General features: G+C 39.5%; 2 protein-coding genes across 2 annotated transcripts; one reads left to right on the top strand and one right to left on the bottom strand.

The window, feature by feature from the left end:
* Nucleotides 1–46800: 46800 nt before the first annotated feature.
* Nucleotides 46801–49467, bottom strand: LOC127154372 (uncharacterized). Its single transcript, XM_051095849.1, has 5 exons — nt 49216–49467; nt 48861–48986; nt 48557–48658; nt 48016–48132; nt 46801–47592 (listed from the first exon to the last, which is right to left on the bottom strand). Exons 1-5 carry the CDS (start codon nt 49369–49371, stop codon nt 46801–46803), a joined length of 1293 nt encoding a protein of 430 aa, XP_050951806.1. The 5' UTR covers nt 49372–49467.
* Nucleotides 49468–79344: 29877 nt separating this feature from the next.
* On the top strand, nt 79345–141330 carry opn7b (opsin 7, group member b). Its single transcript, XM_051095730.1, has 6 exons — nt 79345–79562; nt 111496–111583; nt 113852–114014; nt 126319–126446; nt 137184–137518; nt 139395–141330. The coding sequence occupies exons 2-6, from the start codon at nt 111496–111498 to the stop codon at nt 139884–139886; spliced, it is 1206 nt and encodes a 401-aa protein (XP_050951687.1). The 5' UTR covers nt 79345–79562; the 3' UTR covers nt 139887–141330.
* The last annotated feature ends 2849 nt before the right edge of the window (nt 141331–144179 follow it).

Here is a 144179-nt window from a genome sequence, read left to right as displayed (position 1 = left end):
CATGTCATTCCAGACAGACTGGATGATGATGAGATCAGATCTCTGTGCAGAGCACTCGCTGTTGTCAGACTCCTTGTGCAAACAAAAATCTCACTGGATTATTACGATTAATGGCAAAATGAATGTTTGGAAATTTAATCTGATATTTCCTATTGACACACTACAGCAAAAGATCGACTTTAACTGACTTTAAACCATTTTTTAGCTGATGAAAATACTAGTGGCCTAACACTTGTGCACAGTACTGCATATATATATATTTTTTCCCTATTTGTCTTGTACTGTTTGATTAAAGGGTTAGTTCACCCAAAAATAAAACTTCTGTCATTAATTACCCTCATGTTGTTCCAAACCAGTAAGACCTGGTGTAAAAGGCCACTTCACATATAGCTCACAAAACCAGGCTTGTGCTGTGAGTGAGCTACTGTGCAACAATTGCACCAATGTCAACAAAAATACACTGCATGACCAAACATTTAGGTGAGATAAATAAATTTTTGAAAAATGTCTAAAAAACAATGCCCCCTCCACCGCTCAAATAAAAAAAAAAAAAAAATCCCCTCTCACAAGAATCACCTAAGAGGGGAATTAATTTAAAAAAATAAAATTTAGGCCAAAAATGTCTAAAAAAATCTTGATTGGATTGTCACTGTAAATAATTCTACATGATAAAAAGAAGGCTTTAATAAGATTGGTCAGCAATCGGTGTTCGGCCTCAAAAATCCTGAACGAAGCACCCCTAATTTAAAGTGGGTTTTAAGCAAATAGTGTAGCTTGATGCAAATTGTACCTCTAATTATATTTTAGGATGTCTTCTTGTAAGCATTATAGATAGTTTGTGCTTCTGGTGTAACACCAAACTTTATTTATCTTAATTTAATGCTGTGTACTGAGCAGCAGATGTTAAATTCATGTACGAGATACATATCTGAGGAAAAAGGCATTGTTGGTTGGCGCAAGTTAGTGTGTAGGCATGAATTAGGAGAAGACAGACGTCTCACGCTCTGTGTGAAAGCACATTCGTCAGTGGTTCACGCCGCTTTTTCACATCGTGCCCAGTGTGAAATGGCCATAAAACTATAGATATATTTTAGTCGTGTGCATATCTTGCTCAAGCTTGTAATGTTAGCGAGACATAAAGCATCAGTTTGTTAATATTTGGCTTGTTTTTCTCTTTTGTACAGTAGTAAATATTAACAAATATGGGTAACTGTCAGGATTGTGTTCTGTTTTGTCTTGGTTTTCCTAGTGTCTTTCCCTTGTGTTTCTGTGTTTTTGGTTTAGTCCAGGTTTTCCCCCCTTAGGTTTGTTCTTTTGGTTCAGTCTTGCCCTTATTTGTACTTCCCCTCGTTTCCTCGTTTGTGACCACTCCCCTGTTTCTGTGTATTTAAGTTTGGTTGTGCCCCTGGTCTTGGTCGGTGATTGTATTGTTTCACTGTGTGTTTCGTTGTGGTTGCTGGTCTCTGCTGTTCTCCCTTGGTTTCTGTGCTTTTTGGATTGTTTAATAAACCTGCAAATATTGGATCTCCGCTCTCCTCCTGTTCATTCCCGCACACGACGACATACCCGTGACAGAATCACCGACCTAAAGACAACAACATGGATGCCGAGAGGAGGATCATGGGCATTCGTCGGGGGATGAGGCCGGTGGAACGATATGTGGAGGAATTCTTGGAGGTTTGTCATCTGGTGAGTTGGAGCGATGCAATGATTAATACGTGTTTTCTAATGGGGCTAAATAATTCCCAGTTGCTCAGTTCCATACCCTATGAGGATCGCTATAAACCGGTTGCTGAATTTATCAACCAGGTCCTCACCCTCAGTCATTCCGATTTTTACGTTGATGTGAAAGATTCCGATCTTTCCCCCATTAGAGAACACGTTGCCGCTCCAGCCCACCATCAGCCAGCTTCCTCCACATGCCGTCCCGACCGGCCCGCTCCCTCTGGTCTTCCTGCGCTTCCTCCTGTTCGTTATTCCTCCTCTCGCATCGTCAGTCCGGAGATCGCGGCCAGCCCTCCGAGGTCATGGCCAACCTTGATGGCCAGTGTGCTGGACCCACCACTAATGTCTGTACGCAAGATGGCCGCCACGCCTGAGTCTGTTCGCAAGATGGCCGCCACGCCAGAGTCTGCTCGTAAGAGGGCCGCCACGCCAGAGTCTGTTCGCAAGATGGCCGCCACGCCAGAGTCTGTTCGCAAGATCGCCGCCACGCCAGAGTCTGCATGCAAGACGGCCGCCACGCCAGAGTCTGCATGCAAGACGGCCGCCACGCCAGAGTCTGCATGCAAGACGGCCGCCACGCCAGAGTCTGCATGCAAGACGGCCGCCACGCCAGAGTCTGCATGCAAGACGGCCGCCACGCCAGAGTCTGCATGCAAGACGGCCGCCACGCCAGAGTCTGTTCGCAAGCTGGCCTCCGTTCCTGAGCCCCCGGCCAAGCTGGCCTCCGTTCCTGAGCCCCCGGCCAAGATGGCCTCCGTTCCTGAGCCCCCGGCAGAGATGGCCTCCGTTCCTGAGCCCCCGGCCAAGATGGCCTCCGTTCCTGAGCCCCCGGCCAAGATGGCCTCCGTTCCTGAGCCCCCGGCCAAGATGGCCTCCAAGCCTGAATCCCCGGCCAAGATGGCGTTCTTGCCAGAGCGCCCTCAAGTGACCGCGCCGTCAGAGGCAGAGCCCACGTCTCCTTTGTCACTTCCTGAGCTTAGTCAAGACACAGCTCCATTTCCTGAGCCAAGGCAGGACACAGCTTCGCTTCCAGAGTCAAGTCAAGTTGCAGCTATAGTCCCAGTGTCAAGTCAAGCTGCTGCTGTTGTTCCAGTGTCAAATGAAGTGACCGCTGTTGTTCCAGAAGTCAAGTCAAATTCCTGGTATGTCTTCTGAGTCAAGTCCAAACAAAGCTGTCGTTTCTGAATCTAGCAAAGTCACAGCAGTTTCCCAGGAGTCAAGCCAAGTTATAATGGAGGTTCTTGAGTTCAATCACATTACTGCTGTGTTTCCTGAGTCAAGTCATATTGCAGCTGCACTTCCTGAGTTGAGTCAAGTTGCAGCTGCATCTCCTGAATCAAGCCCAATGACAGCTGCGTTCCCAGTATCAAGTCAAGTCACCCTTAATCCTCATAAGCCAAGTCAAGTCTCATCTGACAGCCCTGAGGCCCACCATGTCTCGTCTCCCACGATCATGATGACCTGCAGAGAGACCCTGCCACCCGCTACTGCAATTCCTTTAACGGCGGTTGCCATTTGGTGTGTGTGGGCTGCACACTGTGGTCCTGAGGTCAATTCTGTTCACAAGTCAGATCCTGAGGTCACGTCTAATCACAAGCCCACGCCAAAGATCCGGTCTGGTCTCAAGTCCACCCCTGAGGCCTTATCTGTCAGAGAAGCCGCGCCCAGGCCCCCAGAGGTGTCAGCTCCGGCTGTAGAGCCTCCTATGGGGGCGGCGTTCACCCATAAACTCTATGCTTCTCCCTCTCTTCTGTCCGCCTCCTCTGTCCCTGCTCTCCCCAGGTCCCAGGCCGTGACGCAGCTGTCCTGGAAGGGTCCAGCGCGCCCTCCAGAGTCTGCGCGCCCTCCAGAGTCTGCGCGCCCTCCAGAGTCTGCGCGCCCTCCAGAGTCTGCGCGCCCTCCAGAGTCTGCGCGCCCTCCAGAGTCTGCGCACGGTCCTCCTCCATCGCGCCCCCCTCCTCCAGCGCGCCCTCCAGAGTCTGCGCACGGTCCTCCTCCATCGCGCCCCCCTCCTCCAGCGCGCCCTCCAGAGTCTGCGCGCGCTCCTCCTCCAGCGCGCCCTCCAGAGTCTGCGCGCGCTCCTCCTCCAGCGCGCCCTCCAGAGTCTGCGCGCGCTCCTCCTCCAGCGCGCCCTCCAGAGTCTGCGCGCGCTCCTCCTCCAGCGCGCCCTCCAGCGCTCCCTAGGGCTATCAGTACCATAAATCCCCCCAAGAAAATTTTGGGGGGGGGCTACTTCCCTGATCAGCCATGGCCTCCTGAACTGCTTACCCGGCCATGGCTTCCTGAACCCCTGGACCCGCCATGGCCACAAGAACTGTGTGCTTGGCCATGGCCCCCTGAGTCCTCAAACCCGCCATGGGCCCCTGAGCTCCCTGGTCCGCCCTGGAGGCCGTCCCCATATCCGGTGTCTCCTGTGTCCCTGCCTACCGACCTCCAGAGCACCCACCCTCCCACCCTAGTGTGTGTTACGGCGCGAGTCGCGCCTTGTAAGAGGGGGGGGTAATGTCAGGATTGTGTTCTGTTTTGTCTTGGTTTTCCTAGTGTCTTTCCCTTGTGTTTCTGTGTTTTTGGTTTAGTCCAGGTTTTCCCCCCTTAGGTTTGTTCTTTTGGTTCAGTCTTGCCCTTATTTGTACTTCCCAGGTAACACTCTATTTTACAATGTTCATGTTACATTTTACACATACTTATAGAAATACATTAGTTGCATAAATTAATGCACAATTTAAACCAGTCTCTATTCCAGACCCTAAAGGTATAGTTCACCTCATGAAAATGGTCATTATATACTTAGCCTCATGTCAGTGCAAACCCATTCCCAGTGGAGGGACATAAATCTCTCAGATTTCATTAAAAATATCTTCCACTGTGTTTAGAAGACGAACAAGTTTTATGGGTTTGGAACATCATGAGGTGAGAGTTCTCATTTTGAGGTGAACTAACCTTTTAACCCTATAGTAAGTAAATGTTGTTAAATAATATTACTGAGTACATAAATGTGTCCATGGACACTATAAAATAAATTGTAACTGAAGTATGTGGCTGGACATTTCAGATGATTATATGTTTAAACCTTAAACGTTTTTATAGGTGGACTGAAGAAGAATGCAGCGACCAAGACCGTGAACCAGAAAGACATCAAAATGGTTCACGGGAGCTAGAGACGGGGCAGAAGAGAGCAATCAGGTCACAGCAGTCTTCAGGACTGTGATCAGCTTTGTGTGTGTCCATCAGTACAAATTGTGTTGAGAAGAATTTTATTACTGTATTGTAAGTTAAACAGAGTTTTTGTGTTTTATGTTGTCACTGAGGTTTTAAAAACGATAGTTCACCCAAAAAAAAAAATAAATAAATAAATAAATATATATATATATATATATATATACATATACATATACATATATATATTCTATCTGTTGAACTGATTTAAGCCAAGGGTGTCAAACTCTGATCCTGGACGGCCACAGCCCTGCAGGATTTAGCTCCAACCCTAATTAAAAGTACCTCATCCAGCTAATCAAGTCATTCAGGCTTATTTGAAAACTAGGTGGTATGTGTGTTGGAACTGGGTTGGAACTAAAATCTGCAGGGCTGTAGCCCTCCCAACTGGATAGGCTAAAAAAGTATTAAACTGCAATGACACTTACCTACATCATCATCACATCTCGTGCGCCACTGATAGGGCTGCCCCAGCCAACACTGATATGTGGGCCCCATATGGGTTATACCTGGGCAGCATGAGTTCCATGTGGGCATGGGCTGCAAATGGGCAATTTATGTGGGTCCCATGTGTGTTTGACAATGTGGGACCCACATAAACCTATATGTGGGACCCCACATATAGGTTTAAATATATGGGACCTTCATGGGATCTATGTGGGCAAAATTCTTTCACACTTAAAATACATCATTATTGCTTTTTTGGTTAATAGTCACTTTTTAACAAAGAATATAGATTTTATTGATCTGATCAATATAACTGCCTTTTAAATTAAAAATGCATTATTTTCTATTGTGATGTTTCATTTTTTTTTTTTTTTTTTTCAATATTACAGTGTTAGCCTGCTTATACATTTATCGAAATGTATTTGTTTTCTTTTATAATAATAATAATAATAATAATAATAATAATAATAATAGACTAATTTAAAATTCTTACATTAATAAAAAGAAGTGAACAGTAAGTAATAAAATATGGACAGCAGAAATAAATACAATAGCACAAAGATACAAGTGAAGTAAAAAGTTAATTCAGGTTGGTATAACAGCAATATTGGAGTAGTTGTCAAATGTAAATGAACTCTGTACAGTCTTCACTCTATAATATAAATATCTATTAATGCTTATTACAACTACAGAAGTTATTCAGGCAAAACCAGTGAGTGATATATATATATATATATATATATTCCCTCTTTGTCTTGTACTGTTTGATTAAAGGGTTAGTTCACCCAAAAATAAAACTTCTGTCATTAATTACCCTAATGTTGCTCCAAACCAGTAAGACCTGGCGTAAAAGGCCACTTCACATATAGCTCACAAAACGTCTCGGTTACATCTGTAACCCTCGTTCCCTGAAGGAGGGAACGGAGACGTTACATCATAACTGACGTATTTGGGGTCTCCCTTGGGAGGCCAATCACCTCTGAATTCAACTGGAAAAAGCCAATGAAAATTGGCGAGTGGATTTTGCATGCCAAGCCACTCCCCCCGTACATACGGGTATATAAGATGGCGGTGTGCAACCACTCACTCAGATTTAAGCTGAGGAGCTGAGCCGAAACCGAGCCCCCCAGCGCAGTCCCGAATTGTGGCAAGAGGACGTAACGTCTCTGTTCCCTCCTTCAGGGAACGAGGGTTACAGATGTAACCGAGACGTTCCCCTTCAGTCGTTCTCTACGACGTTACGTCATAACTGACGTATTTGGGGTCTCCTCTGGAAAACGCCACAATTCTGAACTGTGCTACGTGATTTGAGACGCAAATGTTGACAGGCAAGCGTGTCAGGACAGGCGAGTCTCAACACGTAACCTTCCCAACGCCCTGAAGGCCAGAAAACCGGGCCTTCCAGGGGTGCCAGGTGACTGAAGCAAGCATTGGGGGGGGGCGGAGACACTTGAGAAGTCAAGTGGAAGAAAAGAAGATAAAATGGGGAACTTATAGAAAAACTCCCAGGGGGCACGGCTCACCCTGGCACTGGTAAGCCAGGGTGATGGCATCAACCACCCAATGGGCCAACCTCTGCTTGGAGACAGCCTTCCCTATCTGCTGTCCTCCAAGGCAAACAAAGAGCTGCTCGGAGTGTCTGAAGCTCCGGGTGCGGTCCACGTAAGTGCGCAGGGCACGAACGGGACATAGCAACGACAAGGCCGGGTCTGCCTCCTCCAAGGGCAGAGCTTGCAGGTTCACCACCTGATCCCTGAAGGGAGTGGTGGGAACCTTGGGCACATAACCAGGCCGGGGTCTCAAGGTCACGTGAGAATCAGCCGGACCGAACTCGAGGCACGACTCGCTGACAGAGAAGGCGTGCAGGTCCCCCACCCTCTTGATGGATGTGAGCGCGATCAGGAGCGATGTCTTTAAAGACAGGTATTTCAGCTCGACTGATGCAAGCGGCTCGAAGGGGGCCCTCCGAAGGCCTAACAGCACAACGGAGAGGTCCCAAGAGGGGATGAGGTGCGAGCGAGGGGGATTTAGCCTCCTGGCACCTCTCAGGAACCTGACGATCAGATGATGCTTCCCGAGGGACAGGCCATCGACCGCATCATGGTATGCAGCGATGGCCGCCACATATACTTTTAAAGTGGAGGGGGACAGCCTCCGCTCCAACTTATCTTGAAGGAAGGAAAGCACCACACCGACCGAACATCTCTGTGGATCCTCCCGACGGGAGGAACACCAATCAGCGAACAGACCCCACTTCAGGACATAGGCCTGCCTGGTAGAGGGGGCTCTAGCCTGAATGATGGTATCAATCATGGCCTGGGGAAGGCCAGTGAGGTCTGCCGAGTCCCGTCCAGAAGCCACACATGGAGGTTCCAGAGATCGGGACGCGGGTGCCAAATTGTGCCCATCCCCTGAGAAAGAAGGTCCTTCCTCAGGGGAATCTTCCAGGGAGGGGCTGTCGCGAGGAGCATGAGGTCGGCAAACCAGGTCCGGGTGGGCCAATAAGGCGCAACCAGCAAGACCTGCTCCTCGTCCTCCCTGATCTTGCACAGAGTCTGTGCAAGGAGGCTCACTGGGGGAAAGGCGTACTTGATGAGACCCCGGGGCCAGCTGTGTGCCAGCGCGTCCCTGCCGAGGGGAGCCTCGGACAGGGCATAGAAAAGCCGGCAGTGGGAGGATTCCGGGGAGGCGAACAGGTCCACCTGAGCCTCTCCGAATCGACTCCAAATCAGCTGGACCACCTGGGCGTGGAGTCACCATTCTCCGGGACGAGTGAGCTGTCGTGAAAGCGCATCAGCTGCACGATTCAGCTCTCCCGGAATATGAACAGCTCGCAGCGATCTGAGCCGCGTCTGACTCCACAGGAGGAGATGGCGGGCGAGTTGTGACATGCGACGGGAGCGTAAACCACCCTGCCGGTTGATATACGCTACCGTCGGAACATTGTCTGTTCGAATCAGCACATGCTTGTCGCGCAGCACCGGAAGAAACCGGCGCAGCGCTAGAAGCACTGCGAACAACTCGAGGCAATTGATGTGCCACTGCAGTCGAGGTCCTGACCAGGAGCCCGAGGCTGTCTGCCCGTTGCAAACGGCACCCCAGCCCGTCTTGGAGGCATCTGTGTTCACGACCATGTGCCTCGACACCTGACACAGGGGCACACCGGCCCGTAGGAAAGCAGGGTCCGACCAAGGACTGAAGAGACGGCGACATTCCGGGGTAACGCCGACCCGGAACGTGCCGTGGTGCCATGCCCATCTCGGGATTCGGCCATAGAGCCAGTGCTGAAGCGGTCTCATATGGAGCAGCCCGAGCGGCGTAACTGCGGCTGTGGCTGTCATATGCCCCAGGAGCCTCTGAAATAGTTTGAGAGGGACCGCTGACCTGTGTCTGAAGAGTTTCAGACAACTCAGCACTGACTGAGCGTGCTCGTTCGTGAGGTGTGCCGACATATTGACCGAATCCAACTCCATGCCAAGAAAAGAGATACTCTGTACAGGGGAGAGTCTGCTCTTCTCCTGGTTGACCTGAAACCCCAGATAGCTGAGGTGCTGTAGCACCAAATCCCTGTGATCGCACAACAGATCTCGTGAATGAGCTATTATTAGCCAGTCATCGAGATAGTTGAGGATTCGGATGCCCATCTCCCACAGAGGGGAGAGGGCACCCTCCACGACCTTGGTAAAGACGCGGGGAGACAGGGCTAGCCCGAAGGGGAGGACTCTGTACTGATATGCCCGACCCTCGAAGGCAAACCGGAGAAACGGTCTGTGTCGAGGAAGAATCGAGACATGAAAGTAAGCGTCCTTCAGGTCAATGGCTGCAAACCAATCCTGGTGGCGAATGCATGACAGAATGTGCTTCGTTGTCAACATCCTGAACGGTAGCCTGTGGAGGGACCGGTTCAGAACCCGAAGATCCAGGATAGGCCCTAACCCGCCGGACTTCTTGTGTACGATGAAATAGGGGCTGTAAAACCCCGAATTCATCTCGGCTGGAGGGACCAGCTCGATTGTGTTCTTCGCCAGAAGAACCGCAATCTCTGCATGCAGCACAGAGGCATCCGTGTCCGAACGGACAGAGGTGAAAAGGATGCCCCTGAATCTGGGCGGGCGCTGTTTGAATTGGATCGCATAGCCGAGCCGGACTGTCCGGATCAACCAACGAGACGGGCTGGGGAGTGATAACCACGCTGCCAGACTCCGAACAAGTGGGATCAACGGAACAATCCCCGGCGTACCCTGGGCGGGGCAGCCTGGGGGGGGAAGGTGACCCAACCCAGAAGACAAAGCGTTCTGAAGAAGAGTGACGCTGTGGTGAACAGCTCCTACCTTCGCCCCTGGTTCCCGCGAAGACAGGCTCCAAGTCTGCATCTGAGGAGGCAAAACGTCGCTCAAAGTTACAGCTCGGGGCCAGAGGCCCAGAGACTGAGAAAATTGCTCTTTTTGTGAGTGGTTGGGTACCCGGGGGGACTGATGTAAATGTCCCCCGACGAGCAATCTCCTCCATCTCCAGGCCGTCCGAGTCAGGACCGCTTCGCGGGCTTGCGGGTGTTCTTAGCAGTGCCCTGACCGGACGGCGCTGCCCCCTTGCGGCCGGCTCGATGCCTAGGCAGAGGGGTTTCCTCTGTGGATGTTGTCGCAGAAGGCGGAGCAGGTGTTTTTGCGGCCGCAGGGGGAAGCCCTCGACGACGAGCAGACGGGGGACGAGCAGACGGGGGACGAGCACCCGACGGTTTGGTGGACTCACACCGGGGCAGGATGTGTTTAATCGCCTCCGTCTGCTTTTGGACCGCCGAGAACTGCTGGGCAAAGTCCTCGACGGTGTCGCCGAAAAGGCCGGCCTGGGAGATTGGTGCGTCGAGAAAGCGAACTTTGTCGGCGTCACTCATCTGCGCCAGGTTCAGCCAGAGATGGTGCTCCTGGACCACCATAGTGGACATCACCTGCCCAAGGGACTGCGCTGTGACCTTCATCGTTCGGAGAGCGAAGTCAGTTGCAGTGCGCAGTTCCTGCATCAACCTTGGGTCAGAACCACTCTGGTGCAGTTGTTTTAATGCCTTGGCCTGATGGACTTGCAGGATGGCCATGGCATGCAAAGCGGACGCGGCCTGGCCCGCAGCACTGTAAGCTTTGGCAGCGAGTGCTGACGACAGCTTACAAGCTTTGGATGGGAGACGAGAACGATTCCTCCAGGTGGCGGCGTTTTGTGCACCGCAACCGCACGCTCCACCTGGGGAACATCGACGTACCCCCTGGCCGCACTGTCATCCAGGGTGGTGAGGAGGGAGGAGCTCAGACGAGAACGAGCCGTGTAAGGAGCCCGCCACGTCTTAGTAAGCTCCTCATGCACCTCCGGGAAGAAAGGCACCGGGGTCGGGCGAGGTGGAACGTCACTACGAGACCCCAGAAACCAATCATCAAGCCTTGAGCGCTCGGGTGAAGGTGCTTTAGGCACCTCCAGGTCGATGCTCTTAGCCGCCCGGAGAAGCATGGCCGCCAGTTCGGCTTCAGACTTCAGACAAAGCATCCGCCGCAGAGGGGGGCTTCTCAGCGGACTCGTCAGCCTCATCTGGCGTAAGCCCCTCTTCTGATGCAATGATAGACATCTTATCCTCCTCGGAAGCGCCAAAGGAGACGCTGGGTTCATCTGTGCGAGACGAACCAGCGCCCTCGTTCGGCAGCTCAACGGGACCACGAGTGGAGGGTTCAGACTTCCGTGGGGGCTGGCCCGACGGAGCGTTCCGAACCGTGATCCGAAGGTCACCCTTATTTTTAACCAGCGCAGCCGAGGAGCTCTTAGAGCCCGCCGAACTAGGCTGGGTAGCCGACAAGGGCAGCCTCTTCACAAAGGAGAGGCGGGACCTAAGTGTGGTCATCGGCATACGTTCGCAATGAACGCACGACCCATCCACGAACGCCGCCTCAGCGTGTTTACGACCCAGGCAAGTGAGACAGCGATCGTGTCTGTCAGAGGAGGTAAGAAAACTACCGCATCCAGAAGCGCATGGTCGGAAAGACATCCCGAAAGACACTTTCAACAACCGTGCTTTGTTGGAAATTTGCTCTTTTAGCTGGTTTGCCCAGGGAAGGACCGCGGCACAAACGTGCACTCAAGGGGGTTCCTCGCTGAATGCAAAGTGACCGAAGATCGGCTACGCAGCAACAGCAATCCAACGTTGTGATTTTCCGTCTTCTTCCAGCAACGAGGTGAAGCTCCGAAGCAGAAATCTGAGTGAGTGGTTGCACGCCGCCATCTTAGATACCCGTATGTACGGGGGGAGTGGCTTGGCATGCAAAATCCACTCGCCAATTTTCATTGGCTTTTTCCAGTTGAATTCAGAGGTGATTGGCCTCCCAAGGGAGACCCCAAATACGTCAGTTATGATGTAACGTCGTAGAGAACGACTGAAGGGGAACCAAGCTTGTGCTGTGAGTGAGCTACCGTGCAACAATTGCACCAATGTCACCAAAAATACACTGCATGACCAAATATGTAGGTGAGATAAATATATTTTTGAAAAATGTCTAAAAAACAATGCCCCCTCCACCCCTCAAATTAAAAAAAAAAAAATCCCCTGGTGACAAGAGTCACCTAAGAGGGGAATTCATTTTCAAAAATAAAATTTATTCCAAAAATGTCTAAAAAAATCTTGATTGGACTGTCACTGTAAATAATTCTACATGATAAAAAGAAGGCTTTAATAAGATTAATCAGCAATCGGCGTTCGGCCTCAAAAAACCTGAACGAAGCACCCCTAATTTAAAATGGGTTTTAAGCAAATACATGAATAAATGTTCAAGTGTAGCTTGATGCAAATTGTACCTCTAATTATATTTTAGGATGTATTCTTGTAAGCATTATAAATAGTTTGTGCTTCTGGTGTAACACCAAACTTTTTTATCTTAATTCAATGCTGTGTATTGAGCAGCAGATGTTAAATTCATGTATGAGATACAAATCTGAGGAAAAATGCATTGTTGGTCGGCGCAAGTTAGCGTGTAGGCGTGAATTAGCAGAAGACAGTGGTTTCACGCTCTGTGTGAAAGCACATTCGTCAGCGGTTCACGCCGATTTTCGCATCGTGCCCAGTGTGAAATGGCCATAAAACCTTAGATATACTGTAGTCGTGTTCATATCTTGCTCAAGCTTGTAATGTTAGCGAGACATAAAGCATCAGTTTGTTAATATTTGGCTTGTTATTCTCTTTTGTACAGTAGTAAATATTAACAAATATGGGTAACACTCTATTTTCCAGTGTTCATGTTACATTTTTACACATACTTATAGAAATACATTAGTTGCATAAATTAATGCACAATCTAAACCAGTCTCTAATCCAGACCCTAAAGGTATAGTTCACCCCATGAAAACGGTCATTATATACTTAGCACCAACCCATAAGAAATTCATTCGAGTGGAGGGACATAAATCTCTCACATTTCATTAGAAATATCTTCCATTGTGTCTAGAAGACGAACAAGTTTTATGGGTTTGGAACATCATGAGGTGAGAGTTCTCATTTTGAGGTGAACTAGCCTTTTAACCCTATAGTAAGTAAATGTTGTTTAATAATATTACTGAGTACATAAATGTACCTACACTGTGTCATGGACACTATAAAATAAATTGTAACTGAAGTATGTGTCAGGACATTTCAGATGATTATATGTATAAACTTTTGTTTTTATAGGTGGACTGAAGAAGAATGCAGTGACCAAGACCGTGAACCAGAAAGACATCAAAATGGTTCACGGGAGCTACGGACGGTTTCAATAAAAATGTCTTTGTGTTCTGAAAATAAATTACTTTCTTATGGGTTTGGAGTAACATGGTGTGTAATGTTAATGTTTTCATTTCTTGACTGTTGATTTTTTTTTTTTTAAATGTTAAAAACCAGCTGTTGTGATGGTATCATCCTGTTTTAAATTAATCTGGCAACGTTGGTGTTTAACACAGTTTTATTGAAAATGTCTGAATTATAATAAAGTATTTGATGTACTGAACATTTACATTTACATTTTAATTTCTGATTTATTTATTTTTTAATGACAACTGTCATGTTATGTAAATTTTGTAGATAAATGAATTGAACAGTTTGAATTGCTTCAAACTGGGACCAATATGGGTCTGAGGTATGTTGCCCAGTTGGGGCCCATTCAGGTTCTATATGAGATTTATATGGGCTAATTCATAGGGCCCAAATAGAACCCGCGGACAAACCCATGTAGGGGCCCATATGTACAGCCCATATGGGGCCCATATGGAACCCATGGACAAACCCATGTAGGGCCCATATGTACATGGGCCCCATGATAGAATGTTGGCTGTGAACCAGCGCATTTAGAGCTGGTGGGCATTCATCCAGGATTTGAAGGAAAAAGATTACTTCACAGGTGGTTTCCTGGACAAGCAGCTAATATTGTTCATCTGTCTGAATATCATTGAGGTAAGTTCATATATTAGGTCTAGCCTAAAATTAGGCCCAAACGTTTACATCCAACCGAGGCCCAAACCGGCAGAAATGTATACAGATGTAATGTAGAAATTAATAAATGAAGGAAAGAATGCAAAATAAATTCAGGATTAAGTGTAGCCTAATTAAATTGAATTACATAATTAATTGTAATTGGATTTAATCCTGAAATAATATTACTTCTTCCCTATTTATTATTTCCTGTATTTTAAAATGAGTTTATTATTCTTTTTTAACTTTATATTTATGTATTCAGATGTGTTAATTTCCATATTTATTTATCCATTTATTCATTTGTCTTTTCCGGTCTTTAATACATTATTGGTTGAGCTCATTGTATAGTTTGCGGCTCTGCAGCGGAGATGCGTTTGTTCACTGGCTAACATAATTCATTGTTAATTTTGTAATTTTGTCTTTTTTTTTTCCTTGTTTTTTTTTTCGTATCTTGTTTTTTTTTTTTTTTTCTTTTTTTATTCCATAAGTTAACATTGCAAGTTATTTGGCTTTGGACTATTTGTTCCCTTTCAAGGAACTCGAACTGCGTCCTCTAGGGGTCGCTATGGGGAACGCCATCTCCGTGACCCGTGTCTGAAGCCTACATACAAAAACATCAACAGAGTTGGCCGGCGACAGCTTATGACGTCGCTTCCGGCGCGACTCGTCGCTGCCGGTGCGTCACTACCGGTGCGACTACAGTATAAAAGGATGCCGGTAGAACATAACATTCTCTTCTTCGTCTTCACTGACCTTTTGTCTATAACCAAAAAGCTCGAATTGAGTGCATGTTTTCTCACCAAATGTTTTAAGGATGGCTCGCGTGTGACGACGTGTGGTAAGGAGCAAGCGCTCTTTGCTCCCGTGGGAGTTTATTGCGCTCATTTTATTCTTTGCTTGTCTCTTGCTTGTACCTTTCATACGGCTTTTGGGCTGCGCATGTATGGTGAGGATTAAGAGAAAAATCGGCTCTCAAGGGAGTTGGATGAGATTGTCGCATTTATTGCTTGTTGCGTGATGCAGACACGTTCTCATACCCACTTCACGGGGCTCACGGGCTGTGTGTGCGGTAGCGAGCTGCGCATCCAGCTCTCGAGGGAGTTGAATGCGATCGTCAGATTCAGTGCTTATTTCTTGCAAGGGACTGGCGTGCTCTCGTAGCTTGCACAAAGCTCGCGAGCTGTGTCCTTTATGGTAAGGATTCACGCACCATTGCCTGTACCCTTTCTCGAGTTGGTTAGAACCCCGGCCACCTTGGGTCCCACTCCTTGAGCATCTGCCAGGCTAAAGGAACGGTATTACACACGCTAGTTCCAGCGCGCTCTTTGAGATATTCACGCTCAACCTCATGCCCATTTTTTTAGTTGGTTGTCCCCGGTCACCTTGGGCCCCACTCTATTTGGGCATCATTGAGCAGGGAGTTACCACTTGCGTTCTGTAGTACGGCTCCTGAGGGAACCTTGTAGAGCTGCTGTAGCTCCTGGGTGACAGGCCAATCTAGGTAACCCTAGGCACTTGGCCGTATCCCCTTAAAGGAATACCCTCTGTTTCCAAGCTTCAGGCTCTACCCCGGGTCCAGTGTTCTGACCCCTTGCAGGTAAGTTTGGGGTATGCAGCCCAGGCTCTGGCCGTAGGGGATATGTCACTGACAGCCGTCACTATGTCTCAGGGGCAACTCCCTTAAAGCTTAGGGAGTAGTTACTTAGTGCTCACCTAGAGGACACAGTTTGGGTTCCTCGAAAGGGAACGTCTCAGGTTACGTATGTAACCTTGGTTCCCTGAGAAGAGAATGAGACACTGCGTCCTCTAGTCTCATCGCCATGCTTCGGATGTGAGCTTCAGACGAAGAAACGAATGTTATGTTACCGGCATCCTTTTATACTGTAGTCGCACCGGTAGTGACACACCGACAGTGACGAGTCGCGCCGGAAGTGACGTCATAAGCTGTCGCCGGCCAACTCTGTTGATGTTTTTGTATGTAGGCTTCAGACACGGGTCACAGAGATAGCGTTCCCCATAGTGACCCCTAGAGGACACAATGTCTCGTTCCCTTTCCAGGGAACCAAGGTTACATACGTAACCTGAGACGTTTTTGTGGGGTCGAATTAAAAAAGTCAGTGAAATCTCTCATTTTAAAGATATTATCAAAAATTATTTTTTATAGTCTAATAAAAGTTGAGAAAAAATAGAATTAGCACAGACCTATCTATAGAATATAGACCAATTTTATTTTTTTCTTAACATTTAACTTCATCTTAAAATTTGCCTTTTTAAATCAACTTCATTACGAATATTCTTCATAACGGATTTTATTTCATAACAAATATAGGAAGGTAACGATGAACTATTCTTCAAAACAAACAATTCTCTGCAGCTCTTCTGTCAGCTGCTGGAATGTGTTGACAGTGCCATTAAACAGCATTTGGAGCATGAACGTTCTGTAGACCACTAAAATGAAAACTGAAATGTACAAATAGTATTTTAAATGTTTCGGGGAAGTAGGATAATGTTTTATTTTGTTCTAATAGGTAACTCAGGAACTGTAACGAAAAAAAAAAAAAAAAATAGCTTATACCCTTTTTTACTCAGGACCAACTCGTTTTCAATCAGTGATTTAGGGATTCATGACATAAGGACTATTTCATTGCTTGACTGAAAGTTTAAAAACAGTGTTGAGCAATAATTCCAAAAAGAAATAAAAACATCGGACTTCAAAGAATAATCAAGCTAGCTAATCAAGCTCTTTCTAGGCATACAAGAAACCCCCTGGTAGGTGTGTTGAGGCAAGTTGGAGCTAAAGGACCAGGACCAAGTTTGGGCACCCCTGTTTTTAAATTTTATTGAAAAGCAAAAAGCAAAGTAAAGCAAACCTCTAGTGGATCTTGCCATTTTGATTTTTGATTTCACAACATCTCATAATTACTGTCCAAGCTCTGCTTAGCAAACTTGTCATGTAACAGAAGTTATGGCTGACTTAACGTCTTGTGACATATTTCAGAGTGAAACAGAATGTGATAAATTATAGGGCGGTACTTGACTATTCATTGATATAGTAAATGTATAAATTCAAGGGTGGGGGTAAAGGAGTAGGTATCTTGGTGAATGGGACCTTAAGAGCAGAAAATGCACCTCTTTTATTTCTGATTGTGGCTGTGTGTGTTTTGGGTTTTATATGACTTTTTTTTTCTTGGATGAAAATGAGGCTGTGAGGGATAAACCTAGTTTTTACAATGGCACACACTGTGTATAAAGCCCTACATATACTTTCCATAAGTCACAGCAAACTCACACCTGTTTTATTTTTGAATGCATTTATAGTTACATTAATTACAATAAATTACTTTACATAAAGAAAATGTGATGATGTGCCATTGATTTATTAGAAAATCATGTACACCCAAGGTGGTTTTTGGACCCATTAAAACTATTGCTGCAAAGATGTTAGAAAAATTATTTTTCTTTGAAGCTAGAAACTGCCACCATGTTTAAAATATAATAATAATTTCAATACAGAAAAAAAACTAATCAACTAATAAATAAAACATTCTCAAGCTTACTGAAGGCAAGTAAACACTCCAAGTAGGCCTACTTACAAACAAAAGGATAAATAAATATATGAATCAAAAATACAAATGAAATAATAATATATATATATATATATATATATATATATATATTTTAATGAATCTTTGTTAAAATATATATTTACTTTATTTTATTTTATTTTATTTTATTTTATTTTATTTTTTTTTTTTTTTAGGTAGGTCTATCTAAAGGCTAAATGTTAAAATAAAACACTGCAAAATCTTCACTGTATACATTAAAGACGATTCTTATTAAAGTTAATAAGTGATTCAGTCAAGAAAAGTGAGTGATTTTCTCTTTTTATTTCGTTGTTTGATTGATATTTATGACGCGGTCGGAGGCTGCAGATTTACGCTGCTGTCGCTTTAAGATCTGACGCACATATCAAATATTTTGGCGCATTAGTGTTTCTCCCAACTGTTCAGGTTTACTTAAGACTAAACCGAATTCATTTCCATGAAAAGTCTCTAAGACGAGCATATGTGTAGCAATAACAGATCCTATTAAAAGCGGAAGAGAACTCGGCATTCGCACACTGACTGAGAGGGGCGTTCTTTGAGCGCGCTTTGAGTGTGTGCGCACCAGAGTATGTGAGCGGAGTGGAGCGACAACGATTTCCCCTCCGCACTCCGTGCATTTTATAACCGCTCCGCTCCAGCTCCGCTCCGGGTTCACCATTTCCCGCTCCCGTTCCACTCCGCGCTCACTGATCAGAAACACCGCTCCGCCTTCGCTTTGGGTCTAAACTATATCAGTATGTTTAAAATACCACAGTTCTGTTCATAACGTATATTAAAAGAAGACAATAAAATAAATAAAACGAAAGTATAGTTTTAAAGAGGCTTATTGGAACACTAGTGCGCAAACTTTTTTCCTCATGCCAAGCTAACATTGTTGTCAGTCAGCATTAAAAGGTATAACTGCTGCTTTTTGCAATGCAAATGTTTGTGATAAAAAAAAAAAAAATAAAAAAAATAAATAATAATAATAATAATAACACGTTTCGTCAGTTATTTTACGTACAGATCGCTGCGTTTCTTATAGATTTCTTCTCATTCGAAATCGGATATACAGATGAAGTAGCACAGTAAGTTTACATTTGTTTGAATTATTAAGAGAGCAATTGCGTGTGAATAAGTGTTGTACTTGTTTAAATCACGCTTTCACTTGAAAATATTAAGTATACTGAAAGAACAAACTGTTACGATTAAAGTTACTTTGTCCTTATTTTGTGTTTGTATACGTTTTCTTTGTATTAATTTGGTTATCTCCTGTCTTCTCGAGGTTGAGCTCCGCCCCGTTACACCTGTGGCCTGTTTAGTGAGCGCTGAATTGGATATGAGGGGGAATCAAGATTGTGTTCTCTCGCTCTGTTTCCAGCATGTGTCCAGAACAGTGACTTCCTGGCTCGGTTGAGAGCATGACTCGCACTCGTTCTGAAGCTCTGTTCAGCTACCTTTTACGAAGCACTGTATCCCGCGAGCTTCGTGCGCGTCTTGATGCAAGTCAGCCTCTGATAAACGGTCTATTTGTTTGTTGTTTTGTTTTCTGGTTGATCTGTTAATTTGTTTGTTTTTGCTATGTTTATTCCTTCGTGTTGTGTTTTTTTTTTAAACTAACGATTAAATGTGCACGTTGCCTGTTGCCGAAAGTGGCACGTGGGCCGACTAGATCTGTTAATAAAAAGCTGAATTGATATCTGTGGTCTCACGTGTCCTTGTTATGTTGCTCAACCCCTTCCCTAGGAGCACTTTAAAACGGGGTTCGTAACATAAATGGGGGCTCGTCCGGGATCACAATAACTTTATTTTAATGTTTAGTTATTGTTGTTTCCCGATAATTCGTTGTAATTAATTTATATGTCCAAATGGCCAACCCATTCTCCGGTTAGTTAGAGTAAGCTGGCAGGGCTGTGCTTAGCGCCAGCTCTGACTACGGTTTGCTGTTTATTGTTTTTGTTTATTATTTTAGTTTGTTGTGTTTGGAGGTATTCCGGGGGAGAGAGCAATCTCTCAGTCGGTACCCTCTGAAGACTAGCTAGATGTAGTTAGTTTTCTGGGTAGGTAGGACTGGAGTGTGTGTGGATTTTTACTGATTGTTTTGTTTTATTATGGCAACATTTGATTTAAATCAGTTTATAGATCAACCTAGTGTTGAGGGGTTAGAGGTAGAATGATTTAGTTCTGATTGCCCAACACTATTAAATTTCGATTTCTAAAACACAACGTAAAGCTGAGATAAAAGCTTGTTTAATGTCTGCTTTGATTGATAAAGGAGTATTTTCTGCTATGGATGCTGTTTCTACGCCGGCAGCTGAACTAGCTGTTGACTTTGCGGGAAGTTCACCTTCACGAGGGCCTGTCGGTGATCAAGTTACTCCAGTTACTGTCCCTGGTGGGGAGGTAGGTCCACCTTTTTCCATGCCTAAATTTGAGCCTGTTTCACTTTCTTCAGAGGCATCGCCTGAGTTCCGTACTGATTGGCGTTTAAAGCTCCGGTTAGCTCGTTTACAATTGGAGACTCAAGACCGTGCTCAAGCAAGACAAGACGATTTAAAACATCAGATCGAAATGTACCGAATTGATGCTGATACAAAAGTGCGATTGAGGCAGTTGGAGTTACAAGCTGCTCGTGATCCACCTAAACAATCGATTTTTAAAACCTCTGCTAATTTGAATGGTGGCTCTGAGATCGCTGCTGGACCGTCAAATTCGGGTATTGCTTCTAGTAATTCTGTGCTGGCTGGTAATGAGTCCGAGTCTGTAACTGTTCCGTTAACTCATTTTGATGTGGCCAAAAATATTGCTCTTGTTCCGGTTTTCCGTGAAAAAGAAACTGGAGCGTATTTTCAAGCTTTTGAATGTATTGCGAGCGCTTTGAAGTGGCCAAATGAAGTTTGGGCTTTAATGTTACAATGTAAACTGACAGGTAAGGCACAAGAAGTATGTGCGTCTCTTTCGCTGGAAGAGAGCGTTCAATATGAGGCGGTGAAAATTGCCATTTTACGGGCGTATGAGTTAGTTCCTGAGCATTACAGGCAACGTTTTCGTAACACAAAGAAGTTAGCGTCTCAAACTTAGGTCGAGTTTGCTCCTGAAAAGGGCATATTGTTTGATCGCTGGATAAAAGCGTGTAAGGTTACGGACTTTAATTCATTGAGGGAGCTTATGTTGATTGAGGAATTTAAAAACTGTGTCACTGAACGTACTGCGTTGTATCTAAACGAACAAAAAGTCAATACTGTGCAACAAGCTGCTGTGTTAGCAGATGAGTATACGTTGTTGCACAAGACTGTGTTTAAGCGTGTGAGTGACAATGATGTACCGTTAGACAATGAGTTTCTCCGATCATAAAACCAAATGGGTTCCTTCCACTCTAAAATCGCGTAAGGAGTGTTCCTATTGTCATAAAATCGGGCATGTGAAGGCAGAATGTCGTTGTCTGAAACGAAAACAAGAGCGACAAGAATCATTGTCTGTTCAGGCTCGAGGTTCCGTTTTAGTACAAACATTACCTTCACCTTTTACTATCCCTGCACCTGATTTGTGTTTTCAGCCTTTTGTGTTCAATGGATGTGTTTCATTGACTAATGGAAATAATGGTAGAAAACCTGTTCGAATTTTACGTGACACTGGAGGATCGCAGTCTTTTATTTTAGCGAGCACTTTGGATTTTTGTAAGGACTCTGCGTGCGAAACCAGCACTATTGTACAGGGTATTGAAATGGGGTACGTAACCGTTCCTCTTCATCGAGTATGGGTAACTTCTGAATTGGCATCTGGGTGTTTTGAGGTTGCAGTTCGTCCCTCTTTACCTGTGAAGGGAGTAGATTTCATCATGGGGAATGATATTGCTGGCGGTAAAGTCTTGCCCGCTGTACAAGTGACGAACCTTCCTGTGGCTGAAATGCAGCCTGATGCATTTGTTGAAACTTTGCCAGATGTGTTTTCAAGTAGCGCCGTGACAACTCGAGCCCAAGCAAAATGTGATTCCCAAGAACATTGTCTTAATGATTCAATCTTTTCAGATATTCTAGGGAATGAATCTTCTCCAGAATCGGTGGATGCGGCTACATCGAATCCTCATCCTTCTGTTAGTTTTAATCTTGTCACTGATATGTCAATTTCACGCAAAGCCTTGATTGATGCGCAGAAAAGTGACCCAACTTTGGAGAAATGTCGTGTGAGTGCTGAAAAAAGTTCACTGACGCCGTGTAATCACAATTTTTATTGGAAAGACTCCGTGTTAATGCGCAAATGGGGTAGAACATTGAGCACCGAGCAGGCAGATGAGTGGGATGTGGTACATCAAATTGTGGTTCCTTCAAAATTCCGACAGTCTGTATTAAACTTGGCTCATGATCATCCTTGGTCTGGACACCTGGGGATTAATAAAACCTATAATCGGGTGCTCCAGTATTTCTTTTGGCCAGGGTTAAGAACCGATGTTGCCAAGTATTGTAAAACCTGTCACGTCTGTCAGATGGGAGGAAAGCCAAATCAGGTGGTGCCACCTGCCCCTCTCTGTCCGATACCTGCTGTGGGAGAACCCTTTGAACGCGTTTTGGTGGATTGCGTGGGACCACTCCCTCGTGCTAAGTCTGGGTGTCAATATTTGTTGACGATTATGTGCGTGTCCACTCGTTTTCCAGAAGCAATTCCTTTAAGGAATATAACTGCTAAGTCTGTCACGAAAGCTCTCACGAAATTCTTCACAACCTTTGGGTTACCAAGAACTGTTCAAACAGATCAAGGTTCAAATTTCATGTCTCGAGTATTCCGCAGTTCGTTAAAAGCGCTAGGAGTTTCTCACGTTGTGTCCAGTGCACATCATCCAGAATCCCAAGGGGCTCTGGAACGCTGGCATCAAACTTTGAAATCTGTACTCCGTAAATACTGCATTGAGACCGGGAACGAATGGGACGATGGAGTTCCCTTTGTGTTATTTGCTGTGCGTGAAGCGCGACAGGACTCGCTGGGGTTTAGCCCTTCAGAATTGGTCTTTGGCCATAATGTTCGCGGTCCTTTGAAAATGTTAAAAGAGGAACTCCTCTGTACAAGCCCTCCCGAGAAGACTAATGTAATTGATCTAGTCTCTCGTATTCGCGAACGGGCGCGTAAAGCTTGCACTTTTGCTAAAGAAGCTCTTTCTCTCTCTCAAACGAAAATGAAACGTTGTTATGATCAAAAAGCAGTTGTGCGTAACTTTCTGCCAGGAGAGAAAGTTCTGGTATTAATTCCTGCTCCTGGGTCTGCATTCACGGCGCGATTTTCCGGTCCCTACGTGATTCAAAGTAAAGTAGGTGAGACTGGTTATATAATCCATACTCCAGAACGGCGAAGAAAAACTCGCTTATGTCACGTAAACATGCTAAAGCGGTATGTATCTCATGATGTTATGGATGAGGGGGAGACCACTAATGTTTCCGTATGTGATTTAGCGACTGAAGCAAGAGAGCGCGTTTCATTGCTTACTCATATTTTGCCTACGCAGGACATCGATGATGGATTAAATGTGTCGATGGAAGTCTTAAGTGGCGGTTGTCTGAAAAACTCTGAGGCTTTATTAACACTCCCCTCTCAACTTTCTTATTTGTCCACTGAACAGCAGCAGGACATACAGAAATTGTTGAAGAGTTTTCCTAACCTGTTCAACGACGTTCCTCCCGGTACTTCTGTTATCACGCATGACATTAATGTCGGTAGCACATTGCCTATTAAACAACATGCCTACCGTTGTCCAGTAAGTAAAAGAGAAGCAATGAAGCATGAAGTGACGTATCTTCTGGAAAATGGCTTTGCGGTTCCTAGCAGTAGTCCTTGGAGTTCCCCCTGCGTTTTAGTGCCAAAGGCCGATGGGTCTTTTCGTTTCTGCACTGATTTTAGAAAGGTTAATTCCGTCACCGTACCAGATGCTTTCCCTCTGCCGCGTATCGACGATTGTATTGATAGTCTTGGTACCGCAAAGTATATTACGAAATTGGATCTTTTAAAAGGTTATTGGCAAGTGCCATTAACAGAGCGTGCGTCTGAGATATCCGCGTTTGTTACACCAGATTCATTTTTTCAATATACACGTATGACATTCGGTTTACGGAACACGCCCGCGACATTTCAGCACTTGATGTCTTTAGTTTTAAGTGATGTTCCAAATTGTAATATTTATTTAGATGATGTAGTCATCTTTTCGTCTACTTGGGATGAGCATTTGCTGTCTCTATATGAAGTGTTCCGTCGTTTATCTGCTGCGTCCCTTACATTGAATCTTAAAAAGTGCGAATTTGCTAAAGCTTCGGTTACTTACCTAGGGAAACAGGTGAAGAACGGTCAAGTAAGACCGTTGGACGCAAAAATCGCTGCTGTCCTTGAATATCCGATCCCTACTACGAGGCGAGAACTGCGTAGGTTCCTTGGTATGGTGGGATACTACCAATTTCTCAAGTGTCGTTGCACCATTGACAAGACTGTGTAGTCCGAAAGTTGATTTTAATTGGACTAATGACTGCCACCAGGCATTTTTGTCTGCCAAATCTCTTCTTTGTAGTGCTCCTGTTCTCTCTGCTCCAGAGGTATCCCGTGCGTTTCAATTGGAGGTTGATGCTAGTGCCGTTGGAGGGGGAGCTGTCCTTCTACAGGAGGGTGCTGACGGGTTACTCCATCCTGTTTCTTATTTCTCTGTTAAGTTTAACCGTCACCAGTTAAACTATTCGACTATTGAGAAAGAAACGTTATCACTTTTATTGGCATTAAGACACTTTGATGTTTATGTAGGGGGCAGTATGTTTCCTGTTATGGTCTACACGGACCATAACCCGTTAGTTTTTTTTGAGTAAAATGTACAATCACAACCAACGCTTGATGCGATGGGCACTAATGGTGCAGCCATACAATTTGAAAATTCAACATAAAAAGGGATTTGAAAATGTGGTGGCGGATGCTTTATCACAGTGTTAATTTTGTTTTTCTCAGAAGCAGTTTTCCTCTTTACCCTTTTAAAAGTTTGAAGGGAAAATAACAAAACTGCTTCTGTTTTTAGGGGGGAGGTGTTACGGTCAAAGTTACTTTGTCCTTATTTTGTGTTTGTATACGTTTTCTTTGTATTAATTTGGTTATCTCCTGTCTTCTCGAGGTTGAGCTCCGCCCCGTTACACCTGTGGCCTGTTTAGTGAGCGCTGAATTGGATATGAGGGGGAATCAAGATTGTGTTCTCTCGCTCTGTTTCCAGCGTGTGTCCAGAACAGTGACTTCCTGGCTCGGTTGAGAGCATGACTCGCACTCGTTTTGAAGCTCTGTTCAGCTACCTTTTACGAAGCACTGTATCCCGCGAGCTTCGTGCGCGTCTTGATGCAAGTCAGCCTTTGATAAGCGGTCTATTTGTTTGTTGTTTTGTTTTCTGGTTGATCTGTTAATTTGTTTGTTTTTGCTATGTTTATTCCTTCGTGTTGTGTTTTTTTTAAACTAACGATTAAATGTGCACGTTGCCTGTTGCCGAAAGTGGCACGTGGGCCAACTAGATCTGTTAATAAAAAACTGAATTGATATCTGTGGTCTCACGTGTCCTTGTTATGTTGCTCAACCCCTTCCCTAGGAGCACTTTAAAACGGGGTTCGTAAGTGGAGAGTTCTTGGAGCGAGTAAAAACCACAACGCTCCGACTTTTAAAATTTCCGCTCCTCACTCCATTAAAAATCACACCGCTCCACTCCGCGCTTCGCTCCCACTCCACTCCGCTCACATACTCTGGTGCGCACATAAACCCGTCAGCTTTCAAGTAGCCTACTGGATAAGACTTAAAAACACATGCAAATACTGAATATCACTTTCGTGATAATGCATCGAGTCAGTGACATTTCCGTCAACTGTCTCTGGACTCGGATGGACTCTGCATATTTTCAGAGTCCTAAAGGCTCGAGTCCGAGTCAAGTCCGAGTAAAAATCCATTAGAGTCCGTGACAAGTCCGAGTCGCCTAGAAATTGTTCTCGAGACCGGACTCGAGTCCGAGTACCCCAACTCTACTTTTTAGTAAATACAAATGTGAAGATTTGTAACTATGATAACGTCTGCTCTGAGACCACAATGTGACCTCCACTTCCACGGCACAAAACGCCTCCACTAGAAAGCGGCAGCTGCGCGGCGACTCCAAGCTTGCTGCGTTCCGTGAGAATTATTCAGCTTGTGTAGTGTCCTTTGCATCATTCATTCATTCATTCGATCCGTTCCAACTGAATCACTGGTGACTCGAGTTCTTCAAAACCAGTGACGTAAAATAGATTGTCATTATATAGATCAGTGTTCAAAAGGCATATTCATTCAGAAATTGTGTGTTGCTTGAAGACGCACAACACTTATTTTGTCAAAATTGACCAAAAACAGACAATAATGAGAATACAACAAAATAGCCTATTAAGCTCTTATTTATTGAACTGTTATAGCCTATAAAAGCAATAGGGCGATCACATTTACACTCTGCTATTTGGGGCACAAACAACAGTTGATTGATATTGCTATAAATATGAGACAAAATTTCAGAGACGGTTTTCCTCAGTATCTTGAATTGAGCATAAAACTGCATTACATCAATGTCCTGCATCAGGTTCATCACCAACTGTATATGTACACTAAAAAAAATCAGTAGTTTTTACAAAATAATTTTGACAGCTGTGATTGCCAGAATAATTTTGTAAAAAACTGTAAACACATTTATGACCAAAACTGCACGTTTTACAGTACAAAACTGTAATTTATAAACAAGAAATTTTGAATGTAAACTAGTAAATTCAACAACGCACACTGCTATTAAAATCTGTTTTGTACCTTTAACATACTGACATCCACCATAATGCAGGTGGTTACAGAGAAAGCCACATGAAGAATCAAAGCTCATCACAAGTAGCCTGGCCACAAGCAGAAGCATATACTAGTATATAAAAAGTGTCATTCACGCAAACATAAAACACCATCATGGTAACACACAACACTTAAATAATGCAATAAACATTCATTAAACAACAGAAGATGTAACATAAAGCCCAAATGTACATAACTATAAACACAAACTATTGAAAAAACATGATTATTTAAACAAAATACTTTCAAATGTGTAGTGTCACGCAGGGAATTCTGGGAATATCAGTTTACAGTTTTCGACTGTAAATTATACATTGATTTGTTCTTTTTTACTTCTAAAAACTGTACAATGTAAATGTCTGGTTAGATCTTTTACAGTTTTTCCCTGTATTTAGTACGGGAACTTACTGTATTTTACTGTATTTTACAGTTAAAATTACACTTATTGTTATGCTTTAAATTGATCACACATGAAATTTAAGATCACTTATGTAGGTATATAATTCTGCACGGTTAGGCCTTTTTATTAGTGGTCTTTATAGGATGTTTTATCTTTATATTCCTTTAGAAAATCACTTTAGATCAGGTATGGGCAGCTCTGACCCTTGAGATACACTCCAACATTGATCAAACTCACCTAAACAAGCTAATCAGGGTCTTCAGGAACAGTAGAAAGCTACAAGCAGACAGGGGTGGGCTGTATTTCAAATACAAGTATTTGAAATACAAAATAATATTTTGCATTCTGTAAATATATTTAATCTTTGTATTTTTGTATTTTCAAAATACATTAGACTGCTGATTTCCTGTATCAGCAAGTATACAAAAATACTAAGATTAAATGGATTTAAATTATTTTTTTCAATACAAAGAAGTGTTTTGTATTTTAAATACATGTATTTAAAATACTGCCCATCCCAGCAAGCAGAGATGAGATTGATCAGGGCTAGAGCTAAACTCTCCAGGAAAATGAGGGCCAGAGTTGCCTAGCCCTACTTTACATTATACTTCTGTCTGCTAATGAAATCATGGAATGTGTTTATTTCACTATATAGGAAGAGCTGCAACAAGTCCTGCATTTGTGGAACACTCACAGAATTCCCAATGGCCGTCCTCTCATGATGTATCACCTGCCACACCTTTTTTGGAGCAAGAGATTGCCTGAAGCCAGTCTCTCAGGAGCAGTGTTGGGGAGTAACTAGTTACATGTAACGGAATTACGTAATTTAATTACAAAATAAATGTAATTGTAATTAGTTACAGTTACTGAGAAAATGTGTAATTAAATTACAGTTAGTTTTGAAAAATGCCAGTGATTACAAAGGGGATTACATCTGAATTTTTTCACACACCCACCCCCACTTACAGATTTAACTGACTTCTTTCATAAGTTGCATTAACTGCTCTAAAATGAGACACCAATGTTTCAGGAGTTCAGGACACAGAATAGGACACATGCTTATTCGATAACTGTTTTATTTCCTATTTAGGTTTTGTTACGGTTGCTGCAGGTGCTGGATGAAAGACTGGATACGACATACGATATAACATTTATTTTAATGACTTTTTTTAGAGAAACAAGCAGGAACAGAGAAGCATCCATACACGCTGAAAACCAAACAAACATTAAGGACTGACAGGAAACTCAAGAAAAGGGCAGACTTATAAAGGGTGACTAATAATGAAATACAGGTGACGGGGATAACAGAATAACGAGGGCAAAACCAAAGTTAACAGGATGACAGGGGAAGACAATGGGAGAAACCAAATACACAGACAGAACTGTGACATTACGCCCCCCTCCGCATAGGCGCATCCTCGCGCCGTAGAAAACAAAACAAAACAGACAAGAGGGGCGAAAAAACAGCAGAAAGACAGAGTCCATGTGGGAGGAGGCTTCGGCGGAGGACGGAACCCCGGGAGGAGGACAAAAAAAACAGAGTAATAAGGGCAAAAAACAAAGTCCAAGGCGGTGACGATGGTGGGAGGAGCCAGGGAGGAAACAGGAGGGACCCAGAGCAGGAGGAACCTAGCAGGACCCAGAACGCAGCCATGATGACCCACGGTGGAGCCGATGGAGGGAGGAGCCATGGTGGAAGAAGGGCTGACGACTCCATGGGGCCGACCGACAGAGGCAGAGCAGCTGGTGAAGGAGCCCGAGGCGGAGATGAAGAGCCGAAGATCCAGGGCGACACCGAGGATCCGGAGGGCCAAGGCGGAGCCCTAGGCTCTGGCGACCAAGGCGTAGGCGGAGATCCGGAGGTCCGCGGCGGAGCCGGAGCGACAGAGGATGGAGGCTGTGCCGGAGGGAGGGAGGAGTCCTTAGGAGCCGGTGGGACGGAGTGACGAGGCGCAGCCGAGTCGCCTAGATGAGTCCTGAGGTGACGGAGGGACGACGACCGACCAGGGCGGAGCCGGAAAGACGAGGGAGCCCGGTGGAGCTGGTGGACCAATGGGCGACGATGGAGACGAGGGCGCTGAGAGCCGTGGTGGAGCCGCAGGGTCGGAGGGCCGAGGTGGAGTTCTGGACTCTGAGGCTGGAGGTGGAGATGAGGGATCCTCCAGCCCTGACACCGATGGAAGCTGGCAGACCCACGGCGAGCCCACTGCACAGGTGGTGGGCTGAGGGTGAGCAGAGGGGCTGTCAGGGGACAGCGGTGAGCAGACAGACGTTGACATAGGCAGAAGAGGGAGGGTGGGTGGGGATTCCATACAGGCATGCATAACGTGACAGGTAGATATTTCTGTAAAGAAGTCTATTAAATTCCCAGAGTCATTTTCTAGAACTTCCATAGAAAAATCAATTAAGTCCCCAGAGTTTTCTTCCAGCTCACCCCCAGCGGTGGTGCAGTGGGCAGGGCTCTCCATAGCCCTCTCTTGCTCCACGCAGCACTCCACTGTCACGAATGTAGTGGCCGGCTCTCGCACCTGGTCAGATGTGTCAGGCTCTGGCTCTGTCGCTCTTGGCTCTGGCTCTTCATCTGCGGTGGGCTCGGGCTCAAACTCCACTTGTCGGGGTGATGGTTGGCTGGGTTCTGGGTCTGGAGTGGGGATGACGTCCTCCTCGATGATGTCGACAGTCCATGACGATCCACAGGACGCCAGCACCCACTCGATGTAATCCGGTAGGCTCTCTTGAGGACCCTCCCCGGATAGCAGCGCCTTGGTGGTGGTGTTTAGTCCAATGAAGTAGAACTTGCAGAGGCTGCTATCCGGGAAATGGGAGTGTTCTGAAAGGGAGAGATAATCAAAATTAATGCTTATCTGCGTTTATCCACTGAATATGAACAATTCTAAGCAATGAACTTACAAAAACATTCATTTGTAGCTATTTGTCCATTACCCTTAACCATGGACGTATCAAGCAAACACAAACCAGTTAAAACAATTCTTAACAATTAACTCATTTTTCTTTTTTGGTAATCTCAACCACATGTCAACACCATATGTTCCAGCCGACATTTACGTCATGAATTAGACAATGTCCATGACAAGCACATGTGTACTTGACAATATACTTTCCATTTCGGAGCGCAGCTCTGGGTAAGAGTTGTAGGTGGAAGGAAGCTCCAGAACTTGACCGCAGGTGTAAGCAACTGGTCGTCTTGCCAGTCCATTCAAAGATGTGAAAATCACTTGTATTTTGTCAACGCAGACAACATCAGAGCCTGTTACAAACCTCAGCATCTTCCTCAGCCCCACTACATCCAATTCTCTGATGTACTGCTGTAAAAAACGCAAACACTTGCTCTCTGCTTGACTTTGAGGTGTGACATCGAGCAACTTCGAAAACTTTTCTTGTTGTTGGTCTCTTGTCTTCATACATTTGTAGAACATCCACTGGACGTCAGGCTTCGATGAAAATATGTTTGGCTTCTTTAGACATGTTGTCCAAAGCATATTTAGGTAGTTGGATGATCTGTTTGTGGCCAGCTTTCAGCATCAGTTCTTTTAGGTTTTGTTGTGTTGGCATAGTGGTCACACCCAAACGATCCAGAAGATCCAGCAGTTTATCTTTGTCATCTCCAAGGAGATCTTCCTATAAGGCACAGGAGACCAGATCTCTCTCTGACTGACTCAAGAGGAATGAATCAATCATCATTTCATCTGTGACTGAATGCTCTCCAGAAATGAGAGCCACTGTGAAAGCTGTAGCCAGATGAGTTGGAAAATATCCATCGCTTGTAAATGGATAAATGACGTTAGTGATTGCTAAGTCAGGGTCTTGTGTGACAGGCAAGTCCATCGGTTCTCAGAGAAAAGTGTCATCCAGATGGCATACCATAGATTCACCTGTGTATGGGCCTATTATGAATTCAGATGACTGAGATAAGGAGTCAGTTGAATCAACAGAAATCATAGGAGTTTCAGATTGTTCTTGTGGTTTATGCATTTCTGCTTGTGTCTCAGTTTCACTCACATTAAGTTCACTGTCATGTGGGATGCACTTTGTACTCAGGTAAAATCTTAGCATTCCCATTTTAAGTAATGTGTAGAGTTCTCCCACAGTAATGTCATCTCCAAGCTCTGTTTCTTGGAAATCAAAAACTTCATCACAAAAGTTCTCCCATGGACCTTTTTTGGACACTCCTCTCATTAAGAAGGCTTTTGTCTCAAATTTTACCAATTCTCATTTGCTACTTAAATCTACAACATTTTAAAAAATCAAAATATTAGAATCAAAATCAAATATTAGATCAAGTAAGCACAGAATCAACTTTGCACAGTCACATTAATGATCAGACACATTTGCACGTATACAGTATCTTGAAAAGCAGATGTTTTGGAAAGTGCTACGCCACGTTTTTGTGCCGTCTAGTGAAAAGTGAAAATAACATTTTTCTTTTACCCCAATGTGCCTTTAGCCCCATCGTACCCTATATACTATTTTGCTTAGTCAGGACTTTGCTTACACACTTGTTTTTGTAACCCAAATACAGTTTTGTTGGGAAAACAAAAAATATTAAAAATCATAGATTGAGTCTAATCGCACACTCTGCTCATCTGGAACCATTTGATAGCATTTTTATTGACTCAGTGACTGTGCAGTTCTTACACTGTCTTGGCAGATACAAATGCCAAAAGAAAGGCTATCTTTAAAGGGAAAACTCTAAGTGCTGCAGTCTTTGAAAGCTGAAAGGAAGGCCTTGATAATGTCAGGAACCTCCGCTGTTAGATGCAGTCTGCATTTGGGGGCTGTGGCCTCATCATGTCGTGCACATATAGCATTGCCCTATAGTCTGTGTAGTTTTACAAAAAAATAAAAAAATAAATAAATAAAAATCCCATGTTTATTCTGTTTATTCTGATTCCTTTCAATATGTGTACAGTACAGGAAAATGGAAAATACATGCTCTACTTCATATGAAGTAGTCTGCTTCTTCTGTCCTCAGAGGCAGAGATGAACGCTAACAGATTCTACTAAACCTTGGTTCAGCGCATAGATCATCTTGGTGCAACAGCTACCTCTGCTGCTCAACAAGCGAAGTAGCCATACATAAATATTAAATTATGTATGCCATCTTTTTTTATAAAAATGTAATATTCAAATTTAATTTGTTTAAAATCTCACGACCTAAGAAGTCATATTTCAAAGCAATAATCTCATTCTCCCAATCCATTATCTGAGCTACAGAAAAGTGACTGGATTGGAGAGCATGGAATTAAACTGTGATATGAAATTACTAACATGAGTTGCATATTTATTGAACAGTGGTTTATTACATTTGTTCAGCAAGAGACAGACAAAGTAAAATTTTGTTAGAATAAATTAAAAAAAATAAACAAAACAAAACAAAACAAAAAAAAAAAAAAAAAGAAAAGAAAGAAAGAAAGAAAGAAGTGTGTGTATTTGACTGCACTAGAAGTTTGATATTCAGTATCAGTGACCAAACAGCTTCTTCCTTGCTTATGTCTGCAGCTCTCAATTCCAATTCCTCAAAATATTAAACAAAGTTAATAACACTTACAGTTAATGCAGTTCATGGCTCAAGGCAGCAATCAAGGAGAGAAATTGGTCAGATACATTTATATGCATAAATATACAGTAAGGGTTATTAACTGTGTGACACTGTCTCTTTTTGGCAATCCCAGATCTGAACCCAGCAGAAGAGCTTTGGGTTGTGATAAAACAAGGATCTCAAAGGATTGTTCCAACAGCTTGTGGAATTAATACCTTAAAGACTTGAAGGCTGTTTTTAACATCAAAAAGAGAGGCCCTACCCAGTATACAGTGGGAGAAAATTATTTTTGCCCACTGACAAAGAAATGATCAGTCTATCATTTTAATGCATTTCAGAAATGTTATACATTGATTTGCATTTTAATGAGTGAAAACAGTATTTGACACCTTTGCAAAACATGATTTAGTACATGGTGGCAAAACTCTTGTTGGCAGTCACAGAGGCCAGGCATTTCTTGTAGCTGGCCACCAGGTTTGCACACATCTCAGGAGGGATTTTGTCCCTCTCCGCTTTGCAGATCCTCTCCAAGTCATTAAGGTTTCAAGACTGACGTTTGGCAACTCGAACCTGCAGCTCCCTCCATAGATTTTCTATGGGATTAAGGTCTGGCTTCTTGAGCCACCCCTTTGTTGCCTTGGCTGTGTGTTTTGGGTCATTGTCATGCTGGAATATCCATTCATGACCCATTTTCAATGAGAGAAGGAGGTTGTCATCCAAGATTTGATGGTACATAGCCCCGTCCATCGTCCCTTTGATGCGGTGCAGTTGTCCTGTCCCCTTAGCAGAAAAACAGCCCCAAAGCTTAATGTTTCCACCTCCATGTTTAACGGTGGGGGTGGTGTTCTTGGGGTCATAGGCAGCATTCCTCCTCCTTCAAATAAGGCGAGGTGAGTTGATGCCAAAGAGCTTGTTTTTGGTCTCATCTGACCACAACACTTTCACCCAGTTCTCCTCTGAATCATTCAGATGTTCATTGGCTAACTTCAGACGGGCCTGTACATGTGCTTTCTTGAGCAGGGGGACCTTGTGGGAGCATAAGAGTTCAGGTGGAGCGGGCTCTGGAGGGCGCTCAGGAGGAGTGGGCTCTAGAGGGCTGGACGGGACCAGCAGAGACGTAGGGGATGACTCAGGGGCGGGACCAGCAGAGAGTGTGTATATCAAATTGATTATAAAAAAAATTAATTACAAAACTTGAACTGAAAGCGCTTTATTTTACTAGCATCAACATTACCACTAATTATTGCATCCGGTCCTCTGGTTTGTGACAGACAAACCCTTACAAATTCATTTTCCCTGGATTTTTGACAGGGGTGAAATTCAAAGGTGAAGAGATGAGATTATTTATTGAGTGTACAGAGAATGTGGCACATAAAGAGGGTAAGATTTAAGATTGCTTTGGGACAGCCTCCAGCAAGCAAACATGCTAATCCTTATCGCTTTATGCACACACTAAATAATAAACACAAGGATTCGTCATGCACCGCTATATTTATTTATTTATATAGAGGAATATAATCATCTAAGCTGCAAATGTATTTATGTGTGAACTCTCCCATATAAAAGCTGTATATATTAGCTATTTAAACAATTGCTATTTAAACATGTATTTGAGCAGCAAAGTTAAATGACAAGGATTTCACTTTTTTTACTGATAATCAGGATTGCACCAGTTGTCATAATTTAGTTTTACTTTGTGTTTTAAGGGCTATTACTCAGATTTTTAATAGCGCGCTCATCGGACATCAGCTCATCCTCTTAGGATGGTTGTAAAATGTTATTGCTCCTTCGTGGTTTCTCATAGCAGGCTTAAAGGAGTTTTTATTTATGGAGTTTCTTTTATGTTTCAACTTTGTCTTAGGTCAGGGGTGTCAAACTCAGTTCCTGGAGGGACGCAGCCCTGCAGAGTTTTGTTCCAACCCTGCTCCAGCACACATACTATGCAGTTTTCAATTAAGCCTGAAGGACTTGATTAGTTGGATCAGGTGTTTAAGTAGGGTTGTATCTAAACTCTGCAGGGCTGCGGCCCTCCAGGACCGGAGTTTGACACCCCTGTCTTAGGTATTTCTGCTAAAAATTGACATAAATGCAATAGCAATGGATAGCAGCACAGATAATTTGCTTTTGGAAGAATCTGAAGATAAGTGATTGGGGTGATAAACATTAATATCTGAGCACAGTTTAAAACATTTTCAGTACCTTTCTTTTCTTGAACAGAAATATTTAAGAAGCAGGAGACACTAGCAAAGTATTCATTTGCTCTTAAGTTACCCTCATTGCTGTCTAGGAGTAACAACTGTGATACCAAGAGATCTTCTTTGTGATTTGTCTTTGACATTTGTGTGATGTGTGAATTTGTATTTAAAGGCAGAGGGAGGGGAAGGCAGTGATAGATTGGGAGTGCTCATGTGAGACGAACTGTGCCATTATTCAAAGCTGCTGTTAAAAGAGACACATCAAAGACAGAATGAGAAACAAACAGAGAGATGGAGAGAGCCAGGAGGAGTAGAGTGGATGAGTGACTTAAAGCGAAAAAGATAAAGCAACTGAATATATCTGAGAAAATGTTCAAATATTAAGTTGTTGCACGATGTGGTGAGTAGATGCATTAGTAATTCAATGTCTTATGCAATTCAATTCAGAATTGCAATGTCAAAAGTAATTCAAACCTTCAATGTCTTATGCAAATTAGGTATAATAAGTTGTGCCATGTACTCCCCACTGTGAAAGTGGGGAAGATGGGGGTTATTAGGGCAAGAGTTGGGCCTGAATGGCAAGAATTACTCTTCAGAGAGAGAGGGAAAATCACTAAAGTATATGAAGGCATAAAGTGATTAAAATGTTATTTTGATGAGAGAACTGAGTGGAATATATATAGCTCAAGGACCTTTCCAGGAAATGTGCAACTCTGCACACATGCCGCTAAAATAAAGCATGTTTCTGATTTCATTACTTTTGCTTCAATTATTAGAGACAGCAGTATTTCAAAGCTTCAATAAGCAAAAGTGTATTTCATGGTAAATTATAAAACTCTTTCATCTTAAAGAGTGTAGGAGGGATGCTGTGGAAAGATTTAAAAAGAGAAAAAGGTTAAAACATACAGAGACTTGCTTGTGCCAACCATAGCTATTTTCTGCACCTTAATATAAAGATATATACACAAAATATTAAAGGTGGCATGTTTTTTTCAAACACAGCTGCAGAGTGTCCTTCTGCCATTTACAGTATCATACTGGTATAATAACAGTGAAATAAACACAGACACAGTTAAAGTCTAGGTGTGGTTTAGTTTTTCAGCAACCAATGTTAAATACAATGCTTGATAGCTAATTTGATAAAATTGCAAACTCTATTAATGTAAGAAAACTGTCCACCTCAACAGCGCCATGTTTGTGACTGAAGGTGGGCAGATCAAGTGTGGTCAATATTGGTGGGAATCACACAGCTAGTTTAAGTAATGCTAATGCACTCCAATTGTAGTGGCATAACAAATACTGTCTCCAGTGGCCCCTACAATGATGATAGTTTTGAACTGACAAAACCAAGCCAATCAAATCGGGCTTTGTTGGTACTATGCCACTAATCATCAACTTTCTTTGTCAACTCATACTTTGATCTTGAGTTGATATAGCGCATACACATGAAAGTGTAACATCAGTAGTGAAGAGCCAGTCACTTTGTGTTCTGAGTCTCTGGTTCATAAAGGGGGAGACACAAAATTTGGTGAAACAATTCACCCCAAAAAAAGCTCACTTTAGCTTTAACACACAATACACCACCTACCTGTGAGCATGGAGGAAAAATTACTGCTGCAGCTTAAAACTGACATTTTATCATGGTTCAGATACACTCATAAATAAATAAATAAATAAGTGTAATCACATATAATCACACCTTTAACCCCATACATAAACCAAATTATTTTTCTGAGTTTTCCTGCTCTTACATAGCATAATTTAGACTTGATTGCTTTAATGAGAATGAAACAAAAATGGATTGATATTAACATTTCAGACATGAATTATCATTCACACACATACCGAACACAGATATAAACCTATAAACTATTCGAAAGTTATTCATAAAGAGATTTATAGTTCTGGATAAAGTATAATAGTCATCATGCAATAGAACAGTGGTGGATTATAAGATATCTTTGCATCATTTTGGGATAATCTTAAGCATTTTTGAAATTTAAAGACAGACTCTGTGCCATTCCAAGAGTGGTGAAGAAAGCAGTCCTGTGAAGAAGGGGTCAAAAGGTCTCAAGAGTGTGTTTGTGTCACGATGTGTCGGTAGGAATGAAGGTGAAGGAGACAACAGGGAGTCCAAACCAAATATGTATTTAATAAATGACCAGAACTTCAGGAAATACACAACATAATAAAAATACAGGGAAAACGGAACCAAAACACAAAGAACACGTGACAATTTGATTTTAGCTCAAAGTCTCTCCTGGCCGGAAAATTATTGATTTTTTTTTTTTTTTTTTTTTTTTTTGTGAGTTTTGAGTAAATAGCTTAAGTTGGCAATGTTGGATCATCTCACAGAAGCATCCTCTGTTTTGTGAGTCTGTTAGCTCGCTTCCATTATTTTTTTTATGGTCCTCCATGTTGACTCTGGGTTCTCCTGGATTTCTGATTCTTGGTAATTTTGAGTCTGATAATGTTATTGTTATTGTTATTGCTATGTTATATTTGATTCACTCATCTGCACCAGCTCAGACCTGCTTCACTTTCAGTTAACTGAAATGGTAAATACTACATAATGGCAAGTGGCAATATTGGCCAGTTGGCTATCGGAGAGTAAATATGTGAGTGATTTTTTTTTTTTTTTAAACTATAAAATGGATTATAGTATAGAGTGCAAAGAGCATTCCCCTTATAATCAGGGAGGATTTCAAATTGTGATTTTCAGATTGTCTTTGGTACAATGCTGTTTTAAGGAGAAAATGCTCAGCAATGGTGTTGACTGATGAATTTATATATGGGTTGTCTTTAAAAACACCAGACAGACATGTAAACAACATTAAAAACACGATTTTACCACAGAAGGCTTTAAATATAAGAGTCCTGTGGAACACAGACAAAGGCAAACAGTGACATTCCTTCCCATATTTCTATACTAAATAGGGCCAATGTGGATTGTTCATACATAAATGTCCAGTAGTGTCCTAAAAGTTTAGAGCTCTTTTACGAGGTCTGTGGACTCTTAAGATCAGGGATTAGACGATTTCACATGATGCATATTCAATTGCATATGAACTATTTTTTTTTTTTTCTTTACGCAGCAGGGTTTTGCTCATTCAACTCTCTACTGACCTCATCAAATATTTGCTCATTTCCACCAATTTTCCATCATTTTGACAGCCTTTTCCTTAACTTTAATTAGCAATGTTCACAGTAAATATACTAATCGTGTTACTCACAGAGCAGAGGTTGTGAATTTTCTGCCAATTTGGCGAGTCCGGTCCTCTGAAATCTCCATAGATTAGCTTCTAATTTGCATGCATTAATGTGAAAGCCAATTACAGCTCATGCATGTAGGACTGCATAAGCAGAATCGATAGCAGAAATAAGGAGAGGAGTGTTAAAAACCAAAATGAGAAACTTAACAAGGATCAGCAAGCAGGCATACTGAGAATCTATCACACATCCTGTGAGACTTTGCACTGGGCTCTATTATTAATGTCATTCTCTTGTAAACTGCATGAAATGGAGCAACAGAATAAGAGATGAATGAATTTGCATATATATTATTAATAAATGTATATATTAATCAATGATCAATAAAATATATGTATCTGTTTGTTTGATTTCTGCCCTGAGACTAGTGGGTTGGTGCAAATTAAGTGGATTTTAATTTATGTGAATGAATCATGCACTGATGTGAGTGAAATATTAATAACCGGGTGCTTCTGCTGTTGTATTTTCATATTCAGTGTTTCTAATCTTCAGCTTGTTTGTCCAAAGGTTTTCTGTATAATATCAAGATACAAACAGTGACTCCTCTCTTGTTTTAGAAGCCTATAATACTCTCTAAAGATCTGTCATAATTCACATAATCACATGAAAAAGAAGTGAAGACAAATGAAGCACACAACATAAAGTTTTATTGCCGTTGTGTGTTTTATGTTCTTTTTCCCTCTCTCTGTTTTTGATTCTCAGTCTCATGAATCTTATGCCTTTTGGGCCTTGAAACTCAAAGTGTTTTTATGTTTCTTAAATTCATTTCACATTTATTTTTTATTTAACTTTTCACATTGGTTACAATCAAAAAATGTTATGATTCTATAGTTTGTCTTTGTGTTCTGTTATATCTCTGTGTTTTGGAAGTGTCTGTTGTCTTCAGGAATATCTAGGCGATGACCTAACTAAAGGCAGTATTAGGTTAAAATACAAGCTTGATAAATTCACTATCATGCCCACGTTAGAGTAATTCGAAAAATTTACCCCGGGGGGGTCAGAAAACCAGTCATTATCTGGTGTGATTGTGGCCTGTGGAATGTTGGTCCACTCCTCTTCAATGGCTGTGTGAAGTTGCTGGATATTGGCAGGAACTGGAACACGTTGTCGTATACGCCAATCCAGAGCATCCAAAACGTGCTCAATGGGTGACATGTCCGGTGAGTATGCTGGCCATGCAAGAACTGGGATGTTTTCAGCTTCCAGGAATTGTGTACAGATCCTTGCAATGTGGGGCCGTGCATTATCATGCTGCAACGTGAGGTGATGGTTGTGGATGAATGGCACAACAATGGGCCTCAGGATCTTGTCAAGGTATCTCTGTGCATTCAAAATCCCATCAATAAAACACACCTGTGTTCGTTGTCCATAACATACGCCTGCCCATACCATAACCCCACCGCCACCATGGGCCATTCAATCCACAATGTTGACATCGGCAAACCGCTCACCCACACAACGCCATTCACACTGTCTGCCATCTACCTTTTACAGTGAAACCTGGGATTCATCCGTGAAGAGAACACCTCTCCAAAGTGCCAGACACCATCGAACGTGAGCATTTGCCCACTCAAGTCAGTTACAACAACGAACTGCAGTCAGGTCGAGCATGTAGATGAGCTTCCCTGAGATGGTTTCTGACAGTTTGTGCAGAAACCATCTGGGTTTCTGGCTGGGTGGCTGGTCTCAGATGATCTTGGAGGTGAAGATGCTGGATGTGGAAGTCCTGGGCTGGTGTGGTTACACATGGTCTGCATTTGTGAGGCCGGTTGGATGTACTGCCAAATTATCTGAAATGCCTTTGGAGACGGCTTATGGTAGAGAAATGAGCATTCAATTCACGGGCAACAGCTCTGGCGGACATTCCTGCAGTCAGCATGCCAGTTGCATGCCCCCTCAAAACTTGCGACTTCTGTGTCATTGTGCTGTGTTTCCAGCCTAAGACACGCCTGTGCAATAATCATGCTGTCTAATCAGCATCTTGATATGCCACACCTGTGAGGTGGATGGATTATCTCGGCAAAGGAGAAATGCTCCCTAACACAGATTTAGACAAATTTATGAACGATATTTGAGAGAAATAGGCCTGTTGTGTACATAGAAAAAGTTCATCTCATGAAAAATGGGGGCAAAAACAAAAGTGTTATGTTTATAACGTTTTTACAATCCTAAGATTACAATATTGATGTCTTAATTTCTTCACTTGCAAGAGTGTCATCATGAGCATGTCTCATAACAAATCTAGTGAAATGTTGTAGTCATCTTTAACCAAAATGCTGGAAATTGTGCAAATTTGAAAATAATGCATAACTGGCCAGAGGAGCATAGCGCATTCTCAAATGCATGTTTAATAAATTGTATTCAAATTTTTATTATTATTATTACTGCTGTTGTTGTTGTCCCTGGTTCAATAGGGTGCTCTTGTTAAAAGAAGAAGAAAAAAGTAGCAGTGATTGGAACAGACTTCAGGCATCACTCCTGCTTAAAAGGCTGCAATCTAATCCTGTTTATGTGAAATTAACTGGCTCCCAAGCACAAGCTTGCAGACCTGTTGCTATGACTCTGAGATAAGATTCGAATGGAACAAAAGAATAGAACAAAACAGGATTGAATCAAATTGTCAACCGTTAAATCTAGATAACTCAGTAATCCACATATGAGGAACAGGGCCCAGTGCTTGTTTTGTATTTTTATTTTTATTTTTTTACTGTGATCTGGTAACACTGACAAAGAATGAATGAATACTGAAAAGGATATAGGAAATTGTATGGATGAATGGTGATGTGCTTTCATGTAATAATATGAAATACCTAATACTTTATATGACTTTATATTGTTTTCATTCAGTTTTAATGTTCAAGTTAAACAAAATAAAAATGATAAATGTTATCTTGCCCTTCTGTTTCAGTGTATTTTCAAGTAATGAAAATGTTGTCTTATGGTTTTAGTTTTTATTATAACCCTGCCTCCTGCACACTTCAAACAGGATACAGTTTATTACTGTGGCAATGTGTGGTATTGAGCCAAGCAGTGTCACAAGAAACAAAGCTGTGGAGTCAGTATCAGTAGGAATCCCTCCAAAATGACATGCTGTCAGCTAAGTGAGCAAGAGATAACATCCAGCATCAGCAGAAATGTCAGTCTAACATGACCCCTCCTAAACCCCTAATATTGTGGAAAGGTCACTGTCAATTGATACCACAGAAAAATAAGAGCAATAAAAACCATTTTGTTAAGCCTGTGCACCAGACGTGAAATTAAAGGAATTCTGAATTCCTAAACTGACTACTCATAAAACATCATCTGATCTTCATCTAAGTTGCAAATAAATACATAATCTGACTAAACCAATAATACACAAAGTGTTTTTACTTGAACATTTTATTGAAGACATTGAGCAATCATTGAGGCTGGAAAAAGTAAATCTCTGTGCTATGACTTCTTCAAAAGCTAAATTAAATGAATTAGGTACAGTGGATGAGACTCCATGTGTGTGTCACACAGATGCCGTATTATTTAAATAAAGCCTGATTACTGACAAATCTGGTCTTTGCACAAAAGATCCATTAGTGTGAGCCATGCGTATATCCAAATAGTTAAAAAACACATTAGACAATTATTTGAGTGTTAATAGTTCAGTCAGATTGTGAGTTAAATAAAGATCAGACCACATTCACTTATCAATACACAAATACAGATGTTTTTAATATATAATAGGGCTGTACTCGACTAAAGATTTCTCTGGTTAAATAGTAGTTATTTATTTTAAGCATTAGTCGACTATTAGTCGCATCGTAATGAGCCTTTAATTGCCTACATTGCCTAATAAGCATTCGAGCGCATTCAAGTTTGCCACAGCACACCGGCAGAAGTTATGATTATGAATGTGCACACAAGTGCACACAAATAAAGGTAGAGTCTTTACAGATTCAAATGATGTATTACTTTTATTGGTAAAACCAAAAATTATGTAGTATTTTAAGAGCAAATGACCGCACCGGCGCCTCCATCTGTCATGCAGTGAGCGTGCTACTGTTCAGCTTGTACATGTGAATAGCGCACATTTTTCTTGGTTAACATTAAATTGAGCTGCCATGTAAAATTGCTACTACATACATCTTTAAGATGAAAAGCCATATTTGAGATTGATGAATGATTGGATGCCCTGCCCAATGCACTATATTACCACATAGACCAGTCGTAAACGTTCTGTCTGTCACAGACTGCGTGACTTTGCCACTTCCTGTGGATTGTTTTTTTCTGCAACTAAGTGACTAATAAAATTTGGATCGACCAAGCCTCTTCTTGTTGACTACTGGTTATATACTCCTTGGTAATATTATTAGAAAACACGGGATGAGTTTCCATTGTTATGCTAATGATACTCAACTATATATCAACTATATAGATGAAATTTCTAATTTATCGAAGCTTACAGGGTGTATTAAAAATGTAAAACATTGGATGACCAATAATTTCTCCTATTAAATTCGGATAAGACAGAGATATTACTTATTGTAGCAAAAAGCAGTACACAGAATGTTTCGGATTACAATCTGCAACTAGACAGATGTTAATTGTGTTCGTCGTCTGTTTGATTGAGTCATTAACTGATTTTTATCATATATCTCTGCCATATGTACATTGACATAGTCACCACTAGTAAGCAACTACTAAATATATTGTAGAAACTTTAATTTTCTGTAAAGCTCCCAGATACACATACGTCTGCAAGATGTCTGTTAAAGATCTCTTGATCTGGGAAGCATCTGCTGTGTACAAATGTCTGGCAGACATCTGTAAGATGTCAGTTTTACATACATTCTAAATCATAAACATCTTAAAGACATCTAATAGACATCTATTTGACATCTGATAGGAAACGTCCAATAGATGTATTGAAGATGAGCAAACTACGTCTTACAGATGTCTTGCAGATGTAAATGCAGACATCAAATAGACGTCTCTGTGATGTATATGTGCTATCAGGGGATGTATGCAACTGTTACTTCCTAGATAGCGCACATATACGTCTGCAAGATGTCTGTTAAAGTCACTTGATCTGGAAAGCATCTGCTGTGTACAAACGTCTGGCAGACATCTGTAAGATGTCAGTTTTACATACATTCTAAATCACAAACATCTTAAAGACATCTAATAGACATCTATTTGACATCTGATAGGAAACGTCCAATAGATGTATTGAAGATGAGCAAACTACGTCTTACAGATGTCTTGCAGATGTAAATGCAGACATCAAATGGACGTCTCTGTGATGTATATGTGCTATCAGGGGATGTATGCAACTGTTACTTCCTAGATAGCGCACATATACGTCTGCAAGATGTCTGTTAAAGTCACTTGATCTGGAAAGCATCTGCTGTGTACAAACGTCTGGCAGACATCTGTAAGATGTCAGTTTTACATATATTCTAAATCATAAACATCTTAAAGACATCTAATAGATGTATATTTGAAATCTAATACAGATCTGATACAGATATTGAACATCCAATAGACATATTGAAGATGAGCATACTACATGCAGATGTCTTGCAGATGTAAATGCAGGTGTCAAACAGACATCTCTGAGATGTACGTGTCCTATCAGGGCTGCTTTGCAATACAAATAAACTTGAATTGAATAGTCGACTATTAGGGGGGAGCCCAAATATATAATATTTTACTAATATTACACCATTTTCTGTTGCTGAATTAATCACCTAAGCTGTCCATCACACTCAAATATAAATCTCTATGGGGCTTTTGGGTCTGAATTGTTTATGTAGAAAGCAAGACAGCTTTTGTAATGCTAGTTAATGACTTTCTGCTTTCTGCTGACTCAGGAGCCCTTAACATTCTTCTTCTTTTGAACATCAGCTTAGCATTTAATACCAGCTGACATCACATATGTTGAAACTGCCTTTTAGCATTTGGTGTCACTGGCATACTCTAGGTTAGGTGCTCAAATATCTATGAAAGTATAAATATACATACAAATAATTTCTGCCTTAACAAATGGATGCATATAATGAAATGGTTCTTGATCTGACACATAAAAGCAAACAACTAAAGCGACAGAGTTCCCAGTTCATTGAAATAGTGACACTAGGGGTGCTTTTAGGGTCTTGATAGTGATGCTCAATTTGCTTAACCATGCTTCAGTTTTTGATGCCATAGAAAGTTATTTATTTATTTATTTATTTATTTATTTATTTTAACTGTGCTTATGCCAGCTCTGTAAAGGTGCCAAAACTGAAAAGGGAAAATGCTAAGATGAGCAAAACAACCCTTCGGAGATGAATGTAAATTCACAGTGAGGAGACATTGTTTGACAACAAAGTTATATGTTTGATATTAATAAAGCACAACTTTGGATTGTAGGCACCAACTTGCAAGAGAGTCAGGAGGAGTGCATTAGAGGCTCTCTTTGAAGAGGATGACAAGGCTCTGCAGAGGAAAATGATCCCACTGCTACCGGCTTGTCAGTTTGTTTAGAGATTTGACAGAAAACATAACCTACAGAGTAATCCCAGGTGAAAAAGACGTAGTATTAAATGTATTGAAAATATATTTGAAATTCAAATAGTGTGTTTTTAATACATTTGTATTACCAACGTGCTTATTTGAAGTGCCTTAAAAATATACTAAATCGCATTTTAGCATATTTACAGAAAGTATAGTTGAAGTACTTTAGTAATAAATATATGCTTAATTACACTTTTAATAAATGTGCTGAAATGAAGTACAATTCAAATACATTTCTAATAAGTGTAACAAAAGTACATTGCGAATAAATATATGCTTAATTACACTTGTAAGAAATGTGCTAAACACAAATATATTGTAAATATATTTCTAAAAAACATATTAGAAGTAATTTGATAATAAATATATGCTTAATTACACTTTTAAGAAATGTGCTAAACACAAACACATTATGAATATATTTATCGAAAGTATACTAGAAGTACTTTTGTAACAAATACATGCTTAATTACACTTTTACGTAATATGCAGAAATAAATGCACATGAAATATATTTACAAAACGTATACTAAAAATACTTTGGTAGTAAAAATATGCTTAATTACACTTTTTAAAATTATGCTAAAACAACAGAATACTTTTGTTAGACTTTTGGTGCACTTACAGAAAACATACTTAATGTACTCTTATTTAATGTATATTTTATGTGTATTTGGCAGTATATGTAACTTGCAAGGCCTACTGCAATTTATATTAAATATTTATGTAATGAACATTACACAGCTTTTCAAAGATTTTTTTGAAAAACATTTGTAACATTTTTATATATTTTATAAAACAGTAATACATACATTATATGAATATGCAATTGCATTCTTACAATGCTATATTTTAAAACAAAGCACTTGAAATTCAAGTAGTGTTTCGCACAAACTTTATGTGAATTATATACTCATTCATGGCAGTTCAGTTTAACATTATGGATTTCATTATTCTGTAGTGCATTAAGTTTGAACAATCCATTTAAAACTGAACTTGTACCTCAGTACCAGTACTTGCACATATCAGCATGAAAGATGAGGTACACATCAAAAACAAAAAAAAAACAAAAAAACATTAATGGTCACAAGAAAAGAAAAAGAAAATTGTTTATGAGACATGTTACATATGGAATTCACTAATTTGGGTATTTCATTAATGCAACTGCAATCATTTCAATCCCTTTCAATGTTGTTTGGCAGAGCTATGACATACATTCTGTCTTTCAAGTCAACCATCACACATTTTCGTTTCAAAAACTGTGTATGCACTGCATAAATGGTGTTTGATTCTTTCACCTCATGAATGAACTTGGAAGAAATTTTAAGGTCAGAATCCCTACACAGCTGACTTCCAGACCCGCAAAGCTCCTTAACCAAAACACAACTCATTTGTGCATTACAATCTTCAGGATTAAATGCCACAATGCTGAGAATCTTGCATAATGTGCCATCAGCTAATTCTGCTACAGAGTTGTTCCTTTTCTGAAGTCTTGTGTTAGCTTCTGTGTGATAAAGTACACTGTCGATAAGAAAACGATCATAATACAGGCCTTGCTGTACCCTAACACCAAAAAGATCCTCAATAGCAAGCATGTGGCGTACAGGAATTTTCACTGGATGAGGATTACCGAAAACCCTAACATTCTCTGACAGGTGTGCTGATTTGGCTGTCTCTTGTTTGCTGTTCTGTAGAGCATAGAACAGTTTTTTGACTGAGTCTTTGGCATTGTTCATGTACTTGTCAGCCTTGTTTGTGATGTCTCTCCATTTGAGGAATCTCTTGACTATCTGTTGTTGGACATGTGTGGTTCCATTAAAGAACCTCAGGAGTGTGCCATTAAATGACTCAAAAGAAAAAGTGGATGAAGCCCACAGGGGTCCCCAGTTTCTCACACTTGCAGAAATGTGTGTCATCAAGTGCACATTGAATGTCACCTTGTCCTTGCCGTACAACTTCTCAAATTCCATTACAAATTTCTTCAGTGCTTTCTCTGCATTATCAATATCGACCATTTGTATCTTTTCCTGAAGCAGAGAATAAATACCAAAAACAAGAAGAAAAAGATGGTTCCAATATTTCTTGGAAAGTACACCACAAAGCACTGGTAGAGAATAGAACAGAAGAAAAGATCTCCATTCTGAGGCCTTCCAATATTTCCGTTCTTTTACAGAACGTGGAACTCGAGTTAACTCTGCTGGGGGCTGGATTGCTAGTAACTGCTTATCAATGACATCGGATTTTGTGCCGATGTACCATGGTTTGTCATGGTTAGTGGAATCCAGCCATAATGTCATTAGCTGCCGTGTTACTCCGAGGCAAACACTATGCTGATATTCAGGTACAAACCCGTTTACCATCTGAAAGTTTGCTAGCTTCATTAATGGAGAGGGACCTTTCACTCCCATTACTGGCTGCTGAGGAGTTGCAGTCATAGCATGTTGAAAATGCTCAGATTCACATCTGAGAGAAGGTTCAGGATATATGTAAGAGTATGACCCTCCACCTTTATGATAGCAAAAGTCGCAGCCATATGTGCCATTAAACTGTTTTGTGTTTCAAATTTGAGGACGAGCCACTGAATCTGAGCTACAGACCAGGGCATGCACCTTAGATAAATGTTGCTGGTTCTGTTTGTCTGTCCATTGTATTCCATTTTGCTCCAGTTTTTGAAGCTCATCAACAAATGGAGTTAACAGAGTTGTCATGTTGGGTTTTTTCTCTCCAAACCAAATACATGGTATGCAGATATTATTTTTTCGTTCTTTTGGATCCAGCTCAATGATTTGGCACTGAATGGGCCATAGCTGACAACTTGAGCTCTTGAAAACTGGGATACCATCACTGTTCCATAGTAAGGACACGTCTTCTTCACTCATTTTACCACTCCTGATTAGGTTTTCATACTCCATTCCTGACTGTATGTCACTAATAATGCCATTAGTAGACCTTTTTCTTTCTAAAGTATTCTTGGGATTTTCAAGAATGTCCTTAATTTGGCTTGATAAATTCAAAACTAAAAAATACGCCCCGTTTTTTAAATTTGTGTCTGCATCCAACATCATGTGACATATAGAACACTGTGTCTGACTATTAACCTTACCTATATAGTTTGTGCATCCAGAACAGTAAAAATGTGGTTCATATTGTCCATACTGCCCATAAGCTTTATGAAATAGGTAAGAAGTAGCTGGCACTGATCCTGGGAAATGTTCGTTAAACAGTTTGAGAAGGTCTTCAAGAGCTGTCCCTGTGAGGTTGTGTCTCAAAATGAAGGACATCAAAAGCAGCAGACTCTGTCCTCTTGAGATAGGTGCTCCTGGGTAAAGGATCTCATCTTCTTCTGATCCCTACAAGAAAATGAAGAATAAAAAACAAAATAAACAAACTGATTAGCAATTAGACGGGTGCTTACAGAAAGCATTTGCCTGGGCCAGTGACCAGTCTCAGTTTTAAAGATAACGATCATGATCCACAGCAGAAAGTTATTAGTTTATACTTTAGGCCATGCTACACTTCTCTACCAAATCTCATTACATTATACGTTGTGTTTTTAGTTGCTCCTGAAAATTAGAGACACAACGAAATATGCAACAATGCTATTTATCTTATACATTATTAATCAAAAGTGAGGGCCTAACATGTCCTCCCTATGAAACTTTGTAAAAATAGGCTCCTTTTTATGCAGGGTTTTAATTTCGAAGTAATTTATTATAAGTCTGCAACTCATAAAGACACACCATGAATACTTATGACAATACCTATGACAATACCTGTGATAGATTTGAGTTTGTTCCTTGTTTCAGGTGAGGTGTCTCGAGTGCTGGTTGAAAATCAGTTGTATGGTCATGGTGTCCCCCACAAACAATATCTGGCCTGTTCTGAAGTGTCTGTTGAATATAGATTTGTATGTCTGAGTGGCAAACATCTTCAAACACAAATTTTTATACAAACTAATTTAAAGAAGTGTTAAATATTTTAAAAGGACTGTTTTAAATGACCTGAAATTTTTGCTTGACCCTTAGCTATTACAATTATGTCTGAAGCACTCTCTGCAACTGTCTAAATATTTGTGACATATTATTTGTAAAGTGAACTTCCAATAAATACACAGATAAATAAATAAATAAATAAATAAATAAATAAATACAAAAAAAAAGCAATGTGACCCTTTCACAATTCCACAACAATTTGTTTAATATTAAATAGAATCCATCAAACCACATATGTGAAATGTAGATGCTGGTATACCAATTTCTACATTTCATATATATATATATATATATATATATACATATATTTATATGTATGTACCTGAGAATGTATGTTTGGATCTTGATGAGGACTCCCAAGAGACTGGCATCTGGGGATCTGGGGAGCCTGCCCTCTTCCATCGTTATTGGTCTCATCAACAGTCTATACAACATACATATTACAAATAAGTTCAGATGATGGATGAAAATTTTTCATCTTAAAAGTAAAGTTTTGTAAGGAAAACAGAAAGATATATATATATATATATATATATATATATATATATATATAAAGAGAGAGAGAGGGAGAATGTAATGGGGGAAAAGCTTAAATAAACTTAAGTTCATGCAATTTTTTTACCTACCCACTCAACTGTTTCCTGCACTTGGCCTTCCATTTTGTATCGCTTAAATGCTGGTCTTGTGTACTGGCAATGATGGACACTGTCATTTTCTGTGGTGGCCTCATTGTTGCTGTAATTACCTGTGAGCTAAAATAAGTAGAAGATTAAATAAGATCAAATAAAATACAATTAAATTACACTTCATGATTCAAGTTTTTCCTAATACTTGCTTGGAGTAGGCAAATAAATACTCAGTGCTACAATGATTAAAACACAATTAGTATTTCAGTATCCAAAAAGTTTCACTATCCACTATATATATATATATATATATGTGTGTGTGTGTGTGTGTGTGTGTGTGTGTGTGTGTGTATACCTGTGTTTTCCTTCTCCTGTATTCAGTTGTTCTTGGTAATTCGGAATCATTGAAGCACTTATAGTTTTTGTAAGTATATAGGTCTGAATTCTGCAAATAAAAAGATTGACAATTCTTATGTAGCAAATAGCATGCACAATAAGGAAGAAATAACATAGGATTTTTTTTTTTTTTTTTTTTTTTGCATATCGGGCTGCAGTCTTTAAACAGTTAAGAAAAAAATATTTATAATATACATTTAGCTTAAAACTAAAAATCACCATTACCTCTTTCTTTGTTGCACCCAATTTCTTTAACCGGCGCTTCTGTGTAGTTTTTGGAATCTTCTTATCTTGTAAGTGCAGGTAAGATTTGTATGTCTTCATTACTTCGTCACTTCAGTTATTTCATCCGAAGGTCAGCGACAGATATATTTTTTTGTATCAGTGCATTCAGTTTGACCAATCACAGCCAATTCCTTTCAGTTCAATTTGGCCAATCAGAAACAAGCCATACAATTTGCAGGCAATTGTCCAATCACAGACTGCCATTTTAAGGCGATGAGCACAAGTTAAGCGGGCAACGGTCGGATACGATATTTCAACGGAAATCATGGCGTTTCCTAGCTATGCTTTGTTTTATTTCCCTGACTCGGACATAGTGAAGGTGGACAGCACCGATATCATTTTAAGAGAACACAGACGAGCAGAGTACCAGGTCAGCTCCCGCGAACAACTCAGATGTGAAGATGGCTACATAGAGGTTCGCTTGAGAAGTCGCGGCCGACATGGACAGACCAAGATACTGGCAGCAAAAATACTACTACTTGGTGGTAAGTTAAGTTTATTATTGTTACCGATTAGCGACTAGCTTTAAGATCACTTTGGGTGCATAAACTACTTTTCCACGTGGACAGTGTGTATATGTCAATGTTAGTACGTGGACTATTGTCGTGAACAGCAACACTTATTAACGTTAGGTCTAGAAAATCCTGATGCTTATTCTATAAAGTGACTTTTCCTGTTTGATTAAAGTATTTATAAAACCATTGTCTGTTGTCTTTACTTATAAAAAGGGTAAACTTACTATAGGTAGAGCAATAAATGAAGTTATAAGCACCATAAGGTACACCAGTTACCATCAAATCAAATACAACTGTACACTGAAATTAAATGAAATGGTGTGTGTAATTGCAGATGTTTACAAAGACTTAGTCATAAAGAGAGATGCTTTTAAGAGAGGAGAAGACATCTGGAAGACCACTGCAGAGAAAGGGAAAAAAGCACCTGAAGCCATAAAGGTTTTAATTTTTTTTTATTTATCTATTTATTTTTATTTTTATTGGTGGAATGTTAATTGTAATGTGTTGCTTTTAGAGTGCAACTATATCTCAAAGTGCAGCTGATGCTACAATGGGAGACAAACTTAAAAGAGACCTCCAGAACCTGCAAAGAAAGAAAGCACCTGTGACCTCTACTCCAATGTCAGACGACTCCGATAACACTGACATTGACCTGTTTGAAAATACAGAGCTGAGACAATCAAGGAAAAGAGTAAGCAGTGTTTGCATTTCATATAAAATAATGATGTTTTTTTGTTTTTTTTTAATATGACTAATGGAGCAAGGTTGACTGCCAATTAATTTCAGAAGGAGATTCATAAAGCATGTAAAAGCCAAAATTATCAACATGACATTTGATGTAATCTTCACTTATTAAAAATACAACATCACTAACGTATTGTAATAGGTTTTTGAGCCTCTTCTAACCTTGTGTCAAATGTAACATACAGGCTGCATTGGAGAGTGACAACGAACAAGAAGATAATGTAAGCAAGGAATTTGAGAACAGTCTTCTGCAGAGGACATCTCCCCAGAACAGTCCTGTCATGCTTGATGATGATGTTGTCAAAGCTTTGAAAGGTAAAATACTAGGGATTAGAATATGAAGCCATTGTTAAAGGATTCAGGTAACACTTTAGAATACCGTTTCTTACTTACCACATAACTAATAAGGAATTATTGAAAAACTAAAATACAATTTCATGATTGTGCTAAGTAACAGTTAGCTAATCAATTACCATTAACCATAAGTAATTAATAAATAATCATCAAATATTTATGCAGGACCTATTTGGATCCTGACACAGTAGTCCTCTTGTAATTTGAAAAGATTAGAAGGGTTATAAGGTTTAGACATTAATACAACACAAACTACCCAACTACCCAAGACTAAAAAACAAATATGACCCAACAGTGACCCATCCCAGTGTTTCGGTAAATAAATAAATGATTAATTAAGTAACAAATATAATTAAGAAACAAATCACCATTTTACAGAATTTACTGTACAACTTCACTGTCTTGCCATGACTATCCAACTACAGATAGTCTTGTTGTAGAATTGAATTGAATTGAATTGAAAATGTATAACAAATGATCTGTGGGGTATTTTGAGCTGAAAAAGACATATATTGAGGAGATTACTATTACAAAAAGGGCATAATAGGTCATCTTTAATGTTATAAATGCAATTGTTGGCTACAGAAGAAAATAAGGGCCAAACAATAACAAACACACTTGTCATGTTCATAATAATTCTAATCTTATTTCATAGTTTTGTATGTTAAAGATTAGGATTATTTCATAGTCTGTATGTTAAAGATTAGGATGCTTAAAATGTATAGAATGCTAGCAACATGCCCATGTTTACAAAAAGTAATTCATTAGCCACTTTGTTTAGTGTGATGGGATGAAAAAATATTTAGATGAAGCTAATATGAGGCCTGAGGTAGGTGTGTGTCTATTTTTGAGTATTTTTGTCTTTGATAGGGTACCACAGCCAGTATGGAAAGGAAAAGTCATCTTGGTGACTCTTTATTAACAGCTATGTCAATATAATGCAATGTAACCTTTTTAGCCACATTACCATTATGGTATATGATTGTTTGTTATATTTATAAATTTAACAAAACCTTATTAGCCGTAACCAACTTGCCATTATCCTTAGAATTTCCTGTCTTTGCACAACAAAAGTTTTAAAGTTACAGCAATGCTTCTTTAGAAAATACATTTTATTGAATCAATAGACCTTGATCAACTAAAAATGAAGAACTCAAATGTGTTTTTTTTTTTTTTTTTTTTGTTTTTTTTTTTTTTTTTTTGTCTTGTAGAGCTTCCTGGGATTGTATCATCTCTCAAAGATGTCCTAGAGTCCATGAAAAGAGGCCTATACAGCTCAAGCTCAGGTTCCAGTGAGCTGTCTCTTGCTGAATCCTCAGAAATGGTTAGGAAAAAAGTTATGACAATAAATTCATGACTGTAATAATTATTTTGTGTTTTTGTATATGCTTAACCATTTAGAAAATCTAGTCATTGTTTTATATTTGAATTAAAAAGTAAACGGTTTATAATAGTTATTGTTTCTTGTTTTACCCAGATTTCTCTTGCTGATTCAGATGTCACAGTGTCCAAGAGGATGTATGACAGACTGAATAAGTCACGAGTTTCTCTTTTTACGCAAGAACTAGCCACTCTAATTTTTGGAAAAGAGAAACTAGCAAAATGTACTCTTACAGGGAAATCGGGGCTTCAGACCTCAAAAGACCAATTGGACCCTCACAAGGTCACTGTTCTCATAGGTACAGTATAAGTACTACTTTTTTGTCATCTTTACAGGTCAAGGGGGGCAATAGCAAATATTATTACCATAAATATTTATTATGCATTATATAGTAATAGTTTGCAGTGTAATTTTTCATTTGCAGTTAAACTAAACTTTAACTACAGTGGTCTTCAGTGTTGTTTGTTTGTGGGTTATATTTACTGCAGTGCAGAACACTGGAGTAACAGTGTTTTTGCAGTTGCTGTTGTTTTTATGCGAGAATGATGGAGATTCGCAACTTTCCAGCATAGACCAAGCCTATTCAAAACACAAGCCGGATCAGGGTTGTGTCCTGAATTGTACTGTACTTTAACCAGACCACTAGGCATTAAAAAATGACTAAATGTGAAAACACATTTTGTTGTAAAACATTTATGTTTTTGTAACATGGGTTAATTTTGCTTAAATTTTTACAGTTTCTTTTTCCCCTTTCACAGACACTGTGATAAAAGAGTTCCCAAAGACGACAGTGTCTGAGGTGCGGGCCCTCATTCGGAGGAAGTGCAACAACGAGTCAACCTCAAAGAACAGTCACTCTCCACTGGAAGGATGAAGATGTGATGTTTGAGTTGTTACCGTTGTTACAATGTGGTTAACTGTTTGGCTATTGCTAGTTTGGTAAAAATGCATTTGTTTGTCTTCTGTGGCTCCATATGTGGTTCAATTGTTTGATGCTGTTGCTAGTTTCCTACAAATGCTCTTTATTTATTTGTTTTTATTCTTATTTTGTGTTAAATGGAGCTCTGCAGATCACTTATCTTTATTTTTTGGGAACATATTTTGGCTAAAAAATTGTCAAATTAAATAAAAGTTTTGTACCTTTGAAAATGTGTATTTGATACTGTCTTTACAGAAACAGTAGTTAGCATTATATTTGTAATATATTAAACTTTTGTTATAAAAAGTATATTTTTAATATTTAAAAAAAAAAATTATTATTGGCATACTAAATGGGTTTTTTAAAGATATATTTTTAATGTATTAAACCTATATTTCTGGCATATTAAATGATTTTATAAAATATTATTATTATAAATATTATTATTTTTAATATATTAATACTGTATTCTTCAGTGTTATGAAAATACATTATAAATGAGCTAATGTTATATTTAAAATATACTGGGAATGCATTAATTATTATCTTAAAATAATACTTCTAGTACAACATTTAAGTGTACTCTAAATAAAATTAAGGGAAGTATAGTTAAAATACACTAAATGTACTTAAAGTGGGTCCATTTTAACACAATTTTAATACATTAAATATATTGCAAATAGATTAAAATTGATCTTAAACATATCTTGAAATGCACTTAATATACTTAAAGTTGTTTCAAAATAATACATTTAATATGTACCTAGTATAGTGCAATTTAAATATATTAAGTATGTCCAAAAAAGTACAATGTAAATATATTTCTTTTTCACCTGGGATGCCCTTAATTCCCACATCTGAAGACCCTGCTCTGTAGTTTTGGGAGAAGAGTGACACTTTATCTTTTTCTTTTCTACCTGTCCTCATCTTGCAAGTGTGTTCAAGCACTCTCTCCACCTCCTGAGAGGTTTTACATTCTCTCAGAGCAGGCAGACTTTGTGATTTTCCTTCAACATTTTTTATAATAATGTATTGATGCTGGTATGCATTTCTGTACCAGAATGTACCAATTCATAATTTATAACACTTAATAATTAATAATTTCAGTATTTTAAATAAAGTAATAGCAGCAGCTATTTGCACTGAGTGTAAATAGCAATATAGGCTATTTACACTTAGTGAAAATAGCAGTATTTTTAGCGATATGATATTTACACTAAGAGCAAATAGCTATAGATTCTTTATACACTATGTTAAAATTGTTTTTCCTATGTTTTTGCTTTTTATACTACAAATACTGCAAATAGTGTTCATTATCTGCACCTCAGTGTTGTAGTACATTATATATAAAAAAAATATATGAAATAATAATCAGTTGAGTGTAAATTCTAATTTAAATTCAAATGATTAAATTGATGCTACCTTTTTGGGAAAATAAAGCACTCCCTATGCCTACCCTAACCCTACCCAATACTTTATTTTCAGCTTTTTTGTTAGGCCTATTTCTTTGTATTACAAGATTTGAAATGGAGAAATAAAAAGTCAGCAAATGACTCGTCAAAAGGACCAACGCACTTGCTTTACCATCTACACTACTGAACCTTATGTTTAATAATTGTCTTTTGTAGTGTTGAGTACCCCAATAGGTTGTTTGCACATGACGTCATTGCTGTGGCGCGAAATGCAGCTGGAGGGCAGGAAGTGATATTTCTCCATAGGAATCACTAGCAGAAACTCAAAAATGCCTATGTTTTGTGCGGTTTGTGGATGCTCAGATCGGTCAAACCGAGAAACCACAAAATATCTTTTGTCATGTATGAAAATTTGCTGTCCATAAGGGCGGAAAGGCAAGAAATTGACTGAAAAGCGCAGGAAAAAGTGGCTTGCAAACCTCCGTCTGTGGTCAGGAGGAGAGTCGGATAATGCTTGTGTGTGCAAATGGTTAAGAAAAGATATAATAATATGTTAAGATATTAATAAAGAAATATATAAATATATGAGTGAGAATTCACTTAATGCTAAACGCCACACGTAGACACAATGTAAGCTACAGTATTTGTAGTTCCGAGAGCGTCATTGATTATAACCAAACATTGTGAGATTGCAATAAATTGAAGTGAGTGACAGCTTTTTAGTGACTACATGGAAGCGCTATTTGCTCGCTTTCTATAATCAGTTCGGAATTTGAATAAAAGTTTCGCTTTACGTGCTGCTAACAGTACCAATAGCCACAAAACCCTGCACATGCAGCAAACTTTCAGGAGTGACAGGAATGAACGGATGAGATGGAGGAAAGTCTGTACTGTACAAGAAAAACGTATAAAACAGAAAATCACAACATATGTTGGATGTGATCCTTATGTTATGAAGAGAAGTGATTTTTCAACTAAACTGAAATAGCTGCCTCAGTTGCCTGTCATGGAGGCGGTGGAAATAAGCTACGCAACTAAGCCTGATAGCAAACAGACCATTGGTCCTGTTAGCAGCATGTAAAGTGAAACTTTTTTCAAATTCTGAATTGATTATAGCCTAGAAAGCGAGCAAATAGCGCTTTCATATAGTCACTAAAAAGCTGTGACTCACTTCAATTTATCGCAATCTCACAAGGTTCAATTGTAATCAACTGCAGATATAATATCTTATTTGCATTGTATGTACGTGTGGCATTTAGCATTGAGTGAATTCTCACTGTCTCACCCTGTATCTATTTATATATTTCTTTATATCTTAATAGTATTATCTTTTATTAACCATTCGCACACACAAGCATTATCTGACTCTCCTCCTGACCGCAAACGCAGGTTTACAAGCCACTTTTCCCAATTTTTTTCAGTGAATTTCTTGCCTTTTCCTCCTTATGCAACAGCAGATGTTCATACACGATATGAAATAAAACATCTCGATTTGACCGATTTCCATAAACAACTGAAAACATAGTCATTTTGAGATTCTGCTATTGATTCCTATAGAGAAAAATCACTTCCTGCCCTCCAGCTGCATTTCGCGCGTCCTCGGAATCACGTGATTGCAAACAACCTATTGCACATAGGTGGGCGGAGTTAGTGTATAGCCTGCATTTACATAGACACATAGTGCACATAAACGCACCTTGAAAGAATTATTAAGACAATCTGAATCCTCAGTTTGGATGAAAAATCTAAAAATGCTAAACATGTATAATATAAATGTAAAGTTAGAGGCAAGAAGAGTCATGGTCCTCACTCTACTAACTATAAGCAACTTCACAACTACATGTCAACTAAATGTCATCAATTTGCAATATGCACTGTCAATCAATTTTGTGCAAAACTTGATTGACATGTACTGTCAATAAACCCAGCCAGGACATCACCACCATTCAACATTACTGTTGGCGTCTACCAAGGATCAGCCCTCTCGCCCCTGCTGTTCATCCTCTGTATGGACACGGTGACGGGCGACCTCCAAAGACCACACTGTATTATACTACGCTTCCCTATGCTGATGATGTCGCCCTCACGGGCCCAGTGCACATAGACCTTGAGGAACAAACATCACAATGGTATGGCTGGCTGTTAAAATGGGCTCAAAATCAACATTGCCAAAACAGAGTACCTCGAAGGTGGAACTCAATGGCACCATCCACATTCACGGCCAGGAGTTGAAGAAGACAGCCCAATTCACATACCTCAGGTCCCTGGTCACATCAGATGGTGACACCTTCCCCAACACGCGGGCAAGAATCAATGCAGCGTGGTTCAAATGGAGACAAGTCACTGGAGTCCTGTGTGATAAGAAAATATCAGAATATCTCAAGGCAAAGGTCTACAAGACGTTCTTTCATCCAGTCGCCCTTTATGGTGCTGAATGTTGGCCTATGACCAAGAAACATGAGTCGTCCCTCCACGCGATGGAAATGAAGATTCTCCGGTGGATGCTTGGGCTGACTCTCCATGACAACGCAATGAATGAGGATGTCAGGCGACGACATGAACACTGCTCCGTTTTGATCCTAGGAAAACCCAAGAAGCAGTGGATGGACTTCGTCATGGAGGATATGAAAACAGTAAGCGTAACCCCAGAGGACGTCACAAACCGAGCCAAATGGAGGAGACAGAGCCAAGTTGCGGACCCTGTGTGAACACGGGAGAACACCAGGAAAGAAGATGTACATGTCAGCTAACTCTCACTAGAGTATTAGTAGACTGTTAGGTTAGTGTTAGTAGAATAAATTGACATGTACTGGCAAAGTTACTTATAGTTACTTATTTTTTACCTGCAGCTGTATTTACAAATGCAAAACTGGGAATTATGATACAGGAGCTGTCATGTTGTGATGCTGAAAGTTTGCATATTGTTCAAAACATATTTCTTTTGTTTAGGCAACATCCGTGTTATGTTTCCAACTTGAAATCTGTGACGTCATAATGGCAACACTTTATTTTACGGTCTCTTAACTAGCTGCTTATTAACATGCATATTACTAGAATATTAGCCATTTATTAGAACTAATTAAGCACATATTAATGCCTTATTCTACATGACTTTATTCTACATCCCTAATCCTACCCAATACCTAAACTTAACAACTACCTTACTAACTATTAATATGCAGTAAATTAGTAATTTATTAGGGGAAAAGCTGTAGTTAATAGTGAATAAGTGTTACCTATTCTAAAGTGTTGGCGTCATAAATAATAAATAATCCCGACTTTATTTCCCAAGTGCACTTTGAAGTTTGTAGTTCTGAACTGAATCCTTCTCCAAATTACAGCGGGATTTGAACTACATGCAGAGGGGATACTTTGGGGGCTTACACCCCTGCCCTTCTTTCAAAATTCACCAAAAGTTTCCCTCTCTCACCAATTATCAACAATAATTTTGTCGTCAATAAAACTAAATGCATTTGAATTTTAGTTATATACTTAGTTATATACAAAACAGTAACATATATGTCAGTGGACAATGTGAAGCAGTATCTTCCCGGAAAACGATGTGGCCACTGTCTACTTTTACAGTTTTTTTTTTTTTTTTTTTTTTTTTTTTTTTAATCAAATTTGCAATTGCTAAAGTAGAAGAAGTTGCATTAAGGCTACGTTCACACTGTCAGTTTATGGGATTGACAACCACATTTACTTACAGGTGTGAGTCCTGAAATGTCCTGTTCACACTGCAGCTTACAGTCGCTTTTCAAATATTGTCTGTATGAACGTGCAACAGGAGTCAAGCCCGAATTCCTTACAAGTAACCATAGCAACACAGACCAAAGCAATATCAAAGATGGCATCGTCCATAAAACTGAAAGTATTACCAGTTTCTGACATGACATAAGTCCAATCTAGCCGCGAGTTTATCCGTCAAATCATCATTAACCGACAGCAGTTTGTAACAAGGCTCCTCTGAAGCGTCAATAGATCCAATTGCGAGCTTTATTTAACAGAACATAGTCAGACAGGCAAAGTCGATCTCCAACAAACAGTGATATCCAAGGCAAGACAAAAGCGTAATCCAATAAACAGGCAGAAGGGTCAAAAATACCAGTGGGCAGTCCTAAGTAACAAATAAAACAAAACAATGAAAAATAACAAAGAAACAAGACAATGGCTATGGCAATGGCAATGGCATGAAACAATGAAACAAGGCAAAGAAAACAGGGAAAACGCTTGGTAGAGTCCACACAGGCAAAATAATACTTCGCAACCTCCTGTTTGGCATGGCCCTCCTTATATGGCTGCCAAACAGGAAGTAATCATAGAAGCAGCAGAGGAAGCAGTAACAGTCCATAGGTAAGGGCTCCCTCTGCTGGTGTGGCATTACAGAATCCCCTAGGAGCGACTCCTGGCGCTCAAGCAACAATAGTCCAGGAGGGTGGGGGAACAGAGGCAAAACAGGGGGTGGGACGGAGGGCCAGGTCCGTGCAGGGGGGAGGTAAGCCTGGATCGTGGAGCAGTGACAGAGAGTGAAGCACTGGAAGACCTGGGCCGTGGAGCAGTGGCAGACAGTGGAACACTGGAGGACCTGGGCCATGGAGCAGTGGCAGACAGTGGAACACTGGAGGACCTGGGCCGTGGAGCACTGGAGCAGAAGTCCACCATGTTTGATTCTGAGGAGCCTGGAACCATGGCGGAGCAGGGAGCCATGGCGGGACAGGCAGAGCAGGGAGCCATGGCAGGGCAGACAGAGCAGGCGGAGCAGGGAGCCATGGCGGGGCAGGCAGAACAGGGAGCCATGGCGGGGCAAGCAGAGCAGACAGGAGCAAAGATACCCACAGTGGAACAAATGACATCCATAGCAGGGCAGAGGAGAGCAGGAATCCCCATAACAGAGCAGAGGTAGTCCCTTCGAACGTGGCTGGACAGGTAGGGAGTATGGGACCGGCCTTCTTGGCAATGACGTGACAGGCAGAGAGTTCATGATTGGCCTCCTGGGCCGTGACATGGCAGGCAGAGAGATCATGATTGGCCTCCTGGGCCGTGACATGGTAGAGAGACAGTTCAGAGGTGGCCTCCATGACTGTGACAGGACGGGCAGAGAGGTCGTAGGAGGACGCTGCCCCCTTAGGAGGTTCTACAGCCAGAGCTGCCACCTCCGGGGGCATTGGCGTAGACTCATGGTCAGACGAGATCTCTGAACTAGACTTGTGGACAGACGAGGATTCTGGAGTGCAGTGTGTAGCCCACACGCTCAAAATGGCAACAGCCATTACAGGCAGCACAGTAGATAGTGGGATGCCTGCCGGGCTTGAGGGTGTGGAAGCTGTGGGCATGTGGCTTGGGAGCGTGGGCTCTGCGTGGCTTCGGAGCGTGGGTTCTGCGTGGCTTGGGAGCGTGGATTCTGGGGGTTCAATTATAATTGTTAAATTTGAATTACTCTGTATATTCTGAATTACTCCCCTTGAAAAGGAGAGGACATGTTGTTAGCAAAACCTAATTTCTAAACTAAATGGCAAAACCTAGTTGCCATTTTTCTATAAAACCAATGATTCAAAATATGACATCATATATCATTACATCAGTGGCAATAGTTGATGAATTGCACAGCTATTGCAGCAGTATAATTGTGATTTCTTTAATAAAAGCAAAATCCTAAAATGTTTTCCCTCACCACCTCAACAGAATTGCCATTCCTTTGAACTTGTATGTTTTTTTGTGTTACTATTCTGTTTCCCAACCCTGTTCCTGGAGGCACATCAACACTACACATTTTCTAACTCTTCCTAACCAAACACACCTGATTTAGTTCAGTTCATTTAGTAGAGATTGAAATGGATGAGTCAGATCTAGAAGAAATCAGAAACGTGTGCTGTTGCTATGCCTCCAGAAACAGGGCTGGGAAACGCTGGCCTAGACTATTCTGTTTCATGTAGACTGACAAGGGGACAGCTTGTTCTTTTGCCTTGCTTCAACTGCTAAGCGTTTGAAGCTGCATAAAGAGAAAATCTTTAAAATGTAAATTCTCTGTAAGAGGACATATATGTGTACTGCTAACAAGGTGGGTGTTTCCTGAGGATTCACTAATGGTTGGGCCAGCACAAAGGAGTGACATTAAACACTGGTAGGCCTACCTGATGAATGAATGCGTTGGTGTGGAAGAGCCACAGTTTTACTGTTATTATGGGAACATTAAACATAATTTTGCAGTTTACACTTTAGGAATCAAAATGACATTGAGATACATTGGATACAATATTTTCCTGAATTGAAAATTGCATTGACATAGTATTCTGATCTTTTGTTCTGCATAAAGCAACAAATTACACTTTTTTTCTAAAGAGTAGAATTAAAGTAATTGATGTTTTAATCACATTTAGTCAAAAATACTGAATTACTGAACTAAAATGCTTTTGGAAAACAGTGGTTAGAGACTGATGGAGGTGTGACAACTGTGACCGATCATTTCCACGTTCCATAGTTCTTTCCAAGAATATATATCAAGAAGAGACAGAATAGAATACTGGCAGTTTATGAAAAAAAATTATCATTGATACTAATTATTTATTTATTTATATTTATTTATATATATATATATATTTTTTTTTTTTTTTTTTTTAAAACTTAGTTCTAGAATATTTGACTGGTCAAAAGGGTTAATCTTCTGTCTTAGTTTGTATCTGTTACCGCTTTTCACAAGGCTGGTGCAGTGGATTTTCCACTCAAAACAATCCTAAATCTGAAACTTTGCTGGTCTCAAACAAGAACCTGAACGGAACCTGACATCAGTAGAAGGAGCTTCCTCTACAGACCGTAGTTTGAAAAGCGCCTTTTTTTAAAAGCCTTCAAAGTTCAGGTAAATTAACATTAACAATTACAAATTTGTCAGTTTAGCAGTGGTCGGCAGAAGAGACCAACACTCCTCAAGAGATAGCAAGCAATTGTGCTCCCTGCCAGTGGAAACGCAAGCCGGTTCTGAGCAAATGCAACACTTGGCTGAGAACTGCCTCCAGCACCAGCCCCAGTGGAAAAGCGGTATGTGTGCGCATTTGTGTGGCATCGCATCTTTTTTCCATCTGCCTTTATAGGCGAGGTGACAGACTGCCTCACCTTTACTGTACCTTGTCAAGCCCCTGTCTCAGTGTGCAGAAAGAAAAAGAGAGAGATTGTTGTTCACAGCAGGATTTATCAATGTATAGACCTAAATATAAAAATACAGTTTATGTTCTCACCCTATACCTGTCCACACTGTACAAAAAACAACAACAGCAACAACATGTTGTTTGAACATTAATGTGTGTTGGCAGATGCACACATCTACCCTATAATGATGAAAATCCATGCAGTGTTTTTTTTTTTTTTTTAATTAATCTGTAAAAATAATATCCCCTTTTTCAAATCAAGCCATTCTCAGATGCCTGTCGGTGTGGTGTCACACCAACAGAGGCTGCTCCCACAATAGTTGATTAACATGAGCGTCTTACCTCAGACCGCCTTAAATCAGCTGTAACAGCCGACCTCCATTGATTCGATGTCAGAGCAGGGATGTAAGTTAGACGACAATATCTCCGATTGAGTGATTGAAGTGTTGTGTTGCTGGAACATAGTGATCGTCATTTACTCCCGACATCTGAGCTGCTGAAGAGGCAGTGGATGAGGTTTGTTCGTGAAGGGAATGCACCTCCCAATCTACAAAAATGCGTCTATGTTCGTGCAAATTCGTGATCCAGCTTCACTTACAGCAGAAGTGAGTATAAGGGAATTATTATGAATCTCTGCAATCAACTTTCTTTATTACTTGCTAGTTAGCAAGTTTAGCAGCTAAATGCAGCTAAAGTAAACAGGCTCATCATTCCACAGAGAGAAGAGAGGGGCGGGGTGAGCAGAGCTCATTTGCATTTAAAGGAACAATTCATCAGAATGGGATGATTTTTGCAGAGCTCATTTTTGGCAAGGTAAAAAGAGTGTTGTTTTTTGTTGTTGAGAATTTTTAACCAAAGTATATTATAGACTTTTCATTAAGACCCTAAATAATCATATCAACTTGTGGAAAATGGGCATCCGATGACCCCTTTAAAGGTTTGTTAAGTATATATTTTAAATAGTTTCTCTTTGTAGGTCTTTTTGTAAAATAAATTTTTATTATTAAAATCCCCCTGTAGTCAAAATTTGTATCCTTTAAAACTGATCTTTGATCATCAAAATGGCATATTTAAATGTTTCTTTCTTGTGAAAATAATTTTCTCATCCCTTAAATCAGCTTGAATGTAACTCTACCCCCCTTGCCCCATTTACTATACTATCTATTAATATGCAAATTAGCCCCGCCCCCACACAGTCACACCATTTAGAGCCCCCTGATCCACTAACTGAATTGTAGCAAACGCGATATAATGGCAAAATACGGATGATGACTGATAAAACTATGTTTTTACTACCGGACAACTACAGTGGATACTGTAACATTTGTTAAAGTTACTTACTTGACGATGTTGTGCCCTCAAAATGCCTTGAAGGCTCGAATCCAGCCTAGTTTGTGATTTCAGTTCGCCCATGAGCATATGCCAGTGAAGTGCAGACGGCAATGTGGGATAGGTGCGTCTGACTACGGGCTACTTTTACACTGTTGCCGCGGGTTATTTTTCAACCTAGCAGTTGTGCTCTATTTAGTGCTCTATATCCTCTATTAAATGCTCTATTTGGTTTTGTGCTGATTGTTACTTGCTACTTGTACTGCATTAGGCTAACCGAGACTTGACACAGAACATGTACATTATTGCTCTTTTGTTGGTTTTGATTGCTTCTGTTGTCCACATTTAAGACACTTTCGATAAAAGTGTTTGCTAAATGACTAAATGTGAATGTATTCTCTGCTAATAATAATAACAATGCATTAATATTAGTAGGTGTCTGATAAACATTGTCTCTGATAAACTGTGAAAGCAAGACCCATTTAAGTTGATTTAAGTCACTGAAGTCATTAATTTCTAAATGTCTTTTTTTTATAAACAGTGCTTCTCAGAAATGTGTCACAGAGATAAAATATGACTTACATGCTCCTAATTTTCTGCTTAGTGATTTTGGAGACTTATCCACTGTCATTACCTGCCAAACAGATCAAATTTACATTCAAAATGAATAGTCCAGGTCAGGATACATCAGTCCGTGATTGAGTGTAAGACTAACTACTCAGCTTATCTGGGGCCTCATTTTTAAAATGTTGCGCAGAAACTATCCTAAATTTGATCGTGTGATCATTTCTCTGAACGTACGTACAGAAAACATTCTTTTAGATGTGAAATCTATGAATTGCAAATGATCTTGTACTTGCACAAACTGTACACTGTAAAAAATGACTGTGAATTTAACGGTAAAAAAACTGTAAAAATGTGAAATCAGGGTATTTATTATTTATTTTTTTTTACTGTAAAATTCAGGCAACCACAGCTGCTGTTTTCTTACTGTAAATTTTACAGTTTTTTTTTTTTTTTTAAACAGTATACAGTTTCAACTCTCTGCCTTTCAACGACTCCTAATTAGTGTTATTAACATATAAAAGATCACTATCATCATCTTTTTCTACCTTTAATTTAGAACAGCAAGCTGCAAGAACAGCTTACATTTTCAAAAACCTGCAGTACTCAGACAAGAGAAAGTGTGTACATCTGCTCAGACCCTGGCATGAGGCTAAGCACTTTTCCACGTCAAAGTCAGTTTTACAAATGAGCATTGGTGTGGATATCAAATCTGAGCGTATGCACACTTTCTAAATGAGGCCCCTGAGCTCTAATAGCATTTCCTTGTGCTGCAGTCATAAATATAAACATTCACTATCATGAAGATGCCACGCGCATACAAGCATCACATGGGACTCCCTGTACTCGTCTTCAAATTTGCCCTAAGCTGACAAATACTGAGAATTATAGAAGATGGTCTCATTGTGTTTATGTTCTCAAAAGCGGTCATTCAGTCAGTAAAGGTCAAGGGTAATATTATTTGAATAGGCCACAAAGAACTGCTGACATACAGTCTCATCTGTATCTGAGACGTCATGAGATCCACAAGCCTTAGATTTCATAGTGTTTGGTTTTGTTTGTAAAGATAAAGATAGAAGTATACATCTGTATATATATATATATATATATATATATATATATACATACATATATTGTATATAAAAGATTGTTTTTGTCTCTGACACTGATCCATTTTTATGTTCCAGTTATCCAATTAAACATTTCTATATCACAGTTTATTAATGACTTTACAGTAGATCAGCGTGACATGACTGACATTCATAACTTGTCAGTTTCAATCTGTTATGCTGCACTGTAAAAGATGCAAAACATAGTCATATGTGGAGGCATTTACTGCAGTTTGTCATGTTGTTGTTGAGCAAATTAAACATTACATTCATTCGGGATGATGCTTCAGGAAATTATTTTATATGGTATTTTATACAGAGATATACTGTCAGATACAGTACCCATCTCCACCAAAGTGAAGGCCGTGGCTCTGATCCTGTGGCCTTCATGGACATTTCTGCTTTGTAATTTAGTTTCAAGAATGTCAAGATTACTTTGCGTTCTCTCATTCAAAACATCACACAACAAGATGTGACACAGTAACTGTATTCTAATACTGCGTGATGGCCTAGCGTGACATTTGGTATACAGCTGCAAAAAGCCTCCCTAATATCTGTGAAATAAGCAACATCAGCTACCAAGCAAGCAGCCACAGTAAAACAGAGAAAAATAAGTCTGTCATAATGGGAACTTTTGCTACTGTCAATATATTGCAATTTCAGAAAGGTTTTATTTGATTTTATCGGGTCTTAAGTCAAAGAATCTGCATTTTACATTTTCTGTTTTGAGGTTCAATATTTGTAAAATGGCACTGCGAATCACTACAAATAATGCTGTTTTGTAGGTGTATTCATTGTAAATATAAATAGTTTAATTCTTTAATATAAATTGAGAGGTAAATTAATGTGATTGAAACAAATAAATTACATATAATCTGAGGTAACACTTAGTCTAATTTAGACATTCTGCTGACTACAAGTAACTTTGCAAGTACATGTCATCTTATTCTACTAACCCTAACCTAACAGTCTGCTACTTCCTTAACGAGAGTTAATTGATATGTGGTTTTAAAATGAATGAGAGTTATGGTACGTTCACACCAAACACGAAGCGAATATGTGAATTACGTCACTCGCACTAGATTACTCACGGAACATTTTCTGCATTACTCACGTGAATAACAAGAAGGCACGATCAACCATGATAGAGATAACTACGATCGTTGCTTTGTACCTGCTGTTGAAGTCACAAATATGCTGGAAAGCCAAACTTTCCAGAGCACCATGCAGAGGCGGATGAATAGCTTATTAATCCTGCATTAATGTGTGTCCAATTTTTCTGCTGTATATACACTGACATTATTATTATTATTTTATTTTAAGCAGCATCTTTGTACTCAAGCTAATAAAATACAACTACCACTACAACTGATTTAAATTGTTTTCTATACTCCAGATTCGCCTCTGTTCACATCTTTGCATTGACTTTGTATGCAATCTACTTGCACAAATAATTACATTTGTGTTTGGTGTGAATGCACCATGATTGCAGAGTTTCTTAAAGTTAGCAGAATGCCTAAAGTGGACTGTTGAAAAAGAGTGTAAGCTCACTGTACAGTAGCAATATACATAGAATAATAAGTTGAGGTTACTATATTTATAATATATTTCAATGCTTTTGTGTTCATTCACAATGCACTGAAATATAGTTTATCTTTCAACCTCATATTATATCCTAGGCTAGTTTTGCATTTGTTTGCTCTGGGAAAGATTGAGAACATTTCAGTTCAGACTACAAAATGCATAAAATTTTGAGAATATGATGATATTGTAATTTTCTGTCTCTACATAAATGCACAAAAATAAAAATGTATACTTTAAACACTTATGAATACAAACGAGATCACCCTGTAAGATGTAGTGGTACTACAAGGCATGTTGTTCTTCTACCAGATACTGAGTAACTGAGAAAATGTTTTGCATCAGAGCCTTGGTGTCTGTGTGGAACGAAGAGAATTCAGTTTGATCCTTTCAAACTTTGAGAAATGAGATTAATGTATTTATTTTTATTTCATCAGAGAAGGCATTTATTCTTTAGTATTATGCAAGAATTACAGATGGTGTTGGGTAATTCTTTTCTCAGAAATCTGTAAAGTCGAAGCAGCCGTTATAGTTAAAGGCAAACACTTGTGACAGCCATGGAAGGGAATTGCGAGAGCCTGAATAACCCTTGAAAAACTGAAGGAAAGGAAAGCAAATCACCCTCTCCCGTCATTGAGATAGAGCTGATTGAAAGATGCCAGCTTTGAGAGGCTCCAGAGATACATGTGGAAGCACCAGTGAACGGCACAAAAGCCCTTGTTAAAATAAGCTTCCTGACAGGAAAATAAAGACAGGCCCTCCTAAGCCGGTGGTGCATTTATATAAGGATTTAAGGTTTAGTCGTAGGCTTATTACATCACAAAAACACCTCCATCTTCTATCCATTACTTACTGGATTGTTGGATGAACAGTTATCAAGAAATATACTTCATAAGCTCATGATAGATTCTTAACACTTACAAAGATTTGTTTAATGTCTGGTAAAGTATTGTATGTTTCTATATATTTGCACATTTATGCATCTTTAATAGCACATTTCCAATAATTAAATGAACAGCTTCCCGTTGATTCTCCACTGGTGCTGTTATTACAACACGTCTGCAGTTATGTGTAATGCAGTTACATAAGCTGGTGGATTGCATTATGACATTTTTAGGGGTTCAAGCACATAGCACCAAAACCCTGTCGTAATTGTTATAGTGGCCAAAGATCAGCAGTCTTTACTTAAAACTGATCGTGTAGGCTAAACCGTAATTCGTAGAGACGTCTACAACACCACAAGGGTGCACTCCAGTCAGCTACAGCGCTCAAGAATACAAAATTACTTATAGCTCCTTAAATGGTATGTTGTTGGAATCATTGGCTCATGCGTGCCGTTTGTCTGTCCAGCGAAATTTTGGGGTATTTTGCATTTTTTGAAAAACCGACTTTTGAAAACTAGTCCTAGGAACCAAACCAGGGTAGGAGGATTCTCTGGAGAGTGAATTTCAACAATTATCAAAAAAAGTTGAACTTTGACTCACAAAGGGACCTAAAGCGTTCGAAAGGGGCAGGGAGCTGAACTTTGAGCACCTGTCAGACAAGGTTAACAGAGGATGATTGGAATGAAATTGGTGGACCCTGAAGGTCTGTGAGAAATTTAAAAGAAACCAGTCACTGGGGGGCAATATCGCATTTTTCAAGGGCATAAATTATTGTATATTACGTGGCTTTTCACTCAATCTGGAAAAAAACGACACTGCAGTACAATTCTCTGGACTCTCTAGGTCAATAATTATTAAAAAAAAAAAAAAAAAAAAAAAAAATGAAATTTACCCTTTGGCAAGCTATAATGGGGTAGTTTAGAAAAGGGGCCTGTCCAAATATACCCAAAAGCTTATAAAGCCTAAACGAAAACTTCACTAAACTTGGTGAGCACAGGGAACAGGTGATTCTAAACAAGCATGCAAAGTTTAAATATAACACCTTAGACAGGAGACAGGAATCAAGAGTTTTCACGTATATCGCACACTAAATAGTTTCAGAAATGAAAAACAAATCTAGCATAAAACAAAATGTCTTACCCATTAAAACACTATGCCAAAGGTGAAAGAAATACACAAATAATGAGGAAGAAGGTGATTGACTTCCGGTTACATAGAAATTTAAAAGGCCTTTGGACTCCAGAGAATCACAGTGAGAGCATTATCTTTAAATGGAAAAAGCTCAACAAAGCAGCAAACCTTTTTAAAAGTGGCCAACCTCTCAGAACTGGCAGTGGTGGCTGTGTGCTGGTGTGGGGAGACTTTGCTACTTGAGGGTCTGGGCAATTTGCAGTAACTGAGTGGACATGAATACTTATGCCTTCCATAAAATCCCAAAAGGAGAATGTACAGTCTTCAGTCTGTAAGACAAAGCCCAAGTGCAGCTGGATTATGCAGCAAGACAAGGATGTAAAGCATAGGAGTAAGAATAAAAGTGAGAGCGACTTTTTGGAGTAGCTTAGTCACTAAGGCCGCATTTACATTGCATGGTGACCCAATTCCGATTTTTTCCTCCCATGTGACACAGATCAGATATGGCCAATGACTGTGCAAGCTGGAAAAAATCACATGGATTCCAATATTCTCTGATTGGTTTCAAAGCTCATTCATATGTGGAAATCAGATATAAATTGGATATGTGCATTTGCACCTGCCGTGTAAGCGGACAGATCAGATATTCCCCTGTAAATGCAATTCCTACATCACTGAAACGTGAAAAGAACAAACAAACAGACAAACAAACAAAAACTGTGGTACAGACATACATGTAACAAATGAAACATGAGTAGTAGAGTATTCATTTCATTTGTTTGTGTTAAATAAAAGACACAAACATGTCCCTGTCCTCCTTGAGATGCTGTTGCAAGACCTAAATGGGCAGTTCATATTTAAAAAAATGTTCCAGCATGGCTGACCTAAAGCTAATCTGCAAAGAAGAGTGGGCCATAATTCCACCTCAGCACTGTGAAAGACTGACCTCCAATTATTGCAAGTGTTATTTTATGGTTGCAGTTATTGCTGCTAAAGGTGGCACAACTAGATTTTACCACATAGGTGATAACTTTTGCTTTTGTTGTTGTTGTTGTTGTTGTTGTTTTTCTTAAAGAGAAAGACATTAGAGATGGAGCAGGAATTTATAGGGAAAAGAGGGATTAGAACTCAACAAGCAAAATTCCAGCCTGTTTCTCTCATGATCGTCATGACTCTAAACATCTGGATCTTATCCTCTAACAAACTCCTAATCCTATCTATTAAGATTCCACAACTTCTGAGCTACAGATCCTTCAAATCACCTTTTTGAGGAGATTTGTGTTATTACTTTTCTAAGAAATTGGATTGAATGGTTTTGTTTAAAAGTATAAAACATGTAAAAAAAATTCCCATACTTACATTCATAGACTTGCGTTCCTTGGATTAAAGTCTTATAAACTGATCTTCAAATCTGGGGTCTCACAGTTAATATTGTTCATTTCACTCTTCCAGCCTCAGGACCAACCTTAGTTTCTTTGAAGCCAAAGTAGCCTGTGAAAAAGCTGCCCAGGCTAATCATTAAAGCTGCCATGTGCAATTTATGCACTATTCACGAGTTCGCCCTACAGACAATAATGTGGAATAAAAGTATGCGTATTTGACGTGCTGTCCAGGGAGAGAGCTCCGAGCTCAGTAATTCCTCCCGAGCCCGGTGTACTCCCCCCCATCCAGGGAGAGGGGTCCGAGCTTGGCCCCTTGGCCCCTTAGCCCCTTAGCCCGCTTACCCCCCCTGGAAGGGTTAATGGCGAGGAGTCGTGGTGGAGGAGGGATGCTGACAACTAGAGATGAGGCAGGTAAGGCTGCTTAATTAATTGCCTCCTGGCAGCCATGGCCTAATGGTTAGGGAGTTGGGCTTATAACCAAAAGGTTGCGGGTTTGAGTCCCAGGTCTGGCAGGGATTGAAGGTGGGGGAAGTGAATAACTCACTTTCTCCACCCTCAATACCACAACTGAGGTGAGTCCCTTGAGCAAGGCACCGAACCTCCAACTGCTCACCGGGCACCGCAGCGATAGCAGTATGGCTGCTCACTGCTCCAGATGTGTGTTCACAGTGTGTGCGTGTGTGCGTGTGGGTGTGTGTCTGAGTATGGGTCACCATAGTTCACCTCACATCCTGTCCTTTCCTTTCCTTAATTATCTGTGCGTGCTTCTCTTGTTAATGAAACATCACTTAATGACACCAGAATTACAAAGATAGATTTCTGTGCAAATGTGCTTCTTACTGCCATGATAAAGCTTGAGAGCTCAGTTTCTCAGCTGTTTTGGGGGCTTCCTAGATGTTTACCAGTTACTCCAGCCAATGTCAAAAGAGTCATCTTCCAAGTCTCCAGATATGTATCTGGTCCCTGCTTCAATGTAAGTTAGATTTCTCATCTATTTCAATGTCCAACAATTTAAAATTGATTAGAGAAGTAATAGTTCTCTTGGTATATTGTTTAATTATTAACTGGCAACAAATACTAATTGTATTAATTCCAGGTAGAAAACTGTAAGTGCATGAACTGTAACGTAACAATAAAGCGCAACTGAAACTGACCGTTTTCAAACAATAACTCTGTCTTCTGTTTGTCCAAGACGGTCCCATTCCAAACCCACAGATAAGCATGTTTTGATAATGCTACAGTGTTGAAACTTTTCAGAAAGTCAGCCTATGAATAAATTACTTATTGTTCAGTCATGTCATATTTTTTTATACATTTTAAAGTAATTAAAATAACAACAAAAACCAATAACATAAAAAACTTCTATTCCTAAGAACATATACAGGCACGCTGCTGTGAAAACATTTGTTTTGAACTTTCAACTATAAAAACAAAACATCAAAGTGCCTAGAGCTCTGTGACATAAGAAATCAGCTGCATTCTTCCTCATGGAGATAAAGCCCACTGATAATACTCTACTCTCTTCTGTTGCTGCCGCTGTCTTAGGATGTCTTTGAACATTTTACAACTGTTTTTTTTTTTTTTTTTAATTAATAATGTGATGTAATCATGATGGGAATGTTTGCTGGAGATGCAGGTGAAGAAGACAGAAATCAGCAGTCACATATGCATGGTGTTTTATCTTATTCACTAATTGCACTCTGTCACTCTCCGTTTCTCTCTTCTTGGTCTCTGTAGATCATCTCTGCTTGTTGTAACCACTAATTGTTCTGGGGAATTGGGACGTACACAGTTTTCTTATCAGCTCAAGAAGACAACGTTTATGTAATAAGTGTTGCTTTTTCTCCTGCTCTCCAGTTTGCCTCAAGGTTTTTTCTAGCCTCTGAATCACCCTTTGATACAGGTTGTCCACATGTGTGTGACACGTGACAACAGATTGCTGTGTTATCAGTGAACAGTGATGACCCCTGGTCAGACTGCTTTGTTTCAACAGTGTAAACAAAAACATTTGACATTTGTGAATGTCACACTCAGACTTGCCTCATCATCAGGAATGCATCACATTCAACAGCGCAGCCTCGGATTCTTTAAGTCGACCTTCAGCTTGATAGAAGTCAGGACCAAGATGGACCAAGTGGCACAGCCGTTGTTCACAATTTCAGAGCTGTAAGAAGTGATCACAGTCTTTTGGCACAGTATTTTGGTCATAATTGATACCACAAAGCCCAAATGTCCATGCCTGAACCTATCAACAAAAGTGGTCTGCACATCGAACACAAACCCAGCAGATGAAAATATCTAATAGTTTTGAACTGGATAGAGTTGATTCATATTCTGTCATAACAGATGTGCTTCTGTAATGGGTTTTCCAGTGGAATCTACAGCAGAATTTGTCTGTCAACTTAAAACGTGGTAGACTTGCTATGCACATTAAACAAAATCACATACTACATTTGAATTTGAACTTATGTCACAACTGTTAAAAAGAAATGTTCTATAAAATATAAATATGGGTCAAAATTTGGATGTCACATCTGCCATCTCAGGACCTACCAGCATAACTTGTGTCCCTCCACTGCCATTTTTTCCCCCCAAATACTATAAATTCAGATTACTCTCTTAGCGTACTGTTTGCATTCTAGAGAAGTATTTGAATTTAGATGCTTTATTAAAACATTTCTGCCTTGTTGTTGTACTCAACATTTCAAAATCGCTCTTCAATACTACAACAATGTGGATATGTTTTGTGGTCTGCATCAACTCATGCATATGAGTTGCTCTGTGTTATCATGTCTCTGTACCAGAGCACATTGTGTGTGTGTTGCACACATTCGCATGACCAGTTTCTCTCTGTAGCTGGCCAAGCACACTATTTGAGTGAAGTAAACAGAAATATCTGATCATTCTCCATAACGTGGTTGCTATTTACATTTCATACAGTATGAACACTTGTATTACCAAGGTGATGTCTGATGCATTTGTATTACAAGCTCAGTTATCAACCCCACAGTAGAAAACGAAACCATGTCTGTGCCGGCTGGGCTGGATCGACATGAAACAAAGGAACTTTGGTGCAATTGAGTTACAAAGATATTAAAAGTTCTTCCTGGAAAAAGAATTATTACCTTTCATAGACCTTCTGTGAAACTGAGTTACTGTACCTAAAGAATGTGACCCTTCATAATAGTGTGGAGTGTAGACTGATGTTGCGAATTTAAAGTTTTTTTTTTTTTAAAGAATTTAAGAGGTTAAAGTGTTTACTGATTTAGCTTTTTTATAATCTTATTATGTTTATAGGATTCCCTGTAGTAGGAATCATAATCACTGTGAGAACTGCCTCTCTAATAGTTTGTATTGTGATAACCTGCCTTCAGGGACAAGACCCTCACAGTGATTTTCAAAGCTTATGACTTCACAGTGTACAAGAGTCCCACCATTTTACAGCTGACTTGTGACATGCCTTCAACAGATAAGTCAGCTGTTTATAAAAAACAAACAAACAAACAAAAAAAAAACTATTCCTGAGACCCTTTGTCCTTATATGAGGACATTATATTTGAGTAAATTTCTCTGAGACACTGTACATGCCACCGTTTCAAGTCTGAATGTCCTGTACAGAGCACATTCACGGCTTTTCAGAGATACTAAATGTTTCAATGTTTCACCATGACCACTCCCTCTCCTTGGTCTTCAAAAAATGTCTAATATTAATTTAGTGACACTGTGTAACGTGGGGAGAGAGACAAGAGGCGAGCGGATCCATTAGCAAGCTTTTATTGAGACGAGACAGAGACATAGTGAAAACAGGCAGGGTCGAAATAATAGCAAACTGGTGTAGCAAAGGCAAGACGTGGGGATAGTCCATGCAGCAGGCGTGGGTTGATGATCGGCGAACGTAATCCAGGGGGAAAAAGCAAAGGGTTAATCCGTGGAACAACCGAGTAGTCCAAAAGGCAGGCGGCAAGACAGACAAAATGAGAAGACCGGGCTAGAAAGCTAAACACTGGGAACTAGAGAACTCGGGAACTCAGGAACTCGGGAACACAGGAACTAGGCTCCCCCCAAAGAGCGGCTTCTAGACGCTCCAAACGACCAACAGTCCAGGGGAGCGGTGGGGCAGCCCCTTTAGGAGGATCTGCAACCAGCACTGCCACCTCCGGGGGCACTGGCACAGACTCACGGTCAGACAAAGCCTCAGAGGCAGACTTGTGGACAGATGAGACCTCTGGAGCAGACTTGTGAACTGATGAGACCTCTGGAGCAGATTTATGAACAGACGAGACCTCTGGAGCAGACTTGTGAACTAACGAGACCTCTGGAGCAGACTTGTGAACAGACGAGACCTCTGGAGCAGACTTGTGAATAGACGAGACCTCTGGAGCAGACTTGTGAATAGACGAGACCTCTGGAGCAGAGGTGTGAACTGACGAGACCTCTGGAGCAGAGTTGTGAACTGAAAAGACCTCTGGAGCAGACTTGTGAACAAACGAGACCTCTGGAGCAGACTTGTGAACAGACGAGACCTCTGGAGCAGACGTGTGAACAGACGAGACCTCTGGAGCAGACTTGTGAACTAACGAGACCTCTGGAGCAGACTTGTGAACAGACAAGACCTCTGGAGCAGACTTGTGAACTAACGAGACCTCTGGAGCAGACTTGTGAATAGACGAGACCTCTGGAGCAGACGTGTGAACTGACGAGACCTCTGGAGCAGACTTGTGAACTAACGAGACCTCTGGAGCAGACTTGTGAATAGACGAGACCTCTGGAGCAGACGTGTGAACAGACGAGACCTCTGGAGCAGACTTGTGAATAGACGAGACCTCTGGAGCAGACGTGTGAACTGACGAGACCTCTGGAGCAGAGTTGTGAACTGAAAAGACCTCTGGAGCAGACGTGTGAACTGACGAGACCTCTGGAGCAAACTTGTGAATAGACGAGACCTCTGGAGCAGACTTGTGAACTGACGAGACCTCTGGAGCAGAGTTGTGAACTGAAAAGACCTCTGGAGCAGACTTGTGAACAGACGAGACCTCTAGGGCAGACTTGTGAATAGACGAGACCTCTGGAGCAGATTTGTGAACAGACGAGGCCTCTGGAGCAGACTTGTGGACATATGAGACCTCTGGAGCACAGTGTGCAGCCCACAAACACCAAATGGCAATTGCCATTAAGAGAAAAGAGCAGCAGCGGATGGCAGAACCTCTTTAATGGTTGGATTTAAAGGCCCTGATGCCACTGGGATGCTTGCAGCCCGCACAGACATTAGTGGTGGGTCCAGCACGCTGGCCATCATGATAGGTCGTGACCTTGGGGTGTCAAATGAGACGTAGCGAGGCTCTGGGAGGTCAGACGAGACGTGACGAGGCTCTGGGCGGTTAGACGAGACGTGACGAGACTCTGGGCGGTCAGACAAGATGTGACGAGACTCTGGGTGGTCAGACGAGACGTGACGAGACTCTGGGTGGTCAGACGAGACGTGACGAGACTCTGGGCGGTCAGACGAGACATGACGAGACTCTGGAACAACAGCAGGAACTTGACCTGGCTCATGAAGAACAGCTGTGACTTGACTGGCTCGTGAAGATCAACAATGACTTGGCTTGGCTCATGAAGAACTGCTGTGATTGGGCTTGGCTCGTGAAGATCAGCAGTGACTTGACTTGGCTCGTGAAGATCGGCTGTGGCTTGACTTATCTCGTGAAGACTGGCTGTGACTTGACTTGGCTCACAGGGATGACTTGACTTGGGATAGTCCGTGCAGCAGGCGTGGGTCGATGATCGGTGAACGTAATCCAGGGGGGAAAAGCAAAGGGGTATTCCGTGAAACGAGCGAGTAGTCCAAAAGGCAGGCGGTGAGACAGACGAAACGAGAAGACCGGGCTAGAAAGTTAAACACTGGGAACTAGGGAACTCAGAGAAAATGCGAAACAACAACGCAAAACCACAATACTCTGTGAGTAACAGGGGGAAAGTCCGGGGTTTATATAGCGTGTCAGATTGGCTACAGGTGTTGGTGCAATCAGCGCGATGGGTGATGGGAGAAGTAGTCCGGGGTGCAGTGCAACAGTCTGTGTGATGTGAAAGAACGAGAGCGACATCTGGTGGTGAGCGGACCGAAGGTCACTGGCCAGATTCATGACACACTGTTATGGAAATAATATTTTGTAATTATCATTTAAATCTAACAAATTTTTAAGTTGTTTGTCATAAATCAACATCTCATGAAAATGTTATGGGGATTTAAATCAAAATATAACTTTCTGTTACGAAACAGGATGTTGATTTCACACATGTCCTCATATGAGGACAAATGATATATTATTATGAAAATCACTCCCATTATTACACTTCTTTTTTCATGACATGTTGCCCCAAAAACACATTAATTATGCAAAATAGATTTAGTTTAAAGATACATTCTATATAATGAGTAAAACTGTTTATGGCCAAAGATGGTATATAAAATCATTCTGTTATAACATAGTTGAGACTCATCTTTATACACAGTTTGGTATATATATAAAAAAAAATAAAAAAATACTGAAACCTAAAATTTTTTTGGCGATTAAAAAAATAAATAAATAAATCAATTGTTTTTGCCTATACATGTTCATTCTTGTCTTATTATATATATATATATATATATATATATATATATTAATGCTCCAAACAATGTAATGACATGAAAAAATACTTTTTTTTTTTACTAAATAATCAAGACCTAGTTAAATTAATTTTCTTTTCTGACTTTGTCTTGCTTCATATCCACTCTCTGTACTGTTTAAAGGCAAAAATGGCCAAATCAATATTCATTATTGTTTATAACATAAAACTAAAACCATTAAAAATAATAATAATAAAAATCAGTCACACTTTATTTTAAGGCCAGTTCTCACTATTAAAACAAACCACTAAATACGGCTTTTGCCTCAATAAACTCCTAATTTGCTGCTAATTAGTAGTTAGTAAGGTAGTTGCTAAATTCAGGTATTGGGTAGGATTAGGGATGTAGAATATGGTCATGCAGAACAGATGCTTTATATCTGTCACAGGCGTCGTGTGCGGGATTGAGGAGTAGGGACGAGGAAATCAGGAACACACAGTTTATTTTTGTAATCCATACAACGGAGCAGAAACGAACAGGAACAGTAGGGAATCCACACGCAAAATGACCCAAGAAGACTTTAAATGACATAGAGTGACTTACAATAACCGACCAACCAAAGGGGAACAGAACCAAACTTATATACACAGACTAATCAGATGAGGACAGGTGTGAACGATTAAACAATGACGTAATAATTGGAAACGGAACAGAAACAACCAAATAAGGGCATACAAGGGGAAAACCAAAGAAAACAGTCCACAGGGGTGTGACATTACCACCCCCCCCCCATAAGGCACGACTCGCGCCGTAACAAATACACGCCCAGGGCGGATAAGGAAGCTCAGGGAGCCACGGCAGAGCATACAGTCCGGGGTGCCATGGAGGATCAGAGAGTTCAGGAAGCCATGGCTGAGTACACAGTCCAGGCGGCCATGGCGGGTCAGGGAGTTCGGGAAGCCATGGCCGAGTACACAGTCCAGATGGCCAAGGAGGTCTTTGTCTAACTTTGGGTATTGTCAGCCCAGGAGAGTACAGGAAGGCTGAGCTTAGGAGGCACAGGCACAGGAGGGCGCTCGGGAGGCGCAGGCACAGGAAGGCGCTCTGGAGGACGCTCAGGCTCTGGAGGGCACTCTGGAGGACGCCCAGGCTCTGGAGGGCGCTCTGGAGGAACCTCAGGCTCTGGAGGGCACTCTGGAGGAACCTCAGGCTCTGGAGGGTGCTCTGGAGGAAGCTCAGGCTCTGGAGGGTGCTCTGGCGGACTGGACTAGAAGATTAGAATCTTCCACATCGACGTAGAAATTGGAATTACAAAGAGCAAGGACATAGTTGATAAAATCCGCTACTGGTTTGCGGCAATCGTCAGGAGTTATGGAACAGAACAACTTGTCATCATTTAGCCCCATCTGAAAACACGTGTTGATCATTGCATCGCTCCAACTCACCAGATGTAACACGCTCAGGAATTCCTCCACATATTGCTCCAACGGCCTCTCTGCCTGCTGGATGTTAATAAGGAACTCCTCAGCCCAGAACATATTGTCTTGGTCGGTTCTTCTGTCACGGGCGTTGTGTGCGGGATTGAGGAGTAGGGACGAGGAAATCAGGAACACACAGTTTATTTTTGTAATCCATACAACGGAGCAGAAACGAACAGGAACAGTAGGGAATCCACACGCAAAACGACCCAAGAAGACTTTAAATGATATAAAGTGACTTACAATAACCGACCAACCAAAGGGGAACAGAACCAAACTTATATACACAGACTAATCAGACGAGGACGGGTGTGAACGATTAAACAATGACGTAATAATTGGAAACGGAACAGGAACAACCAAATAAGGGCATACAAGGGGAAAACCAAAGAAAACAGTCCATAGGGGTGTGACAATATGTACTAATAAACAGCCAACAGGTTAATAATAGGAATGCTAATAAGTAACTAGTTAATACTGAAAATTGTTCCCTATACTAAAACAAACATTACTGGAAATAAAACATTTAAACTTATTGTATTTCACAGCTGCTGAGGCATCATTTCTCATTTTAGTTTAGATGACGAACTGAAATAACTGAAACTAAATAAACTAAAAGTTAAAACCTAATAGAAAACTACATAGACATACAAACAAAACAGAACTACTAAAACTAATTAAAATTCTACAGAAAATGCTAAATATTATCTATAACAAACGTTACAATAGTATATCATTGATATAAACTGAAATATAAACTGATAAACTGAAAAGAACAGCTTCCCAGTGTATTCGAGTAAAATAAGCTAAAGAGAAATTTCTTTACGATTAACCAAATATGTGGAAATAAAGTGAACAAAATATATATACATAGATAATGCAAACATCCACACTTTGATTTCTCAAGCGTATCATCCCAGCTGAGCGGATGTTTTCCACAGTGAAGCTGCATGGTGTATTGTGCCTCATTTTCAAATAAGTAAACACTGACCTACCAACTAGTCAACTACTTCTCTGAGTGACTAATCGACTATAAAAAACAAGCACTCATGCAAGCCCTATAGTAAAAAGACAGAAAGGATGTGAATGAGAGGCATCAGACCAGTTCACATGTGACACACAAAGAGCAGTATTAGTGACAAGAACAGGAGGAGGAGAGAGAAGGAAGGATAGGAACAGAAAGAGGGTGGGGAGAGCAGGGGAGAGTGAGGGAGACAGTAAAAGCGAGAGAGTGAATCTTTCATAGCAGGCGTTTCAGATCGCCACCGCTGAGATTTGGGTCTCTCAGTATGTTTCCCGCCGCAGCAGCAGACAGAGTTAGCGCTAGCTCCCGCACAATGACTTCTCGACCTCGTCCTGTTTCCTCATCATCTCCTATTTTTTTTTCCCTCCAAAACAAACTTGTTTATTCAAGGCTGATGGCTCACAGACTTCAGATTTTTCCATAAACTGACATCGGACATACAGACCACCAACAAAGTCTCTCTGTAAGGTAGGAATAGCAGTTAAAATTTTATAACTGGACTGTTTCATGTCATGTGTGTGTACAGTACATCAGTCTGTTCAATGTGCATTTCAAAATTGAGTTTTATTTTTCTTATATATATACACATTCTCCACAGAAATTATTATAAAAATGAACTAAAAAAAAAAAAAAAGTAAGCTCTTTCACAGGTTTAAGGTTTTTATCAATATGAAAAACTTATATATTGTTTTGCGTTGTATTTATTTATTTTTTTCTGATCCAATAAGCGAGCGCTAGTTTATTATTGATAGTTTATGAGATATGTTTGATGATAAAAGTGGAAGGCATGAATGTTATGAATGTGAAATGTGTTCTTTGTTCATTCACATATTTATTTCATCTGTTAAGATAGACAGATCGGCTGAATTATGTAACAAATATGTGGTGGTCAGTTACACCAGTGTTTCCTAACCCTGTTCCTGGTGACATCTCAGCAGTACACATTTTGGAGGTCTCTCTTATCTGACCCATCCATTTCAGGTCTTGGAGTCTCTACTAATGAGCTGAATCAGGTGTGTTTGATTAGGAAGAGTTGGGAAACCCTGAGTTACACTGTATGCTGTCATATGCTTCGATGGTCCACCCATTCTAGTGAGGGGAGAATGTAAAGTCTGGCTATAAATACCTCCACCAAGCCCCTCCATGCACCCTGTGAGCACATAGAGTGTCTTTACATGGCTGTTAGTGATAAACAGAAGTCTGTGCATTTGAAGTACTGTGATTTTAAGTGTGTGAGAAACTAAAAGTAAAATTATGGACTGTGACAAAATGTGAAAACTGAGCTGAAATACACCAGTTCATAAAGACATGAGTAACTTATTTGCTCAGACTTTCAGATGACTGCACTGCTGTAACGCTTTTGGCCTTAATTACACTGATCTCAGATTTGCGTCATCCACAGTTCACTCAACTGTCAGCTTGGCATTACATTATAAAGCTTTACTCATCAATATGTGATCCGTTTAAGGGTTCAGCTTTTGTTATTCTCATAAAAGTCCATTTTAAATGTAATGAAACAATTTAGCCATTTAGTGCAAAAAAATCATCCTTTATTCTCTGAGATGTTTCAAATCTTTTTGACTTCTTTCATGCATCATGTAAAAACTTGATAAAAGTCCATTCAATCTTCTGAAGTCATATGATGAGCTTTGTGTGACAAACACAAATAAAAATGAAAATTGTTATTCACTTCTCTTAAATTATTCATGGCATCTTCAAATATCTAAGTTTTCAAATATATAGGTTTGTAAGAGACGACATCAGTGATATGCTACAATAGAGGGAAAGTTTTTCAGTGAATATATTAAATAGGTTTTTGTTCTTCATACAGAGCTATTGTATGCTATTAAACATACTATTGTTAACTATTGAAGGAAATATTACACACAAGGAGTTTTTTTTTTTTTTTTTTTTTTTTTTCAGTGATGTGCTTGACAGCATAAATCTTTCTTGCTAAAACAGCAGAGACACCATGGACACTATTTATTGATAGCTAAGAAAGGACGGAAATTGATGGGAGGTGGAAGGAAAACTGGATTGGGAAATGGCCCAAGGCAGACTCAAAATTGCATTTCCTACGTGAGCACCATGATAACCGTATGATGTATGTTCACTTTTTGCATGTTTTGTTTCTCCAGTCAAAGGAGAATAGATTGATTTATGTTAAATTGCCGTGTTGAAAAGCCAGTTCCCTGTACGTCTCCCTGCAGAGCGCTTTTCAAACCATTACAGAGAGTCCTTGAATCTGTCAAGATTTACCTTATTGATTTCTCTTCTGACTGTGAAGTGTGGCTCTCCACAGACACGCTTGTCATCATTTCTTTTACTTCTTTTGGATCGTTTCCTGACCAGTATTTACTTTTAGATTAGCGAGATCATTGGTGGTGCTGGTTACACTTTATTTTGAGGTGTCTTTGTTACAGTGTAAATGTACTATAGAATTAGGGTTAGTTGCCTGTAATTATACAATGTACTGTTATTACTACACTGTAAAACAAGCATCACATTTGCTATTATTTTGAACAATCCGTTACTAACACTATGCATGCAGATGTGAATAATGCCTCAAATAATGGTTTAAGTTATGCTTTCATGTTTCTAAGCAAACTGGTTTACTATGTATTTATTTATTTATTGTCTACTGTAGACATTCTAGTAATTCTAAGTAAGATTAGTAGTAATTCTAAGAGAATCATTAGACTAGAGTCTAGAGAGTCTCTCTAGAGTCTAGAGTCTAGAGTCTCTCTGATCATTAGAGTCTAATGATTCTCTTAGAATTACTACTAATCTTACTTAGAATTACTAGAATGTCTACAGTAGACAATAAATAAATAAATAAATAAATAAATACATAGTAAACCAGTAATGAACAGCAGATATAAAGTAGAGAGTCTAATGAAGAGAATCATTAGACTCTCTACTTTATATCTGCTGTCTGATTAATACATGTCAGCCTTTTCTACTAACCCTAACCCTAACCTAACAGTCTACTAATACTCTAATGACTGCTAGTTGACATGTAGTTACTTAAAATTAGTAGAATGTCTGCACTAGACTATCAAAATAAAATAAAATCCTCTAGACTTACATTTAAAGTAAAGACCTGAACTAGAGACCAAAATACTACTGTTGTTTTGTTTTGAAGCATATGTACTGTGCACTGTATGCAAAGCACAGAATACCCAGATAACTTACTATATTGTTTTAAAATAATAAGTAATAGTAGGGTAGACTGGGTACAGTTGGTACACTTTTTGCTTTTTTCCGTTACCACACCAAAACAAGGGACTGAAAAGAAGTGATATTTCATATGACATTTCCTTTACTTGTCTACTAAAATATTCATAATTATTAACATCCATAGGTTGGTCATTTTTGCCACAATTAGCTCATAAACACAGCAAGCTTTTTTTTGTTCCAACTGTACCTGAGTACAGTTGAGACACCCATCCGTAATGCTGTAAAGCTGCCTAACCAATTCATTACAAATGTAAAATACCTTTAAAAATGGGAATTCAGCAGTTTTTATTTCCATTCAGTATTTTATTTGATTGTTTGTTTAGTTAAAAGTTGTAAAAGTTGAAGGTGGAGGGAGTGAATTAGCAGCGCTCTCTCCACCCTCAATACGACGACTGAGGTGAGTCCCTTGAGCAAGGCACCGATCCCCCAACTGCTCCCCGGGCACCGCAGTGATAGCGATATGGCTGCCCACTGCTCCGGGTGTGTGTTCACGGTGTGTGTGCGCGTTTGTTCACTACTCACTACTGTGTGTGTGCACTTGGGTGGGTTAAATGCAGAGCACAAATTCCGAGTATGGGTTACCATACTTGGCCTCACGTCACGTCCTTTCCTTTCCTTCCTTTCCTAAAACATTGTACATTAATGGCAAACAGTAATACAATATTTAATTTCAGTTCATCATTTTAATAGTAACAGTTGTAAGGGTGAGAAGCTATTCAATGTGGAAGGGACGTGATGAAGTGAAAAAATTACCTTTAGAGAGAAAAAAAAACAAAAAACTTTTGCCGATATTTTCGGACTGGAGAAGTGCATGTGCTTCGAATTTCCCACGATCGGAGAGGGCGCTAATGCGAAGCAATGTGCAAAGCTAATATCACAGATCAGACTCCTTCTGCACACAAGTTATTTCAAATGTACCCCTGTACCAACTGTACATGGTTTACCCTATATCCCCAAATGCAGTACATTCAGTTTGATCTTCCTTTTCCAGTGTTACAAACGAACAACAAGAACTGTAATTTTTATAATCTTTTTTTTTTTTTTGATAGTCCACTTTAGACACTCTACTGACTATAAGTAACTTTGCAACTATATCAACTAATTCTCATTAATTTGCAACTACATGTCTACTAACTCTCACAGCAGGTTTAGGGTTAGTAGAATAAGTTGACATGTACTTGCAAAGTTTAGAAGAGTGTTAGAAGATATTAAGCAGAAAGTCTACTAATACTCTAATTACTAGTTGCAAAGTTACTTACTGTTAGTAGAATAAGTAAAGTGGACTATCAAAATAAAGTGTTAACCCTTCCCTTTATTCAACTGCCAACATTTGAATAAAATTAAATAAAGTAATTATTTAAAATATATATTTTAAAATATTAAAAGATGATAACTGGATGCCCCTCAATTCAATCTGATGAGATTCACATTTCACAACAAATGTAGTTGGCTAACATTCAAAATTTGTGTTGAAATTTATTGCTTTATAAATTACTGCTGTTTTTTTTTTTTTTTTTTTTTTTTTTTTACTAAAAGGTGGTGTTGAGCACATGCACAGTATGCAGTAAGTAGTAATCTAGCATCCTCTTTTGAAGACAGAACACATTGCATTTATAATGTGTGAAGTGGCTTGTGCTTTGATCCGTCAAAGGTAAAGCTGCAGAAGTAAAGATCTCTAGAGATGTCTAATGGCTGTTGGTGGTGGGGTTTGCATTAACAAGGAAAGGGAATATAATATTTAGCATTCTCTGAATGTGTGTCGCTAGCTGACGTACGGATTAATCCGAGAGAGATGGACAGAGTAGGGTGCGAAATGAGATTTGTGTGTCAGATTTCACCCAGAGCGTTTGCTGCTCTGCGCAATGGTACCTGTCACTTTGCTTTGATGTCAGTTCTATACAGCAAGAACACAAGCTATTTCCACCCTCCCTCTCTTTCTCATGCTCTTTCATTTATCTGTATCTGTCTTCATCTGTTTCACTGCTTCTCTCCACCCTCTTTCCCCACATTTCTTTTTTTGGATTTAATGTAGGGTAAAGTTTGATGTTATATCCTGAGAAAGGATCAGCTGTGGTGCAATACATTTACTGTCATGTACACTGTGGCCCCTGAACCATTGTGTTCAAACCACAAACACACACACACACACACATGTGGGCTCAGGGGTATTTATATCTATGGATATCTTCTATGGAGGATTAAATGCAGGCAGCTTGCGAGAACTTTGGGTTTATTTGTGTGTGTAGGAATTTTAATAACCACATGGATGCATCAATGTAAATATGTTGGTTAGATCATCTGTAATACACAAGGTGTGTGTATGGTGGACTAATAACACACAAACACACACTTGATGTCACCCCCAGCTGTCAGCCAATGTCTTGGCCACCCTGGTATTTTGTCAGCATAAGTGGACTGGGAGTCCATGTGACAACACATATACATATAATAGCAGTGTTTAAATGAGCAGACATGCTTTATGAATGAGTGGTATATCAGCACTCTCTTGGCTGAGTTGTGAGATCATCAAATTAATTATTGATAAATGATTTTTACTACATGTAAGTCCTGAAAAGTTTTGATTTTGCAGGACTTCCCTGCTGAAAAAACAAACAAACAAAAAACAGCTAAAACCAGCCTAAGCTGGTTGGCTGGTTTTAGCTGGTCATCCAGGCTGGTCTTAGCTGGTCGGCAGGCTGGTTTTGGAGGGGCTTTGGCCACTTCCTTGGCTGGCCAGGCTGGTCTTGGCTGGTCAGGCTGGGAGACCAGCTACTTGCAGCTTAAACCAGCTAAGACCAGTCAACCAGCCTAGACTGGTTTTAGCTGTTTTTTTTCAGCAGCGTTGATGTGTCTATCACAGTTTTAGTGCATCCAATTACCCAACCCCTGCCCCTGATAAAACTATTAGCTAAGTCCACAGAAAATCCTTTTTCCAAAGTCTGTGGAGTGGAGCACCTGTCACTTTGCTTTTTCAATCAGTGTGTGTGTTTTGGACATTGTTAGCCGTCAAATTTAACAAAAGCTGTATCATCCATCAATGCTTCATTATGAATTAGAAATTATATTTTAAGTTTAAAATAGATGCATCATGGAATCACATTTCTTTGGGGAAACAAATGATGAAAAATGTATGTGAATTCTAAGAAGACAGAACAAAATGTATATAGGCTATATATACATTATGTATTCATTATTGTGAAAGATTTCTCTAGCACTGCTTTGCTATGAGGATGGGGTACTGATGGGATTTGGTTTATCACTGACTGATAAACACCCAGTGGGATTTGGTTGATTGCTGAAGACGTAGCTTAAAATAACAACATGAGTTTTTCTCATGCCACACTTACCAACTGCTAAAGTTAGTCCTGCAATGAGGGTTCATCACAATCCTGTTGCTCTTATATGTGTAAAAGGGGCCAGCGTTTGAAATTAGAGGCTGTGTGGTTTGTTTGGACACATGTCCTCCAAACTCCAGAGTGTGTCTGACACTTATCAGCAGCTAAGCAACTAAAGCCTGAATTGCTAAGATCCCAAATAAAGAGTGCTAATTGCTTGAGCAGTTAAAATTATGTCCAATTATTTACTAAGAATAATTGCTTTTTGTGTGTGATAAATGTACCTGATTATACTTCCAGCTCTCACTAAACTCCCTTTTATTAAGAACTGTTTATATATACGTTGTGGAAAAATGAGTTTGTGAACCTTTGGAAATATCAAAATTTCTGCACTGATTACTAATGAAATGTTATGATCTTTATCTAAGTCACAGTTACAGACTAACAAAAAAGCATAGTCTGAGTCATGCTTCAATCCCAATGACAGCAAAAACCCTCCAGAAAGCACTACAAACTGCAGAAGTCTTTAGTAATGCAAGAAGTATGATGTTCCACAACAGTTATGGGAAATTATTCTGTGGACATCAGAGATCTTTTTTGGCAAAGACACACAGTGTTTTGTTTAGAGTAAAAGGGCTGCACAACAACTGCACAACAACTCAAAAGCCTCATCTCAGCTTTGAATCATGGTGGAGGAGCATCATGGTTTAATATTGTTTTGCTGCCTCAGGATCTGGGCACTTTACCATCACTGAATTATGAAGTGTATCAAGACATTATACAGGAGAATGTCAGGGCAGCAGTTCATGACTTCAAGCTCTAAAGTAATACTGACTAAAGAATGGCTGAAAAAAAAAGAAAATGTGTGTTTTCCTGACTCTTGACCTTAAAGCCCCAAGTATACTTCACTTTTTACGTGTATGCAAGTGTCCACACACAGTGCATGTGATGCACATTTTGTAATTAGAATATTACGCGCACCACCCGATTTTTGTATGCGCAAGTCGCATATGCGTATTGAATTTGTTTTGCATCAATCAGTTGGGTCACGCTTTATTTTAAGGTCCAGTTCTCACTATTAACAAACCATTAACTACTGCTTTTGCCTCAATAAACTCCTAATTTGCTGCTTATTAATAGTTAGTAAGGTAGTTGTTGAGTTCAGGTATTGGATAGGATTAGGGATGCAGAATATGTGCTTTATAAGTACTAATAAACAACCAATATGTTAATAATAGGCATGCTAATAAGTAACTAGTTAATAGTGAGAATTTTTCCCTATATTAAAGTGTTACCATCAGTTGTTCCACAAGGTGGCAGCACTGGCCCAGGCTGTTGTTTTACAGTAGAAAACTAAACTAAAAAGACAGAACAACAAAATAGTGGAGATTACAACAACAACAGAAGGCTGCATTTAGGAGCACCTGTGTGAGAGGAGCCCAGTTTGGTTTAAAAGAGTACAAAGATATTTTTATCGGTCATAAATTCTGGAGAAAAATGCAGCAGATGCTGGACATAGATGAAGCTTTCTAGGTTGCATGTGTTGATTGCCTACATCAGATGGAGTATACTTTGAAAGGCTATACGCTAGTGTACACGTACAAAATGAAGTATACTTTGGGCTTAAGCCAATTTAAATCATGTTGCATAACCTAAAGGGAGCTATCACGGCAACCCAGAAATATGAATAAATTCAAACATATTTAGCTACTGAACAAAAGTCTTATAAGCAGCTACAGAAAATAACTGATGGAGATTTTGCTCCTACAGGATGAAGTTCTAAATTCAAGGATTCACACCCTACAGTGTAAACCATTACTCTGTGTACTCAATAAAAATGTAAAAAGTACAATTATTTTTATTTCAATCATGATAACTCTCAGAATAGTTTAGTATGGTAATGGACATGACAATGATAATGTATTTGGTCTCAGCAGAATACATCTGCTACGTTACACATGCTGGCAATTATTGCTGCAGTAAAGCAAATATAGAGACTTGCTGATCCATCCACAGACATGCTGCTGCCGCACAGTTGCCCTACATTGAATTACCCTTAGAAGATCTATACAGGTGGAGCTGGGGGAGGTTTTTTTTTTTTATAAAGTTCTACAAGACTCGCTTACAGCAAACAAGGAACCAAACTGTTTAAGCATTGAGAAAGCAAGCTCATTGTAGTGAATGATGTGATTGCTTAAGTACCTACCAGCTTGTGCCATCTAGAGAATATATACTTCAGCTGCAAATGCATACCAAACCATTTGAGAAAATTAGTTCCACAAAAGCTTTGACGCCTGCTGTCTATCGCTATGAATCATCCTTATTGTTGCAGATTCTTAGTGGTTTGTTGGCATGTGGGTGATTTCATGAACTAGAAAAGCTGTCTGTGAATTTCTGGTCCAGGCGTAAAACTGTGATGGTGATGCTAATGTGAAGTTGTTTGTTTAATATTCATTGTATTCTATTTTTGCATGTTTCTGTCAAGGACTTTTATTTCAGTGTTGCGTCCTCTGAGAAGGAGGGTCTTGTAGTGTGAACGAAGAGAGCAGAGGAGAGTGTGGCGGGCTCAGAGACTAGTGTTGATCTCTTCCCCAGTTCTAGGACTTTGCTCAATAAAAAATTACTAGTTGTCGGTATTTTCAAGTCCATCGTCTTTATTTACATCCACCCACGGGCAGCTAATACCCCACGCCTTACACTAATAACACTGTATTTACAGTAATGCAAAAATAACTCAACTACATCAAATGAGAAAAAAAGAGTATATTTTCATGGTTTCTCAAACAAAGACAATTTTGAAAGTCCATTGAAAACATTTTTCAAAGTATTTTGAAGATGCATGTCATTTGACAACGTGCTTGGCAAACAGCAGTGCCCACAAGATTGAAATACTGCAGGAGTGTTTTTCGTAGAGGTATAATGAATATAACAATATTTTGATTGTCCTCTTTAGAAATAAACACTATAAGTAACTGACTATATAAAGTTTTGCAATTACATGTCGACTCTCAGTACTAGTATTAGTATATTGTTAGGTTAGGGTTAATAGAATAAGTTGACAATTGAATGTTTGTTGGGGACCATTAAAAAGTGTTACATAATTTCAAATAAACTGCTCACAATAAATAATTGAATGTATTCTCTGATCTAAAATTCTCTGTTTTGTCACAAAAACAGCATGGGCTGTTGTGAATCAGTATGAATTAAGACACTCTTTGCTTTTCAGTTTATGAGTTACTAATTTGCTAGTTACTGTTTCTAAAATGACTTTCAAGATTGGTAAATCACTCTGTGGCTGCTATTTTCAGTGAGATTTAATTTAGTGTGTATTTGTAGGCGCACCTCAAATAAAGAATTTATTAAGCAAAACCTTTTTGTTCATGCCATCAATTTGGCAAATTCCTTTACTTTTAGTAAATCAGGCCTAAGAGACTTCAGCATATGCATATGCAGATCTGAGAGGTTATGTAACATGTCTATAAAGAATGTCTGTCAGCATACAGCTGTTCTGTGCTTGTGCTATGTTTTGAAGCAGGGGCAGGTGGGTGACTGATCTCACTTTTATGACTTTTATGACATATGTGAGCCAGAACACACATCCATTACAAACACATACACATGACACAAGGATGCAAGCACTGACATGTTACTTCTAACTAAGCTATCACTTTAGATTAGGGACCAATTCTCAATATTAACTAGTTGCTTGTTAACATGCATATTACTAGCATATTATCTGTTTATTAGTAAAGTAAAACGGGGCTTAAGGAACCCCCTAAGAAAAAAAAAAAAGTGCTTTTCACTGTGCCCAAAGTGTATAATTGCAGAAAAATGCATATGTTTGTATTGAACATTTATGGAGCAACAGATTTTGTGTGAAAATAAATCGCACAAGTCGTTTATTTTGTTTAAAAATCTAAGAAATGTATGAGGTGGCAAGGGGGGCCTTTTACCCCACACACGGGGCAAAAGGCTCACCAGCAAGTTAGTCACTTTATCATCATTTGTACTATTTTCTGCTTATTTTGCTAAAAAAATATTTTTTTGTTAAATAAACATACTTTCATTAAAATATATTAACATAAAACATATATTTTAAAGTACAGAAACAAAATCATTTTAAAAAGTAAAGATTCTGAAACCATTCAAGGAGATCCCATATTATATGATGGTTTCATTCTAAATGTGGTGATTATCTCTATGATGGACAACCAACATAATATATGATATTTCCATCTGAATCTAAAAATGTCATGTCAACAAATGAAAAAAGTCAGCCTTCTATTAATTATCATGTTAATTATTGTGCCTTTTAGCCCCAACGGCAGGGGCACTTTTTTACCCCAAATACCAAATATGCTTTTACATATTGTTTCATTATTTAAAAACTGTTGCTTTAATTATCTTTAACAAAACTGAAAATCATTGTCTTAAGATATATTGAAAAATTTTAGTGATTCTCATTTGCCACTTAAATCTACAACGTGTAAAAAATATCAAATAGTAGATCATGTAAACACAGTAGTGATTTTGCACTGCTGCACTTGATTGTGTCAAGGATCAGACAAATTTGCATGTGTATCTTGAAAAGCGGATGTTTTGGAAAGTGCTACACCACGTTTTTCTGCCATCTAGTGGTTTAGAGGAAAATAATATCAAAGACACCTTTTACCCCGAGGTGCCTTTAGCCCCGTTGTACCCTACATATTAATGCATGACCATATTCCAGATCCCTTAAAGGAGAAGTCCACATCCAGAATAAAAATTTACAGATAATGTACTCACCCCCTTGTCATCCAAGATGTTCATGTCTTTCTTTCTTCAGTCGTAAAGAAATTATGTTTTTAGAGAAAAACATTTCAACATTTTTCTCCATATAATGGATTGATATGGTGCCCCAATTTTGAACTTCCAAAATGCAGTTCAAAATTGGCTTGATCCCAAATGAGGTTGTAAATGATCTCAGCTGAGGAAGAAGGGTTTTATCTAGCGAAATGATTGGTTATTTTCATTAAAAAATACACTTTAAATACTTTTTCATCTCAAATGCTCGTCTTGTCTTGCTCTCCCTGAACTCTGTGTGTTCTGGCTCAAGACAGTTAGGGTATGTCGATAAACTCCAATCGTATTTTTTCTCTCAACTTCAAAAATCATTTCAAAATCATCCTACATCGCTGCAGAAGTACAGACACTGTTTATTGAGGTAAAACTCAGTTATTAGTGAATATGTGTTCCCTAAGCACTATTAACTAGTTGCTGGTTAGAATGCATATCACTAGCATATTAGCTGTTTATTAGTAGGGTACAGCAGGGCTTAAGGCACCCCCTTAGAAAAAACATGCTTTTCACTGTGCACAATACATGATTGCAGAAAATACATATGTTTGTATTGAACATTTATGGAGCAACAGATTTTGCAGTGTGAAAATAAATCATACAAGTCGTTTATTTTGTTTAAAATTCTCATTAACGTATGAGGTTTATTGAGGTAAAACTCAGTTATTAGTGAATATGTGTTCCCTAATCTAAAGTGTCACTCTAACTAAATCACAGAGATGCACTAGATCAGTGGTTTCCATCCACATTCCTGTAGACCCCCCAACACTGAACATTTTGCATGTCTCCTTTGTCTGACACACCCGTTTCAGGTCTTTGAGTCTCTACTAATGAGCTGATGATCGGAATCAGGTGTGTTTAATTAAGGAGACATAGAAAACATGCAGTGTTGGGGGGCCTCCAGGAACATGGTTAGAAACAGCTGCACTAGATAAATTGTCAGAGGACAGTTACTTTGATGTGAATGTCACATAATACATTGGGAATAAGTAGAGCATATACGAAGGTATTTTTCCACACAGAAATGTTTGGGGGATGGAGACACTTTCAGACACAATGAAATCCCTTCTGCATCTTGAGAAGTGGATTACAGGCATAGAGAAGGTTATTTTAGGTGTGATAAAACTTCATTATGAGCCTCAAGTGGTACTAACACTATTTGTACATAATGCACAGAAGCAAAAGCCATAAAAAGACTCTGAGGAGTAACAGTCATGCATGAGTTGTTAGCGAACCAGCTCTAGCCCAAGAGTATGTTATTTAATTCAGAACGCTCTGCTTTATTTTCCCTTTTAATGAATCATATTCTTGCTCTTGCTAGAAATAAGTTTATATTATTATTTATGTTATTCTCCAATAACCTTGATAAGGTCAAAACTTGTTTAGCAGTCACAGAGCCCATTTAGAAAGTTTCTTTTTAACAGCCAAGTGTTTCTTCTCTACTTGATCTCAGCTGATAGCTTATCTTGATTTCAGTTTCGGTGGAATTCCGGTTTGATTTTTGATCAGTATGTATTTTTTTAAACAGATGGGCTCATTAGAGACAGAGCTCAGGTCTGGAGCTGAATGGCTGTTTCCTTCTGAACTTAATTAAGAGTAGATATCTCACTCCACTAATTAAACTTCACTGCAGCTTAGGAGCTGGAAAGCCCTTCCGAACAACCAAAAAACTAGTGAACCCCCTGATGTCAGTGACGGATTATTCTGAGTTCTGAATATGAATATGTGTGATGGCTCGACTGAAGACAGGATACATGCTGTGTGTGAGACGTGTATCTGTGAGACGATTATGTAAATGATCATGGGAGGAAGAAGATGTGCTTTTGTGGTCTGGTTTGATCTGACTTCTAGAGAAAGAGAGAGATGAAACTTTACTGATACATAATGAGAAGAAATATCATTAATAACAAATCAAATACAAATTACAAACCATGGCTTTACCCAAATACACTTTGATAAACTTGATGATTATAATACTTTATATTTTAAATAAATAAATAAATAAATAAATAAATGTTTTAGAGCTGTTGGGAAACATTTTACCAGATATTGCTATGGACCATGGATCAAACCTCCTGAGAATCACAGAACTGTAGAAAAGCTGGAGTTTTCAAAATGCATCAAACTCTCAGAAATCCTCATGAAGTGCATTAATTACAAGAAATGATAAGACATGAATTACAAGTGCAAAAACATTCATGCACACAATAAGTGCATTTTATCAAATTATTAATTTAGATGTGGGTACATACTATTTAAGGACACTCAATATAAACTGGTCCAGCTACATGATCTGAGCTATTTGTTATACATATTAACAATAGCTCTACTGTCTGTTTTACTGTGAATAAGCAATTGTCCGAGACAAAGTTACTTCTATAAACACAACTGAAGATAACACAAGACATGAGAGAGCAGCAAATGTTTCTCTGAGTTGACAAATGTTGTCATCAGTAACATCTGCAGAAGTCATGCTAGTCGTAATCACTCAACTGTGGGCTGAGACGTCATGTGACATTCAGTCTTCTCAATGAATTTCATTTATTCATTTTGCAAAGTGGTTTCGAGGCAAATATGTCAAGCCAGTTAAATGTCATATTTCAGGTCAAATTAAGGACATGGTGTACAAACTCAACATTAAAAACTCTAAATCCAAGTATTTTCATATTAATTAATCATTTTTCAACTTATAACAATTCATGATGAACATGTCAGTATACTGTTTACATGCACACTTTACTATGGTCTATTTTTATCAGTTTTCATTAGGATTAAAAGCTTGCACTTGCATTTCATTAAAACTATTATCGCAGAAATGTATTCAGAGTCCTTGAGACTTACTTCTGTCAAAATGCTTCTATAAGACTTTCCCTGTCTTGTTGTAGCAGGCAGTTTTTCCAACCCCGAAGTTAACAAGAGATCAGAGGTCCCCGCAGGGTAATTTATCATCCTGCACTCATGAAGGCAGGAAGCAGATTGATTCTCTGTGTCTAGTAAAGCAGTCCTTAAATGTCACTCCAGCAGCCTCCTAGAAACTAGAAACAGAAGCAAAATCATTCATCAAAAACATTTTTTTTTACTCAAATTGTTATGATAATACCATTTGCAATAAATATGTTTGTATAAAATATTAAGTTATGTTATATTATGTTGTGTTACATATCAAGATGATGAACAGTGTTATACATTCCTTTTGCTTACACTCTTAAAAATTAAAGGTGCTTCACGATGCCACAGAAGATGCTTTTTTGTCTAAATGGTTCCATAAAGAACCTTTAACATCTGAAGAACCTTTCTGTTTCATAAAAGGTTCTTTGTGGCGAAAGAAGGTTCTTCAGATTATAAAAGTAAAAAAGAGATGGTTCTTTGAAGAACCTTTTAAAGCACCTTTATTTTTAAGAGTGTAGTAAACAGAGCTTGATTCTGGAAGAGACACAATGAGAATTTCTCCAAACTTGATCATTATGAAGTCTAATTTACCTGAGGATTGGGATCACATTTGAATGCAAAATTGTAATTAATCTACACAGAGCAGAACCCAACAAGTTTCAATAGCTGTTGAAATCATCCGGATTCAGTCAGACTAATGAGCTGTTCGTTTTCCTGTCATTGCATATATATATATATATATATATATATATATATATATATATATATTATTATTATTATTATTATTATTATTATTATTATTATTATTATTTTTTTTTTTTTTTTTTTTTTTTTTTTAGAAGTTTAACTAAAAGCACGGTTTTATTTTAGTACTTAACATGTCAGATGGTAATCGGCAAGAAATGGTTTCATTCTTAATTGTCTTCCCTATGTTTTTGCAAAAATATTAATGTGACAAGGTGTGACGGGATTGAGGTCTGTAACACATTTGAAGGGTTACATTGCCTTCAATTTTATTTTTTGGTTTTAGTTCTCTCTCATATTGTCCCCTGATATATCTGCATGCCCAACACTGTCTTTCTGCTGCAAATGTGGGTGCAATTTCTGATGCAGGATTCTTGTCAAAGTTTAAGTGGAAATATTGCATAAAAAATCTATTTATAATAAAAACATAAGCTGTCATGATTTTAGTAAGTATATATTTGCTGAAACCATTAATATATATATATGTGTGTATATATATATATATATATATATATATATATATATTTTTTTTTTTTTTTTTTTTTATGAAAATTATTTAATAAATGAAGTAAATAACTCAACCCCGTCACAAGTTTACAACCCTGTAAGAATGAGTAATACATTTGTGACGGGGTTGAGATTTTTTACTCAAAATGGTCACTGCTTCTCGTGAAGTGTAGGACACTAGACCATATATGGCAGCAAAAAATATATATATATATATATATATATATATATATATACTTATGGATTAAAAAATAATCATTTCCCATTTTATGTGATGGAGTTGAGCTTGACAGTACCCTCCCTGACTATAATTTGCCTCCAAAAATATAAATAAAAGTATGATACTACTAACCATTTTGTGCAACACTATTACAGAGACCTGAATGATGTCATTTCTGGTGAGTGATGTCACATATGAGCAGAGTCTAATTTATTATGGGTGTAGAATGGTTAGTGTGACGGGGTAGAGTTCAAACTGAGGGAGATAACTTTAAAAATATCTTGCACTTTTTAAAAAAACATATTCTTCACAATAAAGGAACACAAATAAGTGCTTACATTATTGCCAAAAATCACTTTGCACATTTTGTTAATAATTTTAAAAACTCAGTAAAGTGCCTTAGGGACATGACAAAACATTTGGTTTGATATAGAAAGAAGACATAATTTTTATGCTAAAAAAAAAGTCATCAATTATCATGCATCAATTATTTTATTCTTTATAATGGGCATACCAAAGTATTGTGAAAAGCTTCAAACAATTAATTTAATATTGTTCACTTTAGAAACTCTGGGGGACTATAATATTACTGAATCCCGGGAATGACCCTTAAGTTGCTTCATAAAAGCCCATACTGCAAAAAAAAAAAAAAAAATAGGTTTGAAGTGCATTTTCATATTTTTTTTCTGCTGACTTTAGCACCAGATCACAGCTCAGTACTTACACCCACACTTTTGCTACACAGCAGCAGGCTATAAACTCTTCATATGGGTTTACCCCTCAAGCGCAGGACAAGTAATGAGTTTGAATGCAGTCTTTACTCTGTGCATTATTCAGTTACATGAGAATTAATTTTCACTAAGTTGATAACATTTGTATTACTAAATTGACCAGTAGTTTTTTATCCTTTGCAAAAACAAAAATCATAAATAAACAAATAAATAAAAAATAATCATTTCAGAGGATTAATTGTGAACCCTAATTTGTACTTCTAGATGCAAATGATGCCATTAATATGTGTTGAAGTAAGTTAATGTTTTAATTACTGTAATGATGTCCAATAATTAGTCCAGTTCCAACATTCATTAGCTGCCTTCATAAGACAGTTTAACACTGTTTTTATTTGCTAATGATTTGCTTGCAGTCAGCAGGAGTTTCAGAGTAATCTCCCCTCGGCAGATTTAGCAGCGCATGAAACAGACACAAAGTGAAGAGCTGAAGAACCTGCTTTTGGCAGAGCTGACAAGGAAATCTCTTTCTGACCCCCTCTGTCTCTTTCATGTACACACAAACCCATCCACACACAGACACACTGTAACGAGGGGAACGGGACGAGAGACGAGCGGATCCATATGCATACTTTTATTGATAATTCCAGACAAAGACATGGAAAAACGGGATAGGCCAGGCAAGAGAACTAAACACTGGGAAACAACGAAAACACAATCCAATACTCGGCCGTGAGTGACAGGAAGACCGAGGTATTTATACTGTCTCTGATAGGTCACAGGAGTCGACGCAATAGGCGCAATGGGTGATGGGAGTAGTAGTCCGGGGTGCACAGCAACAGTCTGTGAGAAGTGACAGGGTGAGAGCGACATCTGGCGGTGAGCGGACCACAGGACACGACCAGATTCGTAACATAGCCCCCCCCCAAAGAGCGGCTTCCAGACGCTCCAAACAAACCATAGTCCAGGGGAGCGGTGGGGCGGGGGTTAGACAGAGCAAGGGCCGGAGGGCCAGGTCCCTGCGGAGGACCCGGTGATTGAGACAGGACCGGCAGAGCAGGAACCTTCCAGGGCGGAGCCGGAGGAGCCCACCAGGGCGGAGCCGGAGGCGGAGCAAGAGGTGGAGCAGCCTTCCGGGGCGGAACAGGAATCCGTGTCACGGTCTGGGACCTGGGGAAAGCAGGGACAGAGGAGGCAGACAGAATAGAGGGTGAAGGCGCAGCAGCCCTCCAGGACGGAACGGAAGGCGGAACAGGAGGCGCAGCGGCCCTCCGGGCGGAACAGGAGGCGCAGCAGCCTTCCGGGGCGGAACAGGAGGCAGAGCAGGAACCTGCGTCATAGACTGGGACCTGGGGAGAACAGTGACAGAGGAGGCAGACAGAATGAGGGGAGAAGCAGAGAGTTTGTAGGGGGGCGCCACCTCCAAGGGAGGATCCACAGCCACGGCTGACACCTCAGGAGGCATTGGCGCGGCTTCTCCAACTGACGGGACCTCTGGAGCAGACTTGGGACCAGACGGGACCTCTGGAGCAGGCTTGAGACCAGACGGGACCCCTGAAGCAGGCTTGTGATCAGACGGGAGCCCTGGCGCAGGCTTGTGATCAGACGGGAGCCCTGGCGCAGGCTTGTGATCAGACGGGAGCTCTGGCGCAGGCTTGTGATCAGACGAGAGCTCTGGCGCAGCCCTGTGATCAGACGGGAGCCCTGGCGCAGGCTTGTGATCAGGCGTGACCTCAGAGGCTGACTTGAGAACGGGCGTGATCTCTGGAGCTGATTCGGGAACAGGCGTGAGCTTAGGAGTTGGCTTGGGATCAGACGCGGTGTTGGCAGGCGCTGACTGGGTTGACGTGGCGTTGGCAGGCGCTGGCTGGGCTGAAGTGGTGTTAGCAGGCGCTGGCTGGGCTGACGTGGCATTAGCAGGCGCTGGCTGGGCTGACGGGGCGATAGCGGTCATCTTTGCGACAGGCTCTGGCGTGGCGGCCATCTTTGCGACAGGCTCTGGCATGGCGGCCATCTTTGCGACAGGCTCGGGCGTTGCGGCAGCCATCTTGCGTGCAGACTCGGGCGTGGCGGCCGCCATCTTGCGTGCAGACTCGGGCGTGGCGGCAGCCATCTTGCGTGCAGACTCGGGCGTGGCGGCAGCCATCTTGCGTGCAGACTCGGGCGTGGCGGCAGCCATCTTGCGTGCAGACTCGGGCGTGGCGGCAGCCATCTTGCGTGCAGACTCGGGCATGGCGGCAGCCATCTTGTGCAGTGGCTCAAGAAAGATGGCTGTAATTTGACTTGACACAGGAACAACAGTTTTGGCTTGATTTGACACAGGAAACACAGTTTTAACTTGACTTGACTTAGAAACTTGACTTAACTCAGGAAACACAGCTGCACCTTCATATGGCTCAGGTATAGCAGCTGTGACGTGACGGGACTCCGTTTTCGCCGCCATTTTGCGAATGAGCTCCACGTTCGCCGCCATTTCGAGAAGCCGTTCCAACGCGGCCACCCCTGCTTGAGCGTGCTCCAGCAGGGCCGCCGTGTCGTGAGCAGGCCAGGCGGCGGCGTGTTCGTGGCGTCGCGCTCCGGCGCGGCCGCCATTTTGCGAGCCGGCTCCACAGTAGCCGCCATTATATGAGCGCGCTCCGACGCGCCCGCCACTCCGCGAGCGGGTTGCGCGACCGGCATCACTGGGGTATCGCGTTCCTCATTAGCGACACCCACCGTGAAAGACGAGCCCACAGTCAAATAAGTATACTCCATACCAGGATGATGTCCGTGGAAAAAGTTGCTGGATCCTTGTAGGGCCGAGTATTCTGTAACGAGGGGAACGGGACGAGAGACGAGCGGATCCATATGCATACTTTTATTGATAATTCCAGACAAAGACATGGAAAAACGGGATAGGCCAGGCAAGAGAACTAAACACTGGGAAACAACGAAAACACAATCCAATACTCGGCCGTGAGTGACAGGAAGACCGAGGTATTTATACTGTCTCTGATAGGTCACAGGAGTCGACGCAATAGGCGCAATGGGTGATGGGAGTAGTAGTCCGGGGTGCACAGCAACAGTCTGTGAGAAGTGACAGGGTGAGAGCGACATCTGGCGGTGAGCGGACCACAGGACACGACCAGATTCGTAACACACACAATGTCAAGAGGATTCTTCCTGTTAGTACAGAAGCCAGCAAATCCAGATCAAGAGCTACACTAGATGTGTGATATATACTAGATAGGGCCTTCTGACCACTTAGGACCACTTATGTTAATAAAGTTATTAGTTTTTAATATAAATTATTTACATATTTTTAATGAATACATTTAAATGTCCTCATCTGTAAGTCGCTTTGGATAAATGTTAATGTTTAATTGTATAAATATAATTGAGCAGTTTTCCCTGGAACTCTCATTTACATGGTTTAATAATAGTTTGCATAGGAAATAAATATTATTGCTTCCGGTAGAATATATAGATTAAACCTATATATATGCCTCTTTCTAGGAGTTATAGCAGCAATTTTATAACTCAACCCAGGCATTTACTGAAAGATGAATGTCACAAATTGTGTGAAGCCTGCACATTTGAAGCTACAAATGCACAATGATGCAACATTTCATTCTTCATAAATTCTCTTTTTGCATCGAAAAATACGTTTTGAATCGCAAAAGATTTTTGATTCCAAATTCATCAGATGATTGGCTGACATCGCCTATTGTTTTCACCCTAGAATACATGATATTACAGAAGTAAAATTGTTTTCAAACAGCTTTTTCCTGATGTGGTGATTTATTCATGTGCTCTGATGTTGGCCCATGGCATTACAGCAGCAGATTCACAGAACAAAGAGCAGAACAAACACTGGTCTGGCAGAACACCAGCGCTCTGCAAGCTGAGACACAGTGCTTGACTCCACTGTACGACAGTCATCTGCTGAGGTGGCGGCTGACAGGAATAGATAACTGGCATTTGCCCCGGAGTGCAACAATGCTCAGATCCTGCTTGGATGTCGAGTTTCATCAAACATCAAACGTCTCTCCTCTACTGCCATTCATCTTTGATTGATCTGTGAGTGTCAATCTGGTGTGTTGAGACTGTGTGAAAGCAAACTGTCCACTTTAAAGAAGACAGGAGTATAGTATGATGGACATGAGGTCTACACGCAGCTGTCTGAGAATTAAACACCGTGAATTGGACTCAGTATTAGAGCGAGAAATGTCTTTGAAATGTCTCTGAAAACTCTTTAATGTCACTGACAGATCTTGAATGAAACTATAATAATAAGTAATGGCACTGAAGTGCTTGGAAGAAACATTAAAAAAGAAAATTGTCATAATTTGTTCACCTTCTTGCTGGTCCAAATCTGTGTTAAGATGATTTTATTTATTTTTTTACTCCTGCAGAACAGGAATGCAGAATGTGGATTTTTGGACACATCATTTTGGTAATTCATTCAGTCCACAAGATCAGGTTACATTTGGCACCTCATCCGCCTAGATGGAATTTTTAGAAAAAATACCAATATGTTTGGTTTTGCTTTTGTCCCTTTCCAAAAACCCCAAAAATGAGTATTGTCATAATTTAATCTCCCTGTTGTTGTTTCAAACACACACACATATGACTATTTCTTATGTGAAACACAAAAAAAATTAGCTAGCTATTTGAAAGTTTATATTTATACAATGAAATACAAATGTATTTTTGGTGAATGAAAGATGTTGTAGATGGTTACAAACATAAAAGGTTTTAAAAAGTTTCCATGCCACTGTCAGCAGGATGTGATTTTTTTCTTTCTTTTTTTTTTTTTTTTTTTTTTTTTTTGAGGTTAGTCAGGTGTGCATGGTAATGTTGTGTTTTCTTCTGTGCACAATACCTTTTCATTGTCAATGAGTGACTAAATAAAGCCACAAGCAACCATCTCTTGAACTCAATTGAATGAGCAAATGAGCAAGATCAGGGGTCTAAAAATCAGGGTTCTGTGTTTAAACAAATATACTAATATTATAGGTTATATCATTGTAGTTGTTTACCTGTCAGCGCACAGGAATATATACAAGTAGCTTACTTAAATACCTCCTATAAGCTCTAACCACTGGTTAAAATGGTTTTGATTGAGTCATGATGGATTTGTTGATCTTGTAAAGCAGTGAGAATTGATTTTGGGCACAAAGAGAAAAACCCTCTAAGTCACCTGCATTAACCTTTCTATTGACTTAAGGTCATTTTAGACCATTTTAAGCTAAGAATAATCCCATAAATTTATAAAATATTGTTTCTTCTATCACTTACATTGAGGTTGTCACCAGAGGAGGCATTTTCAATTTGAGAAGAACAAGAAAAGAGGCTCAAAACAACTGTACACCAGTACAGTGTATTCAATGCGAAGAGACAAACAAGCTGCTGGTGCACAAGAATAAATCAGCAAATACCATGGAATTACTCACTATAAGCACTTAACAACACTGAATCATCCATTGACTTTTAAGGTAAACAGAGATACATCATACCAAGAGATTTGGCTATATGCGGAATGAATGAATGAATAAACTGCAGTACTCTCTACTTTTTCACTCAAAAATTACCAGTAAATTAGCAGAAAAACTGAAATTATATTTTCTCAGTGACCTTTTTAACCACATTTTATTGTGATTTATTCAGTGTATCCACCCTACTGATGATTTTATGAGCCTTAGGTGTGAGAAGCTCCTTTCTGTGGATGCAACAATGACTGGTAATGTTAACATGAGCTGCAGACGCCCCTTCTGATCAAGTGAAAGGAGTGAAACATACTGCAGCAAAGACCACAACTGCATCACACCACTTATTTACTGTAGTGACCCACCATTTTATGAAACACTTATTGACAAGGACGTATTTAACACAGAGGAAATGTCTACAGTTGTAGGCTTGCAAAATACAAATAAATGTGCTTCTGCTATTTATATACACCCACTGACATACAGCTGCAATTTTATGTCCATCCATCTTCCATTCCCACTTTGCTCTGTAGGGTCATGGCTTATGTCTAAAGGTCAAAGCAGAGTAATACCCTTGAAAAAGATACAATTATGTTTTGATAAAACAAAGTTATATTATTTCAGGTCTATATTAGGTCAAATTACAGCCCAAAACCTTTCATAGTGCCTTAGACCAGTGAGTCATACTTCACATTCAGTTGCTGATTCATGTATTTATCCACTGACCTTTAAAATCCTGAGACTAACAGTGACAGACACAGGGGAATCAGTCATTAAATTAAATCTGTCACAAATTCATTTGAGTACTTGAACTGCAACTGTGCTGTTAAAATTGCTGTTGATGTGCCCAAAATAATGTATAATCATGATGTTATTGTTATTTCAGTTTTGACTAAATTTTGACTAAATCACTAGTTTTGACTAAATGACTAAATGACTAAATACTCTAATTCTCATCTAACTCCAACAACTCAACTCCAACAGAATCTCATTGCAGTTCATAACTATTTTATGTTGTGGTGAACTGGTGGCTCATGAATTTGCCATGAACACGTTCAGATCTGCTTGCGGTCCAGTGATGGTTATGTTTAGAGGTTATGGTGCACCTTTTATGCTTATCTTTCCCCTACATAACATACATTTTTGTACAACCCATATTGTACCTACTCATAAAATATATACATATTCCTATGAGATCTTGTCAGTGTAGGTCTGCAGAAATTTCAAATATGTTTTATCATCAAGTTTGATCACTCAGGAAAGTAATCACACACCTCTTTTGCTGCTGCACATTTAATAATTCTACTAAGAGTTAGGGGTTTTTAAGCAATAGTAACAGTACTGTTTGGCTTAAACTCCACTAATTGCGGTTTAAAGAAAAAAATTGCGGTAACGCTTTAGATTACAACCCGCAAAGAACTACGTAAGTAAACTGAATTTACAGTGTATGTTTCTGTAATTATAGTGTACCTATAAAGAACGTACATGTAGGTATAAGGGAACAATATGTTATATTTGGGTAATAAGGGGATAACAAACCAGATATTCAACCTGCAAAGAACTACATAAGTATACTGAATTTACGGTGTACGTTTCTATAATTATATTGTACCTATTAGTATGTGTAGGTATAAGAGAACAATAGGCTATGTTACGTTTTGGTAATTCGGGGGCAACAACCAGATATACAACCTGCAAAGAACTGCGCAAGTAAACTAAAGTTACAGTGTATGTTTCGTATTTATATTGTACCTACGTGTAAGTATAAGGGAACAATAGGTTACGTTTGGATAATAACGGGGTAGCAAACAGATATACAAATAATTTATAATGGATTAATTTAAAAAACTTAACAGGTACCTGTTCTATTAAATCGTACGTTTGGTGCATCTATACGTAAGCTTTTTACAATTACTGGGAAATTATACTCTTGTTCCATGTAGTTACAGGGTAATTGTGTCCTCTGCGGGTTGTAAATTAAAGTGGCGACTGTTCCCCTCTTGTTCAACGAAGTTACAGGGTAATTGTGACATCTGCGGGTTGTAAATTAAAGTGGCGACTGTTCCCCTCTTGTTCAACGAAGTTACAGGGTAATTGTGACATCTGCGGGTTGTAAATTAAAGTGGCGACTGTTCCCCTCTTGTTCAACGAAGTTACAGGGTAGTTTCAATACATAAACACACAATCTGAAAATATATCTAAAAATATTTTTTATAGTCGCTAATCCCACTTCTACCTCTAAACCTAACATTAACTATGACTGAACAGTAATAAAAATATAAAAAACAGGAAAGTGCAATCACAATCATTTATTTATTGCAAAAATGTCAACAGCCATACAAAAAAGTAATCCAAATAACGATGCGTTTGCAGCCGCAGTCCTCTCTGGCAGAATACAGTAGGTCTGAGGTGCAGTAGATGAGAGCAGAATTTAAATTGTTAATCGCTGAAAATATTATCCAGATTATTGTCTTGATCCACTCCTCGAAGGCGCCCGCGCGTCATTCCAACACATCTCACCAGAAACACGGCATGTCGTAATCTGTGACGAATGCAGGCGAGAGCCAATGAACGTCCGATTTTCCTGTCGCAAAATGCACTTTAGCACGGGTTTATGGCTGTTGCTGCTAGAGATGGAGATGAAGATCGCCGGACAAAGCCTTGAATTTGGTTCTGGTCCTCGCAAATCGTATGGATTCTGAAGATCTGGGTTACAGCACACAAATAAAATTGTTTAATTTGTAATGATGATGCGTGTTCGGTGTATTTTATGGTTCTATTGTTAGTCACAGCATGTTAGAGAAAACGCCTTTGTGTTCCACCACGGCAAACGAAGTTAATATTACATGAATGATTAAACGATTGCAGAAATATTATTTATTTTAAGGGTTTAACGTGTAGTCATGATAACATTATGTAGATCTATTATTCTTGGAAACGAGCTGGCAACAGAAATCACACAGAACAGAATGAAATGTTATAATTTCATATTAAGTAAACGTTAAATGTTTAGATGATGTAAATATGTCAGTATTGTACATTTAGTGTCTGTAAAAATGTAAATAAATGTACATTTTGTAGAACCACATTTTACGTCGTGTTGTTATATGTATTGTACCCTGTAACTTCATTGAACAAGAGGGGAACAATCGCCACTTTAATTTACAGCCCGCAGATGTCACACTTACCCTGTAATTACATGGAACAAGAGTATAATTTCCCAGTAATTGTAAAAAGCTTACGTATAGATACAACAAACGTACGATTTAATAGAACAGGTACCTGTTAAGTTTTAAAAATTAATCCATTATAAATTATTTGTAGAATATCTGTTTGCTACCCCGTTATTACCCAAACGTAACCTATTGTTCCCTTATACTTACACGTAGGTACAATATAAATACGAAACATTCACTGTAACTTTAGTTTACTTGCGCAGTTCTTTGCAGGTTGTATATCTGGTTGTTGCCCCCGAATTACCAAAACGTAACATATTGTTCCCTTATACCTACATGTACGTTCTTTTATAGGTACACTATAATTACAGAAATGTACACCGTAAATTCAGTATACTTATGTAGTTCTTTGCAGGTTGAATATCTGGTTTGTTATTCCCTTATTACCCAAATATAACATATTGTTCCCTTATACCTACATGTACGTTCTTTATAGGTACACCATAATTACAGGAACATACACTGTAAATTCAGTTTACTTACGTAGTTCTTTGCGGGTTGTAATCTAAAGCGTTACCAAAATTGCTTATTTAACAGTAGTGGTCCAATTAATTGGTCTCTATATTGAGAGGAGCAGGTTAATTACACATGCCACACTTTTAATTAATTTCATTTCCAGACAATTCGGTGTGCAGCTAAAGAGGTTATTGACTTGTCAGATATTTGTATCAGTATTTCATGAGGCCATGTGCTCATATAGTGTCTATAAATGGGAGGTGGAAAGGGTAAACAGAGTTTGATATGCTGTAATTGACTCATATAGCTCACTGTTCTGTCCTTGACCAAACTCTAAAAGGAAATTGGATTTGGGTGAAAAGAGATTCAGAGGAAATGAGAAGAGAAATGAGAAGGCAGACATTTATTTAGTGCCTTGCTGCTGATTGGTAGGATTATATGAACATGCACCTTCTGTGGTTTTACAGCTTAAAGCTAGTATCAGCTGCTTAAATAGGGGAGAGCGGGGCACAACCTAACACTTTTTGACTTTCTCATGTATTTATATATATGAAGAGCTCAGACGCAAAAGCCTCTAAATCCATCTGATGTTTTTCTTTCAAATTAGCATTTCTTTCTGGCTACTTTGTATACGTTTCTATGTAAGTACTGGTACTTCTGATTGGGATGAGGCTGGAATTTAGCGAGTTTGGAGTAAAAGTATTTGATGGTTGTATACTATGTCTCAGGAGCATTCACTCAGTATCATTATTTACTCATTTTTGACCAAGATGGATTTTAGCTGGTTTTGCATCTGAGCACTTAATTCACGATGCCATAGAAGAACCTAAAGAAGCTTTAATGTCTGACCTTTATGTTTCACAAAATGGTCTTTGTGGCAAAAGAAGGTTCTTCAGATTATAAAAAGGTAAAAAAGAAATGGTTCTTTAAAGAACCTTTGACTGAATGGTTCTTTGTGGGACCAAAAATGGTTCTTCTATGCCGTTGCCTCGAGGAACCTTTTAAGCACCTTTATTTTTAAGAGTGCAAGTTACTACGGATTCGGGAAACAGTCATGACTAGTTGATTAGTTTCTCCAATGATGCATCATACTATGGTTAATCAGTAAAACATCATTAACTGCCACATTAACTGTTAGCATTTCTGTGATAAATGCAATGTGATCACATGCATCCAGATGATCTGAGAGATCCGAATCTGGATTCTCTTATTTCCTAATCTAATCCATGGTTCAACAAGAGTTTGCTGACACTGAGTGATAATTGTATTTCTGCTTACCTCTAAATGTGTTTTTTATAGACTTTAGCAGTTTGGCTTACTTTTCAGCTATAGAGCCGATTGAAAGCCTGAATCATAGTGGTAGAGTGCAGTATTTAATGTCATTGCAGTTGTCTGCTGCATTCATCACAACCTCGCTTTCAGCAGGGATTTTTGGGCGTGTTAGTGTTATTACCTGGTTTGCATAATCCCTTAAATGAATAGGATACTAAAACAACACAGACCGCGTGTGGAAATAAACAGCATTATCAGCGGCTGTTTTGGAGACGGGCTACATTTAGATTTTGACCATAAAATAATCCGTCAGTATGGGGACTCTTTTTTTAGTTGTTTTCTCAAAGCAGCTGGTGAAAGGCTTCAGTGGGGGAAAGCTGTATAAACGAAGAGATTATTAATATAAATAGAGCAGCTTGTGAGGATAGGGGATCTTCAATTCTGTACGTTCCTTTGGAGGATGTAAAAGTCTCTCCATAGGCACCCTCAGGGACAGTAGATAATCGCCTGTGTCCTGTTTGCATAATCAGTCTTATTGTTGTAACTTAAGTACCTTGTTTTATTGACTTTAATTAAATCTCCTGAATTTCCTTTCTTTATTTATTGTTTACAGCAGCTTTTATCTATCTCCATCTAACCTTACATTTTTTTCCCTCTGGTCCTCTCTTGCTTCATTTTCTCTTACTCTGTAAAAAACCTCATTTGACTTTGTAACTCATATAGTTCATACATATGAGACAGCATTGATACTTACATAAACAATTAATTGTTATCAATAAAAATTGTAAACAATTAAGTCTCCTGAGTTACGAAAGATCAATATTTGTACAATCCATGTTTGGGTCACATTTTAGTTTGGGTACCAAATCTCACTATAACTAGCTATCGACTGCGACTTTAAACTCAATAATCTCCTAATTTGCTTCTTATTAATAGTTAATAAAGTAGTTGTAAAGTAGTTTAGGAATGGGGTTTAAGGATTAAGGAATCAAAAATATGGCCATGCTGAATAAGACATTAATATGTACTTAATAAGAACAGCCAATATGGATTGAGCATCTGCTTAATAGAATTGGTCCCTAAATTAAAGTGTTTAGTTTTTGCATAATACCTCACAATAAGGTCCCACTAAGTGAAAATTAGTTAATGGAGAATCAACTTATATTACAGTGAGCAAAACAAAACAAGTATTTATTAATATTTGTTGATGTTAGTTAATAAAAAATAAAACTGTTCGTTGTTAGTTAATGTTGACTGGTGCATTAAATAATACTAACAAATACAACTTTTGACTTTGGTAAAGGTTTGATAACATTATCAAAGATTAATAAATGTTTCAGAGGTATTTTTGTTGTCAGTTCATGTTAACTAATGTTAACAAATAGAATCTTATTGTGTTACCGAAATTAGATTTTCTTTGTATAGTCTTGGTGTATGTTTATATGCTGGCAGTAACACATATAATGTGTTGCATACTTGTGCTAAGCCTGAGAATGAGTGCGTTTATGTCTTTTGAAGTTAGCGTCTAATTTTTCTGAGCTGTTAGTTGCTCCTATGCAAGAAAAAGTTGTGGAGAATTTTAAAAAGGGATTTTGGAAATATGGGAACAAAGCCTTTGAAAGCTCTTTAGCATAAACTGTGTGCTAGGCTGCAAGTTGGGGAAAAATGCTTACCCACTAATGTAATTTCATGTAATTCACAACCAACCTAATCAGAGGAAAGAATGTCAAAACACATGGGTGCATTTCACTCATTTACATTCACTCATTTAGCAGATGCTTTTATCCAAAGGCATTTGCAACAAAAGCAGTTCATTCTAAGACTTAACATTAAAAAGTAAATTCATGAATTCATACATATATATATATATATATATATATATGGCATAATAATAAACATAATAAGTGTGCAGTGGGGATATAACCACGCACAAAATTTAGAGTTCAGTAGGCTAACAGCTGAGGGAAAGAAACTGTTCCTGAGTCTGTATTATTCCACATTATTATTCCAATGGAAAAAAAAGGATTGTCTCCCTAATCTATTATCCAAAAGCAATGTCTTGCTCTACTTCTGGAACTAATCAGTTTTGTCCATTTGTGTTCTTGCAGGATGTTCAGTGCAGCTAATGTAATATACACTGGTCACAGAATTGGTCCCTGTACTAAAGTGTTAATAAATTTTGAATTCATATATATATATATATATATATGTATGTGTGTGTGCATTCGATTTCAATTTGATTTTGGATGCATATATATACATCCAAAATCGAATGCTTTCTTGATACTTATTTTGGAAAAGTAATTGCTTTGTAACTGCTAAAAAAGTATGTTCTGTATAGTGTGAATGTTTGTATTATGAATGTAATCTGGACATAGTACATGCACCACATTGTTATTGTCACATGATCTACCAGTGTCAGTTGCATCATGTCACTGTCTTTCATGAATGTACCCATCGAATGTACACTTCAGAATCACGCTGGAAGTAGTAGGTCATCTGGACACTTTTTTCCTACTCTTTCCTAAATACTGTGAATTCAGACATACCTCTTTTGTCCGATATTGTTTTTGCTTACTATATAGTAGGGAAGTACGCCAATTTGCAGGCAGCCAAAGCCAATCTTACCGGTGTGTGACAATGAATATGAAATGTCATATGTATTGCTGTTTCTCAGTATAGGTTTGCAAGCAATCTTGAGTTCTTGTACCAGTTCTTGTATCAGCTATCTGCTTATTAGCATGCCTGTTACTAACATATTAGCTGTTTATTAGTATGTATAAAGCACGTATTAATACACCATTCTGCATGTTCATATTTTAAATCCCTTAATCCGACCCCATTCCTGAACTTAACAATTGAACTTAACTTAACTTAATAATTTACTAACTATTAATAAACAGCAAATAAGGAGTTTGTTCAGGGAAAACTCTTAGCTAATGGTGAATATGTGTTTCCTATTATAAAGTGTTACCAAAAGAAATAACTTAACAAAGCACAGTTGGCCAACAATATCACAACACATCTCAATTCTCACAAAGATGCATTTTGTGTCCTTGTGTCCTTTAGATTTTGTTCAAGACCACAAGACCGACCGTAAGATGGTAAGACCGATCACCACAAAAACACGAGTCTGTTCTCTGCATTCTTGGAACTGAGAAACAACCAATGACTGAGATCACTATCAACAATTTCAGTTTTCAGTGTTTTTTTTTTTTGTTTGTTTTTTTCATCTTTCTTTTTTATTTGTTTACAGATTGGTTGTGTCTCTCATGCAGGGAAATGCACCTTTCTTTGTCAAGATAAATGTATTTTCTATTATATCAGTCATCTATGCTTGACTGACATTCAAGAGCAGGTGGTGGGAGGGACAGTGTACCATATCTCTGAGAAAATATTGCATAGGGAGTCCCTGCCACCACACCGGTCAAAAATATTAGCACAATACTCACAATCAGACAGTAAGCACAGCAACATGCCTGGTAAATTTGGCATCTTATTAAATGGTAATGGGAGATACAAACTGTAAAACTGGATGTTTATGATGCATATATTTTATTTTATGAATTAGTCATTACATCAGGAACACAGCCAACACTAAGCAAACATAGAGAAATGGTTCTATAATCAGAGATGCCATGAAATGTTAATACTGTAATAATATCAGTCATGATAATCATGATAAATTAGGGATTTCACTCACGGACTGCTTCAGGCATAGCATACATTTCATTTGAAAATCCTTACTAACAACTAATTCATATTTTAACAGACTAAAGTATTGATGAGGTTTATTTATAGTGTCAGACCACTACAAAAAAAAGCATTATTTTGTTTTTGTTTAGAAATGCATTACTCTACAACCCATTACCCTATATTACCAACCAACTTTTGAGATATTAGATGGACTGTTTACCCCAAAAATGAAATGTCTGTTATCATTTACTCCTCATATCATTTCCAAACCTGAATGACTTTCTTTCTTCTGTTTAAAAAGAATCAGTCACACTTTATTTTTAAGGTCCAGTTCTCACTATTAACAAACCATAACTTTTGCCTCAATAAACTCCTAACTTGCTGCTTATTAGTAGTCGTTAAGTTCAGGTATTGGGTAGGATTAGGGATCATGCAAAGTATGTGTTTTTTTAAGTACTATTAAATTATGTATGTATGTAATGAATAGACATTCAAATAAGCATCTGGTCAATAGTAAGAATTGTTCCCTATACTAAAGTGTACCAAAAATTCTTTCTAACTGACATGTATTTAATAAACTTAAATCCTCAGAATCAATATCAGTCTACATCTGAATGACTAGTGACATTTTTTATTTGCCCATTTTGAGACATTGTTGAGATTTCTTCAAACTCTTAACACTGAGTCTGTTTGCTCTTTCTTCTTCTTCTTCTTCTTCTATTTGCCCAACGTTCAGGTAGTTAATCAAATGCAATTTGATGAAACACAGTCTTATTATAGAAACTCACCCAGGAGCAAAACTTGCACAGATACTTGTCATATTGAAAGCAGGAAGACATTTAATTGACAACAAGCATAGCCTTTTTAATCTTAGGCTGTGAAGGATTAACTATATCTTTGAACATGAGATGTTAAGCATCTGCTGGCTGATGTTCAGTGATTTAATTCGTATGCATATCTGCTTGTGAGACTGCTAACTGGATGTTGGCGGGATGCTCCGCTGTCCACCATGTGAAAGCTTTCAACGCTCAAGAGCATCAATCAAACAAACCAGACAGTCACATCTGGCTGACAGCAAAACTGGCAAATCCATAAATCAAAGGAAGAATTGTTGTCTTGCAACTGGCAATTCCTGCACAGACTGGGGGGATGTGATCTTTTGGCTGTGGGGTGAATATACATGTTTTATTCTTGATATCAAAAAACGATATTTTGTATGATAAAATATCTTGCCGTAGGCTGGGAGAGAGGATGTGGAGCGCTGGATCATTTGTTGTGTGCGATACATTCCTCTGGGTCAGGTGCCCGCAGGCTAAAGATGAAAGGGGAGGAAGGCAAAATGTGTTAGTAATGAGAAAGCAATGGAAGTGTTGACATATTACCACGCATGTGTTGCCTCTGAATATTATCTGTGCTCTGCTTAAACTACTCCAGATTAACATTCTAGGATTGTTGTATAATTTACTATATTCACCCATCCAGTGGTCTCATTCAGAGTCTTTACACACACTGTCATGCTCTAGTGCTGTGTGTTTGTGTGTGTGCTGTATGCATCAATGCACACATGCTACATCTCTTTGCCATGTGGACTGTGTGCACTTCAGAGCAAAATTGATTTATGGTAAGGCATAACGAGACTCTCGTTTCCAGAGACCTTCTCATCTTTTAAACTGGAGCAGGTGCTAATGGAAATGCATTGATCAATTCTGGGAAAAAAGGCAGAATCCAACGACAATTTTGGTCTTACATTTGCTCAATGTCTTCTTCTTTGCAGATGGAAAACTCATCTGAAACTGACATGTTTCGGTCCAAAATATCGAAAGAGAATGACTTGCTCTTGGGAACCGCCTACACCATCTTTGGTAAGTATCTGTCAAAGCAGTCTAAATAAGGAGAAGTCCACTTCCAGAACAAAGATTTACAGATTATGTACTCACCCTCTTGTCATCCAAGATGTTCATGTCTTTCTTTCTTCAGTCGTAAAGAAATTGTTTTTTTGAGGAAAACATTTCAGGATTTTTCTCCATATAATGGACTGATATGGTGCCCCGAGTTTGAACTTCCAAAATGTAGTTTAAATGCAGCTTCAAACGATCACGAGTTTTTCAACATACCCTAACTATCATGAACCAGATAAAAAGAGTTCATGCAGAGTAAGATGAGACGAACATTTGACATTAAAAAGTATATAAATTTGTATTATTTTTATGAATATAACTGATCGTTTTGCTAGTTTTCTTCCTCAGCTGGGATCGTTTACAACTACATTTGGGATCGTTTGAAGCCGCATTTAAACTACATTTTGGAAGTTCAAATTTTGGGGCACCATATCAGTCCATTATATGGAGAAAAATCCCGAAATGGTTTCCTAAAAAAAAATGAATTTCTTTATGACTAAAGAAAGAAAGACATGAACATCTTGGATGACAAGGGAGTGAGTAAATCATCTGTAAATTTTTGTTCTGGAAGTGGACTTCTCCTTTAATGTCATAGTGAACCAAGAAAAAAAAATATTATGATTATATTTATGATTTATATTTAAATACATTTTTATGATTATATTTATGGTTCGCTGCAAGCCTTACATTTTGGTTTAACATTAATCAAACATATGTCACCCTGGTCCACAAAACCAGTCATAAGGGTCAAATTTTTTAAACTCAGATTTGTACATCATCTAAAAACTGAATAAATAAGCTCACACTGATCACATTGATGTATGGTTTGTTAGGATAGGACATTATTTACAACTATTTGAAAATCTGGAATCTGAGAAAAAGTTCTTAGCAATGCATATTACTAATTAAAAATTAATTTACAAAATAGCTTCATGGAACATGATTTTTATGTAATATCGTAATGATTTTTGGCTTAAAAGAAAATGTATAGTTTTGACTTATACAATGTATTGTTGGCTATTGGCACAAATATACTTAAGACTGGTTTTGTGGTCCAGGGTCACATATTTTTTTGTCCAAATACAAAAACCTTCACACAAAGAAATATAAAAAGGTTATTCATTATAAAAAAACCATATGTAAGGAATAACTGATGACGGGCCATTGAAATATTAGAAAATAATGCATGCCCGAGGTAGTGATGTGGCCACAACACGAAGTGGAGTTATACCTCAAGTGTACATTATTTTCTAATAATTCATATATATATATATATATATATATATATATATATATATATATATACATAATATGTATATTACAACATACATTCCAAATTAGCTATGCTAGGAAAGTAGAATTTTCAGTTAAAAATTAAACAAAAATAAATTAATTAACTGGGGGTGGGGGGGGGGAGATTGTTTTATTTAGTATTTTTTTTTTTTTTTTTTATGTTTCATTTACTTTACTTACTATAAATGAAAAAAAAAAAACTTTTAAAGAGCTTAGTGTTTATTGTGATATATTTTTAAAATATGCATCATATTTTAATAGTTTTGTACTAAAACACAACAAAATAAAAATAATAATAATAATTCGTGCAGTTAGTGAAGATATTCGATTAGATGCACTTCAAACAAACAAAATAAACACATTTTAACTTTGTTTTCAGTGAAAATTACACACACACAAAAAAAAAAAAAAGAAAAGAAAAATCTAAAAATTACTATGATTGTGGTTTATTTTGTATAACATTCATTTGAACCAACAGAATCTGCACTTGCGGAAATCTTCACAGATTGGACAAACTGGAATGACAATAATTTCCATACTGTGCATCTATTAAACTGATATTGATAACGCTTTCAGCTACTAAAAGTATAGCATTCTCTGTTGAACCATACAAAAAAATTTAAATAAAATAACAGATTCTGTCTGCATACTACTTTAATAGCCCTATCTTTTCAAGTCAATCCACATTTATTTGTATAGCACAGCAGTGCCCAATCCTGTTCCTGGAGATGTAGAGTTCAGTTCGAGCCCTGATCAAACACATCTGTCTGTAATGATCAAGTGCTCTTGAAGATCAGAAGGAGCTGGTTCAGATGTGACTGATCTGGGTTGAAGCTACTTTGCCGGAAGGTAGATCTCCAGGAACAGGACTGAGCACCCGTTATAGCGCTATAGCATTCTTTTAACTGATCGATTGCATATTTCTTTCTTTCACTGTAGGTGTGTTGTCTCTGATGGGAAACACAACTCTGTTGTTTGTAGCCTACCGTAAGAAGTTGACTCTAAAGCCAGCCGAGTTTTTTATCATCAACCTCTCCATCAGTGACCTGGGCATGACCATCTTCCTCTTTCCCTTCGCTATTCCCTCCGCTTTCGCTCACAGGTGAAACTCACAGATTTCTTACAGAGGAAAAGTCTTCTCATCTCTCTTTATATGTACATATCTTTATCCCTTAGATGTTGTTGTGTTCTCTTGAGACTCATTAAAGAGGGTCATCTCGCTCTCGCTCTTGCTCGGCTTAAAGGCGTCAGCATAATAAAAGCAAATTAAATTAAATTTAACAGCTGGAAACGCATGAGCGCAGCCTCAGGGTCCTCAGAGCCTGATCTCTCTGATGACTGGCCCTTTTGATGATACTATTCCTTTTTTCTTCTCTTTTTTATTTGTGTAGTAAGCTGTTATCACTGATTGTGTGGTTACTACACGATCTTTTGAAACAAACCACTTCATAATAATATAAATGACACTAACAGCATCATGACAAATGAAACTTAACATCCATTGCATGAGCTCAAATATGGTTTAGATTGCTGTTCACAATCAACGGGGCTCTTGACTAGACCTCGTTCCCTTCATGGACCTAATTAATAATGAAGAATAAAGATAAAGCAGAATTTGCTGTTTTTGTTTGGAATTATTGGGTTACATCAAATAGCATGGAATCAGTATTCAGAGTTTGGCAATCCTGTACATTATTCATGCTAACTCATTTTTTCAACTTAGTCAGACTTTATTCAGTGCACTCCTACATTTCAGGGTGGAAACATGAATGCAGTTATAGCGTAATTACCACTAACTGTTCAATAGTAATGTTTCCAGGTCTAATGTGGCATTCTGGCAGACTCTGTCTATGGAGTCTCAGAATCAACATGTGAAGAGTTCAGATGCAAAACCAGCTAAAAGCCATCTTGGTCAAAACTGAGATAATGATATTGAGTGAATGCTCCTGACACATAGTATACATCCATTGTTGTGATTTTTTTTCTTAGAGACCAGGAGACGTTTTTGGATATCTTGAAGCAGAAGTTTCTCTTTATTCAGATACTCGCTGCTCTGCACTGCAGTCTTCAAAAAGTCATCTTCTAAGGCAGTGATACATTGTAGTTTATATACATTTAGGGGGCAGTGCTTAGATCTGGAGACAAAGCACCTGGGTGACAACCCCAAACAAAGCATGCAAATGAAGTATTCAGGTATAGCAGCCTGCACCATTTACACCAGTCCTAATCCAATCATCATAACTACTCAAAGACTGGGCAGAGGTACCAAGAGCCATTACAAACAAAAGGTGAACATCTCAGTTATCTGGCTCATTTGACTTACAATAAGAGAACAGGAACTGGCAGGAACCTCTTGCTACAAACTTTGCTTGAGAGAATCATTTGTCTGATGTCATCATATTTACCTTAAATACTAAGTACAATGTACTGCACCTTAGATTTTCACGTGATGCTATGTCAGAACATAGGATCAGCATATTTTAAACAGTTTCTTAAATTTGTAATTCTTCACCATCAAATACTTTTACTTCAAACTTGCTAAATTCCAGCCTCATGCAGCCCAATCAGAAGTGCCAGTACTTACATAGAAACCTATACAAAGTAGCCAGAAAGAAATGCTCATTTTAAAGAAAAACATCAGATGGATTTAGAGGCTTTTGCATCTGAACTCTTCATGTATTATTCAAGCCACTGACATCATGACATATCCACTAAAACTATTAAAGTATTTAAACGAATGTGTATAGACTTGCTAAAGAAACATGCATCCTTAATCTGAGCTGCTATTCCAGGTTTTTACCTTTGCTTATGTCTACACACCCTAACTGTTCATACAGTTACAATTACATGTATGAATTTGATACTTTTATCCAAAGCGACTTACACTGAATTCAAGATCTGCATTTTATTATTTTACACATTCCCTATGAATCAGTCCCATGGTTTTGTCATTGTTAGTGCTGTGCGCTGCTGTTTGGGCCCCAATATTTTTCCAAAATCCAGCTTTGCAGTAGAAAATGTGTAGTAGGCAGTGAGAAATGGACCAGTGTCAAGTGATGAGCTTATGAAATGAGGAGGCAAACTCGATTAAATGGGAAGTTATGTAGACATTAAATGGAACTGCAACATGAATTTTGGTAACACTTTATTTGATAGTCCACTTTAGACATTCTACTAATAGTAAGTAACTTTGCAACTGCATGTCAGCTAGCCATTAGAGTATTAGTAGACTTTCTGCTTAATATCTTCTAACACTCTTCTAAACATTGCATACCTAACCTAACAGTCTGCTCTGAGAGTTAGTAGACATGTAGTTGCAAACTAATGAGAATTAGCTGACATGTAGTTGCAAAGTTACTTATATGTAGTAGAAACAGGGGTTCTCAACTTTTTTTTACACCTTCTCCGTTCAACTTTGCAAGGCCCCCTATGCCTGACATTTCCTCTAAAGGTGTTTATTTTAAAACCTTTTTATTAACCAAAACATTATTTTTATTTTTATTTTTATTCTTCTACTGCATGTTATTAAAAAACCCTCAAAATTCAAACAAACTTTAAATTAAAGCTATACTTTTTAACTTAAAAGAAAACCCTCTGCTCAATTCTAACTTATACGGATTTAAAGCTCCTGAATTCTTTAATTCAGACATTCTTTACAACTTCAGAGTACTTTTTCTTAAGTGAACTTGCCAAACAGGACAACAGGGAGATGCCAAAAGACCACTCACTAAACCTGTCCATTTGAACTGGACTGACATATCTATTGTTTGTATCCATTATAAAATAAAGCATACAAATGAAAAATACAGCAAATACATTGTAAATCTGTTGATGCTGATGCTCATATGTGCATAAACACCACTGAGCCTCACAAGATCCTTCTCTATGGATGAGCATCCATTATAAAACAATCACAGGACATTCATTTTGACAACTATGCAAATGTTTAGAAAATTCACACAAAAATACTAGGGATCAGAGACAGAGCCCCGTAAGCGCGAATAGCTTGTGAATCAATAGCGGACTTATGCGTGCCTAATGTACGACTCTGATAAACAAGCGCGTCATACATTAGGCACGCGCACGTTCCTTACTATTACTCTGATCGTCTTTACCTTTACATTAGCATGATGTTTGTTTCATGCAGCCAAGAGATGAAGTAGAGACCTACACTGCCGCGGGAGTACCGCAATAGAGTGCGGTGCGGGACAAAACTTAATGGACGAGTGCCGGTGCGAGCGGGATGCGGGATAAGATAAAAATGATTAACAGATGCAAGAATAGGCAGTTTCGATTTAAAACACGTGTTTGCAGTTTGAGCAATGTAGCCACCTGCTGATTCCTGGAACGCGTTGGTCAATCAGAGGTGTTTAAGTTGGAATCCACTCACCGCTTATAGGTTTTTGCACAGTGCTGAATGTTGCGTTCTCGCGAATCCTCTCATTACAACACACGAAGTGTAGACATTGTGGAAGATGCATTGTGCATATATTCATTGTGTTATAAGAGCTTTATGAGATCGCGATGAACTGAGATGTCAGCTCAGGCCCGGTTCCAGAACCAAATCACTGAGGGTGCTTCTGAAAATTGTGAGGGTGCTCACAAAAAATATGCATGGAACTGTATGAAAACGGTACCACCAAATAGGACTGAGTAATATAAATCGTCTACACTAGTATCGTAATTGTAGTTTCAACAAATGCCATCTAACATCAAGAATACACTGTGAATGTTATTACTGCATGCTCATCTAGGAGCAGTTCACATGTCGCGCCTAAAAACGCGTTCTTTCCAAAGCGCTAAGTTACGCTCCCATGGCGTCTGTCGTTACTAGGCAACCATGGCCTACGCTCTCCATGAAGACAAGTTAGTTTCAGCAAATGATAAATGGCTTTCTAGCACTGCCCTGCTACAAAATTTATTTTAAAAATGTCTATCCCTGTACAGCTATGATCAGATGTTTCACCGTCTTGGCTGAGTTTTCAATGTTGTTTCTATAAAGGATGAAGCTGATTGGTTGGTTCGTGTCACATGACCCGAGGTGCGCTTTTAACAATTCAGCTTGTGTATTTACAGTATTTTTTACAGAATTTGCAGCGTTAAAACTAGTACACGTTTAACATGATAGCAAGCAAGATATGGAATAAAAAAATGTCCCATTCCATGTATTAATTTTTGTCTAGTCTGCATGTTCATTAATTTAAAAATTAATACGCTATTAATAATTTTATCTGAGGGTGCTTTTGCTTTTGTTTGGGGGTGCTTAGCACCCTCAAGCACCCCCGTAGAACCGGGCCTGTGTCAGCTTTAAAGGAGCGCTGTTTGCTCGCATTCTGCCAAGCATGCACGCAGCAGCCGATGCTTGCTTTTCTGTTAAGAATAGCAGTGGTTTCTAAATGTTGATGCTTAGCCTAAATAACACATATTTTATCGGGAGCGTTTATGCCGAGATCTTGTGGAAATTACGAGATGTTACAGAACTATTTCATGTACATTTCATGTAGTGAAAAAGGTCTACATACAGTAGGTTACTTTTATGCGGGCTTTTGCGGGCAGGAGCGGGACAAAACATGAATACCGCCGATGGGAGCGGAACGAAATAACATATATTTTTAAAATTAAGTTTGCGTGCAGCGGTTGGAAGTGTTGAGCCGCCGTTCAGTCTGTATTTAACAGTGCGATGAGGCTTGCTGCGCCGAGTCCGAAGCAATCTATCACAGAACACGACAGAGGCCGTGCTTTGATCATTTTAATCTAAAACATTAATAATGAAATGAAACAATTTTAGGATAATATTTAAATTAATTTTAAGCTATCTCGCGGCCCCCCCAGAGGATCACTGAGGCCCACTAGTGGGCCGCGGGCCACCGGTTGAGAATCCCTGTAGTAGAATGTCTAAAATGGATTATCAAAATAAAGTTTAACCTGAATTTTCATTGAACTATAAACAAAAGCAATGGTTTGCTTTCATTTTATTATATACCATATTACCACTGCTTCATAGGTTATGTCCACTGCTTCATTAAGGATAAGAGACAGAGTCTGCTTGTGTCCTTTTCTAAAATAATAATACATCTTCAAATTGATGCTTTGAACTTTCTAAGCCAACCATGGAAATTTATTTTCACTGTTCCTTATTTTCTGTTTTCTCTGATCCATGAGGGAAAACATAATGCTCAAGTCATTGCATACAGCAATCTAAACATTTCTTCTCACTCTTTATCACTCAGTTTTCAATGTGCAGACAGTCGGATGCACAGTTTTAATGCAGTCAGTCATATTTTCTACTGAAATAAGTTACGAAGAATAAAACTGGGGCATGTGCATGAGTACAGAGCTCAGTCAAGAGGACATATGGACAGTGTTAGTACTTACTGTATTACACTTGTCAAGTGTAATTGTTTTGGTGAACTATCCCTTAAGGGACACTGTAAAAATGGAATTGCTGAGAAAACCTAAAACTTTAATGCAACCTGATGCATTTTTACGCTCTCTCAGCTACAGTCTGAAAAACTGTCCTTGCTAACACTACGTTTTGTCAGTTTGTTTGTTCACTAGATTCAAAATTGGCGATTCATAAAATGCAAGGCCACAGTTACCATCACTTTGAAAGTCAAAAAAGCATAACACCCATGGCTCCTGATGATCTTCTTGTGAAGCAAAACAATCAGTCTGTGCAAGAAACTGAACATTGTTTACAACATTATTACCTGTAATCCAGAGACTTAAACAAATAGTCATTAGCACATTCACGAGAGTCTGTTGCATAATGATGCAGGAGCAAACTCACACTTTAAAGGTGCACTAAGCAATTTTTAAAAAACGATTTTGTCGGACCGGATCCCAAAACACACTTGTAGCCAGTCAGCAGTAAGGGGCATGTCTTGTAATGATAGAGAGAAGAGAGCGCTCAATTTGAGTGCACAGGATGGTTACCAGATCGATTACAGTTCACGAGTTTGCGCTTACATATAATAAACAGCGTAAAAGTTAAGCGTAAAAGTTAAGCGTATTTGGCGTGCTGTCCGGGAGAGGGCTCCGAGCTCGGTAATCATTCCCGAGCCCGGGGCACTCCCCCTGCCCAGGGAGAGGGGTCCGAGCTCGGCATTTGGCCTGAACCCAATAAGCGCTCCCCCAAAAGGCGAATGATCGCAAGACAGCAGCCAGATAACCCCCCAAAATTTGCCTAGCTTGGGCTGAAGGGATGCTGGACATTAGTAGTAGCGGACATAGGTGAAAATACGGGAGGAGCTCCTGCGGGCACTGCTAGGGAAAATACAGAAAGGAGCTTGTGGCAGTGGGGAACTATAAATGACGCTCCTGTGGGTGTGGGCACTGCTGCGGCTTTAAGGAGGTAAGCGGGGGGCTCCAGCGGGAGCGGGCATTGCAGCGGCATTAGAGAGGTAAGCGGGGGGCTGCAGCGAGAGCGGGCATTGCAGCGGCATTAGGGAGGTAAGCGGGGGGCTGCAGCGAGAGCGGGCATTGCAGCGGCATTAGGGAGGTAAGCAGGGGGCTGCAGCGAGAGCGGGCATTGCAGCAGCATTAGAGAGGTAAGCGGGGGGCTGCAGCGAGAGCGGGCATTGCAGCGGCATTAGGGAGGTAAGCAGGGGGCTGCAGCGAGAGCGGGCATTGCAGCGGCATTAGAGAGGTAAGCGGGGGGCTGCAGCGAGAGCGGGCATTGCAGCGGCATTAGGGAGGTAAGCAGGGGGCTCCAGCGGGAGCGGGCATTGCAGCGGCATTAGAGAGGTAAGCGGGGGGCTGCAGCGAGAGCGGGCATTGCAGCGGCATTAGAGAGGTAAGCGGGGGGCTGCAGCGAGAGCGGGCATTGCAGCGGCATTAGGGAGGTAAGCGGGGGGCTGCAGCGAGAGCGGGCATTGCAGCGGCATTAGGGAGGTAAGCAGGGGGCTCCAGCGGGAGCGGGCATTGCAGCGGCATTAGGGAGGTAAGCAGGGGGCTCCAGCGGGAGCGGGCACGGCTGTGGCAGTGTGGGGAAGGAGGCGAGAGGGACGCTGAGGGGATGTTGAAGCGGGGATGAGCCGTTGCGGAAGGGAAATTAGAAGGGGTGGCTAGAGATCAAGTGGACGGGAGTGGGCTGGCGTTAAATGGGTTGGCTGACTAAGGTTTGGTGGGCTTTTTTGGGCGGCTGTGGTTGCTGCGCCTATTCGGAACGAATGGCTGGAAAAGTTGTCGGCTGGGGTACCAGAGAGAAGCAAGACAGACTTAAGGTGCTTTTGGAACCAGAAGCGAGTGGCGGGGCGGTTGAAGTCGTCTGTAAAAAGGGGATCGGAAGGGAGTTTGGATTGGGATTTCCTGAGCTGGAGGAAAGCTAGGAGGGTTTGGAATGGTTGGATGGGCGATCGGAGGTTAAAAATATAAATAAAATGGCCTTTCTTTGTTTGGTCTGTCTTACTTTGTTTTATGAAGTAAGAGATGGTTTCACCGTCTAGCACTGCTAGATCGGAGATAGTTGGGTGGATGGCTGGGTTGAAGCCGGATGTAATGGCGAGCTCAGAGCATCTGAGGAAACCGAAGAAAGCCAGGATAAACATGGCGTCTAATGTGCGGGCAGTATGGATGGAATGGTAACCTTTACGGAGGGTAGAGATGCATTTGGTCAAAATTTTTAAAGTGATAGGTTGTCTTAGGTTGTCTGGGCGGTTGGGCTGGGTTTTTTGGATACCTTTGATGAGAAGGGAGGTCTGTGAATTGGTTATATGGGGTGAAGGCGAGCCATATAACAGTTTGTGGAAAAACTGGATTCCGCTTAGGTATCCTTTAATGGAGCTGGCTTGGAGGTTTTTATTGGTGTTGAGATGGGAGATAAATGAGGTGACAGCGAGCAGGGAAAAATCAGGGAAGGGTAAACTATAGGCAGAGTGGAATATTTTAAAACATTTCCATGCTGTAAGGTAGGATTGGAGTGTCCTAGGGGAGACAGCTTGAAGAATGGAATTAATGGACGCTTCGAGGAGAGGTCTTAGCAGGTGGTTTACGGGAATATCAGTTCTGAATAAGGAGGAACTGGGGTTGGGAGCGGGTCCGCCTCTGGTGCCAGCAATCTGAATTTCTGAAAGGCAAAACGAGAGAGAGAGTCAGCAATTTGATTTTTTGACCCGGGAATGTGTTTTGCGGTTATAATAAATTGCTCACAAGCCGAAATCCAAATCAATTGTCTAAGCAAAGGCATTAGTGCGGGGGAATGGGAACGACCTTTGTTAATGCAGTGCACGGTAGCTTCGTTGTCGCAGTGGACGATAATGCTGGTGGCGGACCACTCTTTGCCCCATAGGGAGGCTGCGGCCACTAACGGATAAAGCTCGAATAGCGCTGAGGATGAAAGCTGCTGTGGCAAAAGTGCCAGCTGGGGGGGCCATGTGGAAGCGAACCAGCGGCCTCTGAAAAAACCTCCGAACCCGACGGAGGGGGCAGCGTCGATATATAATGGGATATCGATTGGGGATGAAATCAGGTTGCTGTAGAAGAAAGATAAGCCGTTCCATTGTTTGAGGAAGGATATCCATAGACTGAGCTCGTTGCGGCACGAGTCAGTTATGGATATGATGTCCTCTAGAGCGTGGGCGGAGGACGCAAGGGAGAGGAGGTGGGAGATGAAGGGGCGGCCTTGCGGGATGATGCGCATCGCAAAATTTAGATGACCTAGAATAGATAATAGTTCGCGTTTGGAACAGCTAGATTTTGATAACAGAGTGGAGGCTACCAGGATCGTCCTGTCAATTTTTTCTTTGGGTAGGGAGGCCAGGAATTTTTGAGAATCCAAGTTGATGCCCAAAAATTCGATGGATGTGCTAGGACCCTCGGTTTTGTCTTGGGCGAGGGGAATCCCGAGCTCTGAGAAAAGCTTTTGGGTTGTCAAGAGGTGTGCGGCTGGGACGGAGTCTGGGGGCGAGACGATTAAGAAATCGTCTAAAAGATGAATCAGATAGGGTATGTTGTAATTGTTGGAGAGGATCCAGCAAATTGCCTCTGACAATGTGTCGAAGATTTTAGGGCTGCTTCTGCAACTGAATGTGAGGCGGACGGCGAAGTAGAATTTATTCTTCCAGCGGATGCCGAATAAGTGCCAAAAATCTGGGTGGATGGGCATTACTTTAAAGGCAGAAGTAATGTCGACTTTGGCCAGCCAAGCGCCGCGACCTGCCTCTTTAATCAGGGTGATGGCTTGGTCGACATCATGATAATGGAGAGAGAATTCTTCGAGCGGAATGAGGCTGTTAATGCTAGGGAACGGGGAATTATGTGGAGATGAGAGATCGATTATGAGGCGTTTTTTGCCTGAAAATTTCCTGGTGGCTACGCCAATGGGGCTGACCCGAAAAATGCAGAAGGGAGGGACGGAAAAGGGGCTGATCATGAAATTTGCGTCTATTTCTTTTTTGATTAGGAGGTCAACCGTTTCGGGTTCGGTGAGGGCGGACTGGAGATTTGGGCAGATGAGACTTTGGGAGGGGAGACTTTCGACACCAGGGTGGAAGCCGTGTGCGAGACCTGAAAGAACATAATCAGTAAAATGAGAGTCAGGGTGGTGAAGCAATTCTGCAGACAAACGAGAAACATTTACAGGGGTCGATAAATAATTTTTATGGATGAGCGGGGTGGCTAGAGATCAAGTGGACGGGAGTGGGCTGGCGTTAAATGGGTTGGCTGACTAAGCTCGCGTTGTCATACGGAGGTTCCCACTTTTATACATACCACAAGCTGTTCGCCGCCAAATGCGCCATCCGTGTAGCCCAGTGGAACCAGTGTCCTTACTGGGGAGCTCTGGACACTGAGCTCCATAGCAGAGTGTTCCTGGGCTGCCGCAACATTTCCTGCGCAGTCTGCCGTTCTTTTTCTCATTCCACTATCAACTGCCCTTTCATCAATCCATCCGTTCCTCCCTGCCCGAATCATCCCAACCCAAATCCACCAGCTATGTCCCGCGCCTTATGGATACCCCAGCCACATCCATTCCCACATTTCGCCGCTGCCCATCTTCCTCCGACAGCCAGGTCTGTGCCAACTTTAATAGCGGCAGGTGCACAAGACAACGCTGCCGGTTCATGCACGTGTGCAACTTTTGTGGTGGTGCTCACGCCCGTCGTGTTTGTCCTGTCCAAAAAGCTGCAAATAAAAAAATGGATTGATGGAAGGGCAGTTGATAGTGGAATGAGAAAAAGAACGGCAGACTGCGCAGGAAATGTTGCGGCAGCCCAGGAACACTCTGCTATGGAGCTCAGTGTCCAGAGCTCCCCAGTAAGGACACTGGTTCCACTGGGCTACACGGATGGCGCATTTGGCGGCAAACAGCTTGTGGTATGTATAAAAGTGGGAACCTCCGTATGACAACGCGAGCTCAGCAACTATTGTGAGATAGTCGCTGAGCTCACGTCTCCTGTGGGGAAAAGCGGCACAGATGACTTCTGAGTAGCGGGTGAAGGCAATGGTGAATTCAGCGAATGACAATATACGTGACTGGATGGGTGCTGAATTTTTAAGGGTAACTGAAAATTCGCCGCAGTTGATTTGGCGATCGGCGGGTGAGGGTAAAATTGGTGACAAAAGGGAAAAAAGATCCACATCCGCACCTGCCAAAATCTGGGTCCTGATCGAGTTGGGTACGGGGGGAGGTTCCAGCGCTAGAGCATTTGGAGGGGCTGGAAGGGGCGTGGCTGAGGTTAATGAGAAGGGAGAGCGGGTCTGAGGAGGAGGAAAGGTGGCTGCTGGGGCTGCTAGCGGAAGCATGCCTGCGCTGCGGCCGTCTCCTGGGACGGAAGAAAGAGAAGGGAAGAGAGGGGGAATGGCGGGCATCGGAGCCTGCGTGATTAGAGGCAGGCTCACGCTAGGGACGGCTCCTGGGGCGGAGGAAAGAGAAGGGAAGAGAGGGAGTATGGGGGGCACCGGTGCTTGTGCCATTAGCGGGGGAATGCTAGTGCTGCAAATGGACGGTGGTGCTGCGGGCCATGGGTAGGGGAGAGAGTTGGGGGAATGGCGGGGCAAAAACTGCGAACGGGAAATAGCCGCCGGTGGGGGCGAGCTCGCGCTACCGCGGCGGCTTGTAGAGGCGATGGCCGGCTCTCCGCCGGCATGAGCAGCGATCTCCCGCTCGGATGATCGAGAAGGAGGGCAGTGGCTGGCGACCGTGGCATTCGGGGCGTGGCCCAAGCTCGCTGACGGCCTTTTGCTGCATCCTGATGTAGAGTAGGGAGCGCTGCGGCCCGTGCGCGCTCTGCCCGAGGCCCTGGAGGGAGGAGTGGAATTTGGCTTTTCTCCCGCTTGGAGAGATGCGTAGAGGTCGAGGAGATCCGCTTTTGTTGATCGGCGTGGGATGACGATACCGGAGCTGACGAGCGCCTTGCGGAGTCCGGCTACGGTCCATTTCCCCTTGGCTGGGGCGGAGGAGAGGGCTGAAGCGTAAGAAGACGCTGGGGAAGATGCCTGACGCCTGGAAGGTGGTGGTGATGGCGTGGTCCGGCGTCTAGGAGTGTGAGCCGTGGCGGCACGGGAGGGCCTGCGGCCCCGCGATGTAGCCGTGGGCTCGGTTGTTGGATCCTGCGAAGCGCTGGTGGCCTGAGAGGCGGCCTGGTCGGCAGCCTGGGTAGAGGCTGGAGGAGCAGCAGGATCCTCGATATCCAAGGAATATTCCTCAATTTCGATCTCGGACATGTTTGAAGCTATTGGACGTGCCAATGCTGAAAAACTAGAGATGAATGAAGGTAGGAATGCTTGGCTATTTAAAGGGATTCTCTTGTGGTGCTTGGATAGGGAGTGTGATTGCTAATGGTGAATTGGCCGTGTTAATTATCTGTGCGAGCTCCTCCCGAAATTTGTTAATAAAACATCACATAGAGAGAACTGAAAGATTAAAAAGAGGAAAATATCAGATGAAAAAGGAAAATAACAGAACGCAAAAAAGAAGGGGTTTACGTTCAGACTAGAGTTAGGACCCATGTAAATATCAGAGCAGTTTTCCAGCAGTGGAGAGATCTTATGGAGCGGTTAAGAGCTTGAATTGGAAGCCAAGGTTGCATCGTTTCTTTTTGATAGGTGAGTAACATTGATTTTGCATTGTTTCACACAACTTAGCTGTGTGGCTTTTGTTTGAATATGCTTTTGTGTCATCTTCCGCAATCGTTGTTATGTCAGGGTTGTGTACGTATGTGTGGGGTTGACATATCAAAATAAGGGCGAGGTCCTGTTGAGATATGGGCGTGTTTGTTTTGGGGCTTTCAGTTATCGTTAAAACATTGTTTGGCAACAATCGCTTAGTGCACCTTTAACTTCACAACACAACAAATGACTAACAATAATAAACAAAACAACAGCAAAAACTGGATAACACTGGATATCAGGGTTGGGCACCCCTACTTTATGCAAGTGCACAAACTGACATCTTGTTCTCTTTTCAGGTGGTTGTTCACGGAGGTGATGTGTATGTGTTATGCCTTCTGTGGAGTTTTGTTTGGTATCTGCAGCCTCAGTAACCTGACCATATTGTCTTGTGTGTGCTGGCTCAAAGTCTGCTGCCCCAACTACGGTAAGACCTGTCTTTGTAAATATTTCATGGAGGGGATCATGTTCATGTATTTATTTACATACCTGTGGAATAAGTGGGATGATTTACGCTCAGCCAGTCATAATCACAAAAAGAAATCTCTAAAGTTAAAACTAAGTCTAAACTATTGAAGCAAAGACTTCTACATGAAGTGTGGCTGATGAAGACACCTGTGGTTGCAGGACATGAGTTCTTGTTGGCCAAACGCTTCTTGCGATGACGCTCTGTCTTTTCCCATGGCTGTTTGAGAGCTCAGCTGCTCATTGTAGGGTGGTTATGTGCAGATATGATGTTCCATTTCGTTTAACAAATTCTTCAAAAAACTGTGTACCATTAGGGACACATGAATACAACACTCACTGTGTACTTATTTAACAAACAAAATGAAATTGATTTTTTTTTTTATTAGGGCTTTTCAGCTGGGAAATCTTATACATTATTAATATTATCACTAGCATTATCTGCCAGGGTCTGAAACTATTATTAGTTCATCTCCAAAAACATTATAAAACACTGAAACTGTGAAGTCAGCCTTTTATTTAAATCTGTGTGTTTTGCTGTCTTTATTAGTTTTTGCGTATCATCCTCTTGTTGGACTGCTGTCCATTTAGCTTTTTTTCTTAGTTATTCAGTTTTGTGTTTAATAACTAATGTTGCTGCTGAATGACGTTGGAGGTTTATTAGGTCTGTAAGACCTTTGTGGGTTTCAGAGGCTTTCAGAGTGTTATAATTTGTTCACGAGGAGTGTCTTTGGTTAACTGGCTTAATGCAGGTCTTCTATCCTTTGGCTGCAAATCTGCCTGAGATAAGTATTTTAAAAACTATTATTTATGGACTGTGTGCTAGAGACAGCTGGGGTGAGCCAAAAGATTACGATGGCTATCTTCACCCCAGGCCTCACTTCTGAAAGAGATATTGTTCAGCTTTCAAAGAAATAAAACAGTAATAGTTGGCACATTCACTTTTTTCTCTTGATTAATATCAGTATCTGTCTTTATTATTGGGAGAACATAATTCCCCTTTAAGCGATAAGCTATTGTACACCTCAAGGTCAAACGTTTGCACTTTTTTTTTCTTTTTGTGAACGTGAAGAAACACTTGTTTTATATGATGTATTTAATGGTGTATTTTTTATTTGTATACATTTGTACAAAGTAAATATCAAGAAGCACTCAGAGGCTGGATGGAAAATAACTGTTGGATGGGAAGTAATTCAGTACATCTTGCAAATGTAATGACCACGAGTTGTCATTCTCTGGACAAGAAGCAACAGCCCACATCTAATATCTTCATTAAATGCTGCAGACAAAGATGATCTTCTTCCCTGTCTATCCTCTGGATAGCTGTTTTTCAAAACCCCACTGTTAGTAGCCTATAATGTACCTTGTGCTCAACTGTTGCTAGGTTTGATATGCAGGAAATGTGGGTACTGTACTAATGTAAGCCAGACCCAAAACACTCATGCCTTTAAAAATAGAGCACCAGTTGTAGTTTCAGTATTAATTCAGTTCAATTAATTCAGTCCTTGATGGTAAATTTAGAGTATGCAGTGTATTCATTAGTTACTTATATTGGAAAGGATAAATAGTTGTAAAATGTAGATTATAAAATAGACATTTATAATAAAATATAGCCTATTTTTTGTCCATTTTTGGAAGTTCTGCCCTCTCTGCCTGCACTGATGGACTGTCACACTGCAGGAGTTTGATGCTTCCATGACGCTGCAGATGAACATTTCAGCAGGACACTGCTAAACAATATATATATAAATTCTTTTTAGGTTTTTGTGTGAGAGTCAGGTTAAAAATTGTGTTGAAAATGTCACAGCCAGTCTAGCCCCTTACAAGGATGTCCAGTGCTTCAGACAAAGAAACAAGACTGCTCAAGAGAAGGACAGCAACAAAGGAAGATGGGAAAAGTCAAAAAATGACAGAAGGAAACAGCTTATAACTTGAAAGACGTTATTGACCTATATAACCTTTACACCTACAGTATATAACAACAAAAGGTTACATATAACATGACTACGTAACGCAGATGGGGACTCAAACTGCCTTAAAGCAGGGGTCTCAAACTGGGGATCACAATATATGCAGCAAGTAGATACCAGTTGAATTTGTTATTATTATAAAATGTGTGATCAGAGTCAGTCACCCTTTAACTAACAGACCTCATGAACAACACATATGACATTTTATTTGTATATGTGCCATTTTGTTGATGGAGATTTGGGTGAGATAAAGAAACTATATGAAATATAGCTGCAAGCAGCGATTACCGGTGTTCAAGCACTTGAGGTATTTAAGCATATAAGGAAAAAGACATTACATATTATTTAGCTAGGCTGTACCCACCTAAATCAAGGATTATTTATATAAATATATATATATATATATATACACACACATGCAAATCCTAGTAATTTACCATAGAAATAGTATGTTTGTTTTTGTTTTTGCTTTTTAATGTTTATGACTGTTATAGTGGCAGCTGTGGTCCAATCCACTTAAAATTTGCATGCATGCTTGTTTAGAATCACCAATTTTTTTGTGCAAGTTTTGAGTTTTTCCTTAGGCTTTATAGGATTGTGGGTACATTTCGACAGGTCCCTTTCCTAAACTACCCAGTTATAGCTTCCCAAAGTCTATATTTATTTATTTATTTTGTTTATTTATTATTAATGTTTTGATAATTGTTGTTTTAGAGAGTCCAGAGAATTGTACTGCAGTGTTTATTATTATTATTATTATTATTATTTATAATTTTTTTTTTTTTTTTTCCAGACTGAGTGAAAAACCTAGGATAGTTTGCAAAAGTAGGAGAGTAGGATAGTATTTAACAAATGATCTGATTTGACAGCAGTAGTTCTAGAGGCAATGCTGTATGGAATGAGGAGTTCTATCATATAATATGAATGTTTTGCATATGTGCGAAAAACTCTGCAACTTACAATCGTTTATGCGATTGTAAGTTGGCCCCCTAGTGGTCAGTTTCTTTTAAATTTCTCTTAGACCTTTGGGGCTGTGAGGACTAGTCTGCAAAAGTAGTTTTTTTTTTTTTTTATGTGCATATGTGACATGGACCACTTTTTAAAAATTTACTATGGATATCTATTTTTGAACAGATTAGCATTAAGATGTTAAAGACAAGATTTATAAGATTTCTATTTCTTAGAATGCCATGAGGGTGAAAACAGGTCAAAAAGATGACAGAATTTTCATTTTTAAGTGATCTATTACTGCAGAGTCTAATGTTTTTTTTTGTTTGTTTGTTTTTTTTTGTCTGCAGTTTTTATTTTTTAATTCTTTGTTATCAGTCATGGTGGGAAACCAAGCATATGAGGGGAGAAACAGGGCAATAAGTGTGTATTTGGGTGAGCAGCGGCTCAATTTCTGCAACACAGCAGCCTTGAAGCTGCCACTCACCCATGACGGTTGCTATTAAATGTAACCCAGCCCAACAAATGATTGATGAAGGGCCTTTTTATTCCAGTATCACTAAGCAATATGTCAAGCAGAACCAGGCTGCTGTGATAAGAGAGCCATCATACAGGAGCAGCGTTGTGATCATTTTGGCGACACGTCTGTTTTTGCGGCATTGGTCACCTTCAATTAAAATGACAGTGCATTGTTCATGATCAAAATAATAATGGTTTGACACTAGGAAACACTGATTTCTAAAGAAAAAAGATGTCTACTTTTTGCAGTCAAAATTTGATTTTCAGGACAAAGAAAACAAAAACACATTGTTGCCAGGAGTTGCTGCAAAAAAGAAAAAAAAAAAGCATTTTTAAGTCAAAGTATTTTTTATAAACTTAAAGGGGTCATCTTAGTTTACTTTTACATGTTGTTTGAACATTAATGTCTGTTGTCAGTGTATGTACAAATCTACCCTATAATGATAAAAATCCATGCAGTGGTTTTTAATTAATCTATAAAAATAATATTCCCTTTTTCAAATAGAGCCTTTCTCAGATGCCTGTCATTGTGGTAGTTGATTGACATGAGCGTTTTACCTCAGATCAGCTGTAACAGTCTGTCCTCTTTGTTTCGATGCCAGATCAGGGATGTAAGTTGGACAAGAATATCTCAGATTGAGCGATTGAGGTGTTGTGTTGTTGGATGTAATAATGAACGTAGTGGTCGTCATTTACTCCCGACATCTGAGCCGCTGAAGATGCAGTAGATTACGTTTGTTTGTGAAGGGAATGCGCCTCCCAATCTACATATATCCGTTGATGTTCGTGCGAAACATTCGTGATCCAGCTTCACTTGCAGCAGAAATGAGTATAAGGTTTTTTTTTTATGAATCTCTGCAATCACCTTTCCTAATAAAGTGCTAGTTAATAAGTTTAAAGGCTAAACGCTGCTAAAGTAAACAGGCTCGTCACTCCACAGAGAGAAGAGAGGGGCGGGGCGAGCAGAGCTCATTAACATTTAAAGCAGCCTCGACCAGAATGAGTTGATTTTTGCAGAGCTGATTTTGGCAAGGTAAAAAGGGTGTTGTTTTACACTACCATTGAGAATTTTATTATTGAGAAGTATATTATAGGCTTTTCATTAAGACCCTAAAGAATCATATCAACTTGTGGAAAATGGGCATCCGATGACCCCTTTAAAAACTACTCTACACAGCATGTTGCACAGTTTAACATTTTATATGGTCGTATAGAGTGTGTGGGAGATACACTGTTGTTTCATTATGCTTCAGCATGCTGCTGATGATAAAGAAAGAGGTGTAACAGACAGGACTACATAGTCAGCAGCAGTTCACTCGTGCAGTAGAAACGCAACTGTGACAACACAACATGCATGTGCTGCTTCTGCTCTTTATATGTGCAGCTTATCCGCTGCATCTGCTCTCTTACAGTATGAAACAGGCTTAATAAATCTCTGTCAAACAATTAAATCAGATCACTACGGTTATAAGGTTTTAATAATGATGATGCTCGTGTTGCATATTGCTTTCATAATCAAATGGATTTTGAGGATGTGCAAAGTGTTTTCATTAGTTATCTGATTGTGAGGAATCATCTGTATTTAAACTTACTATTACACTTTAATATGAGAAGATGTGATTGTGTGAGAAGTGTGAAATGCCTGTAATCATACATGAAATCTGTTTTCCAGTTTGACAAATTTACCCTCCTTTATTCTTCTCTTCCTACTAGAGACATTATTTTGCTCCACCACATTTTTTTTCCATACTGAATGGCTTTCACTTGCGTGGTTATAAATGCTGTGTGAAGTTGTCGCTCCAGGTTTGACATCTGCTTTTGTGTTCTGTTGAGATTTAAAATAAAATGAGTAAATCATGAACAAATCTTCATTGTCAGAGTGTAATGTATTATCATTTTTTTATTCTTCTGAACTGCTGAGTTTTGTCCAGATGACATAATGGTGGTGTGCCTGTTCTTACCCTTAAAATGTGTTTATTGGGACACTTACACAAGAACGTCAAGGCATGTGGCAATGGCAGTTCCCCAGTATTTAAGCTCATTAACAATACCCCTACATCCTATACCTCACAATCAAATGTGACAGTTTCTGTAATAATATTTTCATGAACATTTTACACAAATGCTCTTTTGACACACTTTGCTCTTTGTAGATTGTTTGAATTGTAAACACAATGACAAGCTGATTTAAGAGCTGTTCAGAAATAAAACTTTTTTCACATTATTACAGAAGCTGTTTTCTTTACTCCTCTCTCAAACCATCTGTCCATGCTTTTTCTTCACCTTTTCTTTAAATGCAGGTACACAGCTAGATCCTACCTGGAGGGCTTCATTCGTATTCTGTGTTCAACCATTTGACCGTAAAGCATTTGTTTCCCTAAAGTACAGACTCTATTGTGTTGATTTTGTCGAGGAGCCGGTTTGCACTTTAAATAGTTTGTGACGTCAAAGAGCAAATTCTGGATGTCGACAGCAGGAATACCTTCTTTCAAAATCAATATTATATAAAGTAATTCTAAATTAAATTAAATTGAAAGGGCCCTCGCACGCGGGCTCACCTCCACCCAGTGGCTTTAAGAAAACAGCGAACGGTGGGCAATATGCTATAGTGTTGGCTTCGAGTCCGAGTCGAGTCCGAGTCTTTAACTAATTCGAGTCCGAGTGCAAAATGGGCCGAGTTGGACTCAAGTCCGAGTCCCAAAGGGCCGAGTCTGAGTCGAGTCCGAGTCAAGGAAACACTACTGTTTGTCAGTATCTTAAAATTGTTTTAAACCAGCGGTGCCCCAACTCAGTCCTGGAGGGAGGTGTCCTACAGATATTAGCTTCAGCCCCAATTAGACACATCTAAACCAGCTAATGAAGCTTTTACTAAGCATACTAGAAACCCCCTGGCAGGTGTGTTGAGGCACGTTGGAGCTAAACCAAGGACCAGGACAGAATTTGGGCACCCCTGTTTTTAACCTTTACAACCAGAAAACCGTAATGTCAATTGAAATGTAAAAAAAGGAAACTTCTAGTGGATCTTGCAATTTTGATTTTTGATTTCACAACATTTCATAATTATTGTCCATGCTCTGCTTAGCAAACTTACCATGTAACAGAAGTTTTAGATGAACTATGTAATGTGACATATTTCAGAGTGAAACCGGTTTTAGAATGTGATAAATTATAGGGCGGGACTTGACTTTATTTATTGTTATAGTAAATGTATAAATTCAATGGTGGGGGTAAAGGAGTAGGTATCTTGATGAATGGGACCTTAAGAGCAGAAAATGCACCTCTTTTATTTCTGATTGCGGCTGTGTGAGTTTTGGGTTTTATATGCCTTTTTTTTCTTGGATGAAAATGAGGCTATGAGGGATAAACCTAGTCTTTACAATGGCATACACTGTGTATAAAGCCCTACATATACTTTACATAAATCACAGCAAACTCACACCTGTTTTATTTTTGAATTAATTTATAGTTACATTAATTACAATAAATTACATTATATAAGGAATAACTGATGATGGGCCATTGAATTATTAGAAAATTATGCACACTCAAGGTGCTTTTGGACCCATAAAAACTATTGCTGCAAAGATGTTAGAAAAATGATTCTTCTTTGAAGCTAGAAACTGCCACTATGTTTAAAAAATAGTAATAATTTCAATACAGCAAAAACTAATCAACTAATGTAAGTAAAACATTCTCAAGCTTACAAGCATTTGCCTATTCCACCTATGTCACGGGCCGGCCCAGTGATAATGCATCGAGTCAGTGACATTTCCATCAACTGTCCCGGGACTCGAATGGACTCGGAATATTTTCAGAGTCCGAGTAAAAATGCAAGTCTTAGTTGCCTAAAAATTGTACTCGAGATTTGACTTAAGTCCGAGTACCTCAACTCTACAATATGCATTTAAAGTAGTAAATATAGAAGGAATATGTGAAAGTCATATGTGCCGAACGTCCTGCTGCCAGGTGGTGGCACTATGAATATAACTGGATATTTGCATGTAGATGTCTTCAGGCCAGCACTTTTATCAAACATATGAAGTTTGGTGCAGATTGAATATGGTATGCTTGAGTTATGACGTATCCTGTTGTCAACAGATGGTGCTATGATTATAACTGAATATTGGCCTTTAGATGTGTTCAGGCCAGGGTTTTATCAAACTTGTGAAGTTTGGGGTAGATCAGACATTGTATGGCTGAGCTACAACACCTTCTATTCCCATGGCGAAACATCGAACTTTGTCAGGCCTCCACGGACACGCTGTTCAATGAAAACTCAAGATCACAATTTAACATGGCAAAGGCCTTTAGATTATACTGACCAAATATAATGTTGATGTCATTAAATCTCTATGAGGGGTTTGTTAGAGCGTAAAACATGTCACTTCATGTTGCCAACAGGTGGCGCTATGACTATAAGCGAAGTTTAGGACAGGACTCTTATCAAACTCTTCGGGCATTGTATGCCTGAATTATAACAACTTCCTTTTTCATGGCGAAACATCAAAGTTTTTCAGGCCGCCACGGACACACCATTCAATGAAAACTCTAGATCTTTGCAATTTAAAGTCCCAAAGGGCTTTAGGTTACATTTACCAAATATGGTGTTGATCTGAATAAATCTCTAAGAGGAGTTTGTTTAAATACAATTACTGAAAATGGCAAAAAATTAAAATAACTGACTTCTTGCTGGGTTTTGGATTTTGCTTCAAGAGACTTTTTTGTGGGTATTGGTGTATTACATGTGTGTGCTGAATTTCGTACAGGAATGTGAAATAGCTTGAGGGGCACTTCGTTGAAAAATTTATAGGTGGTGCTATTGAGACATTTTGAGACACCACAACTTTCAAAATTTAAAAAAGACATCATGAATGAAAATATGTATGAACTGAGTGGTTTATTCAGTGTTCTGAAAAGACAATTGCTTGATATGTTTTATAGGCTTTTATTTATACATTAATCAGCACACACATTAAATATGGTCAACGGAAGCTAACACATGGAAATAAAGGATCATGATTTTTGGTGGAATGAACTTTCAATGGAGGCAAATAAATCTGAGACAGCTTGAATATGGTCAGATTAACAGATACACTCCACTCAGAATATGGACAGTGCTGACTGCTAATTGTACTTACATTTAACCATTGTAAAATGTTTATTTTTAAGTTTGTATGAGTTTTTCTACTTTTCATGGTGGTACGTTAAAGCTAAAGTCTAAAGTGATTATAAACCTTGCTCGCTCACTCATTGCTGTGAGTGAGTTTAGCTGTATACTTAAACCCCTTCCTTTACTGGAGCGATAATATTTTCCTACAGGCTAACTCTGAACCTCAGATTCAGTTGCCCTCTTTTACGGTGAGTTACTGAGGCTCTGACTCATTTCTACACATATTGTGATGCTGTTGTGCTGAAGCTGTAGTGTCATATTCAGCATTTAAATAAGTCCTACTTTTAACTTCTAATGCAAAAAATGGCTAAACCGGAGATGGATGTTTAGCAATTAGAAAATTTTACACACTACTACATTCCACTGCAGGATGTGATTCTGTTAAACATGAGAATTGGTTGATAGAGATGAATGCATTTTGCAGTGAAACACAGAACTACATTTACATTTGTAATTATGCCTTTTTTTTTTTCCAAAGTTATGCTAGCTACATAAACAAGCAGTTAAATCATGATGGTTAAGTTCATTTTGGCTGAGTTTCAATGACAGAAAAAAATAAATTCACTCTGAATGTACTGTGTCTGTGGTTGCATTTATTTGCTCACACTGTCTGAGTTTGTTTTTATGGCCAGTTTCACCCAAGGAATTGTGTAAATAACAATCAAGTGCAAAAAGCAGATTTCCAGTCTTGTAAGTCAGCTCTGAGTGCTCGGTGGGGAGGATGCAGCAAACATATTTAGACATATTTAATTATCACTTTTCTCATCATCATATTTGAGTATGACTTCACCACTATGATACAAGCACTTTGTTTTCTCTGTATAATGCTGAAGGTGCCATTTTCACTGTATGCCTGCATTCATGCCTGATTATAATGCTGTTCTATCAAATGATCCTCATTTGATGAATTACTGCTCGAGAAAATGTACATAAATGTCTCTTTTAAACAAAGCACTGTTTATCACCAGTTTTCCACCAGAGGTAATTTATGGAAGCCCATTTCTGCCACGAAATTAAAAACTTAATTTACTGTCTATATTTAAATAATAATTCTTTCCTTTCACTTTCACTAATAATAATAATTAATAATAATAATAATAAGATGGAATGCATTATGCAAAGATAATTATTTCAAGCAAATTGTTGTCATATGTTACATTTACACTGTTTAACTTGATGTACTAAATAATTAAAATCACCTAAATGACTAAATAAAAAGAGAAATATATAAAATAAAATGCAAAATATGAATAAAAACTGCAAAAGTATTACTAAAATATAAAAATAACTAAAATAATACTGCTCCATGCACATGTGTAACACTTTATTTTAAGGTGAAAAAGTAACACATTTTCTTGCTGTAAATTATGCAAAAAATAAAAGCAACTAACCCTAAACCAAACCTTAACTATAACCTTATAGACCATGTAGTCAGGGGCGTAATTTCCACTGGGGACAGGGGGGCAATTTGTTTGTTAAATTAATGTCTTGTATTGTAGAATGTACGCTCAGCACCGCCAAGAATTCGTACAATCGTTAAAATGGAAGTGAAAGTAAAACGCAAGTGCATTCAAAAGCAATTTTAATACCCGGCGTCTAGCGGTTCCCCAACCCCATGCAAATTAGGCTGCATAACATATCTAGGCTGTTATTTCTATGTAGGCTAGTGTAGTTGTCAATTTGGTCTCTCTTTGCACTTGGAATATTGAGAGAGTAGCCTATTTTGATTATGGCTGCACTTATTGTTTGCACTTAATACGACTATTTTTTTTTTGTTTAGACTATTTTTTATTTATACTGTTTTTATTTTCATATTTGTAAAAAGTTCTTCAGTTCTTCAGTTAGGAGGTCAAACATTCTACAAGCTCATAATTCATGTACAGTTCTAAGATCTGAAGAGACTCAGACAGGAGAGAAGACAGTCAGTTGAGTTTGTAATGTCTGTAAATGCAGGAAATGGGATTCAAATAATGTAACCAAAATAAAGTTTACCCAACATTTGTATAGTATAAATATGCACTGCAGGAATAGTATGGTAGTATGCTATTTTGAAGCTGATGAGTCTCTCATGCTCTGTTTTCTGTTTGATCAGGTAACAAATTGTCCTCGTCCCATGCGCGTCTGCTGGTGGTTGGGGTGTGGTGTTACGCTGCAGTGTTTGCAGTAGGTCCGCTCTCAGGCTGGGGTCAGTACGGATCAGAGCCTTACGGCACCGCCTGCTGCATCGACTGGCACGCGCCCACATACAACACACCTGCCATGATCTACATCATCTGCCTCTTCTTCTTCTGTTACATTGTCCCCTGCACCATCATCATCCTCTCCTATACGTTCATCCTGGTGACGGTCCGCGGGGCCCAGCATGCAGTACAGCAGCATGTCTCTCCTCAGAACAAAATCTCCAATGTGCAGACGCTTCTTGTCAAGGTAAGTCACACACAGAGCTGAAGTGAAAGAGGGTAGATACTCCACTGCTTTTAAACTTGCTGGAGGCAGTGTAAGGAATACTGGTTCCGTATGGTGTGATTGCATTAATTCCTTGTATTTAACTAATTTGGTAACTATAAAAATATCAAGTGGTACAACTAATCAGATTAAAAGTGATAATGGTAACACTTTACAATAAGGTTTTGGTATTACTATTTTGACAGTCTTCTTTAGACATATTACCAACTAAGTAACTTTGCATCTATATGTCAACTATCAGTCATCAGAGTATTAGTAGACTGTTTGCTTAATATCTACTAACACTTTATTTTGATGATTTCCCAACACACATTGAACTGACTATAAGTAACTTTGCAAATTCATGACAAATTATTCTACACAAATGACCATAATCTAACAGTCTACTAATACTACTAAGAGTAGTAGAGAGTAATACTAATACTAATATTAATAAGGAGTAGTTGAGAGCTGATGATGAAGTTAACTCTTTTTTTTTTAATCCTATTTGATCAAAAGTTTCCACTAAATATTTTAAAATACTTTGCCATGAATGATATGGCAAATAGATTAAATAGTATTTTGTGGGTTTTGAGTGCTTTGTTCTGGAACATTTCTGTTGTCGTTTAGTAGTAATTACAAGGATGATAACTATAATCTTACCTATGAGGTTTTAATAATTGTTCTTTTGTGAGAATAACGTTAACATCAAAGTTGAACATTGTTGCAATCACTTTTAGAACTTTTTCTTCCAGCTGATAAATAATAAAAATATTGACAGCTAATCAAAATCCACTCGACTTTAAAGGGCTCAAGTATTTAAAGTGGCAGATGACAAAACTGCAGTGCATGCTTAAAAACTAAACTAAACCGAAGTTATCGAACAATGGTGTGGACTAAAAGAGGTTGTTCAAATATGCAAATCATGATTTCCCCAAACTGAAACATTTACTAATTTACATTTAATTTTAAAACGTGTTCAAGGTTCATTTGCATGTATCATTTGTGTCACATTCTTTAATGTGCATAAACAAGATATATAGTCATACAATTTTTATTTTATTTATGTAGCAGATGTGTTCATTAATAGCAATTAACCAACAGCAATTTATCACAGAGGAACTACAAATATTAGCAGTGGTGCAGCAGCCAGTTTCATTAGCAAAGCTGAACAGACTAAAGCTTGAACAGAGGAACAGAGCAGCAGAGATGGACTGATGGGTCTGTCTGGCAAAATGACAGTGAGTTTAGTCTTCCCTGATCAGCTGTCTGAAAAACAGGCAGCGATCAGTGATGAGACTGTGGAAATGTTGCAAATAGCCCAACACTGAACTAATAAGACAATGAAATTAATTACATGAATAAATGTAGCCCAATCCACACACCACTGCTCAAACGACTTCCACTTTAACACATTTAGAAAATTCTAAATTCATATTTCACAATTCTGAAAAAAAGTCTTTATATCTAACAATTGCACAATTGCAAATCATAAACTCACCATCACGCAATTCAGAATTTTTTAAGAAAAAAAAAAAAGAAAGAAAGAAAGAAAGGTCAGAATTGTGAGATAAAAAGTTGAAATTGTTTATTTTATTTTATTTTATTTTATGGTTGAAGTAAACTTCCACACATTTTCGAGTTTCTTCGGCCCAAAAGCAAAATGTATTTTATTCAGATATTACATGATCATGTTCACTTTAGAAGATGTGTATTTAAATGTGTATTCATTGTTTATGAATTGCTTTTTTTAATGTTTGAACACACTTAGCAATCATATGAAAACAAAAAGTGTATGGAAATGTATGTTCATCTGCATTAAAGGATGTATGTTTGTGTATGTTTCCTCTTGACACAGCTGTCGGTGGCAGTATGTATTGGATTTCTGATGGCGTGGAGCCCGTACGCTGTGGTATCCATGTGGGCGGCCTTTAATGAACCAGACTTGGTACCTCCAATAGCGTTTGCCCTGGCGGCCATGTTTGCCAAGTCATCCACTCTCTACAATCCAATGGTCTACCTCGTCTTTAAGCCCAGCTTCCGAAAATCCCTGTGCCGGGATGCCACGAGATGCAAGAGAACGCTCTGTCCCTGTATATGCCAGACTGACAGCCAACAAAAAAGTACAACAAGCATTTCAAAACTGAGCACAAAGGAAAAGTGTAACCTGACGTGGGTCTCTAATGGACTGAATGAGAGCCACCAGTCATGCAGACATTGTCCAGAAGGACAAACAGGGCATTACCTGGACATCACACCCCACAGGACAGCACGCATCCTCATCGGCTCCACTCACAGCGAGGTGGCAGTCAGCCAACTCTCCAATGAAATGAACAGCGACTTCCTTTAGACAATGAGAAACTGACTATTGCTAAAACAAAGAAAAGTGGTCAGGAAATCTTCTTTTCCCTCACTATGCTAAAAGGGGAAACAAATATGCCTTAAAGTCTTGTACCAACTAGAATTCTGTTTGCAAGAGGATATCACACCACTCAACTTGTTAACTAAGCAAAAAAAAAAAAAAAAGACTCAGAATATAACTCAGAATATCAAGAAACGTTTGATTTGGTACATGGTAAACTTGGACTTGAACATGTCACTCTCAAATAATATTTCATCCAAAATAAAAATTCTGTCATTATGTGTTCTTTCTCATTCCTTCCAAACCTGTATGCATAAAACAAGAATCAAAAACATTTCATGATGTTATTCTGGTCCAACTAGACAGTTGCCTTGAAAAGAGCCATATTAGACTTGATCTACAGATCATCAGTCAATAATGATTTCAGTAGTGACGTTAGTGGCACAAAGTTGTTATGTGGCTGTGGTAGACTTGGAGTGCACAACTTAGGTGTTGTACTATATGTATAGAGCTGTTTCATATTTTATCATCGTCTGTTTTTGAGTTTAGATACAGTAGACATGGTTGCCATGAACTATAAAAAAAGAGCTACATGGAGATTCTTCAACAGAATGCCATCAAACACATAAAGGTGCTTCACGATGCCATAGAAGAACCTTTTTTTCTAAATGGTTCCATAAAGAACCTTTAACATCTGAAGAACCTTTCTGTTTCACAAAAGGTTTTTTTTTTTTTTGTGGTGAAAGAAGGTTATTCAGATTATAAAAATATAAAAAAGAGATGGTTCTTTAAAGAACTTTTGACTGAATGGTTCTTTGTGGAACCAAAGTGGTTCTTCTATGGCATTGCTGTGAAGAACCTTTTGAAACACCTTTATTTTTAAGATTGCAGCATGCAGGTTTGGAAGGTGAATGCAAATAATGACAGAATGTTCCTTGTTTAAACTTTAAACTTTCACTGAGGCTTTTTGCAGCCAGTTACTGGTTTAAAAAGCATGTTTTTTTTTTGTTTGTTTGTTTGTTTGTTTTTTGAGAGTTTATGCTCTCCTGACTTCAAATCCTCTTGGCGTACTGATGAAAACCTCAAATCCCATGACTTTTCTTCCGGTGAGACACTGGTTATCAGTGCAGGTGCTCAACACTGCCTATGCATTTATTTATGTATTTATTTACTTATTTAACTCAAGCCTCAAATGCAAGTAATATATTTCGGATTACAGTGTCAAGTTTATGATGGAATATGTGGTTTCCACCTGTGAATGGAGCTGAAAGCACAATTATATTTGGGTGACAGAATTAAAGCTTATATATTTAGATGTTTAAGGGCTGAAATGTTATGATGACCAGCATTTTACCTTTTATTTATGGATAAAAAGATATATACACTGAAAAAATATTTTCATTCATCCAATTAAAAACATTTAGGGTAATGGTTCACATCTGTATTTTATAACTTGGGCCAATGAAAAATAAATAATTTGCACTAAACAATATGTTTTTATTCATCCAATTAAAAAAAAAAAAAAAAAGGTTAATGGTTCACATCTATATTTTATAACTTGAGCCAATGAAAAATAAGTAATTTGCACTAAACAATATTTCTATAAAAACTGTTTTATAAAACCTGGCATGAAAGTATATTTTTCTTGTTGAAGAAAGTCAATTAATTTAAATTCTAGTTTTGATTTAAACATAGATATAGATTTAATCAAAATAAAATTTCCCATTTAAGAAATAAAATGATAAATTATTAATAATTACTACAACTGACTTCCAGTCACAGCCTTAGATGAAATCATCTGAAATAAAAGACATTAAATCTCTTAAAATCTCAGCAAAGGAGGATTACACAACTCCATAAACAGCAGCACCAGTTTCACTTATTACTAACCAGGGGTGTGTTTCCCAAAAGCAACTCTGGTTGCAAGTTCTGTCATTACCAACAGAGCTCAACGGAACTTGTAATCATAAATAGCTAAAGATGCTTTTGGGAAACACATCTCAGTTTGATTTACTATAATAGCTCATTGTTCTATCGATTGTGTTTTTGACCATGTGAACATATTTACTTTGTGCACAAAGAAAATTCATTTGTGGCACACATAATCTCAATCAACAAAATATTCAGATAAACAGATCTTTGAACATCACAAAACATGCTACTAATAAGTTGCAACAAATAGCAAAAATTAAAGCAAATAGTAAGAATAAAAGAAAATACTAAGATAATTTAGGTGCATAATTTATTCATGTTGCAATGCATTCTGGGAGCCATGGATGAGTTTTGATTGGTGCTCCCAGAATGCACTGCAGTATGAAGCTTTTTGTTTGTCACCATCGTTGAGATTCATATGCTGATTCTTGATGAATGTGTGTTTAAACAGAACGGATGTTCAAATTATCAGATTAAAAATTTACTTTATATTGTTGATAAAAGTTATTTTTACAATTAAATTATCATGGGATCAGACTTTAGATGATATCAGTGTGTCAGACCAGTACACGACTACATCATTGTTAATGATACCAACACCACCTGATCAAGTTTTCTTTTGGCTTTTTTGCCATAACAAATGTGTTTTTTTAAACACAGAGTTACAGCAACTACAGAAAAGCTAATATTAAAAGTCAAGGGTCAAGAGCCCAACTAAAGCAAACACTGAACACATTAATGGTGACCTCAAACAAACCATTTAACATCAACCTCTGTTCTCAATAAAAACATTTTTTAGACATATGACAGAAATTAAGCCAAATTGGTTAGTAAAAGTAAAGCTGGTGATGCTGTTTGTGGAGTTTTTTAATCATCCTCTGCTGAGATCCTGAGAGATTTCATTTATTTTATTTCAGTTGATTCCATCCCATTTTATTTCTTAAATGGGAATTTTTGTTTTGATTAAATCTATATTTTTTGGTTTAGATCAAAACTAGAATTTAAATTATTTGACTTTCTTCAACAAGAAAAATATACTTTTGTGCCAGGTTTTATAAAACAGTTTTCATAGAAATATTGTTTAGTGAAAGTTATTTATTTTTCATTGGCTCAAGTTATAAAATATAGATGTGAACCATTACCCTAAATTGTTTTAATTGGATGAATGAAAACGTCTCAGGTTACGTATGTAACCCTGGTTCCCTGAGAAGGGAACGAGACACTGCGTCCTCTAGAGGTCGCTATGGGGAACGGTTATACCCCCGCTGCCATGCTGAGGGACTGCATGCCATCATAGAAGCGAGCACTAAGTACCAACTGCCTTAAGCTTAAGGGAGTTGCTCCTGAGACGTAGTGACGGCTGTCAGTGACATTATCCCCTTCGGCCAAAAAGCCAGAGCTTTATACCCAAGACTTACCTGAAGGGGGTCGGATATGCTGGACCCGGGGTAGAGCTCAAAGCTTGGAATTAGAAAATATTCCTTTAAGGGGATATGGCTGAATGCCTAGGGTTTCACCTAGGTTTTGCCTGTCACACAGGGGGCTACATGGGCTCTGCATAGGTTCCCTCAGAAACCGTCCTACAGAACATGGGTAGCAACAACCTGCTCAGGATGCGCAAGTAGAGTGGTATCCAAGGTGTCCGGGAACAACCAACTCAGAGAATGGACATGAGTTTGAGCGTGAACCCATATCATAGAGGGTGCGCATGAACTAGCGCAAGTATTACCATTACTTTAGCCTGGCAGATGCTCACAAGGAGTGGGACCCAAGGTGACCGGGGTTTCAACCAACTCAAGAAAGGGTACGGGCCATAAGCGCGTGAATCCCTACCGTAAAGGATTTTAGAATGGACGCAGAACCCCGGTGCATTTCATACCACAATGTGGATTTTAGAAATGAGCCCCAGGGTTCACATGTGCACTCACCATATACATGGATTTGAGAAAGCGCCCAAGGGTTTGTGTGGGCCTTACCATAAAAATGGATTTTAGAAATACCGCTTGGAAACGGTGTGCTAGTGGATGACCCTCAGAATGAGGGGAGCTCTGCAGGCATTCTAAACAAGGCTCCAAGGGGAAGGCAGTAAGGGCGAACCTCAGTTGCCCAATAGAGGCAATGCTCAGAGCAGACCCTCAAGGTGAGGGGAGCATCGCTACTCCAAACAGACAGTTAGCCGCAGCTAGCTGTCTGATAATACTGCCATGGAGCTGATACACTTAACCAGCGTGAGAGGTTAGCGCGTTGGGACAGGCTTCAAACTCCTGAGAGACAGGAGGGATACCCGATCCGCCCAGGGATGACAAGCTCTAAGAAAACCCTCCCGTAGTGAGGGGAGCATCGTCATGC

The sequence above is a fragment of the Labeo rohita genome, chromosome 23 (assembly GCF_022985175.1).
Source record: "Labeo rohita strain BAU-BD-2019 chromosome 23, IGBB_LRoh.1.0, whole genome shotgun sequence".
NCBI lineage: Eukaryota > Metazoa > Chordata > Actinopteri > Cypriniformes > Cyprinidae > Labeo > Labeo rohita.
Note: the sequence above shows the minus strand (reverse complement) of the source record. Positions and strands in the feature narration are given on the sequence as shown.

Bases quoted from the DNA above. Each gene is read 5' to 3' on its own strand.
- LOC127154372 (XM_051095849.1), bottom strand. From the start codon at position 49,371: ATGTTATTTCTTCCTTATTGTGCATGCTATTTGCTACATAAGAATTGT. The intron at 48,987-49,215 runs GTATACACACAC...TACTTATTTTAG, and splicing joins ACAGGAGAAGGAAAACACAG to CTCACAGGTAATTACAGCAA. The intron at 48,133-48,556 runs GTACATACATAT...TATATTCAACAG, and splicing joins ATCCAAACATACATTCTCAG to ACACTTCAGAACAGGCCAGA.
- opn7b (XM_051095730.1), top strand. From the start codon at position 111,496: ATGGAAAACTCATCTGAAACTGACATGTTTCGGTCCAAAATATCGAAA. The intron at 111,584-113,851 runs GTAAGTATCTGT...CTTTCACTGTAG, and splicing joins AACCGCCTACACCATCTTTG to GTGTGTTGTCTCTGATGGGA. The intron at 114,015-126,318 runs GTGAAACTCACA...TTCTCTTTTCAG, and splicing joins CCCTCCGCTTTCGCTCACAG to GTGGTTGTTCACGGAGGTGA.